General features: G+C 38.4%; 1 protein-coding gene across 1 annotated transcript; it reads left to right on the top strand.

The window, feature by feature from the left end:
- Positions 1-43,721: 43,721 nt before the first annotated feature.
- TDRD15 (tudor domain containing 15) lies at positions 43,722-122,654 on the top strand. Its single transcript, XM_070046842.1, is given in 18 exon segments — positions 43,722-44,390; positions 44,393-44,680; positions 44,682-44,835; positions 44,838-45,629; positions 45,632-46,083; positions 46,086-46,221; positions 46,453-48,039; positions 48,042-48,248; positions 48,251-48,319; positions 48,322-48,432; positions 48,435-48,889; positions 48,891-49,086; positions 49,089-49,291; positions 49,293-49,363; positions 49,365-49,744; positions 110,531-110,713; positions 112,178-112,227; positions 122,514-122,654. Coding segments are annotated over 18 exon segments (6,144 nt in total).
- The last annotated feature ends 21,525 nt before the right edge of the window (positions 122,655-144,179 follow it).

Below are 144,179 nucleotides of genomic sequence, written 5' to 3'. Positions count from 1 at the left end.
GAGGTGAGGCTTTTTGAAGGTAATTAGTCTTAGATGAGGTCAGGAGGGTGGGGCCCCCATGATGGGATTAGTGACCTTATAAGAAGAGATACCAAAGAGCACCTCCTTCCCCTGGACACACAAAGAAGAGGTCATGTGAGCACACAGTGAGATGCTGGCTGCCTACAAGCCAGGAGAAGAGGCTTTATAATGAAGCTACCTTGCTGGCACCTTTATCTGGGGCTTTCCAGGCTCCAGAACTGTGAGAAATAAATTTGTTTAAACCACCCAGTCTATGGTATTTTTTTATGCCAGCCCAAGATGATTAAAACAGGAGGTAATATTTATTAAGTACTAACTATATGCTAGGCATTGTGTCACATTTACTCTTTGAAACAAAACTAGGAGGTAGGCAATAGTATCTCCACTTTTCCAGGGAGGAAAAGAAAACTCAGCATCACACAGCTACTAAGTGATGGTAGATATTATGAAATTGCCCCCTACTCCAAGGATGCTGCATCAATTTATTCTCTCATTAACAATCCCCATATACCTACGAACCTTGATAAACAACCACCAAGCCTTTAAAATCCTTGATAGCTCTGTCTTACTAGGTCTTGATCTCATTACTTCCTTTTTTGAGCTAATGGTTGAAAACGGGGATAGCTTCTAAAACTGCTAAAATATTGGCTTTGATGCTTCCTTATCAACATATACACTCTACATGAAGATTCTTGGGGAAACAGAAGGTTGCTGGGTACTGGTACAGACGGGTAACGGTGACTTGGAAAGCAAAGATATGAAAAACAACATTTAGGAGACAGCTGCAGAGAGGAAGACTCTAGTTTTACCCTGTTTTATTGTCTACCTTATTCTAAGGGGGTTCTGAGCTCATAGGTGAGATCAGGGGAGCTGAAAATTGCTTTGGAATTTAGTTATGTGTCCCTAATACACTGTAAATTTTGACTGAAGTCTGCATACTGGGTGAGAAACTTAGCGTACTTAGAGCCCCACAAAATAGGGGCCTCAAAACACACACAAAAACCAAAAATACAGCTGAAGGAAAGCTGAAGCTAGGACCCCCCTGCCGCAAATCATCCTTTCCCTCTTGCTTTCCCAGTAAGGAAAGTAGTAGTATCAGCCTGAGGCAGTGGGTATCATCATAATGCTGAAGGCTGTCTTGGATGGGTAGCTTCCACTAAGATAGATAAAATATCAAGTTTACACAACTGGGAAGTGGCCAAGCCAGTATCTGAACCTGGTCTTCTTTTTTTTCCCCCAATTTTCTTGAGTCATAACTGACAAATAAAATTGTAAGATATTTAAAGTGTACAACATGATGATTTGATACAGGTATACATTGTAAAAGGATTTCACCATAGTTAATTAACACATCCATCACCTCACATATTTTTATATGTTAAAATCTATCTATCTATCTATCTATCTATCTATCTATCTATCTATCTATATCTGGTGAGAACATTTAAATTCTCTCTTAGCAAATTTTAATTATACAGTATAGTGTTGTCAACTACAGTCACCATGTTGTACATTAATTAGATCCTTATTCATTTTATAGCTGAAAGTTTGTACCCTTGTACCAATGTCTGCTTATCCCCCCACCCCAACCCCAGCCCCTGGTAACCCCTTTTCTACTTTCTTTTTCTATGAATTTGAGTTTTTTTTAAGATTCCATTTGTGATGCCATGCAGTATTTGTCTTTCTCTAACTTATTTCACTTAGTATTATGCCCTCAAGTTCCATTCATGTTGCTACAAAAGGCAGGATTTCCCTTTTTCATGGCGGGATAATATTCCAGTTGATATATATATCCCACACCTTCTTTATCCATTCATCTGCTGATGAACACTTAGGCTGTTTCCATATATTTGCTACTGTGAATAATGCTGCAAAGAACATGGGGGTGCAGATATCTCTTTGATATCCTATTTCCATTTTCTTTGGATATATTCCCAGAAGTAGGATTGCTGGATCACATGGTAGTTCTATTTTTAATTTTTGAAGAACCCCCATACTGCCCAAGGCAATCTACAGATTCAGTGCAATCCCTATCAATTTACCAATGACATTTCTCACAGAACTAGAAAAAAAATTCTAAAATTTGTATGGAAACACAAAAGACCTCAAATAACCAAAACAATCTTGAGAAAGAAGAACGGAGCTGGAGGAATCATGCCCTCTGGCTTCAGACTATACTATAAAGCTACTGTAATCAAACCAGTATGGTACCAGCACAAAACCAGTTCACACAGATCCATGATCAAGATAGAAAGCCCATGGGGCTTCCCTGGTGGCACAGTGGTTGAGAGTCCGCCTGCTGATGCAGGGGACACGGGTTCATGCCCCAGTCCAGGAAGATCCCACATACCGCGGAGCGGCTGGGCCCGTGAGCCATGGCCGCTGAGCCTGCGCATCCAGAGCCCGTGCTCCGCCACGGGAGACGCCACAACAGTGAGAGGCCCGCGTACCGCAAAAAAAAAAAAAAAAAAAAAAAAAGATAGAAAGCCCAGAAATAAACCCACACACTTATGGTCAATTAATTTATGACAAAGGAGGCTAGAATATACAATGGAGAAAAGACAGTCTGTCCAATAAGTGATGCTGGGAAAACTGGACAGTTACCTGTAAAAGAAAGAAATTAGAAAAATTTCTAATACCATGTACAAAAATAAACTCAAAATGGATTAAATACCTAAATGTAAGACCGAATACTATAAAACTCCTAGAGGAAAATGTAGGCAGAACACTCTTTGACATAAATCGCAGCAATATTTTCTTGTATCTGCCTCTTAGAGTAATGGAAACAAAAGCAAAAATAAACAAATAGGACCTATTTAAACTTTAAAGCTTTTGCACAGCAAAGGAAATCATTAACAAAATGAAAAAACAACCTATGGAATGGGAGAAAATATTTGCAAATGATGCCACCAACAAGGGCTTAATTTCCAAAATACACAAACAGCTTATACAGCTCAATATCAAAAAAAAGCAAATAACCCAATCAAAAAATGGACAGAAGCCCTAAATAGACATGTCTCCAAAGAGGACATACAGATGGCGAACAGGCACATGAAAAGATGCTCAACACCACTAATTATTAGAGAAATGCAGATCAAAACTACAATGAGGTAGCACCTCACATTGGTCATAATGGCCATCATCATACCAGCACTATGTACAATAGCCAAGACATGGAAACAACCTAAATGTCCGTCAACAGATGAATGGATAAAGATGTGCTACACACACACACACACACACACACACACACACACACACACACACACACAATGGAATATTACTCAACCATAAAAAGAATGAAATAATGCCATCTGCAACAACATGGATGGACCTAGAGATTATCATACCAAGTGAAATAAGACAGACAGACAAAGATAAACATCATATGATATCACTTTTATATGGAATCCAGAAATTATACAAATGAACTTATTTATAAAACAGAAATAGACTCACAGACATAGAAAACAAACTCCTGGTTACCAAAGGGGAAAGGGGGGAGGAGGAATAAATTAGGAGTTTGGGATTAACAGATACACACTACTGTATACAAAATAGATAAACAACAAGGACCTACTGCATAGAACAGGGAACTATATTCAGTATCATGTATCAATAGTAACCTATAATGGAAAATAACTTGAAAAAGAATACACACACACACAACTGAATCACTTTGCTATATACTTGAATCTAACAAAACATTGAAGATTAATTACTTTAATTAAAAAAAGAAATTTGAGGGCTTCCCTGGTGGTGCAGTGGTTAAGAATCCGCCTGCCAATGCAGGGGACACGGGTTTGAGCCCTGGTCCAGGAAGATCCTACATGCCGCGAAGCAACTGAGCCTGTGTACCACAACTACGGAGCCTGCGCTCTAGATTCCATGAGCCACAACTACTGAACCCACATGCCACAACTACTGAAGCCCACACGCCACAACTACTGAAGCCTGTGCGCCTAGAGCCCGTGCTCCGCAACAAGAGAAGCCACTGTAACGAGAAGCCCACGCACCACAATGAAGAGTAGTTCCCGCTCTCCGCAACTAGAGAAAAGCCCATGCACAGCAATAAAGACCCAATGCAGTCAAAAATAAAATAAATAAGAAAAAAAAAAGAAATTGGAGGGATTCTTGGGACCTAATTTCTCTGAAAATAAGATTAACAGGTTAATTAAACACCAGATGATCTCTGAGGTCCCACCCAAGCCAAACTTTTCAATACCCTAAACCATATGGCTTCAAATTACCTTCCAAGCCTCATCTTCTCTAACTCAGTATAAACTAGTCTTTATTCTTTCATATGTTCATATATTTTCACAATTAGAAATACATTTTTATATCACCTCAGAAAAAGTAAAATTCAACACTTAGGAGCTCAAGAGCAATGAAATATTTTTCTTCTCTTCAAATGAATTTACTAATTCAGCTCTTCATGTTCCAGAAATTGTCACTGATGTGGTAATTTGTTGAAAACATTTATATACAAATATTCCACTAAAACATAACATCTACAGACACCAAGAAGTTTATTCAGCCAAATATGTAATCTTAGAATAAAATACTCTTAATACACACAAATGAGTAAGACATAAGAATATAATAAAATAGCATTTATGCTGGAGGGGTTTGATGATATATGCCCCTAGAGATAAAATTTCATTAGAATTACCTTCTCTCCACCTTCTTTTATTTCAAAGACTTTTTGTACAGCACACTGCTTTTATGTTGGGGATTTATCACTAAAATTAACTTTTTTACAATCTTAATTACTTTATTATTTCTTTTTCCAAAACCATTTGAAATACTGGAATAAAATCAGTCATTGCCAAGTTTTATGAAAATACATATCAAATTCTAAACTCTCCTAGACTCTTCTCAATGGTGTTACCCTAGAGAGCTGCTTTCTCTATAGTCATTCTTTTCAACACCAACATTTTTATTCACTTTGTCGTTTTAAAGAAAATCTTTCTAAAATGAGGACATCTTCCTCAGAGAATAATGAACAGAGCTCAGTATTTTCTTTATGATTAAAGGTTATCCTTAACCTTTTCCTTTGATTTCAGAATACTTTATTGAGCATACGTTGAACAAATTGCTGGAGATGCTACTACACTCACTCTGTGTAGGACCTAAGTACAAGAAGACATGCTCAGGGCATATTTAGGATGGCGGGACACAAGTGAGTTGCTGGCCTGGAGATGGAAAAGTGTTGTAAACGCATCACAACTGAAGTGTCTTCATGTTTTTTAATTTTTGTTCCACACATACCCTTCAAAATAATGCTAAATCTCCCACTTACGTCCCTCTTTATTCATTACCAGATGTTCATTCTCTTTTCACCCTCAAAAACAAATCTACAAGATAAACGGGCTAATGGTATCCTCATATGATGGGCAAAAAAAAAAATCTAGGCCATAAGGCTACGTGCTTGCCTGGACCCTGCAATATGTAGCTAGCTGGAGGGAGGATATATTTTCTTCTAACTCGTAGCTTAACTCCTTGGTTTCTTTCATAATTTTGTACAATCTTCCCACAAAGTAGGAGAAGACTCAGTAGTTCTGAGTAGGAATGGAACTATGGTGAAAAGTAATGCATCTACAATGAAATCTATCAGTTTCCTTCAAAAAATTGAGTTTGCACATATGGACACAGATGGGGTTGCTGGAGCACAGAACTCTGACTTTCAGCCCTGAAATCCACTTTCCCCTAAGTGGTTTCTTCCTGCCCTGTTATACAAGCCCAAGCAGGTGTCCAGACTACTTTCTTATTTCTCCACAGCACAGCTGAGAAATGCTTTTTCCAACTTTTTAAAAAATTATTTATTTTTATTTTTGGCTGCATTGGGTCTTCGTTGCTGAGCGTGGGCTTTCTCTAGTTGCGGCAAGCAGGGGCTACTCTTCGCTGCAGTGCGCGGGCTTCTCATTGTGGTGGTTTCTCTAGTTGTGGAGCACAGGTTCTAGGCACGCAGGCTTCAGTAGCTGTGGCACGTGGGCTCAGTAGTTGTGGCTTGCGGGCTCTAGAGTACAGGCTCAGTAGTTGTGGCGCACAGGCTTAGTTGCTCTGCAGCATGTGGGATCTTCCCGGACCAGGGCTCGAATCGGTGTTCCCTGCATTGGCAGGCAGATTCTTAACCACTGCACAACCAGGGAAGCCCCAATTTTCTTTTTAACATTGATTCATTTATTCAGATTTTCTACTCCATCTTAGGTCAACTTTAATCATTTGTATTGTAGGAAATGTATCCATTTCATCTATGTTTTCAGGTGGATTAGTACAAAGTTGTTATAGTATTCTCATAATTTTCTTTTATCTTTCACATATTTGTGTCTATGACCTTTCATTCATTCCTCATGTTGTTTTGTGATCTCTTTTTGTTCCTTGGTCAATCTTGCCAAAGGTTTTATCTTATTCAGTTAACAACAAAAATAAAAAATGGGGAAATTCTGTGGGGCTGATAAACTCCATCCATTCAATATATATGTATCATGCACTCTATGCCAGGCACTGATCTATGGCTAAATGTTGCTGATTGGTGGGGTGACCACATGACCCAATTTATGCCTATTTTCAGCTGTAATAATTAACAACACTCTCTTACTCTCTTTTACTAAGTGTCCAAGACTATAAAATAAGTTACATGATCAATCCACTGATGGTTCAAATAAAATTAAAGTTGAAATATACACATGGTGGTCTTTACAAGATATGTTTTGGTGAAGTGCTGAAGACAGAAGCCTGATTAGGTTTCTTTTTTTTTTTCTTCTTCTTCTTCTTTTTTTTTTTTTTAAATGGAGAACGACTAGAGACAGTGAGAATATGCAAGTATTTTGAAGAATTCTGCTACAGGAGACAGGAGAAATGAGGTAGGAGGAAGAGGAAGTGGACTTAACTATTTGCTATTTCATCCGTTTCTGCTTTAATTATTTTTATTTCTTCTTTCTATGGGCTTGTTTGGGTTGTTTATTTCCTAGCTTCTTAGGTTAGTGTGTAATACTTTTGAAGCCATGAAAAAACATATAAGTTCTGATATGGAGTGCTTTCATTTTCATGAATTTATAAATAATTTTAAATTACAATTTTGACATTCTCTTTAACCAATAAATTATTTAGAAGTGACAAAATATCTAGATGCCTGGATTAACTTTTTAAAAAATTAAAAAAAAATTTTAATATACTGGGGTTGGTTAAGTGGTCTATATATCTTTATATTTCATTTTTTTCCCTAACTGTAATTTCTTTGTGACACTCTATAGGACCAATTTTTGTAAATGTTAACTGAGAAAATGAACAAGTTGCATATTCTCTATTGGATGTGAATTCTATTCATATATATTAGCATGAACTTATTAATTACATTATTTAACTATTCTATATTTTTATTCATAGTCCATCAGAGCGGGATACTTTAACATACCTCTATGATGTGGATTTTCTAATTTCCATCTGTGATTTTATCAATTTTTCTTGTATTTCCAAATGATGTTAGGGGCATTTAAGTTTATGATTATTATTGCTTCTTGGTGAATTATTTAACCATGTGAAATGTCCTTTATGAAACTTTTAATGTTTTTGACTTTCAATTCTATCTTGTCTGGCATTGATGGTGCTTTGCCACCTTTCTGTTAGTACTTGCTAGGGATATGTTTTCAAACTCTGAGTTATCACAGTTTTGGCTTTCTCTAGTAACCTGCACATAGCTGGATTCTTAAAAATCCAAACTATTTTACCTTTTATGAAACAAACATATGCAATTCATATTTACTGTTACATTTGATACACTTAGACCTATTCCTGCTGCCTTATTTTGTGTTTTCAATTTACCATCCTTTTTCTCATGCTTGCGTTTCTTCTTCCCAGCCTTTTCATGGATTAGTGGAATTTTCTTTGTTCCTCTTTTCATTTACTAGTTTGAAAATCATACATATTCTATTTTTATCTTTCTAGTAGTTACACTTAAACTTTTATCATAAGTGGTTAGATTTATATTTTTCTAATAGTGTCTGAAGTCAGTCACTACCCACTGGTTCCTTTTGATGAATCTTAGAATGCTTTTATTTTCCTAAATTCTTCATCAGCACCCTTGCCTCCATATTCCCACATCCCATGTTGACATAATCTGAAATCTTGGCACAGTATTGTTTTTTAAAAATAATTTTATAATCATATCTATAGAATGGCTTTATTTTTTTGCTAACTATTGCAGTTCATTGTTAAGTTCCGGATTGACTCTTTTGGGGGGTATATTCTCTAGTAGTTCTTTCAGCTTTCAGAGAGAATCTGCTGGGTTGTTAAAATTTGAATTTTTGGCTATTTGAAAGAATCTTATTTCATTCTCACATTTCAATGATATCATGGCTGAACACAGAAATTTAGATTTGAACTTCTTTTCCTTTACCAAACTAAAAATATCGTCCAATGTCTTTTTTCATCCAATATTGTTGATGACACATCTAATGCCAAATCTGATTAGAATTACTTTGAACCGTCTTCTTCTCAACCTCTCTGGAGGCTGCAGCAGTTTGTCTTTATCCTTACAGCTTTTAGCATATTGACTATATTGACTAATGAAAGTTCTGAACTTTGATTACTTTTGTACATTGCCTTTTATTTTTGTTGTGTGTTTATCCTACTCTGTAGTTGGTGGACCATTGCAATCTGAGGATTTATACGTTTCTTCAACTATAAGAAATTCCATCCTATTATTTCTTCAGATTTTACCTCTCTTCTGTTCTCATTATTCTCTATTGGGTAGATCCTATGACTTGCAGAACTTTCTTCCATGTCTTAAGTTTTTATCTTTTTCTCGCCTTGTACTTCATCCCTAGGCTGTCTTCCAGATACCTAATTTCTTTTTTAGCTATGCCTATTCTTCTATCTACTGCATTTTTACTTTCAATAATTATATTTTTTACTTCCAAAGTTTGTCTTTGGTTTGTTTTATGACAGTTCCTGATTCATTATTGCGACATCATCCTATATCTGAAGACACTAATCACACTTGTTTTAAAGTCCTTTTCTTATCGCTCTATTAACTTTTGCATAGTTGTAACTCTGTTGGGTTGTTACCTATTTTTCATGGCGGCTGCATGCCAGATGTTGGTGATTTTTGACTGTGGGCTCATCTTTGTAGTTTGGATCCCCTGCTGGATCCTTTATACTTGTAGTCTTTCAGCCAGCCTTGGGGGAGGTGGAGAAATAGCTACTGAGGTTTGTGCTCCCCACTGTTTTCAGTGAGAATGGGGAGAAGCTGGGATGTATTCTGGATGGAATATCTTAGAGGCTGGTATTCTGGGCTCAGTCATTATCTCTGGGCATTGTCAAGCCCTGCCTCTCCTTCAGCATGGCTCCTGCCCAAAGACAGATCCGAATGGATAGAGAGGAGGGTGGGATGCACACGACACACTGTGGGTACCCCAACTCATTTTCCTGTCATTTGCATTGAACCACTCTTTTCTACTCCTGGCTTCTTCCACCTGTAGGCAGGAGGAATTCCTGGTGATTCTCCCATGTTCTGTGGTAGTACTTTCCAAAGAGATCCAGCACAAATTCCAGGCTGCGATTACCCTCTTCAAACTTATCCTTTGTTCTTTTACTCTCAGGAATTTCTCATAATTTTCATTAGCCAAAATTTTCTCTTTGAATTTACAGAACAAGGTATATATTCCCATACTCAAAAAAGAAATCCAAGGCTTAGAGTAGAAGGATAGATGGGATTGGGGAAGGGGAGAACATTGCTGTGTGCAATTAGTTTCCCATATGGAAGGCAAAAGCCTCCATTTTTACTTTGGGTTGTTTGCCTTTTTCTTATTGATTATTAGAGATATTAAGCAACTTTTAGCTATGTTATAAATATTTGTTACATAAGCCTTTTAATTTTGTTTAAGGTACCTTCTGAGATACAGAAATTTTACATTTTTATGAGGTCAAATCAGTCCATTTTTTACTTTAAGATTTCTGGATGTTGTGTTATGCTCAAGAGGTCTTCCTAATCCATAATTAAAACCTATTTTTACTATACAGCACCTTTTAATATTTCATAGTTCAGTCTTTTGTGATTAGATATTTCATGTTTAGATACAGATCCAACATGATTTTAATTTTGTGTTTGGTCTGAGATTTGGTTTGTATCCTATTCTCCCCTTTCCAAGTGGAACTTTTTATTGCTGTTGTCCTTTTCTGCTCCACTAACTTGTGCTGGTGTGTGGGTGTGCAGGAGCAGTTAACATTTTTTAGTTCATAGGTCACCAAACCATAAAGAACTACATAATTGATTTGAAGTATTTGATGGACTGGACTGCGCAGCAGTCAGAGTTCTTAAACTTTGAGATGAATGCAGTAACTGCATAAGATTTGGGGTCATCTCTCTTGGGGAAGAGATGAGTGTGAAGAAGGGTATGTAGATACAGGTAGCCAGAGAAGCTGACTGGGGCAGAGAGCACTAACTATCCACAGAAACCACACTCTAGTTTTCCCTTTGAGCGCACAGCTAGAATCCATTTCTCTGCCTCCCTCACACTTGGGTACAGCCATGGGACTAAGTTCTCCCCAGGGTAATGTGAACAGTACATATGCCAGGCCCATGAGAAACTCACACGTGTACTCCTCCATCCTCCTTTTCAAGGCTGGATATAGAGGATGAGGTTCTAGGAGATGGGGCCACGAGATGCAAGGATTCTGAGTACCTGAAAGACTGTGTGTAGGGCTTGCTAACCAGAAACACTCACCTTGGACTATTACATAAGTGAGAAATAAGCTTCTTTGGTATTTGCCCAAACTAAGGAGATGTAGGTTTCTACTAGATATGCCGTGTCCAGTTAGGGAAGTTTCCTTCCATTCCTATTTTACCAAGAGACTTTCTTGTTTTAATCAGGAATGGGTGTTAAATTTTACTAAAACATTTTTGACATCTATCAAGGGTATCATAGAAATCTTATCCTTAAATCTCAAAATGTAATAAATTACAATTGATACATTAAAACTCTCCAAATTCTTGATTGGCTTATAGTTTTCTTTTTTTCTCCTATCTTTGTCCACTTTTTTTTTTGTGGTATGCGGGCCTCTCACTGTTGTGGCCTCTCCCGTTGCGGAGCACAGGCTCCGGACGTGCAGGCTCAGTGGTCATGGCTCATGGGCCTAGCCGCCCCCCGGACCGGGGTACGAACCCGTGTCCCCTGCATTGGCAGGCGGACTCTCAACCACTGCGCCACCAGGGAAGCCCTATCTTTGTCCACTTTTGGCACTGAGTTTATACCAGATACAAATTGACAAGCTTTTCAGCTTTTTCTTTGGTCTTGAACAACTTATGTATCATGAGTCATTGGGGCCTAGTGTCCTTTTGAGAAATACGTTTTTTACTATAGTTCTAACTTCCTCTACGGTTACTGGTCTACTCAATTACTTAAAAGTGAAACATCTTTCCATTTTTCTGGGAAACATCTTTCCATTTTTCTGGAGTTTTCTGGGCCATAATTTTTCTAACTTATATCAAGTAAGTGAGTAAGCAACCAAGGCAAGCCCACATTCCTCTACAATATGTTTGGTATTCTTGATGTACAATTTTACCCATGTAAATCTTTTAGAATTTTAGTCTTACTGTGAATAAAAAGGAACCTGAATCCTTAGAGATAATCTATTTCTTTTTTTTAATACTAATTGGAAAAATGTACACATTGAACTTATCTATATTAAAACTTTTGAATTCTAAAATTATCACAAATATGAGAACTTAAGCAATAAAAACTGGCACACTTCTGTCTTTAAATGTTTTAGTGTCTATATGTGAGAAAGACATATCTTATTAATATGACATGGTGATTTATGTTTCTTGATGATCTGTATCTTTGGAATTAGCTGCTGAAAAGAAACTTAATATGACCATAAAATAACCATTATATGATTTGCTACAGAGATTTAAAGATGCATGTTATTTTGTTTTTTCCTAATCATCTTATTATTAAAACCAAAGTTACATATTTTTATGCACAGTGAATTCATTCATTAGGAGGCTATCTAATATCACCTCTGGTCTATATCATCACAGTTCAGAACATGGACTTCGGTGCCAACTTTTATTGGCTTTGTGACATTTGGCAAGTATCTTAACCTCTCTGTGCTCCAGCTTCCTCAAATGTAAAGTGAGGATAACTATGCTACCTACCTGATAGGATTTTCCCGAGGGTTAAGAGTTCAAAATGTAAAGTTATTAGAATATTCCTGGGGAAAATATTAGTACCGTGAAAGTTAGTTATTTTTATTATAATCTAGAAGCAATCACAGGTATCTCTACTGAAAACTTTTCTGATTTTCTTCTCATTATTAGAGTGCCCTTTATGTTTAAGGGACATTATAAAAATTGCCATAATCTTATCTTAAACCTAGTGATGTAGGTATTATTATGCTCCATATGAGAAACTAAGAAAAGTGAAATAACTTTTCAAATTCACAAGGTGCTAAGTGGCAGAACTGGGATCTGAATCCAGGTCTGTCTGACACCAAAGTCTTGCTCTTTCCATTACATTACTCAGCCTGATGCCCCCATTCTCTGTAAAATCCACTACAATCACCTCTTTCTGCTATCACCAAACCAGAGCAAAATTTTTTTTTCTGGTAGACTGCAAAGACTGTACTTAGAGCAACAACGTAGTACCTCTGTACTGGCATTAAACTGTAGGTATCTGATGACATTAATGATTAACTCCTGATTCCCTTAGCTTAACCCAGATAATGTATCAATCAATACTCAGCCTTTTGGTTACTCTATGACATGCCTCTCAGTTTCCAGTTTCAAATAGGCATTTAAGACAACACTAAAAGCTATAGTAATCAAAACAGCATGGTACTGGCAACACTAAAAGCTACAGTAATCAAAACACTAAAAGCTATAGTAATCAAAACAGCATGGTACTGGCAACACTAAAAGCTATAGTAATCAAAACAGCATGGTACTGGCACAAAAACAGACATATAGATCAATGCAACAGAACAGAGAGCCCAGAAATAAACCCACACACCTAAGGTCAGTTAATCTTCAACAAAGTCAGCAAGAATATACAATAGAGAAAAGACAGTTTCTTCAACAAGTGGTGCTGAGAAAGCTGGAAAGCTACATGTAAATCAATGAAATTAGAACACTCCCTCACACCATACACAAAAATAAACTCAAAATGGTTTAAAGACCTAAATATAAGACATTACATCATAAAACTCCTAGAAGAAAACATATAGGCAAAACATTCTCGGACATAAATCATACCAATATTTTCTTAGATCAGTCTCTCAAGGCAAAAGAAACAAAAGCAAAAACAAACAAGTGGGACCTAAGCAAACTTACGAGCTTTCTCACAGCAAAGGAAACTACCGACAAAATGAAAATACATTCTATGGAATGGGAGAAAATGCTTGCAAACAATGCAACCAATGAGGGGTTAATATACAAAACATACAAACAGCTCATATAACTCAATATCAAAAAACAAACAACCCAATCAAAAAGTGGGCATATAAGTCCTAAATAGACATTTCTCCAAAGAAGACATACAGATGGCCAACAGCCACATGAAAAGATGCCCAACATCACTAATTATTAGAGAAATGCAAATCAAAACCACAATGAGGTATCACCTTACACTGGTCAGAACGGCCATCATCAAAAAGTCTACAAATAATAAATTCTGGAGAAGGTGTGGAGAAAAGGAAACCCTCCTACACTGTTGGAGGAACTATAAGATGGTGCAGCTACTACGGAGAACAGTATGGAGCTTCCTTAAAAAACTAAAAATAGAGCTACTGCGTGATCCAGCAATCCCACTCCTGGGAATATATCTGGAAAAGATGAAAACTCTACTTCAAAAAGATACATGTACCCCAACGTTCATAGCAGTACTATTTACAATAGCCAAGACATGGAAACAACGTAAGTGCCCATCAACAGATGATTGTTTTAAGAAGATATGATATATACATATACAATGGAATATTACTCAGCCATAAAAGGAATGAAATATTGCCATTTGCAGCAACATGGATGGGCTTAGAGATTATCATAATAAGTAAGTCACAGAAAGACATATACATATATATTGCTTATATGTGGACTCTAAAAATTAATACAAAAGTGAATCTACATAAAAAATAAACAGACTTACAGACATAGAAAACTTATGGTTATCAAAGGGGAAAGGGATGAGTGATGGACAACTTAGGAGTAGGGAATTAACAGATAGAAACTGCTATACATAAAACAGATAAGCAATAAGGATTTGCTATATAGCACAGGGAACTATATTCAATATCTTATAATAACCTATAATGGAAAATAACCTGAAAAAATACATAACTTTGAATCACTTTGCTGTACACCTGAAACTAACACAATATTGTAAATCAACTATCATTCAATTAAAAAAAATAATGGTGAATGCCTGTCTCTAGTTCTCTGGGCAGTCTCTTGGAATGAAGGTGCTACACAATATAAAATGCCAGCGAGGGCTTCCCTGGTGGCGCAGTAGTTGAGAGTCCACCTGCTGATGCGGTGGTTCGTGCCCCGGTCTGGGAAGATCCCACATGATGCGGAGCGGCTGGGCCCGTGAGCCATGGCCGCTGAGCCTGCGCGTCCGGAGCCTGTGCTCTGCAACGGGAGAGGCCACAACAGTGAGAGGCCCGCGTACTGGAAAAAAAAAAAAATGCCAACGAATCAGTTATTGCACCGGATTCCTGGCGTTCAAATTGGAATGGGAGGAAAATGGCTGCTTCCTGAGGTGCAGACAAGAGGGCTAGTTGCTGGGAAGATGCTTCCTAAGCCTGGAAATAAAGTTTTGACTGTACACATTCAAAGGCCTATGTCCAGTCGAGGTCCACATATCCACGGAGCCAGCCTTCTCTAGTCACTCCGATCCAGCGTGCTCACTACTGCCTCCTTGCACCTCTTGAGAAGCTTCGAATCACAGAGTGGTGCCTATTAGTCTGGACTGTTTTATGTATTGTCCAGTTTTTCTAACAAAATGGTAACTTCCATATGTTTTCTTTTGTATTCATATCCCCCATATCCTTTGCCAAGTGGGGACCATGTAGTGACCATTATCTTCTTTTTTACATTGTGATAAAATATACATGACATAAACTTCACCATTTTAACCATTTTTAAGTGTACAGCTCTGTGGCATTAAGCACACTCACACTACTGTGCAACTATCACCACCATCCATCTCCAGAAATTTTTCATCATCCCAAACTGAAACTCTGTACCCATTAAACCATAACTTCCTCTTCTCCCCTCCTCCCTAACCCCTGGCAATAACCATTTGACTTTCTGTTTCTATGAGTCTGACTATCCTTATATAACTGGAATTGATCATACAATCTTTGTTCTTTTGTGTCTGGCTTATTTCACTTAGCATCACGTTGTCAAGGTTCTTCCATGTTGTAGTGTGTGTCAGAACTTCATTTCTTTTTTAGACTGAATGATATTCCATTGTATGTATATACCACATTTTGCCTGTTCATTCATCCATGGATGGACATTTGGGTTGTTTCTTCATTTTGGCTATTGTGAATAGTGCTGCTATGAATGCTTGTATAAAAATACCTGTTTGAATCCTTCTCAAATTTTTGGGGTATATACCCAGTAGTAGTAGTAGTTGGATCATATAGTATTTCTGTGTGTGTGTGTGTGTGTGTGTGTGTTTTGAGGAACCACTCTACCACTTTCCACAGTACTGCACTGTTTTACATTTCAATGAGCAATGAACGAGGGTTCCAATTTCTCTACATCCTCCCAACACTTATTTTACCATTATTCTTCTGACTTAATCCTCATAACAATGAAAAATTTTACTGTATCTGTATTACACTTCACAGTTGACAAATTTTTTTTTGCATATATTACTCCTTTAAACCATTATAATAATCTTCGGTTTAAGTGTTATATTTTTATTACGAAAGAAGAAATTGAAGCTTAAGGGTGTTACATTACTTGTCCAAGACCACAGAGCTAATAAATGGAAAAGTCAAATACATAACTTTACTCCTGACTCTTCTTATTGGGAAAATTAAACAGTCTACGTTCTTTGAGATTCTCCCTTGCATGCTCTGTTCACTCTGAATCACAGCATTGAGAAGTTTCCAGGAAAGGATACTTGCTGTTTTCTCACATCTCCTAAGGTATCCAAAAAAAAAAAAAGGCTTAAATAAGTAGCAGGAGTGATTTAGGTTAGATATTAACTGGGTGGCTGACGCTGGTGAGACATTGGCAAAGATTACCAAAGGATACTTTGAGATAATTCCCGTCTTGAAAAGTGCTATGGGTTGGATTCCATCCCGGTAGATGCCTGAGGGTGCAGGGAGTAATTCGATGAATGCTTGTTAATTATTTGAAAGCAGGGGACAAACTGGATGACTTCACAGAGTTTCTTCCATTCTCTGATTCTACTAACAAAGATTCTACTGAATGGATTTGTACTACTCAAGAAAGTTGTTCTCTGGTTTTTTGGGAATGGGTCTTTTTTTCTTGACCCCCTCATCTCTGATCTCTGGAGAAGGCCTCACTCAGTTCCATTTCATACCCTCAGAGTTAACCAAGGCCTCGGGGGAGAGGGCAGAGATGACCTAACTCACCTGGGGTCCTGAGCTACATCCTGGGCAGTTAGCTTTCTATAACACTGTTGATTTGATTTCACTTTGCTCTCTCCGGGGAGATCTGAAGGAGTTGCAATTTTGGCCTGAGATGCAAGGGGACAGCTTCAATTTTCAACCTTTATGGGTCGTCAGTGCTGAAGCACAAAGAAGGGACAAGGTAGCTGGCTGAAGACAGTTAGCCTAGAAGAAAGATACCTAGTGGGGAAAATAAAATTATCTGGGTGTTTGTCTAGATGCTGCCGCAGTCATCGATCTGCCTTAGAGCAGCAGTCTGCAGGGTCTTTAGACATCCATGTGATTGCACTCATGGTTGAAGCTCCCTTCCCTCTCCGACAGAATTGTAAATTGTACACCTTTTAATGACCCTATAAGCAAGACTAATTCTGCTTCCCTGATGTGCTTAATATCTATGCGTTTTAGTTTCCTCTTTATTCAAAAGAAAGAATCAAAACTTCCCACCTCACAGTTGTTAGAGAGCTAAGTAATGAAGCTTTCTGAAAGGTAGCATGCATTCCAAGTACTTTAAAGACCCTTTCAGGAGAATGTTGAAATTAAGGAAAAACTATTGTAGAAGTCATTTAACAAAATGCTTCCTAAAAAATTAAGGTAATGCACCATATGCAAACAAAAGTGGTAATCAGTTAATAAGTAATGTGCATTTGAAACTCAAAAAGATAAAAATAAGAAATTATTATTTTTTTAAAAAGCAAAAGTACTGCCTCTCACCCACATCCTCTTTCTTTCCTTTCCTATTCTTTGAAGCCCCCTTGCTGGTGGCCCTTACTTCCTACACTTTATTTAATTATTTATTTTTGCTGTGTTGGGTCTTCGTTTCTGTGCGAGGGCTTTCTCTAGTTGCGGCAAGCGGGGGCCACTCTTCATCGCGGTGCACGGGCCTCTCACTATCGCGGCCTCCCTTGTTGTGGAGCACAGGCTCCGGACGTGCAGGCTCAGTAGTTGTGGCTCACGGGCCGAGTTGCTCTGCAGCATGTGGGATCTTCCCAGACCAGGGCTCGAACCCGTGTCCCCTGCATCGGCAGGCAGATTCTCAACCACTGCGCCACCAGGGAAGCCCCACTTCCTACACTTTAATTGACAAGTGAAGAACTGGGTTTAGAGGGGCAGTCACTGAAGCACTGCTTTAGTAAACAGCCCAGCTTTTTCAAAAGGCCAGCACTGTTGACCCGAGTAGAGATCACACTACTCCTGCCTAGGACATTTAGTTTTTAGAACCACAGACCAGAGAATGCAGAACCGGGGAGGGTACTCAGTGATGAGCCCATCCAACCGACCCTGTAATTGTTCAGATAACAAAACTGAAGCCAGGACAGGTGCTGATTTTTTTTTTCTCTGTTACCTTTCAGAGCTGGAAATTGAAGAATGCAATGAAAAGCAAGGTAAAAAAAAGGCAAGGATATATACCCATTTATCTCATACCAGGGGGTGCTTATTTGCAAGTAGACCTCCCTTCAGATGGTCCACTGGGTCTGCAGAGTTTACAGAACAACTAAAGATCCCTCCAAAGCAGGCGTCTCAATAAATACATGGAGTTAAGGCCAAGAGAACTTAGCTTAGCGCTTAGCTGATCCTCATTCTTGGCAGAACTCCCTTCTAAGCCCAGATCACTTCACATAAGATTAGAAACTGCCCTCCAAAGATCTGCCTCTCTACCTCTTCAGGGCAGCTGGAGGCTTCTGTTGGCGGCTCTAATCAGTCCAAGATCAGCACTAATCCACAAACCTCAATCACTCTGTTTTCAACTCCTCGAGATTGCTTTCTCTCAAATTTAATTGTCTGAATTTTAGCGTCTGTGATAAGAACTCAGGGGTAATATCACACACCTCCAGAATCCTTCCACTGATTACGGACTGTGCCCAGCAAGTGACGAAAGTAGGATTTAGGCAATTAGGAGTGCAGGATTTTCTCGGCCTCGCCAGGATCTTCAGAGAATGTCATGCTGTGCACACTCTCATGGAGCTGGCTTGATTTTGCAGTTTTTTACAGCCTATTGTAATATACGGCCTATCCTGAAGAAGGTCCCTGTCCAAGCATGCTTTGATGTTTTATGAAATAAGTGGCAAAATCCAGGATTTAAACATCAAAAGTAGAAATCCACATTTCTCTGTTTTATTCTGTAAGATTTAACGTGTCAATTATATCTTTAATCACAAAAGAGCAGGGTGAACAAAATGTGCTGTTGTGGGATTATGAAAATGTCTCAATACTTTTATATAATTTAAAATCTTTCTACCAAGAAAATTTATTATATTTATAAGTCATGTGTTTTAAAGACGCCCTCCAGGTGTCGTGGGGCTTGTTGGGCCTCCGAGAGGCTTTGTGACACTGGATCTTAGGCACCCCCTCAGCCCCACCGAGGTGGGAAACACTGACTTCCAGGTTTTTGGCTTCCTTGAGGTTTTATGATTCCATGAAAGCGCTAAGCTCGTCATCATTAAAAATGGATCACTAGGGCCTGGGTGATGATTTTGATATTACAATAGTTTTACTGTTTTAAAACCCCAGATTTGGGACTTCCCTGGTGGCGCAGTGGGTAAGAATCCGCCTGCCAATGCAGGGGACACGGGTTCGAGCCCTGGTCCGGGAAGATCCCACATGCCGCGGAGCAACTGAGCCAGTGCACTACAACTTCTGAGCCTGTGCTCTAGAGCCCATGAGCCACAACTACTGAACCCGTGAGCCACAACTACTGAAGCCCGCGTGTCTAGAGCCCGTGCTCCGCAACGAGAGAAGCCAGCGCAATGAGAAGCCTGAGCACTGCAACGAAGAGCAGACCCCCACTCGCTGTAACTAGGGAAAGCCCGGGTGCAGCAACGAAGACCCTACACATCCAAAAATAGATTAAAAGAAAAAAAAAACAGATTTGGAGCTGGAATGCTTCAAGAAATCTCTACTTGAGGAGCTGAAGACACGACAGGTGGTCCTCCAGGAGGGGTGGGGACTGGCAGTACATTATTGTTACTCACACACCTGTGAGTTCTGCTTCTTTGGTGTTTTCGTCAGCATGACTAACTAAAATGCTCTTTGTTCTCTGTTCCAGAGTCAGAGAAATCCCTGCCACGTGGCACACAGATGAACAATTCTGGGCAAAGGTTTCCACAAATACCATTTCTTCACTCCAAAGTCCATCTATGTGTATTTCCTGACATACAGAACGCTGCATGTCTGTCTGCTGGTCTCTTATCCTAGGAGCCTCAGCAGCAGAGGCAGAAGGAGCTCCTATAACTCTGGAGATAAAAGACTGGCTCACACAGGCTGATGCTGCTTAGGGGCACTCACGGACTTTATTTACTGTTCTTTATTCAAACGTACATAGTGTCTGCACTGACAGAGGCAGCCCAGGAAAGAGAAACTGTGTCTATTGTAACTTTTACTTAAGTGGTGTAAATGAAAAGATCATCACCCAAAGATGTGGTGAGATTTCCATTCAGAGAAAGAGAATGAGTTCAAACAAACAAACAAAAGAAGACAAGATCTGGGATTAGGTTTGATGGTCTGAAACATACAAGGAAGAAAATAAAATTTCTGATTCCATATCTGGGAGAAAAATCAGAATTTTCAATGGCTATATTACCCTGCCCCCACCCACCCCTCCCATGAAGAGAGGCAATAGGGAGGTGCTTGAATTCTTTCAGGTCCTATGGTTGTCACTGAGTAATTTGTTTCTTAAGCGTCTCACATAAACATGGCTGAAATAACAGATAAAGCTCATGTGGGTGCCCAACTGGGGGGAGCGCATTTCTAATGTCCAAAGGCCATGTGACAATGCCATCTGAAAAACATGTGACTTGAAGCCAATGCAATGACACTAAACCCACTCTAGTGAGCAATTCTGTGAAAGGCATCCATCTCGGAGCCCAGCCATTAGTGAAACTCAGTATTGTACAACAATCTGACTTACCCCAAGGTCTTACGGCAGAGTCCTGGTATGGTGTTAACCTTTGAATCACCAAATCTGGGAAGGAGCCAGCTGCCTTACAGAACTCCTGAAATTGAAACGCTACCAGAGATGGGAAAGTATGCCTGCCTTAGTAACTCTGATAAGAGGCTCTCGAAAACTGAAAACCACACAATGGCCAACAATGTTTTAGTTTCTGAGAAGTTCCTTGTCTAGTGGAGAAAGCAGATAAAAAAAATAAAAAGCTTAGAAAATAATTCAAGTGTAATAGTAAGGGTAGGTCCAGGGTGCTGTCAGAACACAGAAGGAGGACACCTCATCCAGACAGATGGTAAGGGTCAGGGAAGGCTGTCACTCTGTCTAGTTATAAGAAATTCAGAGTACATTTGATACATCTTGTCTTGAAGATGACACTTGTCCTCCAAGTAAATCAGACTCTCCCCAGAACCGTGCCAGAGGACTTAGCTCTTCTCATAAAAGCTGTATGTATTTATTCATCTGCATCCTTGGTGAACGCAAGAAAGGTCAGAAATGTGTCAATGTTTAGACATAGGCCAGTGCTACTGCTTTTTAACCTATGGTCCACAGCCTTGTCAACCGAGTTACTGAATTAATATTCCTCCCTACGTGCTTTTCTTTAAAAATCCTGTTCTTGGGCTTCCCTGGTGGCGCAGTGGTTGAGAGTCCGCCTGCCAATGCAGGGGTCACAGGTTCGTGCCCCGGTCCAGGAGGATCCCACATGCCGCGGAGCGGCTGGGCCCATGAGCCATGGCCGCTGAGCCTGCACGTCCAGAGCCTGTGCTCCACAACAGGAGAGGCCACAGCAGTGAGAGGCCCGTGTACCCCCCCCAAAAAAAAAAAAATCCTGTTCTTTCATGTCTTCCAATCTGAGTGCCTATTTCTCTTTACATGATTTTTAACAAATCTCTACCTAACCACTTAGACAAACTATTTAACTTCATGTGACCTTATTTATTCTGGAAAATAAAAGCATAATTGCCTTAGATAAAATTTTTTTTAGTTTACATTATGCAAGACTTCATCTCACTTGATATTTGCTATTTTCCCTTCCCCGTCTTCTGCATACTTCCAGGAGGTCTCCTGAATAGTCCGTGCCCAAGCAGCATAAGCCTAGGAGTTATTTTCAGTATCAGGTCTCTCTATATAACTAAATACCTAGAAACGTTTCTATTTCCTGTAAAGTCATCTGAGTCAGGTGAGCTGAAAATTGGAGAATGGGCTCTATCTGGGCTGCCTGGAGAGCTCAAGGCCCAAAAAGTGAATGTTGTCTTCTAGCTGTCTGACAAAGCTGTTTATCATTCCTGGCTTTACATCCAGGACAGGGTCTGACCAGCCTGAATCGTGACAAAATTAGACGCATATTGGAAACTTCGTATCCTTTTCTCTTTTCCCACTGGCAATATTCATGTGTCCATTATTCCTCTGGACTAGAGAGGCCAAACCAGCTCAGGAATGACAAAGCCTGGGTCCTTTCAGTTGCAGGCTGGGGTTACACCACGGGTGTCCTCCGGATGCACTCTCTGTCTTATGGTGGGTCTCTAAGAGTGGAATGATTTGTTGTTCGGTAAGGGCCATACTTAAGGATTTTACCCTGAGTTTGGACACAATGCAGGGTCACGTTAATTACCTTGGAAATGAGAGTGGTGGTAGCCAGTGGAGAGACTATTTTGGAATAAGACGGTAACGTTATCCAAAGCCACTTCCAGTTCTAATATAAATATGCACCAATTGATAGAACATGCAGATTTTTCTCATTAGATCTGCTAATGTAGTTAAATGGACAGAGTTTTTAACAGCTCTGTTGAGACATAACTCGCATACCATACAATTCACCCAATTAAAGCATACAATTCAACAGTTTTTAGAACAGTCACATAATTGTACAGCCATCACCACAATCTAATTTTAGAATATTTTCATCACACCAAAAAGAAATCCTGTTATCCATTAGCCATCACCATCCAATGTCCCCATTTCCCTCCCAGGCCTAAGCAACCACTAATCTACTGTCTGTCTCTATAGATTTGCCTATTATAGACATTTCATATAAATAGAATCATATAATATATGGTATTTCATGACTGGCTTCTTTCATTTATCATAATGTTTTCAAGGTTCCTCCTGTTGTGGCATCTAACAGGGCTTCATTGTTTGTTATTGCCAAAAAATATTCCATCGTATGAATACACCACTCTTTGTTTTATTGATTCATCAGTCGTTGACATTTGGATTATTTCTACTTTTTGGCTATTATGAATAATGAGATTATGCCTCATTATTTACAATAGCTAAGACATGGAAACAATCTAAGTGTCTATCAACAGATGACTAGATGAAGAAGATGTGGCATTTATACATACAGTGGAATATCATTTAGCCATAAAAAAGGAGGAAATCCTACCAATGTGACAACATGGATGGACCTTGAGGGCATCATGCTAAGTGAAATAAGGCAGACAAATACCATACAATCTAACTTATTTGTAGAATCTAAAACAAACAAACAAGCAAACTCATAGAAAAAGAGATCAGATTTGTGGTTACCAGAGGTGGGGGGTGCGTGGATTGGATAAAGGGAGTCAAAAGGTACAAACTTCCAGTTATAAGATAAGTAAGTACTAGGGATGTAATGTACAACATGACTATAGTTAACACTGCTACATGGTATGTATAAAAGTTAAAAGAGTAAATCCTAAGAGTTCTCATCACAAGGAAAACAAATTTTTTTCTCTTTATCTTTTTTTTTTTGGTATCTATATGAGATGATGGATGTTACCTAAATTACTGTGGTAATCATTTCACAATATAAGTCAAACCATTATGCTGTGTACCTTAAACTTATATAATGCAGTATGTTAATTATATCTCAATAAAACTGGAAAAAATGCAGCTATGAACATTCACGTTCAAGTGTTTGCATGGACGTATGTTTTCACCTCTCTTGGGTATATATCTAGGAGTAGAATTGCTGGGTCATATGGTAACTCTATGTTTAACCTGTTAGGAATTGAGAAAACCAGACAAAAATGGGAATTTTTCCTAAGAAAATGTTAAGGACTGGCAATAAAAGGAGATCAAGGTTGGAACTGAAAGGGGCTATCCTCAGCCAGACTGCTCTAAGTCTGATAATCTGGGTATCAAAGGTAGTAACAAAAAATATTTCCTAGGCAACACAGAAAGCAAAACTGCAAGTAAACTTTCCAGTAGTTCTACCATCCCAAGATTTTTTCTGATTCAGACAGGAAGGTAGGTAGATTTTCTATTCTTGTAAATTATTTCTACATGACATGTCTCAGAAGTACTTCAGGAGGAATTGTGTAGATTTCACTGTCTAGAGTCAGATCTGGATCTTATAAAGTTGTGCTGTCAAGTATGATGGCCATTAATTACATGTTATTAGTTAAACTGGATTTTGCAATTAAGTTAATTAAAATAACATAACATTTAAAATTTAGGTCCTCAGTTGTACTAGCCACACTGCAAGGGTTCGAGAGCCGCATGGGACTCATGGCTACTGTATTGGGCATTTCCCTCACTGCATAAAGTTCTATCAACAGGATTGCTGTAAAGCACAGGTTCTCAAATGGTGGTGATTTAATACCACCCTCCACCCTCCCAACCCCCCCGCCCCCGCCGCCTCCCTCCACTCCCCTCAAGAAATCTGGCAATGTCTGGAGACATTTTGTTTTTTTCAACTTGGGGAAGGGAAGGTGCTACTGTATCTAGTGGGTAGAGGCAGGGATGCTGCTGAACATTCTGTGATGTGCAGGGCAGTCTCCACAGTGATTAGCTACCCCAGAACATCAAAAGTTCCAAGGTTGAGAAACCCTGTTCTAAAGCAATGATGTCCAAACCTGGCTAGCTTTTTATCAAAAAATCAAAAGAATCACCTGGTCAGCTTTGTAAAAATTCTACGCCTGAGTCCCATCCCTAAGATTCTGGTTAAGGAAGGCTGAAGAGAATCGAGGAACCTGCGTTGTTCAATAGCTTTCGAAGAGATTCTTATGGTTGGCAAGATTAAGAACTATTGTGTGAAAGCAGACTGACTCTCGGCTTTTAATTCAGAGGAAAATCACCTGGTAAACATTAGCAGTACGTCCAGAATAGAGTAATGGCTCCAAGGCTGTTACCTCTTCTGTTTAATTTCTCCAATTACCTATTTCTCAATTAATGGGGTCATTAAGCACTCAAGACCTGCATTAATGTCCCTCCTCTTTAAAAAAAAATCTTTCATTCTGCATAAATCCAGTTTGCAAATGATTACCTCTTGTTAATTATTGTACACTTTCTATTTACAAACAGAACAAATGACCTAGAAAATATTTGGCAGCTCTCTATGGTCACTGGTGTTTGATGAGAAACAGCTGAGCAAACAAGCATGCCAGCCCTGTAGGTAGTACGGCACAGCATATTATTATCCATTCCTTTGCTACCAACTAAATACATGGAAGTAAAATTCATTTTAAGTGCTTTAAAGTTGCATACTTTAAGGTCAATATAATTCTTCTGAACTTAGAAAAGTGTAAAAATGTATTAATTTTAGCTTTAAGGCATTTTTTTCCTCTCCATTTGTCATCACTCTGTAATAAATTACAAAAAGGGAACAGTCCCTGATCTTAAGAAACGTAAAAGGTAGTAGTGGAAAATGCGACATAAACACAAGTATCTGTAAAAAAAAAAAAAAAGATGTTAAATTATTTTGAGAGGGTACAAATTTGAGAGGAAGAGATCCTGAGAGATCTGGGAAATTTTCATGGAAGTAGCAGCATGTTCACTCATTCAATAAATATTAGCTGGCGCTACCTCATGCTAGGTCCACCATATTAGGAACTGGGGCTAAGTAGGTGCAATCCCTTTATTCACAGAATTTCATTTCCTGGAGACTAATCAGTCAGTCAACAATTTATTGCGTGCCCATGGCCAGCCAAGCATACAGACCAGCAATGATGATTCAAAGTGATCAGTGTTAACATAGGGGAAGGACATGGTGTAATTAATTACTGGCTGGATTCCTATCACATTGAATCCTCCTTTCTAAGCACTGACATTTCTCTGACTTCATTTGCAAGGCCAGTATCATAGGGCATGCACTCACCCTTGGCAATAATTTAACCATGACATTGAATTCAGGAGCAGCTATTTAGTAAAACGTTGCAATCATCTAGTGGATCACTAGTGTTAACTCTGGCATCCTCCAACGAATCAGTTAACAACTGTAACTAAGAAACCACTGACATGATCCTCGGTCTAATACCTTTGAGGAAGTTGTGTGATAGAACTAATAGGTATTGACTGTTGTCTGTAAATCTGGTAGCTACGTCATGTGTGAGATTATTCAGGAATATGATCACAATACAGCACACTTTGTTGGGTGATGTTTAGAGCATGACTGACTTAATCCAACCTCAAAATAATTTTAAATTATAAAACATTTCAAACATATCAAAAGTATAGAAAATAATATAACAGGCACCTACAGGTACTCCCCATAACACCTAAAAGATAATAATATTTTTCTTTTTTTGCCTTCAGTTCCATCTCTGTCATTTTCTCTGGGACACAAATGAAATAAAACACTAAAGATATAGCTAAAATCCCCTTTGCACCCACCCCCCACCCAATTCCTTTAGGCTTCTTTTCTCCCAGGGAAAACTAGTGTCTTAAAGTTGATAAATTAGCATTCTAATTCTTATGAGAATTCTAATTCTAAATAAGGATTAAAAATAAAAATTTTAATTAAAAAATAAAATTTAAATTACAGATTCTTTTCTATGTATGCATGCAAAAAGAATACAGATAGTTTAACATTTACACAAATGTACAATTTTGTACATATCCTTTTGAAACTTATTCTAATTCAAAGTTATGTTTTCAAGATTTTTAGGTATATGTAGATTCAGTTCATTCATTTTCACTACTGGACAGAAGTACATTCATTCAACCTTATTTGTAGTTCAGGTCTCTTTTCCCCATAATATTTTATATTTGCCTTTCCTTTTTTTTTCTTGATCAGTCCTGCAAGAGGTTGCCTCATAATATTCATTTTTTCAAAGACAGGAATTTATCTTTTATTTTATTTGCAGATGACATGATACTATACATAGAAAATCCTAAAGATGCTACCAGAAAACTACTACAGCTATCAATGAATTTGGTAAAGTTGCAGGATATAAAATTAATATACAGAAATCTGTTGCATTTCTATACACTAAAAATGAATGAGAAATTAAGGACATAATCCCATTTACCATCACATCAAAAATAATAAAATACCTAGGACTAAACCTACTTGAGGAGGTAAAAGACCTATACTTGGAAAACTGTAAGACACTGATGAAACTGAAGATGACACAAACAGATGCAAAGATGCACTGTGCTCTTGGACTGGAAGAATTAATATTATTAAAATGATCATACTACCCCAGGTAATCTACAGACTTCAGACAATACTACAAAGCTACAAAACAGTGTGGTACTGGCACAGACACATAGGTCAGTGGAACAGAACAGAAATCCCAGAAATAAACCCACACACTTATGGTCAATTAATCTACAACAAAGGAGGCAAGAATATACAATGGAGAAAAGACGGTCTTTTGAATATGTGGTGCTGCGAAAAATGGACAGCTACTTGTAAAACAGTGAAATTAGAACATTCTCTAACATCATATACAAAAATACACTCAAAATGGATTAAAGACCTAAATGTAAGACTGGATACTATAAAACTCCCAGAGGGAAACATAGAACACTCTGATAAAAATCACAGCAATACTTTTTTGGATCTGTCTCCTAAAGCAAAGGAAATAAAAGCAAAAATAAACAAATGGGACCTAATTAAACTTAAAAGTTTTTGCACAGCTAAGGAAACCATCAACAAAACAAAAAGACAACCTACTGAATGGGAGAAGATATTTGCAAATGATGTGACTAATAAGGGGTTAATATCCAACATATATAAATAGCTCATACAACTCAAAATCAAAAAAAAAAACACCAAAAAACAAACCAAGCCACCCAACCAAAAAATGGGTAGAAGAACTGAACAGACATTTTTCCAAAGAGGAAGTGGAGATGGCCAACAAGCACATGAAAAGATGCTCAGCATCACTAGTTGAGCATCTTTATCTCCTCAGACCTGTCAGAATGGCTATCATCAAAAAGAACACCAATAACAAATGTTGGTGAGACAATGGAGGAAAGGAAACCCTCTTACACTATTGGTAGGGATGTAAATTAGTGCAGCCACTGTAAAAAACAATAGGGAGATTTTTCCAAAAACTAAAATTAGAACTACCATATGACACAGCAATTCCATTCTTAGGTGTATATCTGAAAAAAACAAAAACACTAGTAATTCGAAAAGATACATGCACCCCAATGTTCACAGCAGCACTGTTTACAATTACCAAGGTATGGAAGCAACTGAAGTGTCCATCAACAGAGTAACCGATAAAGAAGATGTAATGTATATAATGGAATACTACTCAGACATAAAAAAGAATGAAATTTTGCTATTTGTAGCCACATGGATGGACTTTGGAGGGCATTATGCTAAGCGAAATAAGTCAGACAGAACGACAAATACTGAATGATACCACATGTGGATTCTAAAAAAATACAACAAACTAGTGAATATTACAGAAGTAGACTCACAGATATAGAGAACAAACTAGTGGTTACCTGTGTGGGGGGTTGGGGGGAGGGATAATATAGGGGTGAGAGTGGGAGGTACTAACTATTGGGTGTAAGACAGGCCCAACCACGTACTGTACAACATGGGGAACTGAGCCAATATTATGTAATAACTGTAAATGGAAAGTAATCTTTAAAAATGTATAAAAAAGTAAAAAAAATTAAAATTAAAAAAGATAATTCTTTTAATAGATTTTAATTTCATTCTTACCTATGCCCCTCTTCTTTTATGTTCACACTCCCAACAGTTCTAATCTACATAATCATTAAATTTGTTTAGTTTCCACTTTTATTTTGAGGAATCTTCAATTACTTCACAGATATAGCATCAGCAATTATTTAAATTTATGCTAATTGCTTAATTAGAAGAGATTCGTTTCCTTCTCATTCTTCTGATCACAAATTCTGTTGGCTAAAGCAAATCAAACCATAAGGCCAGCCCAAATTTAAAGGGAAGGGAAATAAACTCCTCCATTCAGTTGTAAGATCTGAAGAGTCATTTTGCATTTTAACCCTTTTGGTACCTACCCACCCTCAGAAAATCAATGAAATCAATAGTGTGTCTTAAAATTGATGGTGTCTTAGAAGTGAGTTTGCTACATATACAGTAATGTCATCTTAGCTCAAGATGTGGCACATATATACAATGGAATATTACTCAGCCATAAAAAGAAACGAAATTGAGCTATTTGTAATGAGGTGGATAGACCTAGAGTCTGTCCTACAGAGTGAAGTAAGTCAGAAAGAGAAAGACAAATACCGTATGCTAACACATATATATGGAATTTAAGAAAAAAAATGTCATGAAGAACGTAGGGGTAAGACAGGAATAAAGACACAGACCTACTAGAGAACGGACTTGAGGATATGGGGAGGGCGAAGGGTGAGCTGTGACAAAGCGAGAGAGAGGCATGGACATATATACACTACCAAACGTAAGGTAGATAGCTAGTGGGAAGCAGCCGCATAGCACAGGGAGATCAGCTCGGTGCTTTGTGACTGCCTGGAGGGGTGGGATAGGGAGGGTGGGAGGGAGGGAGGGAGACGCAAGAGGGAAGCGATATGGGAACATATGTATATGTATAACTGATTCACTTTGTTATAAAGCAGAAACTAACACACCATTGCAAAGCAATTTTTTACCCCAATAAAGATGTTAAAACAAACAAACAAACAAAACATCATGCTCTGTCCTCTGTAATCAGGTCCCTGCTGCCCTTAGGCTGTGTCTCTGAACACGCTTCTCAATTTACCACCACATATCACTGATTTGAGTTCTCTGTGCATTTCATGTTATTTTTCTCTTCTTTGCCTTGGTCTATATTATCCTGACATGCCACCATGTCCTCTGTCTCCGCCTGGCCAACTCCTCCTCATCCTTAAAGTCTTAATTCAGTGTCACCTCCTGGAGTTTAGGAGGAGAAAAAGAATTGGAGTTTTCAGGAAATATGATGAAAAGGGACTTGAAGGCTATGAGGATGGAGCTGGATGCCAGAATGAAGGAGAGCTGTGCTGGCAAATGGCAAAGGGCCGGGTGGAAAGGAAAGGAAGCTAGGGCTGTGATGGCAGGATGAAGCCTGGGTTTTGGAGAAGGAACAGGACAGGGAGCTCCGAAGGAGGTTGGGGAGAAGAAGAATGTGGGCTTATGTGGGAAGTCTTAGCCTTCTAGTTGCCCAGGAGGATGCCACGCTGAACCAGGATCGTGTTTCTGGGACCTGAGAGCAGATATAAGGAAATGGGAGCAAATGGTGCTCTTCTATTTAGTACTTAAAATTGTCTAGTGTAACGTAGCTTGTGATACATATACCATTTTGGGAAAACATTTCAACAATATCGTGTTTAACAGCCACAAAGTAATCCGCTGTATGATCTGAATTCCTTATTGTTGAACCTTTACGTTGTTTCTAGTTCACATTATTATAAGCAAAGCCGTATGGAATGTCCCTGCAGCTAGATTTTTGCTCATAGCCACAATAATTTTTTTAAGAGACATGACTAGGGGTGGGAGAGTGGTTCTGGGAAAGGGGAATGCCAGGGCAAAGGATATAAACACTTTTAAAGCTTTGGATATGTAGTTTTTGAATTGCTCCAGTTAACACTTCTACCACAAGTATATGACAGTACCTGCTCACTAACACTGTGTATTTGAAAAAAAAAAGAGGTCAGGTTTAATTGCATCTTAAGTAGAAAAGATATCTTACCTTAGGAAGCGACAGAATGACTGCAGCTGTACAGGCACCGAGAGTGAGATCACAAACAAGTTTGTGCTGCCTCCTGGTGGCACCTAACAAACCAGCATGACAGAAAACCCAGTTAACCTGAAAGGAGACTATCTGAACAAGTTGTCAAGAGTTAATTTATTTAACGCTGAAGTTCTAGAAAGTGGGTAGCAGAAACACAGAAAAAATGGACCTGACTTTAGGATACAGGAGGATATGGGAAAAACTAGGGGAAAAATATTCTTACCCACAGTATAGCACATGGCATGACATGCATGATATACTCAGAGATGATTTATTAAACTTAATGATAACAAAAGAAAATTAATGTTCAAATGGCGTGTTCTGAGGAGGGATCACGTGAAGCTTCCATGAAGGGGGTGATGGAAACGACTATATTTTATAGATTTTATATCTGCTTTTCCTACAAGATGGTGAAGGCAATGAGGCACAAAAATTTAAGAGACTTGCCCAGTTCACAGTCTTCTAGAGTAATTGTTTCACTGAAAAGAACACTCTTAATAGTAGCTATGTACTCTGGATCTTAGACTGGTTTAGTGAAGCTGGGTTATTTTTACTTTTGTATGCTTCCTATGTCCAAAACACTGTGCTCCCTATTAAGGACAAAAGAGGAAAGGAAAAGGGAAAGAGGTGCAACAACAAATGACACAGTTGTGGCCCTAATAGGAGCTGTTAATCCACTGCTGTTTTCTAGAGTTCCATTTTCTGCTCTGCTTACGTGTTCCAGGTAATCTCATCTACTCCCAGGACTGCAAATACCACCTGCACAGTAATGTATTTGTTCATTCAACCTTTCACTTAGATTCACTGAGGAAAAACAATACATTCAGTATTATTTCTATGAGACTTGATGTTGTAGGAGAAACAGACATCAGTAGTCATACAAATAAATATGTATTTACAGATTATAGTTAGTAAGGGAAAAAGTCCAGGTTGCTGTGAGAAAATATAATTTAGTAGTTCAGTGGTTCTTCAACTTTTTTGCTGTCATACCATTAATGCGCCCATGTCTCTAATGACTGAATGATTGATTGAGGACTTGACTAGATTCTTCAATCTTCATTTTTTTTTTTTAAGTGCTAAAATTAGAGACTACTTGGCTTGAATCATCTTTCTTAGCCTCTGGGAAGTTTCATTAAAAGGCCTTATCAAAAATGATCAAATTACATGTGTTATTCTTTCACTTAGATGTGACTGACTTAGCAGATATACTCAGAAAAAATAGTTAATTTCCACAATTTTTTTTCAAAGCTTGTTTTTCTCTTTTTACATTGAGGTATAACATAAAGTATACTTGTCTTAAGTGTACAGATCAGTCAACTTTTAACATAAAGACACTGGTAGCAATAAATCCTGGAGTTGAAGATTTGGTGAATTCAATTTCTAAAAAGTTTCTGCATGTAACCTAATTGCCAAAGTGAGTTCTATTTTCAAATCATTTAGCCAAATCTACCTTGTTTTCTCTCAGATCAATTCTGACTTTCATTTCAAATCAACGTTTTAGTTAAGCATCTCTATGATGATCATCTTATTTCTGAATTCTAATTCGAAGATAGATTGGTAAATAAGGAAAGGACCCTTGCTGTGAGTTTGTAGCCTGGATGAAATGAAGTACTTCTGCTTTAAAATGCCTTACCTACATTTTGGGGTTTGATCTAATAGAACTTTCTCTTCGGAACACTGTATTTTTTAAAAACGTCAGAAATGGGGGAAAAAAAAAAGAAATCTGTTCTTAACTTTGCTAGGGTTGCCAGATAAAACACTGAATGCCCAGCTACATTTGAATTTCAGAAACTAATAATTTTTTAGTGTTTTAGTATATCTGAGGCATCCTGTATTCAAACATTTTTTTGTTATCTGAAATTCAAATTTAACTGGGTTTCTGTATTTTTACTTGCTAAATGTGGCAACCCTACTGGTTTGACTCACATTATGTCTATTAACAAACCAACATGCACCAAAATACTCCATTTTTAATGCTTTGCCTGTCAGAGAAATATGAATAATATAGGGAAAGACACACAGGGAAGTTTCACTGATGCTAAACTAATATTTTGAACTGCTGCCTATTTGTTTGGTCTTCGAGAGGAATTTACACTCCAGGGGAAAGCATAATAATAAATACAGGTACTAGAGACATACTTTTATTTTACAAAGTGAGAACAGGGCAATAGTGAAAGGGAAGGAGAAAAGGAGAATCAATCACCTACTTCGGCTTGTGGGTGGCTTGGTTCTCAATATTAGGAAAGGGTGCACATAAAAGGTGAGGCTCTGGAAATTAACTCCTTTATAGCTATTATGCCTGTGCCCCCTTGGGAAATCTTTGGGCATTTCTAAGTATATGGTAATCCAGTTTGATGACTGCTCACCCAGAGTCTAGGAAAGTCTTCTCAGAGGAGGTGTCATTTAAGCTGAGAAATGAAGGGTGAGTAGGAGTAAATTAAGTACAGGGAGCAGATGGTGTATCAGATATTCACAGAAACTCCTCCCAGCAGATCTCCGGAAAAATCATATAAGTTAGAAAGGGTAAGGTGATAATTGAAGTTAAAATGTCCCAAGGTCCTTATATTGTTCATGAGGAGGGTAAAGATATTTATTAACTTCAGAATTTGTTCAATTAAATGTGTTATAAATTGTAGGGTGACCACCAAAAGATAGTACCAGAGTGAGTAACTTCCCACGTAGTAGAGAAGAAAATGGCACGTGGGAGTGGGGGTGAGGCAGGGAAGGACACGTTCAGTAAAAATTCAACTTCAAAGAAAGCATCGATGGAGAAACATAGAAAACGCAACAAAAGCTTAAAGTAGTAGAAATGAAGCACAAAATACCAGAAAGCACAATCAATGTCAATGAACCAAAAAAAATGCTTCTAATGCTGCATAAATAAACATCAAATAAACACACAAAAAGCAAGCAAACCCTGAGCTACATGTTGTTTACAAGAAACACACTTAAAACATAAGGACACAGAGGTTCCTAGGTGAAACATAGAGAAAGATAAGCCAAGGCAACTACCAACTAAATGAAAGTTGGCATGGCTAAATCAATATCAGGAAAAACAGACTTCAAGACAAAAATTTTCTGGACTTGAAAAAGGTGATTACAAATTGTTAAAATGAGAAAATCACCAGGAAGAAATTTTAAACCTTTACATGCTTTATAAACATGGATTCTAAATATAGAAAGGGAAAATTGGCAGCCTTAACAGAAGCTGACAGAAATCACTTTCTTTACCTGATACAGCTGACAAAAACATCAGTAAGGATATAGAACACTTGAACACAATTAACTACTTGATCTAATGTTTACAACATGATCAGATACTAGGGTATGAAGGAAATCTGAAGACATTTTAAGTGACTGATATTATACAGACCAAGTTCTCTGACCATAATGTGGTTAATTAATGCAAGTAAGTTATAGATGAATATCAAAAAGCTTCCACATATCTGGAAATTAAGAAAAACTGTCTTTGACCCATAGACTACAAAAGAACTCTCAATAGGAATTAGAAAAATTTAAAGCTGAATGATAATGAAAGTATGCCACAAAAACCTAAAGGATACATCTAAAGCAGTACAGGAAGATTAATAGCTTGCACTTTTTAGGAAAGGGGAAGTTAAAAATAAAGACAGTCAACACTCAACAGAAGAAGTTGAAAATTAGTAGGATAAATTAAAATATGTTTTTAAAAAGGAAAGAATACAAATAAGGAAAGAAATACAAAAGAGAACAAAAATTAGAACAAGAAAAACCAATCGAAAAAATTAATAAGATTTGTCAAGAAAAAACTGAGAAGACAAATGAACAAAGTACAGAATAAAGGAGGAAATGGTCAGGCACAGACTTTAAAATAATATGCTTGTATTATTAAAACCATACATTAATAAAGTTGAAAACCTAGGGGAAATGGATACACTTATAGAGAAAAAAAGATGACAAAATTCATTCGAGGAATAGAAAACGTCTCTAGACCTGTGGGCATGAAAGAATTTATATGGGAGTCACAGATTTCTGTCTTCCCCAAAACACCCACACCTAGATGACTTCGTGGCTGTTCTTTTTTTCAAGGAACTGTGAATTAATTTGTAATATAAACTTCTACCTAATACAGAAAAACAGTGACTGTGGCACACAGCTCTTTTTAGGTTAGTGTAATTTTTTTAAATTAATTTTTCTTTTTCTTTTGAAATAACTTCAAACATACAGGAAAGATACAAGAGTAGAAAGAACATACCCCTCCCCCACAAACCCCCCAAATTTGAAAGTAAACTGCTGACATCATACCCAATCACTCCCAGTACTTCAGTATCTATTTTCTACAAGCAAGGTCTTTTTCTTACATAATCCCCAAACACCCTTTGAGATCAGGAAGTTAACATCATAAATGACTACTATCTATTTCATAGATCCAATTCCAGTTTCTACAAAATAGAGAAATAGAACTAAACGCAATAACATACATAAATACCTGATTCACAGGTGCTCAATAAATGGCCGTTACTTTCACCAGTCCGTAAATTCACTGGGGGCTCCTGGGCTTCTTTCTTGCGCAGCCACCGCGGAGGTCTGCGTGCTCTGCAGTCTTCGCACAACCAGAGAAGTGGGGTGACCGCCCCGCCCCGTGCCACATCCACGCGACAATCTACACCCTTTACCCCCCCCCCCCCCCCCGCCAGCCCAGAGACCTTCCACAAGGCTCTAACCCAGGACTTAGCCGGGCCCTGAGAGACAAGGCTGTGACGATGCTCACCTGGAGCTAGAAGCTCAGATTGGGAACCGCCCTGCCCGGGACCCGGGCAGCTATTGTCTTCGGGCTGGAGGAACTAGGCGCAGCTGCGAGCCTCCCGCTGTGCCCGCGGCCTTCACGCCCTGCGCATGCGCCCCGCGGCGAACGAGGGCCGAGAACACGCTTTAAATGTGCCGCCATCTTGGGCTGTGGCTGTCTCCCGGGTGCTGCGGACAGAACTGCGTGACCTGCGCACAGAACTGCGTGACCTGCGCTGGCCGCTCTCTGTAAGTCCGTGCTTTACTTTTTAATGGTCAGCCTGCTGTAGGCAGTATTGTTTTCTATGGTGTCCGGTCTGCAGCCCCTCTACCCCTTTGTTCCTTGAGCCGTCGTGGCTTTGGCCTCAGGAGCAGGGCCGGCCCTCAGCCCTCGGTCTGTTGTAGGATCCTGTCAGCTCCGCGACCTCTCTGCCTGATATCGGCGTTTGTTAGTCGGCTCCCTGTGGGTGCCGGGTATCGTTGACATGAAAAATGCCATTTTCAGAGAGGGTGTATCCCCCAGGGTCGGCTCAGTGATGGCTGATAGTGTTCCCCGGGGGCTCTTACTGTGGAGGTCAAAAGGCATCAAGTCAGAGTGTGGAGGTGCTCTTCAGAAGAAACTGAGTTTTGCTGAGTCACTTGATTGATGTAATACTTTAATACAATTCAAGAATAACTTTCTACCTTTTAGAATTTAGGGAAAAACGTGCCAGCCCTTTGCAGTATAGCAGCTAAACAGAAGGTGAAGTTCATCCCCCCCCTCCCGTTTTGCCAATTCCAACTCGTGATTTATCCTTCATCCCTTCATCTGTTTGCAGAGAGACACATATTCCTGTACATATGTAGGATATAATTTTTATTTTCTGAACCTTACTCAGGCCCCACCCCCCGCAACTTAACAGGATTCCTAAGACCTGTTCATCAGAGCCAATAAAAATAGATGTAATTTAGCGCTTTTCAGTAGTAACCCAAAGAATGAGATGCTCCGTAATTTATTTTACTCTTCCACCATTAATAAACTTTAGGTTGTGTGTGTGAGTAAAATTTATTTTACTCTTCCATCATTAATAAACTTTAGGTTGTGTTCAGCTTTATTGAAGTATAAGTGAGGTACAACAAACTGCACGTGAAGTGTACAATTTGACATATGACAAATGTATATGCCCCTGAAACTATTATAATCGAGATAATAAATATATCCATCACCCCCAAGAGTTTCTTCTGCCCCCTCACTATAGATTAGTTTGCATTTTCTAGAAATTTTACGTAAATGGAATACAGTGTATATTCCCTTAGCTTTCTTTCACTCAGAATAATTACTTTTGAGATCCATCTGTGTTGTGGTGTGTATCGATGCTTTGTTCCTTTTTATTGCTGATTAGTTTCCATTGTGTGGCGTACAGTCGTATGGTTCCATTTTTATTTCAGGAACAAACTGGTCATTCAGACTTGGATATTTTGCAGGCATTTTCTTGAAAATGAGTAAAGTGAGCTTGACACTTTAAGGAAACAGCTGATGGTGTTTGTCAATGATAAAATTCAGGCTTTAAAGCCCTAATTGGAAAGGTGGAAAACTTGTGCCTGTCGCGGCAAGCTTTGACGACTTCCCAGTATTTGAGTTTTTTAATGAGGTTGGTGGTGATATTAATTTGATTTAAGATGTTGGGTAATGTGCTATGTCAGTATATGGAAGTTCTGTATAACTGAACCAGTATTTTCAAATGAATCAATGTAATATCTTTTAAAATCATTCATGTTTAAAAATTCCATTCAAAATGCATGATAGACTAAGGGAGTTTAAGGTAACAGTACAAAAAGTTTATTTATATGGTTTAATATTTCATGTTGTAAATAATTTTTAAGAAATGACCACTTATAGAGTTTTTGTGAAAATCAAAAAAAGACTATCCTCAGTTATATAAAAAAGCTGTTAAAGCGTTCCTCCCTTCTTTGAGTTGGCCAAAAAGTTTGTTTGGGTTTTCCTGTAAGATGAAAACCTGAACAAACTTTTTGGCCAACCCAATACATTATCTGTGTGTGGCCAGCTTTTATTCACATACTTTACCCAGAGCAACCTATTGCAACATACTGAATGCAGAAGCAGCTGTGAGAATACAGCTACTTTCTATTAAGCAGACATTGAGATTTTCAAAAATTGTAAAGCCATATTACTCGTTAAATTTTTTTGGTTCTGAAAAAAATATTTCATGAAAATATTAACATTTAATGGGTTTATTGTTATTTGAAAGTGAGTTCCTAAATATTTTATTTATTTATTTTTAAAATGTTGAGCCTTCTTTTAATTTATTTATTTTTATTTTTGGCTGTGTTGGATCTTCGTTTCTGTGCAAGGGCTTTCTCTAGTTGTGGCAAGCGGGGGCCACTCTTCATCGCGGTGCGCGGGCCTCCCACTGCCCTGACCTCTCTTGTTGTGGAGCACAGGCTCCAAACGCGCAGGCTCAGTAGTTGTGGCTCACGGGCCCAGTTGCTCCGCGGCAGGTGGGATCCTCCCAGACCAGGGCTCAAACCCGTGTCCCCTGCACTAGCAGGCAGATGCTCAAACACTGCGCCACCAGGGAAGCCCAAGTTCCTAAATATTTTAAAATTTTCTGTTATTTCTAATGTGGTGAATGTTGACAGAAGCCAGATAAATGCTGTTTGGGTTATGTCCTAGCTGGGGTTGCTGTAACAAAATACCTTAAACTGAATGGCCTATGAACAAGAGAAACCTATTTCTCACAGTTCTGCAGGCTGGGAAGTCCAACATCAAGGAGCTAGCAGATCTGATGTCTGGTGAGAGCCTGCTTCCTAGTTTATAGATGGCTGTGTTTTCATTGTATGCTCACACAGCAGAGAGCAGAGAGAAGCAAGCTCTTGTGATTCTTATCATTAATCACTAATTAGTGAAGAACACTGATTACATTCACGAAGGCTCAATCCTCATAACATCATCTTATCCCCTCACATTGGGAGATAGAGTTTCAACATATGAATTTGGGGAGAGAGGACACACAACCTCAGTCCATAACAGGGTCCTCGTTAACTTTTAGGTGTATAAAAGGGTCCTGAGGCCAAATATTTGAGAACCACTGGTTTAATGGAACTTTTTTTGGTGCTAGAGAAAGAGGAGTTGGGGGGTGGCTAGAGACATCTAAATTAGAGGAAGCTTGCTGTTTTAAGTAGTGGTCAGGGAATGCTTCACCTGGAAGGAAACATTTCTGACCAAAAACTTGAAGGAGGTGAGGGAGCAAGCTGTGCTTTGGGAACAAGAGGCTCAGAACCCAGAGGCAAGAAGTTCAAGGATTGGCAAGATACTGTAGCTGCAGTGTGATGAGTGTAATAGCAATAAGGTAAGAAAAAACGTGGGAGGTCCTGGTGGTGGTGATAGCCGTTAGATCTCATAAGGAGAGGACTTCATAAGCCATTGTGGTTTTAGTTTTTAGGAGCTACCGAATTTCTTGAGCCCAGTAGTGCATGTTGTGGTCTTATATTTTAAAAAAAGATCATTCTGGTTACAATGTTGAGAATAGTCATGAATGGGGGTAGGGTAGAGTTAAGGATAGAAGCAGGAAGACAAGTTAGGAATGCAGTATTACAGATGACAGGAAGGTAGTTTGGGCCAGGGTTGTAGCAGCAGAGATGGAAGAAAGTGTCAGAATTTTTCTGTGCTGTGAAGATGAACCTAATAGGATTTCCTGATGGATTGTGTGTGGGATGCAAAGAAGTGGAGTCAAGGGTGATTGAAGATATTTGGCCTGAGCAAATCTTTTTTATGTGGTAGATTATATTGACTTTTAATTGATGTCAACTTTGTTATACCTTCATTTTTTTGTCTGTGATTTTCTAAAATTTTAATTTTTTTTGTAGCCTCTAGGTTTTATCTCTTGAAGAAAGCTTTAATGTAAGATTAGATTATTTTCTACTAATTCTCTTAGATGGTTTTAAAAAATTAGTTCTTTATCTGTTTGGGATTTGTTTTTGCTTTTGGTTAAACATTTTCTCAACCTCTGCAATATTGTCACTTTGGTGTGGATAATTGTTTTTTTGTGGGAGGTTCTTCTGTGCATTGTAGGATATTTAGCAACATCTCTGGCATATACCTACTATATGCCTGTGGGAACGCCTGCCCTGACCCACGCCCAGTTATGACAAGGGAATATATCTCCAGACATCGTCAATTATTCCCTGTGGGACAATATTGTCCCTGGTTAAGGAACTACTTCAATAAAGAATGTTTTTTTAAAAAAATTGAAGCCCTGATTTTGAAATACATAATTTGAAAAGTTCTCTATGCTGTTTTATTTCTCCTGCATCAATATCCTGAATATTGATATTCAGGATAGAATATCAAAGACCTGAATCTAGAAACCATTTAGAATGTATGGAGGAGATAGGAGGAGGAAAACCACGGCACAGATGCTTAACTTGAGCCACTCTTTTGGAACATGGTAACCTTGCCACAATACTAGTCAGAGTTTGACCAGAATTATCTTAAATTTTGAAAAAGGAAGAATAAGCTCATTCTTTCCCATAAGGGTGCTTTACCTGTTTTTGTTTGTATTTTTGGTTTTGGATTTCAATCTTTCACCTTTTATTTCTTGTCCATGGTTACATGGGTTAGTTGAAAGAGCAGTGTGAAACAGTGGGAGTAATGTACGTGGAGAACTGGACTGAATCAGAAAACATAAGTTCAGACTCCTAAATTTCCTTTATCTTCACTTTTTTGATCTGAAAAATGAAAATCTTATTGAAAAGATCAGTTAAACTAATGTACTGGAAACTTTTTAAAAAATGTAAAGCATTATAAGGAGCTCTTAATATAAGGAAAGATATCCAAATTCCTTTTAGAAAATTTACAAATTTAAAATTTTAAATTATTTATATGGCTCAACTATATTTCTCTTGGACACCCCCCCCCACTGGTCTAGACTTATTAGATGTGAATTCATAGAAAACAAATCCCAAAACAGTAAGAGTGACATCATCTATAATATGTATTCTATAGAATCAGGGAATTTTAGTATAGGAAGGGCTTTCCATATCAATTTTAATAGTGTTTATAGATTGTATTTTTGCAAACCTTAGGGGAACTGTGATGCTGTGGATTTTTGACGTAAATTTAATTCATGAGTTTGTGAATTTTGAATTTAACTTTTAAAAATAGTATGCTTTTTTAAGAAGAAATAAAACATTTAAATATATACTAAACTTAAAAGCAGCGATGAGCACTAGTTAGTGCCATCAGATTAATTTGTTAAGTTGTGGCTCTACTATATTTGAACTTATCTGTATCTGATCATGTATAATTGTAGAACTATTATATATGTCTGAGCCTGATTTTTTCCCCAATACTGTTATCTAACACAATATTAAGGCAGATTATATGATGGAGCTGCTATAGGACTGTGTTCATCAGAATGGTTTCATTATTCTATTTACTGGCTTTGTAATTAAATTGTATAAATTTATGAAATTATTAGAACACCACTTGTGAATCTAATTTATAGATGTTTTATGTTTTCTGTTAACTTTTTGCACCTTAGGTTAGGTTAAGAAGGATTTTTCCTATTGCAAAAAAAAATAAAAAGGTTAGAAAAACCCTAAATTAATTCAACCCTCTCATTTTACAGATTTAGAATCTGATTCTAAGCAAAAACAGTTCCCCACATTTCATACTATTAATTGAGTCTTAAGTAAAACTCAAGTTTTCTGATGTCCTACTCTTGTGTACACAGAGTAAGTACTTTCTGTGAATATGTTAATATTTTAAGGAGTATAATATTGAATAGAGTTTGGCTCTAGAACGTCTTTATTTCAGTTATATCTTTAAATAATTGTCCCTTGTATAAAATAATTGGTTTGGTTTTAAATTTCCTGTTTATTTTTTTCCCCTAATTTTCTCTGAGTTGTTATAGTTTGATCTTCAGATACACAAGGGGAGGAGCTTTATCCATGACCCAGGGAACCTTCTTCATAATTCTATTGAGCAAGCGTTGGAGAGGCAGGTGAAGAAAGCTGACTGACATTCACAGAATAGGTTATTCTGTCTACCTGATTAAGAATCTTTTCCATAGTGAGCCCTTTGGTGTGCATCACATGAGACCTACAGATTTTCTTCATGTGCCAGTTCTGAGAGGCTAATCCACATGCCTCTTCTTTAGACTTGTTTTGTTAACAAATCCTCCAGTCTTGCTCCTTCAGAATTACTAATCATCCTGCAGAAATTATTAATTATTGCCTACTAATATGCATAAGTTCTTAAGCAGTTTCTTTTTCAGGCAAAATAGATGTATTGGTAGTCCTGTCAACTGTGAATATTTCCTGGAATGCAGTGCTTCAGCAGTCTGTTTCTGGAAGTTAATGCCACTAACTTCCAGATTTCCAGAGCATGTGCAAATCAGGCTCAGATTTTTTTACCGCCTTCCTCTGTGAAACTCCCCATGAGGCCATTTATACTGTTTGAGGGAGGGATAGCAGTGTGGAGGAGCAGGCTTCTGGTAGTTTGAGTAACCTGACCACGCGTATTCCTTTGGGCTTTCTTTGGCTTATTTGGTAAATACCCTGTTCATTTAATAAAGGAGTCCTTTTGGCAACATTTGCTTTTTATACCTAAAGAGTGTATTGTTCCTGAAAGACTTATGTATTTTTTTCTTTTTCCTGTTTACTCAGGTGAATAGTCACAAGACCCTTTGGGTAAATGCCAGGAAGAATGTTCTTGGTATATTCAAGTACATTCAAGCACAGGATCCTTTCTTAACAGTACTTGGTCTTCCCTTCATGTAAGGTATTATAGGTCTATAAACTGACTGAAGTCTGGGAATTGAGTAGAGACCTGTGACTTTAAATAATGGCGGCTTATTCTGATCTGAATCTTTAGTGTATATCGCTCATTGATTTTTATTCTTAAGGACTCCAGGGTCAAGTGAGTATTGTCTGGAATCTGTATAGATCAAACCATGCTGATTATCACACCAAATTAATTATCTAGGAGGAAATAAAAACGATACTCAGTACCCAGAAAACCCTAAGTCGTACCTTTTTCTCTAGCTTTCCAGTGGCCTGTTTCACTTTGTGGACTTGGGTCTTAAGTCTTAGAAATGGCTTCTGTTATTTTATCTCTGAGATAACAACATTTATACTTTGATAAGGTTTTATATTCCTGTCCTTCATGCTTCTCTTCCATCTTTTTATCCTTTTCTTCTGAGTTTTTGGGTATTCTCTCAAAATATTCTTGTAGTCTATTTATTTTTATTTTGTGTTGGCTTTCCCCTTTGCAGTTTTGAATCTTACGTGTGTGTAGTTTTTCCTAATTTCGGTTGTTGCATCTTAATGACTACTTAGTCATATAAAAATGCATTATTCTCTTTTGGGCTTTTTAAAAACAGGAATCAGACTTTTGAAAAACAATTTTTTTTTTGCTGTTTCCTTCAATACATTTATTCCTGAGGGGAGCATTTCCTTGGTTTCTTTTAAGTGGTTCCCTCATTTGTTTAGCTCTAGTACTTTCTCTCTCTCATCCTCATAGAAAGAAATTGTCAACTATTAACTCAGAGTCTAGAGGGAGTTGGACTGTGTTGGTTCTTACCTGAATTTGGGGACTATTTTATACTTCTTGAGTATTTGCATTACAGTTTTTAGGATCCCAGCAATCTAGAGAAAATTAGCTGGAGCCATAGTTATAGTAGAGAGCTTTGCCTCTGTGCTGAAGATTTCTTTTCCTCTCCCCCTCCCTCCATACTTTTTGTGGGTACCCATGTCAGTGACAAGGCCTGGATGTACTTAACCTGCCTCAGGGTCTTTCCATGCCTGTCTTTCCTTACTGGTGTCCGGGACTCAGCCAGTTGCCCTCAGAGAAGAATCCTGGAGTTGTATAATGATGCTGATAGGGTCCCAAATATTGCTAATTGACACAGAGTGGGGAGTGTGAACAGTGTGTCCCCTGTTGGTTCACCATCCAACCTTGCTTCTAGCACTCACCCCCTTGAATTAGGGGTTGTTGGAAGAGGTCTGAATGAGGGAAAGTAGTTTTCTTACAGGAGGGGAGGAGTTTTTCCAGTAGTTTTTATTTGGCTTCCTTTTATTATACCATATCAGTCCATTATCTAGTAGAAATTTGTTAGTCTCTGAAAAATATTGCTTTTTTCTGTTTTCCAGTGATTATATATATTCTCCCTATTTTTTATGTTCTTTTGGTTGTTTCAATGGAATTTTTTGAAAGTGTGGAAGGCAGTGAACAGTTAAATGCATTTTGTTTCTCTTCATCTTGTCCAGTGTATATAACTTTTACCAACATGTTCAGTTTGGTAAATGCAGGCAAAGAATTATTTTTAAGATTTGTGTTTATATACATATAAGGCTAATTTCATTTAATTTTGACAGCTGTCTGTCCAGAAGCTAATAGGTACTTATTATTTGCTTTTTAGAAAATGGATTCTACATCTCTGTTACCAACATTTTTAGATGTGGATCTGACAATATCACATATAGAATGTTTTCCCAAGGACGTTCTGGTGAAATTTCAAGGCAGAAATAATAGTGAATGTGAGTTTGACTACCACATATTACAGAGGGAAATACAGGATATTCCAAAAGTAAAAAATAATGTGGACATTGATGCATTTTGTTTGGTAGAAGAAAGAATATCAGGAGAATGGCAGAGAGGAAGAGTTGTGGAAAAGAAAAATGATCTGTATACTGTGCTCCTCATAGATCGCGGAGAAGAACTGAGAGTTGACAGTACGCAGGTTGCTTCAGCCTGTGGCAACTTATTTGATCTACCACCATGGGTAATGTTTGGCATTTTTGCCAACATATTAACAACTGGGGGAAAATGGTCTCCTAAGGCTTTGAATTACTTCAAGTCATTGGTAGGACTACAAGTGAAAGGTTGTGTACGAGCTATTTTGCCTCTTCAGATGATTCTTCTTGAAGTGCCAAAAATTATATCCCAGGTTCTTGAATTACAATTAGGGAGACTTACTGATGGAGATTCATTTTGTCTTATTGTGGAAATGGTAAAAGAATTCCCCAAACAAATGCCAGATTCATTACAACATAAAAGACCTGAATTATCATTAAGTAATAATACTTATACTTACTTGATATTCAACGTGTTCTGGATAATTTGCAACCATGTTTGTCAGTAGGCAGCATTGAAAGTGTAAAAGTATCATCTGCCGTGAGCCCAAGTAAATTTTATTGCCAACTAATTAAATGGATTCCCGAGTTAGAAAACTTGACAGTGTGTTTGACTTTGCATTATGATATTATCAGTCAAGAAGGTAGTCCCACATGTGATAATTTTGGAGTACTTTGTGTTGCCAAAAGGAGAAATGGACAGTGGCATAGAGGAATTCTTTAGCAATTCTTCTTGCCCAATTCTTCAGCAATTCTTCTTGCCCAATAATCAAGTGAAAATTTGGTTTATGGATTATGGCAGTAGTGAGGCTATACCCTCAATTCACGTAAAGAAACTTAAACAGGATTTTATTTTAGTACCATTATTTTCATTTCCGTGTTCTCTGACATATTTACACAGTCCAGAGATGCAAGAAAATTTCAGCTAAGTGTATTTAAACAAGCCTTGTTAGGACAAATAGTATATGCACACCTTGATTGGTTCAGTAAGGATGAGCATTTGTATTATGTAACATTACAAACTCAAGAGTCTACAATTACTTCTAAGTGTCTGCTAAAGACCGTAGGCATCCAAGTACTTTGTCCAGTGTCTGATTCAAAAATCTCAAATATGTTGAGGGAGACTAGTGCCTCAGATGTAAACGGCTTTGCAGTTGAGAGTTTTATTGCAAATACTCAATGATCAATAGATTCTCTAAATAAAAAAGACACTTTGAAAGTAGATTTTCCTATTAAAACTGTAGAAATGGAGATAGAAGCTATCTACATAGCTTTTGTAGCATATGTATTAAACCCATCAAATTTCTGGATATGTACTAATGAACATCAAAATGAATTTCAAGATATAATGAAAAATATAAACAAATTTTATGATTTGTGTGAAAATGATGAACTGATTCTAAGAATTCCAGAACCTGGATTATTTTGTTGTGCTAGATACAGCAAGGACAGACGTTTTTATAGAGCTGTCATTACTGAAATTAATGGTTATAAAATTAATGTTTATTTCTTGGATTACGGAAATACTGATTCCATACCATTTTTTGATGTAAAAATTTTGCTTCCAGAGTTTTGTGAGTTGCCTGCCTTAGCCATGTGTTGTTCACTTGCATATATATTTCCCGTTGAAGATTTATGGATGAAGGTAGCAGTTGATTATTTTTAAAAAATTGTCTTGAACAAAGCAATTTTGCTTCAAAGAAGTATACTGTAAATATTCAGAATATTGAAGCCTCAGAAAATATTGATGTTGTCTCTCTTATGTTACAAGCTGGATATGCAGAATATTGGGAAGTAGAACCAGAATGTTGTACAAAATCTGTAAGTGAATATTCAGTGTTAAATTTAAAATCTAAAAACAAAGTAAATATTAAGAAAGTTATATCTGCCCTTCTTGAAGGACCTAAACCTGAAAAGTACCGTTCAGATAAGCTAAAAGGAAGTAACTTTTCTTTGTTAAAGTCCCCAGCTGTTAACTTCCTAGATTTAAAAAACCCTTTCACCTTGTCTGTGAGACGTGAGTCACCATGGCCTTATAAAGAATATGTATTTAAACCAGGAACAGTCCTTGAAGTTAAGTGTTCTTACTATTATGGCCCAGGTGACTTCTCATGCCAGCTGCAATGTAAGTTAGAAGACTTAAAATTACTGAATTATTGGAACAACTTCAGGATTATTATAGTGTTCATTCTGATCTTTATCAGATTGGGCAGATTGCTTGTGTTGCTAAGTATTCTAAAGATGGGAAGTGGTATAGAGCTGCTATTTTGACTCAAGTATCAAAAAAGGAATTTGATGTTGGGGGCTTCCCGGGTGGCGCAGTGGTTGGGAGTCTGCCTGCCGATGCAGGGGACACGGGTTCGTGCCCCGGTCTGGGAAGATCCCACGTGCCGCGGAGTGGCTGGGCCCGTGAGCCATGGCCGCTGAGCCTGCGCATCCGGAGCCTGTGCTCCGCAACGGGAGAGGCCACAACAGTGAGAGGCCCGCGTACCGCAAAAAAAAAAAAAAAAAAAAAAGAATTTGATGTGGTACTTGTTGATTATGGTTACCAGGAAAGAGTTTTAATTAAAGATTTTTCTGCTTTTAAACCATGTTTCCTTGTTTTAGAAGGTCAGGCCTTCAGATGCAGTCTTAACCATTTAGTTGAACCCATTAGTTGTAAAGTATTCAATTGGACGAGAGAAGCATGCAGAGACCTTGGGAATTTTATTTCTTCATTTAGAGGGTTATTGACTTGTGTCATCTATGCCTTAGTTCTTATATATCCAAACTGTTTATGTAATTTGGTGGATTTACAATCTCCATTTGCTAGTGCAAGAAAATTTCTTAATCATGGCTCTGCACAGTATAGTACAGTATCAAAGCCATTTCCATCTTCAGTTAGTCTTTACAGTTATTCTTCCTTCAATATAAAAATTGGAAGTGAGGAAGAAATATATATATCTCACATATATAGTCCCAAAAAGTTTTATTGCCAACTTAGTAGAAATAATAAAGACCTAGAGATGACAGAAACAAAAATCACAGAGATTAGTAACCTCAGTCAGTGCCACAAATCTGATTTTAGTAAAATGAGATTGTGTATATCTAAGTATGTAGAGGATGGTCTCCCTTATAGAGCTTTAGCGATGCCGACAGGTTCATTATCTGACTTCCTGGTATATTTTGTGGACTTTGGAAATAAGCAATTAGTAGAAGAAAGTATGTTGAGGGATGTTTCAGATGAGTTATCAGAGTTGCTGTTTACACCTATGCAAGCTATTAAATGTTTTTTGTCAGCTCTTAGAGATGTAGATATTCCAGCAGAAATCAATAGCTGGGTTGAAGATAATTTTTTGGGAAAACCATTAAGGGCAATAATATTGTCCAAGGAGCCAGATGGCCAGCTTGGTGTAGACTTATATGATGGATATCAACATATAAATCAGAAAATTAAAATGTTGATTCATGCTTATGGAGAAAAACATTGTGGCCAAGCACAATGTGTGGAAAAGCGTCCTAAAACAAATGAGAAACTTGCTGTTTCCTTGAAAGGCAAAATAGAAAACAATTATCACCATAGTACAATAAGTAAAACTAGTCTAATAACATATTCTGAAAGCAAAATAGATCAGTTAATGAATCCCAAAAGTATATATGGCAGGCGTTTGAAACCATCAGTTTGTTGTAAAGTTGAACTTGTGTCAAAAAACAAGGTGAAGAAGTCTTTGAATGATGGATTTAAAAATAAAGGTGTAAAAATTGCCCCTGGGTCTGCACATATTCTTGATGAAAGTGATGTGGACCAGAAATCAGTAAGGGTTGTATCACAGTCTTTTATCAGAGAATTAAATCAGGCAGCCTCACAAAACACATATAATCATGCTAGACCACAGATTAAAGACCTTCCTCAACCCAAAATTTACTTGAATGCCAAAGTTAAAGAATATGTTTCTAATATAAGTAATCCAGCAAGTTTCCATATTCAGCTTGCCAAGACTGAAAATGTAATCATGAGCCTAGCGGATGCTCTAAATGCAAGAAGAGCCAATACAGTGAAAGAGAGAAAATCAGTCAAACCTGTGGTGGGAGATCTTGTAGTTGCAGAATACTCTGGTGACAATGCCATTTTAAGAAAATTTTACTAGGAAATTCTTTTGAAGTGGAATTTATTGACTATGGTAACATTGGAGTAGTAAACACATCAAAAATTTATGAAATTAAGAAGGAATTCTTAACTATTCCTCAGCTAGGAGTTCATTCTTTCCTTAGTGGAGTAAAGTAGAATGAGCCTGATGAAATATGGTACAGCAAAACTGTGGATTATTTTGATTCAAGAGTAATAAAACAGTTTCTTGTGAGTTTTTGAAAAAGCATGAACAGAAATTGGAAGTAAATATAATTTGTGATGAAAATGTGTCATTAATGAACTCCTGAAATGGACAGCATGTTCAAAACTACAGAAAACAGTATTGCAAATCCCTAAGGTTGTCTCTCAAAAGGTGAGCCCTATTGATAAAGGTATGAAGGTTCTATGATCCTTCAACCATCCTACCAACAACTGGTTAATATTCCTTTTGAAGAGTTAAAACCTGGACAACTTGAAAAGGCTGAAATACTTTATGTTGCAAAATGTGGGATATTTTATGTGAAGTTATCTAAAAATAAAAAGATTTTATCAGATTTAACAGTATTAATTACTAAAGGAGTAAAAAAACCCTCTTTTTTATCAATGGAAAATATTGAAAAAGGCTTAGAATGCTTGGTAAAATCTAAAAAAACTTTGAAGTGATATCAATCAAAAGTAGGAAAAAAGTGTGTTAAGAAAGTGCTTGTTTTTTTAGTAGATCATGGTAGGTATGAAATAGTGCCCTTATGTAATACCAAGGTGTTTATTAATGAAAGCAGAAATATTCCAAGACAAGCTGTGCCTTGTAAATGAATTTGGTTTGAACATTTTAGGAACATTGCCATTTGAGTCCATTGTGTGCTTAGTTGCTCATTTGGAAATAAACATCCTTTTTCTGAAATATTTAGACTCTGCCTGGGAAGTAGAAATTTTGATAGATGGCCTGTTACTTTTGGAATATTTAAATTTAAATACAGTTCATGTTGAAGAAAACAAATTTAGATCTTCAGAAGTTATTTTCAACGTCGAATCTAAGACTCCTGTATCACATGTACAATAAGATCATTTACTTGGTCAGAACTCCAAAATGGTGGGCAATATTCTGGTATTGCCACTGCTGTTTCTGATCCATCAGACTTCTTTGTTCAGTTAGAAGATTTCTTTGACATAATGAAATCTCTCTTTATGTTGCTTTCTGATCTACCAGAAGACTTAAAAACAGTGCCTCAAGAGCACGTAATTCCAGGTTCTAAGTTGTTTGTTCAAATATGAATTGGAAGATCAGTGGAATAGGGTAGAAATTTCTTAAGTCTCTGATCAGTCTTCTTGTATTGATTGACTATGGATTTTCTGTTTACATACTTTATTCAGATATAAAAAATCTTAAAGTTGTTCCTGAGGAACTTCTGAATTTGCTGAGGCTAAGTTATCCTTGCATCTTATATGGTATCTTACCTGCTAAAGGGAAGCATTGGAATGAAGAAGCCAAAAGTTTTTTTCAAGATTTCCTGAGTAAACCAGGCTTAGTTTCTTAGTTTAGGGAATACAGTTTTGAAACAAAACTGAAGGTAGATATCATTCATGAGAAAAATACTTTGGCAGATATGTTAGTTGACTATGGTCTTGCAATTTATTCTAAAGATTCAGATCATCTCAATGCAGTTACTGCTACTGGATCTACTAAAATCCAATATAAATCAAAGAGTAAGCCTGTTTGCCAATTGTTAGATCAAAGTTATTACAAAAGAGAAAGTATGAATTGTATGTGCACTGAGAAGCAAAAGCTGAAAAGGCAGAAAACTATAAAGAGGAAAGATGTCTGTAAGAACCTCTTAAAGAAAAGCCATATTAGTAAAAGATTACATTCTAGAAATTTAACACTGAGGAAGAAGGTTGGTAGTGGAAAACATAATCCCTGAAGTACCACTGCATTTGATACATGTGCAGCAGCTTCATTTTGGGAACTACCTAATGGTTTGAATGATAACACCGATTGCATTGAAAACATTTCTGAAAAACTACCAAGTGGAGTACAGGAAAATAATACAATGGACTTGAGAACACCAGAAAAAGCATTGCACGTTAATAAAAAAAAAATATATCAGAACATTTGAAAGGTAAGTAGCCATTTAAAAAAAAAATTTTCTGTAACATTTGTAGATTTTTGATTCTTTAGAAGTTTGTTATTTACTAAAATTATTCAAGTTGAAAATATCCTGCAAGATTTTACTAAAAAATTTGAATAAATGGATAACTAGAAGTGATCACTTGAATTATAAAATGATGCTTCGCTATTTTTACCTTTTTTGAATGGTGACCCTTGATAATGTAATGAAAGTAGAGGGTTTGAACCACATATGCGTGCACACATGCATGACATTTTACACATTTCAGGGATTTCACAAAACTCCTGAAGGTCCATAGATCTCAGGTTGATCTTGCTACTGTTAGAGAGCTTCCTGGGCTCATTTTGAAGAATCAGTTTTCTATTATGTTTCTTATTAGATTAAATATATCTTCAGGTTTTTTGAGTGTGATTCTCAGCATAATGATAATGCAGTTGAACTTACAGAATAAGCTGACTCCAGCACATTTCATCTGAAAATTTTTAGACATCAAATTGATTCTAAAATACTGTTAAAATTTTAATATTTTTACATGCTAGAGTATTGTCAATTTGGCTTATGCATATTGTATTTCGTTTTCTGTATGGATTAGTGAGGATTTTGTAGGCTATAAAGAATGTTCTCTGCTTAATGAATGTTTGTTCTGCCTGTAAATTGGTATATTATTCCATATTATAACTAGTATCATAGCCGGTTACATTCTGTGAATGAATGGAGGTGTCTTGTTTTTGTTGATGTATTTTAGAAAGAGGATTTCATTTGAATTCATATTAGATGTTTTATAGTGAATTGATCAATGCCTTAAAATTGGCCCTTTTTTCTTATTTTTGAATCACTCTTTTATCACTCTTTTATCATAGTAGAGTGCTTATTTACTGTGTTCCAGGTACTGTGTGGTGATTTATGTGTATTAGCTCATTTAAAGCTTACCACAATTCTATAAAGTAGGTTGATATTAAGGTTTAAAATGGACTCTAATAACTAGTATCCTGCTTCTTTGCCTGAATTCAAAACCACTTTACAGAGAGACAAGGAGAAAGACAATTGATGAGCAACATATCACATTTATTAAAGAAAAAGAATGATGAATGTGGCTTATATCCATGGGCAAATGGGTTTACCAATATTGAATCAGTAAACTAGACTTACCACATAGCCACAGAGGAGTGTTTCTCCATATGGGGGCTTACCCATGTAAACCTTACAGCTTGAGGTAGTTATCTCTATAAAGGGAGAGAGGGAGGAGGAAGAGGCTAATCCAACATAGATCTTTCTCATTGTAAATGGACCAGTCAGATTGCCTCTACTCCTTGTGTATAAGGGAGGAAAGAGACCAGAGAATTGTTATGCTAGGAGTGTGCCTCAATCATGAATACTTTGACATGGAAGGAAGATCGGGAATGGGAAGCAGTACCCCTCTCCCCCAAAGTTATTATCACTATTTTATGGATAAGGCTCAGGGAAATTAAGTAAATTTCCCGTGCATATAAAGCTGGTAAGTAAGGAACTGAAAATTTAAACTCAGATTTCTCCAATTCCAAAGTCTACTTTTATTCATTATTTATACTTAAAAAATAGTTTATTTGAGGAAGAGTTTTTCTATAAAACTCTTGATGATCAGTCCATACATTTTGGCACATATATATCTTTTATTGTTCCTTTACCTGTGTATGTTTCTGCCTTCTTTGTTTTTCCTATCAGATTCTTTAAGATTCCACTTTTGGTCCCCATTTCTATCTCACTTCCTGCATTCCTTAGCACACGGTGAATCAAAAAGTGAATTAAAGTGTGAAAGTAGCAGTTATAAAAGGAGTCAGGGAATCAAACAAATTATACTTCTTAAAAAATTTGAGGTCCCGTTTAAGGAAAAATCATAACTTCAGTGAGACAAATAAAAGAAATATGGTTTTACGGACTAAGAATAGACTGATAAGTTTGCTATAATTATAGTTTTAAAACAAAACAAAAGAAAACAACATACACTGATTTATTTGTCTTGAGTACCATCCGAGCTCCTTCCACCTGTATTACTTGTCCAAGGGCAGTAGTAACTACTGCTGTTTGCTGCTGTTATTGCCTGTGGGCTCTCTGAGTCTAGAGGAAAATGGTTCTAGTAGCTCTTGTTTGAAGATAATCAATAAATATTGTGCTTGAGAAACTCTCTCGCCTATTAAAAATGTTACCAGAGGGGCTCTAACAGCAGTGGTTTTCAACCTAGGCTTTGCATTGGCATTAAGAAAGGACGTTTTTTAAAACTCTGACGCCTGGGTCTCACTTTTAGAGATTGTTTTAATTGGTCAGGCTATGGCCTTGCCATTAGGATTTTAAAGTTCCCCAGGTGATTCTAGTGTAGAGCCAAGGTTGAGAACCACTATTCTAGAAAGTATTATGGATAACTTCCTGAATTATTTCGTGAGTGAAAATAGTAATTCTGGATTTTATGTGTGAAAACTTTTAGAAACTGTCCCTTTCTGTATTTGGAATCCAGACTATACATAATGAGTCACAGTAATCCTCTGCTAAACTTAATTCAGAGTAAAAGACGTTGTGTTAGAAATGGCCTAGCAGCATTATTTTAGTTATAGAAGTTGCTGCCTCTTATATTTAGAAAATTGGCTTAAATTTCTCATACATTCAGCCTACTGTAACATATCAGTATTTAAACATTCAAGGTAATTTTTTTAACATCTTTATTGGAGTATAATTGCTTTTACAGTGGTGTGTTTCTGCTTTATACCAAAGTGAATCAGCTATACATATACATATATCCCCATATCTCCTTCCTCTTGCGTCTCCCTCCCATCCTCCCTATCCCACCCCTCTAGGTGGTCACAAAGCACCGAGCTGATCTCCCTGTGCTATGCGGCTGCTTCCCACTAGCTATCTATTTTACATTTGGTAGTGTATATATGTCCATGCCACTCTCTCACTTCGTCCCAGCTTCCCCTTCCCCGTCCTCAAGTCCATTCTCTACGTCTGCGTCTTTATTCCTGTCCTGCCCCTAGGTTCACCAGAACCTTTTTTTTTTTTTTTAGATTCCGTTTATATGTGTTAGCGTATGGTATTTGTTTTTCTCTTTCTGACTTCACTCTGTACGACAGACTCTAGGTCCATCCACCTCACTACAAATAACTCAATTTCATTTATTTTTATGGCTGAGTAATATTCCATTGTATATATGTGCCACATCTTCTTTATCCATTCATCTGTTGATGGACACTTAGGTTGCTTCCATGTCCTGGCTATTGTAAATAGAGCTGCAGTGAACATTTTGGTACATGATTCTTTTTGAATTATGGTTTTCTCAGGGTATATGCCCAGTAGTGGGATTGCTGGGTCGTATGGTAGTTCTATTTTTAGTTTTTTAAGGAACCTCCATACTGTTCTTCATAGTAGCTGTATCAATTTACATTCCCACCAACAGTGCAAGAGGGTTCCCTTTTCTCCACACCCTCTCCAGCATTTATTGTTTGTAGATTTTTTGATGATGGCCGTTCTGACTGGTGTGAGGTGATACCTCATTGTAGTTTTGATTTGCACTTCTCTAATGATTAATGATGTTGAGCATCCTTTCATGTGTTTGTTGGCAATCTGTATATCTTCTTTGGAGAAATGTCTATTTAGGTCTTCTGCCCATTTTTGGATTGGGTTGTTTGTTTTTTAGATATTGAGCTGCATGAGCTGCTTGTAAATTTTGGAGATTAATCCTTTGTCAGTTACTTCATTTGCAAATATTTTCTCCCATTCTGAGGGTTGTCTTTTCATCTTGTTTATGGTTTCCTTTGCTGTGCAAAAGCTTTTAAGTTTCATTAGGTCCCATTTGTTTATTTTTGTTTTTATTTCCATTTCTCTAGGAGGTGGGTCAAAAAGGATCTTGCTGTGATTTATGTCATAGAGTGTTCTGCCTATGTTTCCTCTAAGAGTTTGATAGTGTCTGGCCTTACATTTAGATCTTTAATCCATTTTGAGTTTATTTTTGTGTATGGTGTTAGGGAGTGTTCTAATTTCATTCTTTTACATGTAGCTGTCCAGTCTGTGTTTGATTTGCTTTTCTAGCTTCATGAGATGGAGACTTAGATTATTTTATTTTATTTTTTAGGTTGTGTTGGATCTTCCTGCTGCTGGTCTTGGGGCCACTATTTGAGAATCATTGTTCTATATTATACAAACAGAATTTTGGACGTCTCATTTTCAATGTAGGACACCATTGAGTCCACATTTTACTCAACCTATTGAGCAAGCTGTTAGAAGCACTCTCAGCTACTTGACCTAATACATTGCAGCAATTACACAGGCTGAGATAATTGAATGTGTTCAAAAGACTCTTGTATACTCATAAAATACTTCAATAAAGGTTAAAAATACAGTATGGTAGGAAAAAGAAAGTAAAGGCACACATATGAAAGGCTTTTTTCTTTTCTCTGTCAACCAGGACGCGCTTCATACTTAGATTGTGTATACATCGGAATACATGATGGTTCACAAGATGCCTTTGACTTAGAGCCACCTACTCATCTGAGAAAGGATCTTTCATCTCCCTGTGGTTATTTTTTATAGATCTATGTTTTGTTTCAGTGATGCAAAAATGTTAAGTTTTATTTTACCCTTTATACTGTTGGTTTTGGTCTGAGATTTTCCTCAAATATCTTTTTTTTTTTTTTTTTTTTGGTCCACTCATGTTGATTAATGAAGGGACTTAAAACAAGAGTGGAACTTCTCCATTCAAGGGCTGAGGGATGATCTGACAGGAGCAAAGCATTCTGTTATGTTGGTTTCTCTTTGGTCTGTTTTCCCTGCTAACAATCCTCATATGCTTGGTGGATATATGCCAGGCTGTCAATCTGGGAGCTAAATTAGGAAACAGGTCGATGGATTCCATGTACAGAATTTCATTTTGTCTCCAAATTTTGAGCACAGTATGTTACCCATGCCTTCTGTTGTGCTTGGCATTACCAAATTAGGAGACTCTCTTTTTTCTGGTATAATTTCTCTAGAGCAGTGGATTGGAAACTTTTGTTCTCAAGTTCCCTTTATAATCTTAAAAACTATTGCAGATCCCAAAGAGCTTTTGTTTATGTGGATTATATCTATCAAAATATACTGTGTCAAAAAAAAAATTGAAGATTTAAAATATTCATTATAAAATAATCTAATTATATTTTAATTTTATATTGTAATTTTAAGACTAACATAATTCTATGAAAATACTTCTGAAACCAAATAGAAGAATTGGCATTGTTTTAAATTTTTGTAAATTTAATGCCTGCCTTTGTGGAGGATAGCTGGGTTTCCCTGTTTGCTTCTGCTTTCGGTCTGTTTCTATATCACACGTTATGTAGTTCTTGGAAAATTCCATTCTGTACTCATGAGAGAATGAGAATGGAAAAGGCAAATCACATCTTAGTATTATTATGAAAATAGTTCTTACCTTAGCGACTGGTAAGGTAAGAAAGGGTTTCAGGGACCCATTAGTAGTACCCAGACCACAGTTTGAGAACTGCTGCTTTAGAGAATAAACGTACCTTCTGTTGAGTAGTGGAGAGGTAATCACCTAGGCATTTGGGGTTGGGCTTGGGGTCATTGGTCTAATTTCTTCTATACAGAATCTCAGTAAATCCTTTTTCTGTTCTTTTTTATGTATGTATGTATGTATTTGTTTAGTTATTACTTATCCACTCACCTCCTTCATAAAAATAAAACCTCACTGTAAGGTATGCACTTGGAGATGCTATTTCAGATATTAAATGATTGGCTCTCATCCTCTACCATGATTCTGTTTTCAGAGCAGTTGGGCTAAAGTTATTATCTTCCTAGAAGAGGAAAGAGAGGAAGGGAGAGTTGGGTGGAGATGGCAGACAAACTGTAACTAGGGATGAGACAGTATGTCTTTATCTCCATAGTCATCTCCTAGCAAAATCTGCCCAGATCAGACCATTGGAATAGGTATCAACTAGTTTTCTTTTTCCATTGCTGATATTTTTCTGCCCTTGGGATTTATCTTTTTATTTTTTCCCTGTTATTTTAATAGGGTTTTGAGAGGCAGCAAAGATATGTGTTGCCGCCATTAGTTCTTCCATCATTATGCATAGTTGACAGTAGTACGTTGGTCTTCTTCACTATTTATTTCTTGATAAATTAGAGGATTTTATTTTCCAAAAATGACCACAGTGCTGTCTCCTGTCCTTATTCTCTTCTTCATAGAGTGTAGAGAAGTGATGCTGTGTAACTTCCGAGGCTTGGTCCTGAAGGCTGTGTGCCTCTAACTTGTGCACTGGAATACTTGTGCTTAATGCTGAGGTGCCACGTAAGAAGGCTAGTTACGCTGACGTTGCCACGCTGTGAGGAAACCCAAGCCACATGGAGAAGAAATGTTTAGGCACTTTTTTGGTAGTTTCAGATTAATGACCATTTTAATATCACCTTTATATAAGGCCCAGACATTGTGAAGCAGTGCTCTATCCTGTCTGAATTTCTGCCTCACAGAATCTGTGAGCATAATAATACCATTATTTTTACCACTAAGCTTTGGAGTAAGTTGAAATAATAACTGGAACAGGTTTTGGTACCAGAAGTGAGAGGCTGCCATAACTTTTGGACTGAGCAGTGAGTAGAAACCAAAGGGCCTTGAAGAGAGGAAACCTGACCAAGCCTCAAGGACGCCATCAAGTGAGGGCTTTGAGGAAGTTGAGGAAAATGTTGGAAGCTGTAGGAAAGGAGACTGGAAATATTTGTCAGTTAAAGAAAATTTAGCAAAATTGTTACTGCCACCATATGGAAAACTGAAAGTGTACCTAACGAGCTTGAGGAATCCAGCTAGGCTAAAGAGATTTCCAAGCAATCACTGAATTCCTGCTGGTCTCCTTCTTTTGAATGAGAGTGCCTACAGAAGTTATTCGTTGCTTGTCCCACAATTGTATGTTAAGTATGTGTGGGGTAACATGCCACTTTGTTTCATAGGTCTTCAGATCAAAAGGAGCTGTACTTGAGGAACTTCCTCTTGGCAGCCTAGTCTACCCTTGGACCTGGAGGTTCAAGACTGTCCTGATGCCATAATAGATTGAGATTTTGGAGGTCTTAGGGAAGGGCATAGTGTATTCTGCATATGGGAATGCTGTGAATTGTTGTGGCCAGAGTGAAGACTGTGTTACATTGTTTTATCCTGAGATTGTCACAGTAATATTTCCCATCTCACATGCTTTTATCCAGTGTGACCTTGCCATTCTTCACCACTTGGATCTGGACAGGCTTGTGAATGCTTTGATCAAAGCATAGGGTAGAAGTGATGCAATGTGACCTTGCAAGGCTGGGTCATAAACAGTGATGCAGATTTCACCTTATTTTCTGAAACAGTTGAATGTGGTTGCCTGGACTATCATGAAAGAAATCCAACTTTCAGCATGCAGGCTGGGGAGGAAACCCAAGCCACATGGAGAAACCGTGTATAAGGATTCCTGTCAACAGTTCTAGAACCCAGCCATTTGAGTTGTCCTTGCCATGGGCATTGTGCAGAGACAACCCAACTCCATCATGTCCAAATTTCTAAGCTGCAGGATGCACGAACTTGGTAAAATAGTTGTTTTATACATTAAGCTCTGAGGTGGTAACTAGAACAACTGGATAACATAAACACATTATAAGAATCATTAGACCTTTTTTTGGTGTGTGTAGATGTGGTAAAGATGCTCAGTAATGTATAAAGTATGAGTTTCAGTGAAAATGTTTATGACACACATTTAGCTGCCTAATGGCTTACTTATTCATTTATTCGGTTTTGGGATGATAAGTCACGTGACTATATCTGAATTCTAGATAGCTCTTGTGCCATTGTACATTAGTCTGTACTGGTTTATTTGTAAGCATTCTATTTAATTTGTAGTTCTGCTTGACTAAAAATTGAATAAATATAATGATTCTTTCAATTTGCCTACATATTTTACACATAATAGATATGAGATAAATGCATATTGATTAAATATTAAATTTTGTCATCTTATCAGAGGGCATAATTCATGAATTTTTAAAACTGAAAATGTTTCAGATGACTTAGGAAATAGGGAATTATATATCAATCAACCTCTTTATTATATGGGTTATAGTCTATTAAGGAACTTCATTCCTTGTAATCTCTACATCTAATTTGAATATTTTTTTTGAGGTAAAGAAAAATGTCTAGCAGTTCAGAAAAATGTTTCTATAATTTTTTGGAGCGTTTTGCTGGCATCTAGTGGCACTCAGTCCTATATGGTTTAAATTCCTTTTAGTTTCCTTTATTTCTATTCATTTTTCCGTGATTGTCTTCTCTTAATTTTTAAGCCTTTTTTTTCTTTTTTAAGGTAAAAGATATTTCAGGTGCCTAAAGTAAGGGTAGGATTTTTTGAGCATGTGTGATGTTATACATGTACCTTATATATAATTTAACATACATGAATAAATATAATCATGTCATTCATTTTTAAGTATAGTTGTTTCCTGCACTTTTTCTTTTCCTTCATTTGCTTGGATTCCCCTCCCTTCCTCTTTTCTCTGTTCTAATAATTCTTATAATTTCTGTTTATATAATTCTTCCATCTCTGCCCTAAGGTAGGTCATAACAGCCAAATTTTCTCCATGTGCGTATAATTCAGTGCATGAGTGAATTTAATGATGTTAGCATATAAATACAATGTACACATTTTTGTTATGTTTTATAAAAAATGATCATACAATTTTCTGCATTTTGCTTTTCTCACTTAGCATTTCTCATAGAAATCTAAGATAAGTAACCGACTACTTTTATTTTTTAAAATGTACTCATAATTTTTAAAAATATGGATATATTTTAATTGTTTTCAGCAACTTTATTTGTTTGTTTGTTTATTTATTTATTTTTTGCGGTACGCGGGCCTCTCACTGTTGTGGCTTCTCCCATTGTGGAGCACAGGCTCTGGATGCGCAGGCTCAGTGGCCATGGCTCATGGGCCCAGCCGCTCCACAGCATGTGGGATCATCCCGAACCGGGGCACGAACCCGTGTACCCTGCTTCGGCAGGCGGACTCTCAACCACTGCGCCACCAGAGAAGCCCCAGTCACTATATCTTTAAATATTTCTTTTACCCATTATATCTCTTCTCTTTAAAACCTGCTTGCTATTTATTATTTTTGATATTCTCGTTTATTCCTTTTGCTCTGTCACACCTGTCTTCATCTTTTACCATTTCTGTTTCTTTACCTGTCTTCATCTCTTTTCCTGTCTCTATTCCTCCATCTCCTTTTCCTCATCTGCCCCTTTTTTTCCCCTCTGTTTTCCACAGTGCTTCAGTGAATGTTCTCTTATATGTTCCAGGGGTTGTCTTTGTGATAATTTTTAATATATGTCAATGAATGAAATTTCTGAAAAAGAGAATACTTGTGTTTAATCTCACCGAGAAGTGTTAGATTGCTTTCCAGAATGGCTACAGCAGTCCACACAGCCACCAGCAGTAAATTATCATTATTGTGCCTTAACATTCCCACCAATACTTGACATTGCCTAACTTTCATTTGGTTAGTATTAATGGTATAATAGTGATGTAATGTTTTCATTTTTATTTCTCTTATTACTACTTTTTGAGCATACATTTTATGCTTGTTATATATATCCTTGTCCTATTTTACTATTGCGCTTCCTGCTGCCCCTTATTGGTTTGCATGAGTTCCTTGTATATTCTGGATCAGAAATATCCAGTAGAACTTTCTATGATGATGGAAATGTTACTTTGTGATGTCCAGTACTACAGGGACCACTAGTCACATGCAGCTATTGACTACTGTGATTGAAGAATTGACTTTTTAATTTTAATTAATTAACTAGTCACATGTGGATAGTGGCTCATGCATTGGGTAGTACAGCTCTAGATATTCTTTGTCATTTTGGGGCACTTGCAAATATCTTCTTTTTGGATGGTGTCCTACATTGTACAAAATTTATTAAATTTTATTTAACAAGTATATTTTGTTTTATGGTTTATGCTGAAGAATTTTATCATATCTGTCTCCTTTAGTTTTTTTACTTAAGATTGTCTAGTGGATACACACATAAATGGAATTGCAGGATCATGAAGTATGGGCATGGTTAATTTCAGAAAGCAGTGCCAGATTGCTCTCCAGATGGCTGCGCCAGTTTATACTGTCAAATTTCCTTTCCTCCATATCCTTGATAGCCCCTGACATTATTTGACTTCCTAATTTTTGCTTTTAAACATAAAAAAAAAAAGCATCACTTTTTTATAGAGAGAGCATAGTGATGGATATTTGCAGGGATACCTCAAAGTCATTTTGTTTGCATTTTATTCCTTATATCCCATTTTAGATTTTTGTTGGGAACTGAGGTAACTTGTACCTTTTGGGAAGGCACAAAACAAATGAAAGTTTTATTTTGGAGACTTTGGATCAGTAAGCCTTCATGCAAGTATTTCTGAACTGTTTGAATCAGGAAGGCAAAGAAAAACAGTATCAGACTGCCTGATTTCTGTATCTTTGTCCTGCAGACAGACTAAACCCATCATGATAAGGTTCCTTAATCCCATGCTGGAAATTATCTGCACACTTATTTAAAAACCTTCCTCCTGTACACTTGTGAATATCACTGTAAACTGAAGGAAGAGGCTTTATTCCTTATTAAGGACTAATAATCTTTTTTTTTTTTTTTGTGGTACGCGGGCCTCTTACTGTTGTGGCCTCTCCCGTTGTGGAGCACAGGCTCTGTACGTGCAGGCTCAGCGGCCATGGCTCACGGGCCCAGCCGCTCCGCGGCATGTGGGATCCTCCCGGACCCGGGGCATGAACCCGCATCCCCTGCATGGGCAGGCGGACTTTCAACCACTGCACCACCAGGGAAGCCCAGGACTAATAATCTTTTAAAAAATTAACTGTTTATTCAAAAAACATTTGTTAATTGAAGTCCTATATCCACCCCACGCCAGATCTCAGACTGCAGTTTATTTGTTGATATATCTGATTATGTGTTTATTTCTTGAGGATAGATACTATCATCTCAACCCTTAATACTTAAAAACTATCATGGCTTCCCTGGTGTCACAGTGGTTAAGAATCCGCCTGCCAATGCAGGGGAAATGCGTTCGATCCCTGGTCTGGGAAGAGCCCACATGCTGTGGAGCAGCTAAGCCCGTGTGCCACAACTACTGAGCCTGCGCTCTATATCCCACGAGTACAACTACTGAAGCCCTCACAAGTAGAGCCTGTACTCCACAACAGGAGGAGCCCATCCACCCCAATGAAGAGTAGCCCCTGCTCAACACAACTAGAGGAAGCCTGCGTGCAGCAACGAAGACACCACGCTGCCAAAAATTAATTAATTAAAAAATTAAAAACTGTCACTTCTTTCTGACTTACTTCACTCTGTATGACAGATTCTAGGTCCATCCACATCTCTACAAATAACCAAATTTCTTTCCTTTTTATGGCCGAGTGATAGTCCATTATATATATGTATCACATCTTCTTTGTCCATTCATCTGTTGACGGACATTTAGGTTGTTTCCAAGTTCTGGCTATTGTAAATAGAGCTGCAATGAACATTGGGGTACATGTGTCTTTTTGAATTATGGTTTTCTCAGGGTATATGCCCAGTAGTGGGATTGCTGGGTCATGCAGTAGTTCTATTTTTAGTTTTTTAAGCAACCTCCATACTGTTCTCCATCGTGATTGTATCTATTTACATTCCCACCAACAGTTCAAGAGGATTCCCTTTTCTCCACAACCTGTCCAGCATTTGTTGTTTGTAGATTTTTTGATGATGGTCATTCTGACGGGTGTGTGGTGATACTTCACTGTAGTTTTGATTAACACATATCTGTGGAATCTAGAAAAATGATACAGATGAACCTATTTGCAAGGCAGGAATAGAGATGCAGATGTAGAGAACGGATGGGTAGACACGGCATGGGGTGGAAGAGGAAGGTGGGATGAACTGGGAGATTAGGATTGACATATATACACTACCATGTGTAAAATAGAGAGCTAGTGGGAACCTGCTGTATAGCACAGGGAGCTCAGCTCGGTGCTCTGTGATGACCTAGATGGGTGGGATGAGGGGTGGTGGGAGGGAGGTCCAAGAGAGGACATGTATACATATAGCTGATACACTTCGTTGTACAGCAGAAACTAACACAACATTGTAAAGCAATTATACTCCAATAAAAAAATAAAGAGCTCTGGCACCCAGAAAAAAAAACTGTCACCTGAATTTTTAATACTTAATACAGCGTTAAGTGTATAGTAAACATTCAACCAGTATGTGTTGACTTAAACATATACTCTGTACCAGGAATTAGCTACAATATCTCTATCTTTCTTTGTTGGCAAACAGACCTACCTTAACTCCAAAGAAGAAATCATCACACATTGTGCTTAAATTTTCAGTATAGAGTATAGCTTTAATCATCCATCCATAAGTTTGTTATGGGTGTGATAGCAGCCAACTAGGACAACAAATGTGACCAAGTTCAGAAATACCAGTCTCAAGTCATTTAAAAATTCACTTACCTGGAAGATGTTTTTCTTGACTACATAATTGAGATATTAACTCATTGACCAGGGGAGTTTTGCAGAAACAAACGCCTGTGGCTAGCGATTTTATTTTGGCTGGCCAAAAATTAATTCTGTTATTTCACTAACATTTTGTGGATTATTACATTTAATAGTTATACATGCCACACCTGTAAAGTCTTCTGATTTTCATGAAATGTTGTCTTCAGTCCACTCTTCTGTAGAAGCGAAGGAGCATTCTCTAGCACCGTGAGTTTCATTTTCACTTTCCATATCAGAATCAATCACAGGTTTTTTTGTCTTTTTGTTGGTCTAGTATTCACATCGTCTGAATCAGAACTATATTATGAAGAAGTATCATCTTCTGAGACACTAGTATATATGTCGCTCGGACAATCAGAGAAAGTATCTGCATAAAATTCACCAAAAAAATTCTTCTTCATTCAACATTTCGCATTGCGTCGTTTTTGAAAATTTTACCTTTATAACATACACAAGATTGGAACAAAAACCTAACGGAGTAAAATGTGAATGATAATAACAATCATAAGTTGTATAATGAACCCTTGATCAATTTTAAGCTCTAACAACTTCTGATGGTGATGTTAATTGTATCACTCTCTAAAAACGTATTGATATGTCTCCAGTCAGTAACGTTCAAGTAACAAAAGACGTATTAATACATCTCCAGTCAGTGATGTGTTAATATGATTTAATATTTGGAATAATTTTCCTACAAATGAAATTATTAAATATAGTTTTGGGGAAAATCGCAAGTTTTGTTTCATACTTTAGCTTTCTGGTCATGTCATCACCATTGTCCTTCTGGCCTTTGTCACTTTACGTACTTTCTGGTTATTTTCACTGATTCTCTTCCCCTCTTCCGGTTTTCCCCTGCTACCCTGTTCATTCTCGCATATTGCTTGTTTCTTGTTAAATTCTTTGTCTTGTCACTCTACCAGAAGTGAAAGCATCTCTGAAGTGACAAATTTTTATTTTCTTTGTACATCATATTGCCTGGGATGTTATGGTCAGCACCTTGGAGCTTTGAAACTAATAGATTGTAAAATTTGCCTTCACGTTCTGAATTATTCTGCCATCAATTTAACATGTGTTTAACTCATTTTGGTAGATTGTATTGAGTGAACCATCCACATTTTCTTGTTGATCAACAGTACAAGGTACAAAACACTTGTTTGGAGTTTATATCTTCATTTCTTACATTTCACTGGAATTGCAGACCTGTATATCCTTGAAGTTTTCAGCTGGATGCCTAATAGTAGCCAGTTCAGATTTAGCTTGTCTAAAATTAAATTCTTATTTTTCCTACCCAAATTTTCTCTTTCCCCAGTATTCTTCATCTTAGGAATTGGTTTCCTCTTCACCTGGTTGTCATGACAAAACCCTCCAGGTTATCCTCGATTGCTCTTTTTCTATCATACCCCACAAACATTCCTATTGGCACCACCTTTAAAACATAATCTCTATGACTTTTTACCCCTTGCATTGCTATCATCAGGGTGTAAGCCACCACCATTTCTTTCCTGCAGCAGACTTCTCAGTGGTCTCCCTGCTGCCCCTCCGAATATATACCCAGTCTGTTCTTCACATAGCTGAGTGAGCCTATTAAAACGCAAATCTGATTCTGTACAAAACCTCCAGTGGTTTTCTTCCACATTTAGATTAAAATTCAAAGTCCTCGAGTGGCTGTAAGGCCCTGCATTATTTGACCCATTGCTACCTCTCTTACCTCATCTTCCACTTTTCCTGTCACTTACTATTCTCCAGCCACATTGTTCCACTTACTGATCTTTAAACATGTTTAAAGGTCCTTTATATGTACTAGCCTAAAATGTTTTTCCTTAGGAATGCATAAATTTCTCACTTTATTCAAGTCTCTTATTTAAATATTGTCTTATTATAGAGGCCAATCCTGACCATTCTTCATAAAGTAAGTATATTTTCACCTCTATAACTCCCTATCCTATTATTCTACTTTATTTTACTTCCTTACATTGGTTACAACTGATACTATGGTTTGTATATATTTTTATTTCTCTTCACTAGAATGTAAGCTCTTTGAAGGGAAGAAATTTGCTTATCTTGTTCACTATAGCCCCTGCACTGAGGGCATTTGTTCACATATAATATGTGCTCAATAAATATTTGCTAAATAATGATTACATAAATTCAATTTCTGACTGTGACAGAATTTACCTTTGTGCTCAATTCAGAACATATTTGCTTTTTTGTTTTTCTTGCATGAGGTTTGGCTCTAAACATTGGAATTTCTGTAAGTATGACTTTATGCATTATCAAACTTAACATTTTCTGAGTTAATTAAATGAGTATGCATTCTTTTTAGGATAATGCATCATGTTTTGTATCTTCTGTGATTCACTCTCAGGGTGATGGACCAAAAAGTAATGAGGTCCTTTAGAATTTACAGGTAGAAATTTTGGCCACCAGATGGAGACCCAGTACTGACTTTTTATGATAGGCTGACTATCCAAGAAGTAATCATAAAAATAAAAGATGCCTTTCTCTCTCCTGTTTTGTATATTTCTAACAAATTTTACTCTTTAGATATAGTCTTACCTATATTCAGGATGGTTTGGTGTGGTTAGCAAGTTGTAGTAAACAGGAAGCATTAGAATATGATTCATTCAAAGATTAAAGATCCGAACAAAGATCAGGGTATTTGGCTAATTCTGTTAAGTAAGGTTGGAGGAGCACCGGCTGTTGAAAAAAGTTAAAATGTGTGAGTTATGCTGAGTTGATTGGATTTTAGGAGTGAAGGGATTTGTATCAGTAGGAAAAAGGGCAGTCAGGGAAGAGTATGAAAGGGAAAATGATACATGGTAAAATAGAAGTAGGTGTAACTGAAGTGTGCTTTCTTGATACAGCAGGGTAGAGCAGCAGTGAAGGTCACAAAGTAGGAGGCTTCCAGAGATTTGTCAGCAGCAGGATGGTCTGAGGAATTTTCTAACTGGCCAGGCAAATTGGATTCTGCTTGTTCTTTCCTAAATGAATGGAGAAGTTAGCTAGTTAGAAGTTCATTAGTTTTATCACTTTATCCCTTTATTTTTGGTATCATCTTTCCATAGTGCCATGCAATTTGGAGACTGCATGTGCCACATACGAGATAACTAAAGCAGTAAATATGTTTTCCATGAACTTCTTAGAGAATATGATTTTCCTCATGACTAAAAGACAAAAGATCCCAGAAGGGAAATGTAAAATAACTTTTCCATATTTGTTCACTAGGTTTCATCTATGAAAGTCTTTTTATGACAATGCTAGGAGAAGAAAAATATTTCATGGCCTGTATGCTATTTGACCTGAACATTAGAGGAAAAGTTTGCTTTTTGTTTCACTGTCACCTCACGGAGAGGTTGGTGAACTTTGTTCTAGTTTCCTTTTACTCCCTGCAAATGGCAGTCACGTTTTAACTGAACTCTCTGCCTCTGCTCTCCCCTCTGTCCCATTGGCCTTCTGTAATCCTGCCAGGCTAATGTACCTAAAACAAAAACAGAGATGACCATGTCTGCCCATATCTATCAAAGACTGCATTCAGTGCAGGGTAAAATCCAAACTGTTTAGCATGATGGGGTCTACTTGCCCCTGCCTGTATTTTAGACTGATGGCTCAGCTCAGGTGTAACTTTTGGAGCCTTTCTTAATTTTTCTGAACAAAAATCAGGTAGCCCACTCCTTTGCGTTCATGCTTTTGTTTTGTACTACTAGTATATACCTTATCACTTATGTTGTATTTAACTTTATTGATTTTTCACCTTGCATAGATTTTTGAATTCCTTGAGTTCTGGAATCCTCTCTTATTTCCTAGGGTTTTCAGTGCCAAAATAAGAGCAATTAGTAAATTTTTTGTTCAGCTCTTCAGTTTTGTTTTTGTAGAAACATGTAGAATCATTTATTTCCTGCCATGCCATACTAAAGATTTTAGTTAACTTTAGTTTGATTTTTAAAATTCATGCTCAAAACCAAAATAGCCTGTTGGGCAAAATGACAAACCAAAGACGGTATTATCATTTTAACCTTTTAAAATGTAGATAGCTTGTCACCTTTATATTACATTATGGATAATATTTAATAGAACTTATTTCTCTTTTGAAAACTATATGCAAATCATACCAATAAAGTCAATTCATAACCTTGTAGGATTTACCAAAATGAAGAATTAGTTCTTCCTTGCACCCTCCTGTCAAAAATACCTATACCAAACACATGCAAAACAATGTATACAATAGTAACAGAAGTATAGTGATACTCTATTAGTAAATCTAATATTGAAGAGTGCTTTAGAGTTCATTTATTCATTGATGAAAAATTTTTTAACACCTACTCTTTGTCAGGTACCATCCTGGGTCCTGGAAAGTATAAGTAAAAAGGTCAACTCTTCACACTCATGGAACTTACTGACTTATGAGGAAGATAAACAGTAAGAAGTAAACAGTGAAAGAGCAAACATGATTCTGGATAATGGTGATTGCTATTAGGAAAATCAGAGCAATAATTTATCAAATAGAAGGTCAAAGAACATTTTTACTTTTTTTCCTCATTTAAAAGATTATGTGAGCAATGATGATAGCTTAGATTACAGGGTAGTGCTGAATACCAGAAAAAAGTATATGTATGTGGGATGTATTTTGGAAGTTGAGCCACCAAGACTTGATGATGGATTGGATGTGAGAGGTAAAGAAGAATCAAGGATGATTTAAAGTTTGTTTTTTCTTCTGCTTGAGTGCCTACAGACTTTAGAAAAGTAATCTGATTTTGAAATTCTTGCATTTTTATGCTCGAAACTATGAGGATGTAGGGGTTGTTAACTGGGAGGACATTCCTAGAGACAGAGTGAATAGGAGTGGAAGATCCAAAGTATTCCTCAGCCCTAAATGCTCTTGTTCACTCTTCAAAACCATTTTGTGGCTCTTACCTAGGCAATGGTATATCTTTGTGGCATTATCAAATAATATTATAAATTTTGACATCTTAACCCTAATAACTATTGCCAGTCAAACCTGGAAATGAACTGAGTGAGTAATAAAAGAGGATATCACTGTTAGAGTGTGGTAGATATTTTCTGTTTTTCCCTCTAAATTTATTCTCCACTATTCTTCAACCTGCTGTGTTTCCCAGAGGATGACCTTTATGGACTGCGTCAGTAGGCTGTCTTACCCTCTGGCTTTTGTTTAGGTTTGGTTAGTGGGCTGCATTGGTAGGAGATTAAAAGGTGAGAAGGGTGAGATTGGCATATTTATTGACCCTCTTCCTTCACTACCATCTTGCCACGAGCTGGCTGGCTGTGTGTCTCTACCAAAGGCCACAGCTCCAACTGAACGGTCTTCTCCTTCAGCTACTCCTAATTATATCATAATCCTTCCAGAGCCTATGCTGCATCCACTCAGACTGCATCACAAGGTATTGCCTTTGGCTGGAATGAAAAGTGGGTCTTTAATAAATGAATTTACTATTTTTATGAGCAGTTGCATTTAAGTGATGAGGTACCTTTTAAGACCAACAAATCCCATGAACAACAGCAACTATTCTTACTTCTTTCACTTTTAAAATGAGTTGTTAGAAACAAGGTGTGTGGGATATTGCGACAGTAAATGGCATATTTGGTAAATTCACAGATGATAGAGTTGATGGCAGAAGAGCGGCAAACAGTGAAAATAAATCCAAATCCAGAGGGCATGTTTTTTTGGTAAGGAAAAATTACTGATCTTCCATAATGGGATATTTCAGTGTAATTGTAATTAGCTTGCCACCATGTGGCGGATTGGTCCCCTGGGATACGGTCCCTTCTTGGAAATTTGGCGTCAGTTTTCTGTTGCTTGCAAATTTCTCAGCAGTGAGATCATCCTAGGTGAGGTGAAATTGAAACATTGCAAATCTGTTTTTGCCATTGTGGCCATTTTGTTCGTAAGTTTATTAAGCAAGCACTGGACTGTCTGAGAAAGGAAATTTACATTCACAGGTTGCCTTATCTTTTCTGTATTATTATGAAGAGGTGCCCCCCCCCCCATCCCTTCCCCGATGATCATCGCTTGGGACACATATTTTCACATTCTTTCCTCATTCTGAGAGGTCTGTGTGCCTTTTTTTCAATACTCTTAATGTCTAATCCTCTAGTCATCTTATTTCAAAGATTCTGATCATCGATGTGGGCATTTTAAATTTCTCAATTGGTGAGATTTTACAACCCTCTTGTACTCTGCAAGGCTTTTTGAATTGCGTAGTAATGCTGCAGCAATCTGAGCTTCCTCAGTCAGCTGGTCACTGGGAACTCTTCATGAAGCCATAGATGCTGGTTGAGAAGGAGGTGGCAATATGGCATACAATGTGCGTTGTCTCCAGAATCCAAGGAAGCCCTCCAAGCAATGTACATTTATTTCTTGGCATGGAGACAAAAGGTATGGAAATTAGCCCTTCGAAGGGAATATCCTAACATGCCTCAGATCACTGGAGTTCAGAATCTTCAGTGAGATTCAGGTCTCTGTATTTTCATGGAATTTATCTCAGGTTTCTTGCCACACAAGTGTCTTATCAAGGTATCTAGTTTACCTGATGCTTTCTACTCTCTATATTCCATCAATGTGATTCTCTTAGTATACTGCACCAGCATCATGCTCTGTGGAATAGGGAAACAATCAAAATCTATATAGATTAATTTGTTTTATAGAGCCTGAGAGTTGGCCTACTTTGAGGCAAAATAGTGAAAGTTACTTCTGTCATTGCTAAGTGAGAGCAAGCTGCTTTGAGTATTCTTTGTGTATTGGATGGTAGAAAAAGAATTCACCAGAGCAGTGGCTGCATGCCAGGTGCTAGGAATTGGATTGATTTACTTTAGTGAAGTGGGCACATCTGGACTAGCAGCTTCAATTGGCATAATTACTTGATTAGGCTGTCCTTCTTTAAGACATACCTTGGAGTTAAACAGGGATGTGTTAGGAAGCCTTACCTCAGCAGCTTAAAAAAATTTGGTGGTAGCACTAATCTCTGTGATTGTCCAGAGATATCAGGTGTTCCTATAAATGTATTATTTAGGTAGAGAGATGGCACTCCAGAGCCTTCCACTTGGTCCTTCGAACCATAAAAGAAGTAAACTTGAGTTAATGTGAGGATTCTTCTATTTTCTAGTGTCTCTGTTTCAACTGTATACTAAGGATCTGGGGAGACGACCATAGGATGAGTCCATTGTCACACTGAGCTGTCTGAAAGACTGATGTAAGGCTGAACTCCATTCGTCTTTGACTAGATGACAACAGTGTCTTTCTAGATTCATAAGGTTTAACATTAACTCAAAGCTAATGTGCAGTAATCCTCCAAAGATCTAGGTATTTCTATACCCACAGTGCCTCACATTCCGTCCCCTTGGGGAAAATTAGGAGGATTTATGGAACGTACTTGAGATAGCTAACCATCCCTTCACTTAAGGGGCTCAGGGTCTCTGAACTAACTCAGAATTAAGTGTTATGTGAAGGGCTATTACTCTGTTTTGGTGACTCATGTCATGTATGTTCACCAGACTCAGAGGTTTTTGAGTTATACAAATCATGTTGAGTCTTAGAAGGTGCCCATTCATCTCAGTCCTCTCATCAGTTTTCTAGTATCAAAGGTCACTACCACTCAGAACATCCTGACTATAACTATGTTCTCTTTTCTTTGGGTGGTTAAGTGCGGCTCCTAGGCTTATACCATCTGGAGAACTGATCATTCCATAGCAGTCATGGTACCTATGTCACTTGTGAGCATCATCACCAGGATCTTTGCCCTACAAAGAACAGACACCATAACACTTTTCAGAGATGCTAGCATTCCCCTCAACATTTATATTTCTAAATTCTTAGATTAAGTGAATATCTTGTAGGTTTTCTGAGGGGCATAGAAGGATGGGGGAGAGTAGATCATTTATCATGAACTACAGTATTCCTGTCTCCCCAAGTTTTTGGATTCCTTGTTATATTATACCAAAAATTTTCTGACATTTCAACTTCATTTAAGATAGTCACATTGTGAACAGTTTTGTTTGCTTGTTTGTTTTGGTTTTGGAGGGTTAGAAGGGGCTCAGCTAGTACAGTTAGATGAAAGTCACATATAAATAGAAGGTACACAGAGTACTGGGAAAATGGGTGGGGAGGGTCTGGAGGATTCCACACTGGACAAGTATTCAACAGCTAAAATTGATAGTCTCAGCCTCTGGCTGTCACTCTTTCTTTAGACTGTGTGAAATTTTAAAGGAATAAATATTTAAGTAAGCCACGTGGAATGATTTTAATGACAGCTATTTCAATGACAGCCATTGGATGAAATCTGAGGTTCATTCTAAGTTATTTTTATTTTTTTGCAGTACGCGGGCCTCTCACTGCGGGCCTCTCACTGCTGTGGCCTCTGCCTCTGCGGAGCACAGGCTCCGGACGTGCAGTCCCAGTGGCCATGGCCCACGGGCCCAGCCGCTCCGCAGCATGTGGGATCTTCCCGGACTGGGGCACGAACCCGTGTCCCCTGCATCGGCAGGCGGACTCTCAACCACTGTGCCACCAGGGAAGCCCTAAGTTATTTTTAATATTAAAAATTATTATAAAAATAAATCAAACTATTCATTTCAGTTGATCTGCAGCTTAATTTTTTTTTTTTTTTTTTTACTTATTGTATCATGGACTTCTTTCCAAGTCATTGGATGAAATGGAAGAGAATAGATAAAGGACCTGGTCTTTGGCAGAAGCATGGCTGACTCCTACATACCTTGAAATCTGATATAATCTTTGGCTCACTTCTGAACTTCGTTTCCTTGACTATATTTCTATCTTGCAACCCATACTATTTTTTATGTTAATTAGTGTAGATTTGTTTATTTTGTTTGTTTTAATGACTGGTAGTATAAATATTATCTTTTATTGGAAGATTTTAATGCTTATTCTTACTATTTATGTTTCCAGATTAAATTTAAAATTTGATTCAACTTCAAAAAATTGGAATTCTTATTGAGATTAAATTAATTTCAGAAATTTCATATGAGGATAATTTTCACTTTTCCTCTCTTTTGTGGCTATCAGGTAGAAAGAATTGAATTTATATTACTTCTCAGTTCATAGTATATTATTATCAATCCATGTCTTACCTTGTTTGATTTTCTGTTTTTTTCTCCTTCTGCTTTCCTTATTGTTACTTTCTCCTGATAGGTATCTATCCTTATATATTTGAAATATGTCCTCAAATACCTGTATTTCCTTGTATATTTCTGGTGGCATCATAGGTGTATGTGTGTTTAATTTACATAAATAATAGTGTACTCTAGACACTTACCTTTTTTTACTCATGACAATGCCTTTGTGATGGATGCATGTTGCTAGATATACATCTAGTTTGGCATAGCTACTTGTAGAACATCTAATTCTAACTACGGGATAGTATTTTATTTTATACATCACCACATTTCACTCCTTCATTTCCCTGCTAGTAGACACTCAGCCTCCATTTTTCTGCTCTCTGAAGTACACTGCAGTGAAGACTCATGGATATATATGTCCCTTCATGGAACTCTGTGAGCAAGAATTCATCTGTGATATGTAGTCAGACATGCAATTGTTAGGTCATAGGGCAAATAGATACTGCCAGACTATTTTTGGGTAACACCTATCAGTGGTGCATGAGGCCTCTATTTCGTCTAATATCTTTGCCAATACTTGGTATTTGCCTTCTTTGAAATTTTTGTAAATCTGATTGTATAAATTGGTATTTTGTTGTTGGAATCTGCACTTCTGTGGTTACTAGTTTAAGTATCTCTTCATTTATTAGCTGTTCTGGCTTTGTTTTCAGGGAATTCTTTAAGTTTTCCTTTTCCTTCCTTCTTGATGTGTATATATTCCTAGATATTAATTCATTATTGGTTTTAGAAGTTACAGTTATTTCCTCCCACTCAGTTAATGTTGTCCATGATGTTCTTTGTTGAGTAGAGTCTAATCCATCATTTTTCTTTTTTGATTTTTTTTTATTGGAGTATAATTGCTTTACAATTTTGTGTTAGTTTCTGCTGTACAATGAAGTGAATCAGCTATATGTATACATATATCCCCTCCCTCTTGGACCTCCCTCCCTATCCCCATCCCCCCCATCTAGGTTGTCACAGAGCCCTGAGCTGAGTTCCCTGTGCTATACAGCACCTTCCCACTAGCTATCTGTTTTACACCTGGTAGCGTATTTATGTCAAACCTAATCTCCCAATTCATCCTGCCCTCCCCTGCCCCACCTGTGTCTGCATGTCCGTTCTCTACGTCTGCGTCTCTATTCCTACCCTGCAAATAGGTTCATCTGTACCATTTTTCTAGGTTCCACATATATGCATTAATATATGATATTTGTTTTTCTCTCTCTGATTTACTCCACTCTGTATGACAGACTCTGGGTCCATCCACATCTCTACAAATGACCAAATTTCTTTCCTTTTTATGGCCGAGTGATATTCCATTATATATATGTATCACATCTTCTTTGTCCATTCATCTGTTGATGGATATTTAGGTTGTTTCCAAGTCCTGGCTATTGTAAATAGTGCTGCAATGAACATTGGGGTACATGTGACTTTTTGAATTATGGTTTTCTCAGGGTATATGCCCAGTAGTGGGATTGGTAGGTCATATGGTAGTTCTATTTTTAGTTTTTTTCCTTAAATGTATGATTTGTGCTTTTTGAATCTTAAGGAATCTTTATCATTAGTTCACATAGATATTAACATTTTCTTCTATTATAGTTTTTATGTTTTACATTTTTATTTTTGCCCTTCATATTTAGATCTTTGATCCGTCTGAAGTTCAGCTTTGATTATGATATAATGCAGGGGGCTTTTTCTCTATATGTTTTCTCCTTTAATTTCTCTACTCTTTTGTGGTTCTACCAATTTATACTCCCATTAAACCTTACCTGCACCACGCCAACATTTGGTGGTATTTTTAACACCTTTTTCTGTCAGTTCATTAGATGACAAATGATGCTTTGTTGCAGTGGAACATTTTTTCTTTGTTTATTGAGCATTTCGAATTCTTTAAAGTATGTGTGATGTACCATTCATTTCTTTTGCCCATTATTGTTCAAATGCCATATACTCAGTGAGGCATACCTTGACTATCCTATTTTAAAACTGCAGACCCCCCCCACCACGTATTTTTGATTCTCCTTAAACTACTCTGTTTTTAGTTTTTTCCATAATGCTCATCACCTTCTGATATAATTTTATTTATCATGTTTACTGTCCACCCCTCATGGACATCTCTATGGAATGTCAAGTCTATAAGGCAAGGATAGTTGTCTGTTTTGTACATTGATGTATCTAGAATAATGCCTGGCAAATAGTAGATGCAGGTATTCCCTGCTCTCCAAGAGTAGAGCATTCCTATGAAATATTTTGTAAGCCAAAATGGCATCAAGTGAAGAAGTTACCTTAGGACATATCTTGCTAATGGAGGCACAAAATGAATTGAGATAAAGCACAGATGCTCACAGACACAGTTCAAAGCTGTGGTGACTTGATGCAGAGATGGTGAGTATACTTCCATGGAAGGAGCTTGGTGGTGCTACTCTTGTTACTCAAGATGTGCACTGCCTCTATAAAAGTTCTTTGCAAAACGGATGCTGAAGGCTATTTTCACTTTTCACCTTTTTTTTATGAAATCGAAAATCCTCTTGGAATTTCTTTTGGTTAGCAAAAACGGGTACTAATGCAGGTCTTTTGTAAAAGCGAAGTGGCATAGAGCAAACTTTCAAAAGGTGGGGGATACCTGTACTTGTTACAAACTTCCCTCCTTTCCCTCCCACTCCCTCTCCCTCCCCCCTGAGTCATATGCTGAAGTCCCCAGTACATTAGAATGTGACTGTGTTTGGAAAGAGGGTCTTTAAGGAGGTAATGAGGTCATTAAGGTGGGTCCTAATCCAAGATGACAAGTGTCCTTATAAGAAGAGGGAATTTGGACATAGACATAAACAGATGGAAGTCTATGTGAAGATGCAGGGAAAAGACAGCCATTTATCTACAAGTCAAGGAGGGAGACCTCAGAAGAAACCAACTCTGCTGAAACCTTGATTTTGGACTTCTAACCTCTAGAATTGTGAGAAAATAAATTTCTGTTCTTAAAGCCACCCACTCTGTGTTACCTTGTTAGCACCCCTAGCAAACTAATACAGTGTTCAATATATGTTTGTTGAGTTATATATTTTTCCTACTGGAATGTTTGCTTTCTGTTTTTTAGGAGCTCTCTATGTTGTAAGGATATTTACTTTCTCATGTAGAAAATTTGTTTTCTTAGTTTCTCTCTTGCTGTTTAGCTTTGTTTACATTTGACTACATTTTAACTTTGTTTACAGTGAAGTTTTAAAGTTGTATAGAAATGCTTAATATCAGTTTAGTGAAATCAATCATTTCTTAATATATTTGGTGTTATTTCTAGGATTTTTTATTATGTTTATTTCCATTTTGGTGCCAGTATCATACTTCTTAACTGTTGCAAATTTATAGTATGTTTTAATATCTATCTCTGTTTTTCTTCATAGATGCAATATCTTCAAATTTGCATGAGAATACTGTTACGATTTAATGTCTTAATTTATGCTGTAAATCTGATAGATAAAATTGTATTTGTTTTAATACCTTTAAATTGGTCATTTTCTTTCAAACTACAAAATTATCTCATATGAGTCCATTTTTTGAAAATTACTATTTCTTCATCCTCTTACTAATTGTGGCACTTGGGGTGGGAGAAGTATATATTTTTCTAATATTGGAAGTCACATAATTCCTTATAAGTGAGAATGAAAAGATTAGATTTATATTATTTTTATTTAGATTAGAGGTCTGTTTTTATTTTATTATTTTATTTAGATTAGAGGCGTGGCCTCTTGGCAATAATCTTACCCATTATGTTGATGGGCATCTTTTCAGAGTGTTTGTTTTTTATTTATTTATGCAACCCAACTAGTTAGACCCTTGCAGATTGGTGTGAGGCAAGTGAGTAGCCTAGCAGGGCTCTAGGACCCTGAGAATGGGTGCCTCTTTAAATTTTGTTCCCTTGGAGCTTCTCTTGTTTCACTCTTGGCTCTTATAAGGGTAGGCTGGGTGTATCAAGGGCCACTTCCAAGTGCATGCAAATACCCTGTAGGTGCCTATCCTTGGAGCCGCTGGCAGAATTTGCTCCCTACATGTTACTTCACATTTCATTCTCACCTACGGTTGCCGAACCCCAGGTTTTGTTAGAGGAGGTTTTGCTTGAGATATTAGTGCCATCCACTTACTTCCAAGTTAGGAATTTTCTTTACTTATAATAATTTAGAATTTGCCTTTTCCTTAGTTTGCTCTCTCTTGTGGTATGTTTTACAGAAATTTCTGACATGTGGATGTATTCCCCTCTGTCATTCAGGACTGAAATGGGGGAATCTCTGTTTACGTTTAGTCATTTCAATTTCAAAGAGAAGTTAAATATATTTGATCATTTTATGATCTTGAAGGCTATGGTTAATACTTTAGTGTATTTCCTTCCAGAATTTGTTTCCAAATATATATTTTATACATAGCTGGAATCAAAATTCTGTACAATTTTCTGCTTTATTTTTTTACCTGACATTATATCAGAATATTTCCCCAACTTTTGGTGAACATGTTTTTTAATGGCTGCATAATACTCCATTAAAAGAATATAATAAGTTTTGCTCAGCCATTTGACTTCTGATTGTTTCTGTATAAGAGATCTTATAGGCTTACTGACAATTTAGTTTGCTATAAATGTGCATGTACTGTACGTAATGCTGTGTTTTTATAACACCGGTGATGGGGAGGTGTGTAAGTGGAGGGTTTGGATGATAAATTATAATGAACTGTATAAAAAGTTCTTTTGGAGTACTAACGAGGGAGTAATTTACTTGGCCTTGGTATTTGTGGGTATAGTTTCACTGATGAGTGGCATTTGAAATGACCTTGAAGGCTTAGGAGAATTTTTGGAGTAAGGAAGAATGAGCATTCATAGTAGAAAGAACAGCATAAATAAAGGCATAAAGGAGAAAAAAAAATGGAGTTCAATGCTGACCTGTTTATCTGTGCTTATAGTAATTCACTGATAAGTCTAGACTATATTCTAGCAAATATTTGAACCATATCCCTTTTTAGACCCCTATAGCTGCTGATAAGAAAATCTAGTTATGTTTATATGTTTATATGTCTATATATTTTCGCTTCTCTCCTTTCTGATGTCAGCTGTGAAAAATAAAACAGGCAGCTGGTTTGATATGTCTTTTGTTTTCTTCTATTGAGTTTAAATTCATTAGTCTTCTAAGGAAGTGTTTTGCGAAAAGACAACAGCCATAGAAAGGTAGGAACCAACTTGGAAGTGTCTGCAAGATCTTGTGTGGAAAGGAACGAATAGTTTTTCAAGAAATAATTATGGTGTTCTTAGCTAGTGTAAAACCCAGAACATAATGAAGGAGAAAATCACTTTTTGACTTTCCACCCTTACTTGTTTGTGTGCACTTCTCTTAACATTGAGTATATTCAAGAACTGCTGAGTATAAAGAATTCTGAGAACAAAGGATTTATATCATACATATTGTAAGCTTTAAGTGGCCATTTTATATGTGTTTTAATGTTGCCAGAATATATATTGGGGGTGGAAATCACCAACTCTGGAAACAAGGAGGCCTTTTATCAAATTAGTAAAAGAGCAGTGAGATTTGTTAAGGCCAGAGATGTAATCGTTAGATAATATGTCAAGTCTGTGGAGAGCACTAATTGCAGCAAGAGATTAAAGTCTTTGTTGAAATCAGTTAAAGCTCTAAAAATTTGCTGAAGTAAATCAGAACAATGCCTCATGTCACAGCGCTACCAGCACCCAATGTTCATTCATCATGTGCTTCTGCTTTTTGCCTTGAGTATTTCCACAGTTGTCCTTAGGACAGTGTGACTGTAGTTATCGTACTGAGGAAGATTAAGAGATTTGCACCTCTAATAGCAAACCTACAATTACCCAATGGGGGAAGATACTGCAGATTAAGTGCAACAAAAGGGAGATCTACATCACTGTAATTTATCCAAGCCACCAACCTAGTGAAGCTCCTTAATAAAATAATTCTGAACTTTGCCCAAGACAAAACTTTATGGCAGTTACCGTTTAATTTGAAAATTAATAAATTACCCTTTCTAGTATAACCGTGGCTGTGACTCAAATCTAAGAGCATTTAGATGTCCTTTCCCCCCTTTTCTTACTCAAAGATGCGTTAGAAGAGAGATGCTCTTTAGTTAAATATACGTGGTTGGCTCTTAGGTGAATTCCATCCACTCTCTGGTAGACAGAGTGACTAAGAATAATTTTCCTGTACTCAAGGACAATACAAGGCTGTTGAAAATCACACTCTGAAGTTAAGGTGCTGGTAGTACAAATGTTAGGTGTTCTTTGATTTTGAACTTTGTGGTTCAAAGACTATTGTGACAGGATTTTTAGGATCAGAGGTGTAGAATGGCAGTCAACTTGAGAAATGGGAGAAATGGATTTTTTAAAGCAAATTTTGGATAAGATATAAATATATGAAGTTTTAACATTAAGAACTAATTTAGGTTTGAAGATTTTTGTGAATTTGTGAACACAAATATATTCTGTGTTAGAACATGGCTTATAAAATTATCATTTTTTCTATGTAAATATGTAAAGTCCTATAAAATACTTCATGTGTTTTTTTTTTTTTTTTTTACAAATTTCTCTTAAAAATATATAAAACACAAATGTTCTTTCATGATTTTTACCTAATAAAGGTTTTTAAAGGTCGAGACACCATTCTTTATAAAACAAGACTCAGAATTAAAAACAAAAAACTTGAAAGATCTTGGGTATGGTGTGGTGGGGATTAGATTTATTGTCCCTAATTTTGTCCCTAAAATATTTTTTTCCCTTGGGATTCTCTCACTTGGACACTTTTACCATGCTGGTTAAAAATGGTCTGTCCCTAGGGCCACATTAAGACTTTAGAGACCATAAATGCAAAAAGGGGTAGTAGTACATAGATGGCTTTATGTCATTTTAAAAAATACTGAAGAGTGAGAATAGTAAAGGTGTCTAATTATTTTTGTTCTAATGATGACTACTCCAGTGTGCTCCATTCACACACAAATACATATGTTTATTCGTTTAAAAACATTTTTGATGCCCTTGCATGCACTTAATCCAATACTGACTGCCTCATTAGAACTCAGGCATAGAATTTTTTTTCATATAACTCCTGCCTAAAAATTTCTCAGACGTTATAGCTGACATCATACTGATACTCTTTAAGCCAAAATCAGTACACACACACACACACACACACACACAAAATGTATATATGTGTATATGTATATGTGTATCTATATGCACACATGGAGTAGTACAGCTTCATTTTATGTGTTTATTTTTTAAGGATTTCCAGTGTTTTAAAACTATATAACTGATATAATAGCAATATAATAGGAATGGGTTGGAGGGAGAGGAAAAGAAAAATCCTCATTCTGTTACCTCTCTGCTTTGGAAACATGAGGATTTTACTTGAAGTGTCTACCTTGTTTCCTTGCATTAAATTACTGCCAGCAAGTGAAATTTGTTACCTGGATAAATAGACTACACTTGTTTCAAATATCATGATGCCAAAAAAGATCTGTTCTCATAGCATTTCCCTCAGGGACTCAGAATTGATTCATTCTACAGATATTTTGGTGTGTCTACTGGATGCAGACCATCCCATACATATTTATGCAAGGTCTGTGTTTGGAACGCAAATGAATAATATCATTGCTGACCGCAAGAAGTTTATTTCTGTTAGGGGAGATGAGAAAATTAGAGTATCTGTAATGAAAGGTGAGCTAGAGTAAGTTCTGCATTAATGTCCATTTAATGTTTAAGGAGTTAGGGCAGAGTAGGATTTAGTGTCATAAATGTATTTTAATTTTAGCTCACACCAACAAAGAAATTTTTTTTTCATTCTGATACTTCATGGGCATGGAGGTGAATTCATTTCCAGAGGGAACACTGTCTCTTTGCCATCAAGAAACAAAGCAATGAGATGAAGAGTTTGAAATATTTCTGTGTGCTTTACCATACAGAAAGTTATCTTGCTCTTCCCACTCAAGTAATGAAAGCAAACAAACAAAGGAAAACACCTGCTTACTTCACCTCTAATTGTGTTTTCTTTTATCCTGCCCCCCAAGGGCCAGATTCAGTCAACAGCTGTGTGCCATGTATGCCGAGAATCTGTAGAAATTTGTGCATGTGTCTGCAGAGCACACTTCCTTTTTTTCATGGCATAGTCATGATTGAGTTTAGTTTATTTTTTCCATTGTGGTGTTTGAGTATGCACAATGAGAAACGATACACATGATCTTTCAAAGCACATTGGAAATAATATCACATCCATTTCTTAATATTTGGCAGTTACAAAGGTATGTGAAGAGTTGTTCTCCCTATGCCTTACTTTTTCATGGGGAAGGGGAGAGGTCTAGCTGCTTTCACAGTGATTAATCTGCAGACTTTAACCAGAGAATCATATTCTGTGGAGTCTTTATGATTGCGGATATGGAAACTTCATTTCTGCAAGCAGGACACTGCTGAGGAAGACAGAGCTATTCAGGGGTCACAATTTGAATAGTCATTTTTCTTGAGTATTTTAGGTTATGTGTGCCAGAGTTGGTATTTAGGTGCTCCTATAATCCTTTAAAATTTCAAAATGCTATCAACATTGCCATTGTGAATCCTTTTGTTTCATATGGGGGCACAGAACTGACTAGTCAACTTAATATGCAGTAAAAGAGAAGCATAACCTTTCTGAAGATTCTGTGGTAACTTCATCTTTATTTGCAGTTCTGCCTTGTTGCTGGGGGCTCCCAGTCATGTTCAGGTGCTGGGCTACAGCACTTTCGCTAGTTTATAAATGAGTTTGTTTATCTTATTTCAAATATGCTTAATTTAAGGCAGCCTACATTCTTTTAAAACAATGACTCTACGCCAAATAAATCAAGGAGTGAATAAATGAGAGCTATAGAAAACATAAGTCTGGTTTGTCAAAGTCCTAATGTCTTGGTGATGAAATAAAGCAGCAGCTGGTTATAAGTGACAAATTAAATGGTTAAATTGACTAACATCCCCTTTTAAAATACCCTTTAAATAAATTCATACATGCGATCATGTCATCCTTTTGGTAGTCCAGCAGACCCACAATGCTGTATGGATTTGTTTTCACCAAGAAAGAAATGATAGTTTTTGAAATTAGTATGAATATGCTTGATTTGTTTTACAGTAGCATCATAAAAGTTTTACCCTTTTTAGTTTCTGTTATACATTCTTGCCTTTGATGTTATGTAGTCTTTGAGTGACTAGTTGTAAAGTAATTTTTGAGATTGTTTCTTATAGACAGTGCTTCATGACTTTATCAATACTGGTGATTTCTGCAGCATGTGCTTCTTTTCCGTCTGGACTTTCAGTCTTTGGTCTGGACTTTCATCCTGACCAATGAGTGAGACATCAGTAGTTACTCTCTGTCCTGCTGATCATCTTCGTGGTCCCTCCAGGCATAGCCTGATAGTGATTTCCTGGATCTCCTGATAAAGGTTGGAGCTTATCTCCATAAATGATCATGATGCTGGTAAAGGGAAACAACAGGACACAAACTCTGTAAATACTTTCCCTGACATAAATTATATATAAATAAAAGTTGTAATAGATGTGAAGGCTACTGGCTTTATTAACCAGACATTTCTTTTTTAAAAAAATAAATTTATTTTTATTTTTGGCTGTGTTGGGTCTTCATTGTTGTGCGTGGGCTTTCTCTAGTTGGAGTGAGCAGGGGCAACTCTTTGTTGTGCTGCGTGGGCTTCTCATTGTCGTGGCTTCTCTTGTTGCAGAGCGCAGGCTCTAGGCACGTGGGCTTCAGTAGCTGTGGCACGTGGGCTCAGTAGTTGTGGCTTGCAGGCTCTAGAGCACAGGCTCAGTAATTGTGGCACATGGGCTTAGTTGCTCTGCGGCATGTGGGATCTTCCAGGGCTCGAACCCGTGTCCCCTGCATTGGCAGGCAGATTCTTAACCACTGCGCCACCAGGCAAACCCTCATAGTCCTCTTTCACACAGTATTTTTATTAGGAAGAACTATTTGGTTTTTATCAGATATCTTTTTGGTATATATTGATATGATTACATTGTGTGCTTCCCTTTTGTTAAGAAAGTAAATTAATTTGATAGATTTTGTAAAGCTGAACTCCGTCACATAGTATGTATCATTTTACAACTTGCTTCTTATGTTCAACATTTTATTTCTGAGATTTAACCAACTTGATACATGAAGATATGATTTATTCATTTCAGTTACTTCATGGTATTCATCATATGAGTAAAAGTGTATATATCTGAATCTGTACTTCTAGACAGCTTTTACTTATTTTTGCTGTAATAATCAGTGCTGTAATATTTTTGTATGTCTCCTTTTACTTATTATTACTCTGTTGACTAGAAGTGTAAATGGTGGGTGGCTTCATTCTATAAATGTCAACTAGATCAAGTTGGTTGGCCCTGTTGTTCAAGTCTTCCAAATGCTACTGATCTTCTCTCTACATCTCTAAATGTTTATGTCCTTAATAAGAGAGCTTCATAATAAATTAAGCAAAAAAAAAAATTCCACAGAACTACAAAAGAAAATAAATCCACAATTATAATACGGTATTTCAGCACCCTAAATATTAGTAAGGTTATAGAAGACTTGAGAATAAAATCAACCAACTTGACCTAGTTAAGATTTACAGAATACTTCATCCAGCAACAGCAGAATATATATTCTTCTTGAGTGCACATGAGATATTCACCAAGACAGACTAGATACTGGGCCATAGAACAAACCTCTTATTTAGAAGAATTAAAATCATACTAAGTTTGTTCTCTGACTACAATGAAATTGAACTAGAAATTAATAATAGAAAGACATCTATAAAAATCCCTCAAATTTACAAAATTAAACAATACAATCCAGAGGTCAAAAAGGAAATTACATGGAATATTTAAAATTATTTTCACTAAAATGAAAACAAAAGTACCACATATTTGTAGGATACAACTAAATCAGTTCTTAGACAAAAATCTATACCATTAAATATTTACATTAGAAAAGAGTAAAGGTCTCAAACTGATGATTTAAGATATATCTTAAGAAAAAAAAAGGAGTAGATACAACCCAAAGCAAGTAGAAGTATGAAAATAATATAAGATAAAAAATAAATGATATTGGAATTAGAAAGACAATGGAGAAAATCAATAAAAATAAACCTTTGTCTTTGGAAAGATCAGTAAAAAAGAGTGATTAAAAAAGAAAATAGAGAAGGTACTTTTACTTCTATCATAATTTTAAAAGAATACCAGTACAGATCTTTCAAATATTGAAAAGAAAATAAGGGAATATTATGAACAACTTTATGCCTATAAATTTAACAATTTAGGAAAAAAAATGACAAATTCCCTGAAAGACACAAACTACAGAAATACCTTCAGGAAGAAATAGATAATCTGAGCAGTTTATCCATCAAAGAAAGTGAATTCATAGTTAAAAACATTTGAATAATGAAAACTACACATACAGACAATTTCACTGGTAAATTCTACTGACGCTTAAGGCGGAAACATACCAATTCTACTAAATTTCTTCACAGAAAATAGAAGAGTTTCTCTACTTAGTTTTTAGAGGCTAACATTACCCTGATGTTAAAACCAGACAAAGACACTACAAGATAATAAAACTATAGACAAGTATTCCTCATGTACATGTTAGAAATTATCATCAAAATGTGTACTGTCATTATAGCAAGTGTCTGCTGTCATTCTCCCAAAATATGTTCTGTCATCCTGGTAAGGATTTGAGGGATGCCAAGTTACACAAGAGATGTTGTAGCATCACACATGTTGAATTTGTTTTGCTCTGTTTAAAGCCTGTATCAGATTTTGACATTTGGACTTTCAGTTAAAGTCAGACCTTTTGTTGAGTTTGAGTTGATTAACCTTTTGCAGTAGATAACTTTCCTTTAAATAGTGCCAAGAGATTCTCTGAGGAAAGAATACAATACATACTTATTTGTAGTCATAATATAACAATTCATCAGTCTTAAGTTTTTATATTTTAAATGGGATTAAAGTATTAAGTATCAAGAAAAATAAAGCTTCAACTTTTTCTTTAAAACAAAAACAGAGTCAGAGTTCCTTGGCATTGCATGTAGAGAATTTGGAATTCTGAGACATTTGTCTGAGACAATGTAGAATGTTAACTCCTTATATTGAGGCTTAGGTATAGTTCAATGTCAGATTCTACACTTAGTTTACACTAATGTGCTATTCCAGGTCATGCAAATATATTCTGACTGTAGACCTGACACTAAAGTCTAAAAGGTAAGTTTTCAGTTTGGCCCATAGTTACAATTATCATTGTCACAACTCCAACCAATAAAGTGCCCCTGTGACTAACCATCCAGTTTTCTCAGGCCTGTGGGGATTTCCAATATGTGAAACTTTCAGTGCTAAAATGGGAAAGACTTGGGTAAACTAAACTGGGAGGAGTTGATCACCTGTATCATTCTAAGTTTTTTTAAAAATTGTCCCCTGCAGTGATTAGCGTATTCTCTTCTATGTAGTAGATGAAAAACAAGTATGTGTTCAAAAAAATCATGGAACACATAGCTTTATCTTCAAGATTTCTCAAATGTAATAGAAAATCACTTACATATTGCTTGTGACATACTTTTCAACTGCTGGGAAAAAAAAAAAAGGTTCTCCAGGAACCACTTGTACATGCTTTGTGGACACCACTGTGATCATGTAGTTGTTCTGATATGCATATACTATATGTCACAGTTTCTGGGAAGGAAAGCATAAAACATTTATTTTTTTAATATCTTTATTGGAGTATAATTGCTTTACAATGTTGTGTCAGTTTTTGCTGTACAACAAAGTGAATCAGCTATATGTATACATATATCCCCATATCCCCTCCCTCTTGAGCCTCCCTCCCACCTTCCCTACCCCACGACCCCTCTAGGTCATCACAAAGCATCGAGCTGATCTACTGTGCTATGTAGCAGCTTCCCAGTAGTCATCCATTTTACATTTGATAGTGTATATAAAAACGTTTATTCTTGAAATACTGGTTTCCCTTATTTTTCTTTTCTGGAAGGAAAATGGCACCAACAGAATTGTTAGCCATCAAAAAATGAATACAAGAGTCAATGTTCATTGAAGATATCAATACTAGCCTTCATTTTACTGTATGCTAGAATGCTGCATGAAATATAGTGACTACCCGTTAAATTACCTATGAAAAACAGCTTTGGCCCAGAATCATTCTAAAGATGTGGAAGATGTTTCTTTCGCTTTTTCCTCTATGAGAATCTGTACTTTTGGTAGATTTTCTAGTGTTTTTGTTTCTTCTAGTACTTTAATCCAGTGATGAGTGGAGCAACAAGACAGGGGCTTAAGAGGAAGGAGCGAGGAAGAAAGAGGCAGAATGAGGAAGCATGAGTAAACAGAGGAGACTTGAGACTAACAGGAAATTAATAAGTGATTCAACCCAAAGAGTGTAGTCAGCCCCCAATCAATTCAGGTGTTGACTTCCTATTCTACTTCCCTCTCTAAGAAGCTGCAAACCTGTTAGGTGTTATTGTATGGGTAAACAATCTTAACAGCTTGAGAGCAGGCCTACTCCTACAGGCATCGCCAGAGTGAGTGTTCTCTTTTCCCTAACTCAGGGTTTATTTCCTGCAGTGATATATACTTGTTTATAGCAAGTGAGACAACAGGGATATAAAATTTCATTGTTTATTTACCTTCATTAACCCGAGGACTTGAGAAGCAAGAGGTCATTAATACTTGAAATCCTCTCAAGTGCTCAAGCCCAAGGCAGTCCTTTTATGTATAACTCAAAACCTTGTACTCTTTGGTCTTATTTTTTTTTCACTTTCAGTCATACCCAAACTTTCCACTAAGGTGGAGTTAACTAAACCAAGTGTAACCCTGCCACTTATCAATGTTTATTTGCATGTAGTTTTTTTCTCATTGTAATGCCATTTTATAAGGCAAGTTATCCTGTTGCTAGAACCTCCTTTGTTAGATTCTTTTTTGACAGGTTTCTACTATGACTTTGGCTTCCTTTCCTTATGTGGTCTGAAGGGGGAAAACGAGATCCTTCTGACTGGTAATGTACACTGCATGTAAGGTACTTCATAGATCATTGTAAAATGATCAAGCATAATCTCTACTCTCAGTGAACTTAAAATCTCGCTTCATGACTTAAAGAATGATACTCACAGAAGAATCAGATCAAAATTGAAAGGTTAACAGTATAATTCTGTATATAAGGGTAATTTAAAATTAATAGATGCTCAGTGAAAAGCTTAGAATGAACATGGGTTTGAGCTGGGTGGATAGATTTAGATGGTGTTGAGGTAAGGGAAGGAAATGCTCAGTATGAAAATAATTGTGGAAGCAAAAATGAGTATGATCTGTATGTTGTTGTGGGTAGCATTTTAATGAATTGTCCCCACCAGTATTATAGAAAGAACTAATCAGAAAACCTTGAAGATCCTTGATGGAAGTGTGTAATTATGACTTGAACTGTTTTATAGTTATTGGGACTGAATTTGTGGCCCAGAATATGGGTAAATATTCTGGGTGCACTTGAAAAGACTATGTGTTCCTGCTGATGTTGGGTGGAATGTTCTATAAAATGTTAATTAGGTTGGTTGTGGTGTTCAAGTTGGTTGTGGTGTTCAAGTCTTTTATATCCTTTATGTTTTTCTATTCTTTCAGCTTTTGAGAGAACATACAAAAATCTCTAGTTATAATTGTAGATTGGTCTTTTTCTCCTTGCAATTCTATCAGTTTTTTCTTCATTCATTTTGAAGCTCTGTATTAGGTACAGAACCGTGTAGTACTGTTATGTCCTTTTGATTAATTGACCCCTTTATAATTATGAAATTGTTTTTTTATCCTTGTTAATATTTTCTCTTGGGATTGACATATACACACCACTATATATAAAATAGATAACTAATAAGAACTTACTATATAGCACAGGGAACTCTACTCAATATTCTGTAATGGCCTATATGGGAAAAGAATCTAAAAAAGACTGGATAATTAAAGTTTGTTTTTCTCTGCAATATACTTTTTCTTTCTTTTGATTAGTGTTATCTTGGTATATGCTTTTCCAGCCTTTTAATGTTAACTTATTTGTGTCTTTATGTTTAAAATGCATTGTTGTAGGCAGCATGTAGTTGTGTTGCTTTGTTACATAATCTGACCATTTCTGTTTTTTAATTGAGATTATCAGACCATTTACATTTTATGTGGTTGTTGATGTGGTTAGGTTTAAGTTAGTTGTCCTCTATTTATCCCATCTATTCTTTGTTCCCTTTTTTCTTTCTCTCTGCCTTCTTTTAGGATTGATGCCATTTTATTTCCTTTGTTGACTTATTAGGTATAACTCTTAGTTTTATTAATTTAGTGATTTAAGGTCTATAATTATATATTTAAACTTACCAGGTTACTTTCAAGTGAGATGTGGTAACTTCACATAAGATATAAGAATCTTGCAATTGTATACTTCCACTTCTTTAACATTGTTTTCAACATTTTACTTACATATATGTTATAAACACCACATTTGCATTATTATTTTTGTTTAAATAATTATATTTTAAGAAGATGCAAATCACAAGAGAAATCTTATATATTTATTCATGTAGTTACCATTTCCAGGGTAAATCCATATTTTTGTCTATTATCATTTTTCTCCTGCTTGAGAAAAATGCCTTCTTCTTCTGCCTTCTTCCTTTAACATTTCTTGTTGTGTGAATATGCTGGTGATGAATTCTTTCAGCTTTTGTATTATTGAAAAATTATTCATTTCACCTTTGTATTTGAAAGATACTTTTGCTGGATATTGAATTCTAGGTTGACAGTTGTTCTTTCTTTTAGTACTTAAACATGTTGCTCCACTGTTTCACATTTGCAGTGTTTCCAGTGAGAAATCTGCCATCACCATGATAATTGTTTCTATTTAGTGTATCTTCCCCTACATTCCTGGCTATATTTAAGATTTACTCTTTATCACTGATTTAGAGCAATTTGATTATAATGTATTATGGTGTAGTTTTCTTCTTTTTTGTGTGCTTGGAGTTAATTGGAGTACTTAGTTCTGTAATAAATAGTTTTCATTATTTGGGAAGTCTCTGTCTACTATTTCTTCGTATATTTTTTTCTGTCCCTCCCACCTCTGACACTGAGGTTGAGGTAAGCAATGGCTTGGGTGGAAATCTACCACTACTTGGTCTTATCCTTTATTTCTGACCTTCTGGAATTAAAAAATAATTTTTTTACTCAATATTACCAATTTCCAATGCTTTTGAAACTTCCTTTCTCATTCTGATATTTCTTGTGCCTTTTGGTAAGTTGATGAAAAGTAGATGAATTAAGTGCTGCTATCTGACTTATGTTTTAACTTTTTGGTCTTAATCTAGAAGTATATTTTTATACTTTTTCCTGTGATCTGATGTTGTTTCTTTTAAACTTAGAACTATTCAGTTGTTACTTTGAATCTTAATAACTCATCTCATGTGGAGCTAAACTTAGGCTAGAGTAGAGAAAGTTGGAGTAGATCTGCTATCCATTGGATTCTGACATATAAAATATGATTTGCTCTTTTCCAATTTAAATACATGATTTAAATCCCTTAAGTATCTATGTCTTCCAAGTTATGTAATAAAATAAAGCTAAGTTCCAGTAAACATTATCCTATGAACTACAAGATGAATGGAGTATCAGTTATTTATAAGTGGGAGTCACTAATATGGATATGACGATTTCTCATTAACACTAACAACTTCAGAGCTGTTTTTACATTAGATTAAAATAGTAATTTAGCTGCTTAGTAAGTGATTACATGCAGAGTGTTATGTAATCTGTCCACTAGGAGTTGGTAAACGTTGCCAGGTACTAATGATTCACTTCCTTCATAACCTGAGGGAGTATGAGGCCAAAAGTTTCAGTTAAGAAGGTTCTTTCAGGACTGGACTCGGCCCTGGTGCAGAGGCAGCACAGTAAGATGGGAAGAACATAGGCATGTCTGCAGGTCTAGATTTGGATCTTAGTAGGAACCATGAGGAACGGTGCCTGTCTGAAAGCTCAGCTTTCCTTGTGTAAAATGTTCCAACTTATACTGTAGGATTATAACAATAATAATTATTATTATAATAAATAGTAACATATATATGTATATAGTGCCTGATTATATTATTGTTAGAGGTTGAAATGGAATGTATCTGGGCTATGCTTTCTCTTGTGTCTAAGATGGTATTTTTACTCAAGAAAACAATACTCTGTAGGTAGGGACTGGAAAAAAAATTAGTATGGTCTTTGTTGCAAGATTTTTGAGGGGAAAACGAGGCAGCCTTATATTATGGTTGATTTTTAAATTGTCTATTAATCGTTTCAGTGATAAAGAAATCCTAAGAAAAATCTAGAAACAAAATTCCTAATATAGCTTTGTAAAAACATAGGATGGAAACTGAGAACAACTTGTTTTAGACTAGGGAACTGGGGTTTTCTCATAGTATCAGAATGAGAAATGGGCTTGATTTTCCTTTTGGGTCCAATGGCTACATTTTTCTTTAACATATGGAAAGTCGGTGGACCCAGATTAGGTAATTTGTGTTCAGGAATTAATAGGGGATGCTGGAGATAATCTGAAATCAAGATATAGGAGAACCAGTTTCAAATATTCTTTTTTTTTTTTTTTTTTTAACGAAATAACAAAACCCAACAACAAAAGCTAGGTGACAGTGGCTGTAGTCTGGAGTAGAGTGTGCAAGTAGAATGAATCAAAAGAATATTGGTTTTAATTCTTGTGAAGGTAATAAATGAGGAATCTCTGTTTTTCAGAGGAGGCCCCTAATCTTATGGTACTTTGTTGCTCCAAGAGACTGTCAATTGTTGCTTTAGTACTAAAATCACATAGTCTATACAGTGGTAACACTACTGTGCACACTAATTTTTTGTGCCTAATAGGCATTTAATTTTCACTTTTAATGAGTATTCATTGATGCATAAGTTAGGGGCTGAAGATGTAATAGTATATAGACAGACAAAAATCCCTGCTCTGATGGAACTTACAGTAATGGAAGACAGACAATAAACAAATTAAGAATAATATATTTGCTGTGTTGGAAGATAATAAATTACATGGGGGAAAATAAAGCAGGAAAGAGGGATAGGGTTTGTGTGTTGGGAGGGACATGCTCATTGAGAAGGTCATGTATTTTTTTTTATAGTGTTTATTTATTTTTTACTTGTTGACAGTTTGCTTTATTTATTTATTTATGGCTGTGTTGGGTCTTCGTTTCCGTGTGAGGGCTTTCTCTAGTTGTGGCAAGCGGGGGCCACTCTTCATCACGGTGCGCGGGCCTCTCACTATCGCGGCCTCTCGTTGCGGGGCACAGGCTGCAGACGCACAGGCTCAGTAATTGTGGCTCACGGGCCCAGTTCTCCACGGCATGTGGGATCTTCCCAGACCAGAGCTCGAACCCGTGTCCCCTGCATTGGCAGGCAGATTCTCAACCACTGTGCCATCAGGGAAGCCCGAGAAGGTCATATTTGAACAAACACCTGAAAGAGGTCTGTGGATTAGTCAAGGTGAGTGTCTAGAGCAGAGGAGTATATATAGAGGGATCAGCAAATATAAACACCTGCATGGGCTTTTTAAATTTTTTTAACAGCTTTATTGGAGTATAATTGCTTTACAATGGTGTGTTAGTTTCTGCTTTATAACAAAGTCAATCAGCTATACATATATCCCCATATCTCCTCCCTCTTGCGTCTCCCTCCCATCCTCCCTATCCCACCCCTCTAGGTGGTCACAAAGCACCAAGCTGATCTCCCTGTGCTATGCGGCTGCTTCCCACTAGCTATCTATTTTACATTTGGTAGTGTATATATGTCCATGCCACTTTCTCACTTTGCCCCAGCTTACCTTTCCCCTTCCCCGTGTCCTCAAGTCCATTCTCTATGTCTGTGTCTTTATTCCTGTCCTGCCCCTAGGTTCTTCATAACCAGTTTTTTTCTTTTAGATTCCATATATATGTGTTAGCTTATGGTATTTGTTTTTCTTTCTGACATACTTCACTCTGTATGACAGACTCTAAGTCCATCCACCTCACTACAAATAGCTCAATTTCGTTTCTTTTTATGGCTGAGTAATATTCCATTGTATATATGTGCCACATCTTCTCTATCCATTCATCTGTCAATGGACACTTAGGTTGCTTCCATGTCCTGGCTATTGTAAATAGAGCTGTAATGAACATTGTGGTACATGACTCTTTTTGAATTATGGTTTTCTCAGGATATATGCCCAGTAGTGGGCTGGGTCGTATGGTAGTTCTATTTTTAGTTTTTTAAGGAACCTCTATACTGTTCTCCATAGTAGCTGTATCAATTTACATTCCCACCAACAATGCAAGAGGGTTCGCTTTTCTCCACATCCTCTCCAGCGTTTATTCTTTGTAGATTTTTTGATGATGGCCATTCTAACTGATGTGAGGTGATACCTCATTGTAGTTTTCATTTGCATTTCTCTAATGATTAGTGATGTTGAGCATCCTTTCATGTGTTTGTGGGCAATCTGTATATCTTCTTAGGAGAAATGTCTATTCAGGTCTCCTGGCCATTTTTGGATTGGGTTGTTTGTTTTTTGGTATTGAGCTGCATGAGCTGCTTGTAAATTTTGGAGATTAATCCTTTGTCAGTTGCTTCATTTATAAATATTTTCTTCCATTCTGAGGGTTGTCTTTTCGTCTTGTTTATGGTTTCCTTTTCTGTGCAAAAGCTTTAAGTTTCATTAAGTCCAATTTGTTTATTTTTGTTTTTATTTCCATTTCTCTAGGAGGTGGGTTAAAAAGGATCTTGCTGTGATTTATGTCACAGAGTGTTCTGCCTGTGTTTTCCTCTAAGAGTTTTATAATGTCTGGCCTTACATTTAGGTCTTTACTCCATTTTGAGTTACCTTTTGTATATGGTGTTAGGGAGTGTTCTAATTTCATTCTTTTACATGTAGCTGTCCAGTTTTCCCAGCACCACTTATTGTAGAGTCTGTCTTTTCTCTATTGTATATTCCTGCCTCCTTTATCAAAAATAAGTTGACCATATGTGCTTGGGTTTATCTCTGGGCTTTCTATCTTGTTGCACTGATCTGTGTTTCTGTTTTTGTGCCAGAACCATACTGTCTTGATTACTTTAGCTTTGTAGTATAGTCTGAAGTCAGAGAGCCTCATTCCTCCAGCTCTGTTTTTCTTTCTCAAGATTACTTTTGCTATTCAGGGTCTTTTGTGTTTCCATACAAATTGTGAAATTTTTTGTTCTACTTCTGTGAAAAATGCCATTGGAAGCTTGATAGGGATTGCATTGAATCCATAGATTGCTTTGGGTAGTAAAGTCATTTTCACAGTGTCGATTCTTCCAATCCAAGAACGTGGTATATCTCTCCATCTGTTTGTATCATCTTTAATTTATTTCATCAGTTTTTTTTATAGTTTTCTGTATACAGGTCTTTTGTCTCCTTAGGTAGGTTTATTGCTAGGTATTTTATTCTTTTCTTTGTGGTGGTAAATGGGAGTGTTTCCTTAATTTCTGTTTCAGATTTTTAATCATTAGTGTGTAGGAATGCAAGAGATATCTGTGCATTAATTTTGCATCCTGATACTTTACCAAATTCATTGATTAGCTCTAGTAGTTTTCTGGTAGCATCTTTAGGATTCTCTATATATGGTATCATGTCATCTGCAAACAGTGACAGCTTTACTTCTTCTTTTCCGATTTGGATTCCTTTTATTTCTTTTTCTTCTCTGATTACTGTGCTAAAACTTCTAAAAGTCTGTTGAATAATAGGGGTGAGAGTGGACAACCTTGACTTGTTCCTGATCTTAGAGGAAATGGTTTCAGTTTTTCACCATTGAGAATGATGTTGGCTGTGGGTTTGTCATATATGGGCTTTATTATGTTGAGGAAAGTTCTCTCTATGCCTACTTTCTGGAGGGTTTTTATCATAAATGGGTGTTGAATTTTGTCTAAAGCTTTTTCTGAATCTGTTGAGGTGATCATATGGTTTTTCTCCTTCAATCTGTTAAAATGGTTTATCACATTGATTGATTTGCATACATTGAAGAATACTTGCATTCCTGGGATAAATCCCACTTGGTCATGGTGTATGATCTTTTTAATGTGCTGTTGGATTCTGTTTGCTAGTATTTTGTTGAGGATTTTTGCACCTGTGTTGATCAGTGATATTGGCCTGTAGTTTTCTTTTTTTGTGATATCTTTGTCTGGTTTTGGTACCAGGGTGATGGTGGCCTTGTAGAATGAGTTTGGGAGTGTTCCTCCCTCTGCTATATTTTGGAATAGTTTCAGAAGGATAGGTGTTAGGCTTCTCTAAATGTTTGATGGAATTCACCTGTGAAGCCATCTGGTCCTGGGCTCTTATTTGTTGGAAGATTTTTAATCACAGTTTCAATTTCAGTGCTTATGATTGGTCTGTTTATATTTTCTGTTTCTTCCTGGTTCAGTCTCGGAAGGTTGTGCTTTTCTAAGAATGTGTCCATTTCTTCCAGGTTGTCCATTTTATTGGCATATAGTTGCTTGCAGTTCTTTGTCATGATCCTTTGTATTTCTGACCTGTCAGTTGTTACCTCTCCTGTTTCATTTCTAATTCTATTGATTTGAGTCTTCTCCCTTTTTTTCCTTGATGAGTCTGCCTAATTGTTTATCAGTTTTGTTTATCTTCTCAAAGAACCAGCTTTTAGTGTTACTGATTTTTGCTATTGTTTCCTTCATTTCATTTTCATTTGTTTCTGATCTGATCTTTATAATTTCTTTCCTTCTGCTAACTTTGGGGTTTTATCATTCTTCTTTCTCTAATTGCTTTAGGTATAAGGGTAGGTTATTTATTTGAGATGTTTCTTGTTGCTTGACATAGTGATGTATTGCTATAAACTTCTCTCATAGAACTGCTTTTGTTGCATCCTGTAGGTTTTGGGTCATTGTGTTTTCATTGTCTTTTGTTTCTACGTATTTTTTGATTTTCTCTTTGATTTCTTTGGTGATCGCTTGGTTATTAAGTAGTGTATTGTTTTGCCTCCATGTGTTTGTATTTTTTACGGATGTTTTTTCGTGTAATTGATATTTAGTCTGACAGAGTTGTGGTCGGAAAAGATACTTGATATGATTTGAAATTTCTTAAATTTACCAAGGCTGCATTTGTGACCTAAGATATGATCTATACTGGAGAATGTTTTATGAGCACTTGAGAAGAAAGTGTATTCTGTTGTTTCTGATTGGAATGTCCTATAAATATTAATTAAGTCCATCTTGGTTAATGTATCATTTAAAGCTTGAGTTTCCTTAGTTTTTTTCATTTTGGATGATCTGTCCAGTGGTCAAAGTGGGCTGTTAAAGTCCCCCACTCTGATTGTGTTACTGTCAATTTCCCCTTTTATAGCTGTTAGCTTTTGCCTTATGTATTGAGGTGCTCCTATGTTGGGTGCATAAATATTTACAATTGATATATCTTCTTCTTGGATTTATCCCTTGATCATTATGTAGTGTTCTTCTTTGTCTCTTGTAATAGTCTTTAAAGTCTATCTTGTCTGATAAGAGAATTGCTACTCCAGTGTTCTTTTGATTTCCATTTTCATGGAATATTTTTTTCCAAGCCCTCACTTCAGTCTGTATGTGTCCCTAGGTCTGAAGTTGGTTTCTTATAGACAGCATATACGGGTCTTGTTTTTGTATCCATTCAGACAGTCTGTGTCTTTTGTTTGGAGCATTCAGTACATTTACATTTAAGGTAATTATCGATATGTCTGTTCCTATTACCATTTTCTTAATGGTTTTGGGTTTGTTATTGTAGGTCTTTTCCTTGTCTTGTGTTTCCTGCCTAGAGAAGTTCCTTTAGCATTTGTTGTAAAGCTGGTTTGGTGGTACTGAATTCTCTTAGCTTTTGCTTGTCTGTAAAGGTTTTAATTTCTCTGTCGAATCTGAATGAGATCCTTACTGGATGGAGTAATCTTGGTTGCAGCTTTTTCCCTTTCATTACTTTAAGTATGTCCTGCCACTGCCTTCTGGCTTGTAGAGTTTCTGCTGAAAGATCAGCTGTTAACCTTATGGGGATTCCCTTATATATTATTTGTTGTTTTTCCTTTGCTGCTTTTAAGATTTTTTCTTTGTATTTAGTGTTTTTTTTTTTTTTTTTTTTTGTGGTACGCACGCCTTTCACTGTTGTGGTGTCTCCCGTTGCGGAGCACAGGGTCTGGACGTGCAGGCCCAACGGCCATGGCTTACGGGCCCAGCCGCTCCACGGCACGTGGATTTTCCTGGACCGGGGCACGAACCCGTGTCACCTGCATCAGCAGGCGGACTCTCAACCACTGCGCCACCAGGGAAGCCCTGTATTTAGTTTTTGATGGTTTGATTAATATGTGTCTTGGAGGGTTTTTCCTTGGATTTGTCCTGTATGGGACTCGCTGCACTTCCTGGAGTTGATTGACTCTTTCCTTTCCTATATTAGGGAAGTTTTCAACTATAATCTGTTCAAATATTTTCTCAGTCCCTTTCCTTTTCTCTTTTTCTTCTGGGACACCTATCATTCAAATGTTGGTGTGATTAATATTATCCCAGGAGTCTCTGAGACTGTCCTCAATTCTTTTCATTCTTTTTTCTTTATTGTGCTCTGGTAGTTATTTCCACTATTTTATCTCCCACATCACTTATCCGTTCTTCTGCCTCAGTTATTCTGCTGTTGATTCCTTCTAGAGAATATTTAATTTCATTTATTGTGTTGTTCATAATTGTTTGTTTGCTCTTTAGTTCTTCTAGGTCCTTGTTTAACGTTTCTTGTATTTTCTCCGTTCTATTTCCAAGGTTTTGGATCATCTTTACTGACATTATTCTGCATTCTTTTTCAGGTAGACTGCCTATTTCCTATTCATTTGTTTGGTCTGATAGGTTTTTACCTTGCTCCTTTATCTGCTCTGTGTTTCTGTGTCTTCTCATTTTGCTTAACTTACTGTGTTTGGGGTCTCCTTTTCGCAGGCTGCAGGTTTGTACTTTCTTTTGTTTTTGGTGTCTGTCCCCAGTGGCTAAGGTGGGTTCAGTGGGTTGTGTAGACTTCCTGGTGGAGGGGACTGGTGCCTGTGTTCTGGTGCATGAGTCTGGATCTTGTCTTTCTTGTGGGCAGGACTGCATCCAGAGGTGTGTTTTGGGGTGTCTGTGAACTTATGATTTTATGCCGCCTCTCTGCTAATGGGTGGGGTGCGTTCCTGTCTTGCTAGTTGTTTGGATTAGGGTGTCCATCACTGGAGCTTGCTGGTTGTTGGGGGGAGCTGTGTCTTAGCATTGAGATGGAGATCTCTGGGAGAGCTTTCGCTGTTTGATATTACGTGGGGCCAGGAGGTCTCTGGTGGACCAATGTCCTGAACTTGGCTCTCCCACCTCAGAGGCACAGGCCTGACACCCAGCCGGAGCACCAAGACCCTGTCAGCCACATGGCTCAGAAGAAAAGGGAGAAAAAAAGAAAGAAAGAAAAAATAAAATAATTAAAATAAAAGAAATTTTTTAAAAAATTAAAAAGTAATAAAAAACAAAAAAAAAACAGACAGAACTCTAGGACAAATGGTAAAAGCAACCTATATAGACAAAACCACACATAGAAACATACACATACACACTCAGAAAAAAAGAAAAAGGGCAAAAACATATATATATAAAAGGAAGAGAGCAACCAAATCAATAAACAAATCTACCAATGATAATAAGCTCTAAGTACTAAACTAAGATAAACATAAAACCAGAAATAAATTAGGTGCAGAAAGCAAGCCCCAAGTCTGCAGTTGCTCCCAAAGTCCACCGCCTCAATTTTGGGATGATTCATTGTCTGTTCAGGTGTTCCACAGATGCAGGTACATCAAGTTGATTGTGGAGATTTAATCCGCTGCTCCTGAGGCTGCTAGGAGAGATTTCCCTTTCTCTTCTTTGTTCGCACAGCTCCTGGGGTTCAGCTTTGGATTTGGACCCGCCTCTGCCTGTAGGTCGCCTGAGGGCATCTTTTCCCCTCCCCAGACTGGATGGGGTTGAACCAGCTGCTGATTAGGGAGCTCTGGCTCACTCAGGCCGGGGGAGGGAGGGGTACTGAATGCAGGGCTAGCCTGAGGCGTGCTGTGTGTTCTCCCTGGGAAGTTGTCCCTGGATCATGGGACCCTGGCAGTGGTGGGCTGCAAAGCCTCCCAGGAGGGGAGGTGTGGATAGTGACCTGTGCTTGCACACAGGCTTCTTGGTGGCGGCAGCAGCAGCCTTAGCATTTCATGCCCGTCTCTGGTGTCCATGCTGATAGCTGTGGCTTGTGCCTGTCTCTGGAGCTCTTTTAGGCCATGCTCTGAATCCCTTCTCCTCTCTACCCCGAAAAAATGGTCTCTGCCTCTTAGGCAGGTCCAGACTTCTTCCCGGACTCCTTCCCGCTAGCTGTGGCACACTGCCCACCTTCAGTCTGTGTTCTCGCAGCCAACCCCAGTCCTCTCCCTGGGATCTGACCTCTGAAGCCTGAGCCTCAGCTCCCAGCCCCAGCCCCTCCCAGCGGGTGAGCAGACAAGCCTCTCAGGCTGGTGAGTGCCGGTCGGCACCGATCCTCTGTGCGGCAATCTCTCCACTTTGCCCTCCGCACCCCTGTTGCTGCGCTCTCCTCCGTGGCTCCAGTCTTCCCCCTCACCCCCGCCACCCCCTGTCTCCGCCAGTGAAGGGGCTTCCTAGTGTGTGGAAACTTTTCCTCTTTCACAGTTCCCTCCCAGAGGTGCAGGTCCCGTCTCTATTCTTTTTTCTGTGTTTTTTCTTTTTTCTTTTGCTCTACCCAGGTACGTGGGGAGTTTCTTGTCTTTTGGGAAGTCTCAGTTCTTCTGCCAGCATTCAGTAGGTGTTCTGTAGGAGCTGTTCCACATGTAGATGTATTTCTGATGTGTTTGTGGGGAGGGAGGTGATCTCTACTTCTTCTTCCTCCACCATCTTGAAGGTCTCCCTGCATGGGCTTTTGAGTGGCCTCTTCTATTTGAAGAAAAGCAAGGAGGCCAGCACTCTTGTAACAGTTAGTGAAGTGAGAGGAGGAGATGTCAGAGATCATGGGGGGCCAGATCACAAAGGCCTTGTAAGCCATTGTTGCTTGCAGTGGAATGGGAAGCCAAGGCAGGGCTTTGAGAGAGGACTGATATGATTTGACATTTTGTGAAGGGTTTACTCTGGCTTCCGTATTGAGAGTAGTGTAAGGAGACTAGAAAGGAAACACAAAGACGAATAATCCATTCAGTAGAACTGAGTGGGTTGCTCACTTGCTTCCTTATATGTGCTGTGCCAGTAGAAGATTAGTAGTGAATACCCATTAAACCTCTGAGATTGGAAGGGTTGGCTTCCTCGAGGGAAATGCAGTTTCCTTTTGGCAGATAGGAGATATTCCTAGGTGATGCAGAAGCATCCTTTCTCCTATTAGTGGTGACTTGGTGACAAGAAAGTGAACTTGCTGGCTCTGCCCCACCAGGATGTTTCAAATCTATTTCTGGAATGCAGGTTGTATGCTGTATGCGTGGAGCTTCTGCCTTTTATCCTGACTTGAAAGTTCCTAATTGGGTTGAGTTCAGATTCTGTGTCATGGTTCTGTTTTGCTGGGAGAGGCTAATAAAGAAGGAAACCATGTATTCTTAGCTGTAGGACAAATGGAGTATAGTAATTAGGCAGGATTGTCCCTTCACTGGACAGAAGCCTTAAGCAGCTCAGGCAAACACCAAACAAAAACTTGGCACATGCATACAGATCTACAGATGTAGATACCTGGTGAAATCCTAGAAAATGTGTTAGCATCTTATTCTCCAGCAGTGATATTCTTTTCACAAAGCATTCCACACTGTAAAGGCTGTATCATTAGGCTGATAATCTCAAGTTAATTTTCTATTGCTTCTTACATGGTTTGCTGTATAGTATTGGTTTAAAGAAGAAGGCTGAACAGCTTAGAGACATTGCTCTAAGAAATTACAGGTTTAGGTGTTCAATAGCTATTTATTTATTTAATAAATGCATTAAAGGTCTAATTCATATACCTGTGAAGTTATTGGGTATGAGCCACCTCCAGTTCATTATTATTTAGGTTTAACCAAAGAATATTTTTGCTATCCTGTGTTCAGGATAATGAATGCCATAATGACAACAAATATATTTATATTGTCATATTTAACTAAAGAAGACTCTATGGTTATTACATTTTATTCTACACAAAACGTGTTAACTACCTTAACAAAACAGATACATGTACTATTAGACTAAATTACTTAGACAATACATGTGATTTGAACAGAAAATTAAAACATGTCTAATAGTCTTCACATTCTTTTTGTTTATTTGTATATAGGAAAAGAAAGATGATTTCAAACTTCTTAATTTAGAATGAATCTGCCCAAAAGCAGGAAATGTTCTTTCTACACACACATTAGAAGTTGCTACTTATAAAAGGTAATCATTTTTGTAACTTTAGATGAAACAAGACATGTTAGTGAAATTGAGCAGGTGTGTGTATGTATATATATATATTTTTCAAGTATCTCCAGCACAGTTGGACTAAGACTGGTGCTGGGTTTATTTTGTCCAAACTTAAAATAATAAAACAAAAAATTTCATTGCTCTATAGTGAAAACTAATAGGTTTACATAAGAAAAAATGGTTTGGAAAAAATTGCTATCATAATAATTTGGCAGGAAACCCCCTAAACATCCCAAATATTTAAATAACTCCTTCCAATTTATAGTAATTTCTCTGCCTCCACCAGCTGTATGATTCAACAACTCCAAGTGGAAAGTACATGGGAAAGTGTTCTCATTTGTTAGTTATGAAATGTTATTGTTGAATTAGCAAAACCTCACAAAGTTGGTAGGACCCAGAGACCCAGAGGCACTCTTGACTTCCTAGGGTTAGTGTAGGGTGGTACTTTCTGAAGATGTTCCCACTACCCGGTCTAGTGCCTGGCTCACAGTGTTCTACCTGTGAACTGTTGGACCTCAGTCCCATGTCCCCATGGTATCGGCAGGGTTCCTGAGGGCTGTCATAAGGCGATCAGTAATCCATTATTGCTGTTTTCTGCATGACTTCACATGGTACATGTTGTAGTTAAGCCCTGCCAAGCTTCTCTCACTTGGCCCAGGCTGCTGCCCATCTGCGGAGATTGCCTGATCTGGGACTACCACTCCACTTAGGTCTCTGTCTTTGGCCTCCTTATACTTACTCATTTTCTTTTTTCCCCTCCAGTAATACTTTTTAAAACTGTACTATTTCTCTTCTTCTTGAATATAGAGTTCTTCTTTTACTTTGCAGTTTCTTTTTGTATACATTATGTGGTTGTATTTTGTTTTGTACACTCATTCTTGATTAAGAAGAAATTATTTTTCTAGGCATAGCATTTGCTAATACCCAGACTGAATGATTTCTCCTTGTTCTTACTACCTACTTGTTTTCTTTGAAACAGTTTTGTTTTATTAGTTTCTTTTTCAAAATTAAAAAATTAATAGATGCATATTGTAAAAAGTTAAAGCAGAACGGGGAGATATACAAATGCAGGTGTCAAAGAAAGAACATGGGATTTGAAGTAAGACATACCTAGTTGATGCCCAAGTCCACCACTTACTAGCTGCATAAGCCTGAGAAAATTACTTAATCTTAGTTTATCAATCTGGAAAATGGGGATGAAGATACCAATTTCATAGCATATTGTGAGGGTTAATGTTAAAGTAACATAAGAAAGTGTTTCATAAATGGTAAATTGCTATATAGATGTTAATTATTATTAATTGTCACTAATGGAAAACATTTTACCACTGTCTGGCTGTATTTTGGGGTGGTGGATGGGGAGATGGTTTCAACTACTTAACTACCATGTATGTATGTATGTGTATATTTATTAAATCTCTCAATGTAAATTTATTAAATCTCAAGTCAGAATTTTTCTGGGAACTATGGAAGTATTGAACACATAGATGGAGAGAAAACCTTTGCACTCAGGTGCAGATTGCCCTCCAAAGAGGTTGTACCAATTTTCTCCCCTACCAGCAGTGTATGAGAGCATGTTTCCCTTAAACCTGCAAAATTCATTTCCCGTAAAGCTTTTTGATCTTTTCGAAAATTATTTATTGAAAAATTCTTATTTTAACTATCACTTATTTAATTATAGTTGAAGTTGAATGTCTTCTTAAGCATCCATTATCCATTTTTTTCTATGAAATCTGTTTATGGACTTGCCTATTTTTTATTGAAGATTTGGTCTTTTTATAAGTAGATTTCGGAGGAAATAGTTATTTTCTATTTTATGGAAATTATGATTTTGCTATATATGTTGCAAATATTTGTTTTCAGTTTGCTATTTTCTTATTTTGTTTATATTTTTCCATGTTGAAAAATTTTTTTACTTTTTATTGGAGTATAGTTGATTTACAATGTTGTGTTAGTTTCAGGTGTACAGCAAAGTGAATCAGTTATACATATACATATATCCACTCTTTTAAAAGACCCCAAATAGCAAAAGCAATCTTGAGAAAGAAAAACGGAGCTGGAGGAATCAGGCTCCCTGATTTCATATTATACTACAAAGCTACAGTAATCAAAACAGTATGATACTGGCACAAAACCAGAAATATAGATCGGTGGAACAAGATAGAAAGTCTAGAGATAAACACATGCACCTATGGTCACCTAATTTATGACAAAGGAGGCAAGAGAATACAATGGGGAAAAGACAGTCTCTTCAGTAAGTAGTGCTGGGAAAACTGGACAGCTACATGTAAAAGAAGGAAATTAGAACACTCCCTAACACCATACACAAAAGTAAACTCAAAATGGATTAAAGACTTAAATGTAAGGTTGGACACTATAAAACTCTTAGAGGAAAACATAGGCAGAACAGTCTATGATGTAAATCACAGCAAGATCCTTTTTGACCCACCTCCTAGAGAAATGGAAATAAAAACAAAAATAAACAAATTGGACCTAATGAAACTTAAAAGGTTTGCACAGCAAAGGAAACCATAAACAAGACAAAAAGACAACCCTCAGAATGGGAGAAAATGTTTGCAAGTGAAGCAACTGATAGAGGATTAACCTCCAAAATTTACAAGCAACTCATGCAGCTCAATATCAAAAAAACAAACAACCCAATCCAAAAATGGGTAGAAGACCTAAATAGACCTTTCTCCAAAGAAGATATACAGATTGCCCACAAACACATGAAAGGATGCTCAACATCACTAATCATTAGAGAAATGCAAATGAAAACTACAATGAGGTATCACCTCACACCAGTCAGAATGGCCATCATCAAAAAATCTACAAACAATAAATGCTGGAGAGGGTGTGGAGAAGAGGGAACCCTCTTGCACTGTTGGTGGGAATGTAATTTGATACAGCCACTATGGAGAACAGTATGGAGGTTCCTTAAAAAAAAATGTTGAATTTTTAAATATTTCTATGTAGTTAAATTTTTTGATCTTTTTCGTTTATGATTGCTAGGATATTGGTTTTATCCACTCCAAGATGTTTTCTTCTTACTGTTTTACAATATCAGCTTTTTTTTTTTTTCTTTTTTTAAAGCTTGAATCTCCATTTTCCTGGTTTTGATAATGCACTATCATTATGTAAGGTGTCACCACTAGGGGGAGAGGGATGGTGGGTAGAGAGACCTCCTCTCTATGAATTTTGCAACTTCTTGTGAGTCTATAATTATTTCAATATAAAAAAATAAAGTAAAGCAAAAGATAAAAAGCACTCTAATCCAGAAGTGTTCCGTATGAACAATCGGTAACCCTTATCCATACTAAGTGCTCAAAGAAGACAACTTTTATGCTTTAAGTGCCAGTGTGATCTGTTGGGTTTTCTAATAGTGTGATCTGAGATAGTGTGATGAAAACAAAAAAGAGCAACCACTCTGTACCTGGATAATACTAATAGTAATTTCCTCATTCATAGAAGGCTTTACAGCTTCCAAAGCACCTTTACATAAATATTGTCATGTAATTCTCTTAACAGTCCTGTGGAGGTAGGTGTATAGTTCCTGCTGTACACATGTGGAAACAAACTCACAGGAGTTAAGTGACTTGTGTGAGGTTACTGAATTCCTAAGTGACAGAATTGGGACTGTCACACAGGCTGGTGCTGCTTCTAATAAGCTGTAGTAGCCTTTGGTCTTTTGTGACTCTCTCTGAGCAGAAAAGGACTCTGCCTGTAGTGCAGGACATAGCCAGTTGGGCTCATAGCAGCCCTGTGAGTTTTCCTGAGAACTATTTGAAGTAGAGCATGTAGGGGAAATGGTTGTTGATGGTGCAGAGGGGAAGATGAATATGGTCAAAGGGGCAAAATTGCTATACTCATATAGCTGCCATAATCAATGTTAATGAACTACTAATAAATAATTTTAGTGCTAAATATGTCCAAGTATTGTGCTTAGTATTTAGTGTATATTATTTTATGTGTGCTATATAATTCATTTTTATCTTCTTTTTATAGTTGAGGAAACCCAGCCTTAGAAATATGAAGTAATATGCTCAAAATCATGGCTGGAGAGTGGCTGAGCTAGATTGGAACTCTAGGCTACCTGATTCTAATAAATCTGGGGAGAAGAGAATGAGTGAAATAGGATTAGATAAATGTACACATCCTTTTATTGCTTCCTTTCCAGGAAACTCAACTGCTCTATTTTTAGTAATTTGTATGTGATACATGATGATGTGAAGGCACTTTTCTTGGTAGTTATCACTTTTTCTTCAACCAGACACAAAGTTACTAGTGCTGTGTCAGTTTTTCTCTTTTCTTCCTTTGCCTTTCTTCCCTATCAGGTCTGGCAGTAGGCTCTGCACACAAGTGAGCATTGCTATGGATTGCCTTTGGGCTTACATACTTAGAACCAGGACAGTAGGTGATCTAATGCTGGAACATATTTTAGAAAGACTTGTTTCCTTACTCTTAGCCTCCTGTTTTTCCTGTTTTTATAGTTGATGACCATTTTTGAATGGAATCAGAGGTTAAATTGGAGAGAAGTCAAGCCTGCCATTAGGTAGTTTAGTGATCTCTCCCTGTGTAAGAATTGTAAGTCCCTGGAGGGTAGGGACTCCTGTAAAATAATTCATTCGGATTCAATAGGCATTTGCTAATAAGCATTACTGTGTACTAAACACAGTGCTAAGCTCTTTATATCTGTAATCCTTGCAACAATCCTGTGAGGTGGAGGGTATTATATTTATTTTGCAGATGAGCAAAGTCTGAGTTCAGTTCAGTGTCCCAAGATTACATCCCTTGTCACTGACAGGCACAGGATTTTAACTCAGATCTCCCTGGTCCCAAGTATATCTCCTTTCACAGAGCTGGTGGGTGGATTGTTAGATGTGAGCAGGAATACTTATTAATTGTAGGTACATTAATTTTGATATTTGGGAATTCTGCTTTTCTGAAACTTGATTACTTGTGATGCACAACCATTGGCAGAGGACACTCTTCTCAGGTTTTTTCCCGGCTACCTAGCTGGCTGTCCATTCATATCTAAACAGTTTTCCTACCTCTGTGAATATGTTTTATATTACCATGGTTAAGGGGTTCTAAGTGGACCCAAGCTCACTATTTTCCTTCTTCCTGTCTAGCCAGTCCCTTTTAGTTTATTTGCAAACATTTTTTCCTCATTGGATGCCTTCAACACAGATGCTTCTCATTGTTTTGTCTGGACCTTATTATCTTCTCACTCTACGTACCCCCCCCAACCATCTACTGGCAATCTCATTCATTTCAGTTACCACCTATAAGTGACAGTGTTCAAAACTATACCTCCAGACCCAGTTTCTCTCCATGGCTTCAGTTATGTATATTTAACAACTTATTGTGGATCTTCATTGGGATGTTCCATAGGCATTTCAAATAAAACATATCCTTCTCTACTTCAGTGCCTGCATCATTTTTAAATCCTTCTTTTCCCTCCCTCCTACATGCAGTAAACTACTACGTCCTGTTGATTCTACTCCCAAATATTTTTCAAATTCAGCCCCCCACCCCGCCCCGCACTCTCTCTCTTACTCCTGTCAGTCCCCAGGTAAGGCTGCTACAACCTCTTGGACTAATTTTTCATGTCTCCAAACTGTTTCTTCTTTCAATCCATCTCCATGCTGCAAAACAGAACATACTTTCAAAAATCTGATTATGCCTACTCCCTGTGTATTAAAAATTCTGTAATAACTTTACACTGCTTTCAAGGTAAAGGCCCAGCTTCTTAATATAACCTATAAGGCCCTCAGTGTCTGGCCTCCTCACTCACCCTGTTACCTTTATCTTTTCCCTCTTTCTGCAGACCAGGTACTAGTATTTTCTGACCTCATGACCAGTATGGGTTATGGTCCCTTCTCTATGTCCTGTTTTCCTTTTTAATAGCATTTACTACACAGAATTATAATTGGTCACATGACTGCATTCCCCCATCAGACTGTAGAATGCTCAAGTCCAGAGACTGTACCTTCTTCCCCACCTTAGTGCCACTGAGCACAGTGACTGGCACACTGTGCGTGGTCAACAGACATTTACTGAAGCTCTTTCAGGTAGCCCTGAGCCCAACACCTTGTAAAATCAGGCATATGGTCATTTGCTTCTATTTGGAAGCTGTAAGGGAAAGACGATTCAGCCTTGTAGAAAATAAGAAAAACTCCCTACTTAACAGTAATTGTCTCCTATTTCTTATATTCCCTTAGTGAAATATAGGTGGTATGATAAAAATAATTATTATATCACATAAAGTGCAACATCTATCTCACTGTTGCTGTACTTCAGTCTTGAGATTTCTTGCAGATAAGTCTGAATTTTGTATTAAAGAGAATTCAAAAGATCAAGAACAAGTGACTTACTTAAACTGAAGACTGATTTCAAAGAAACGATGTTATAAATTTAACAAGTGGTTAAGCATCAGATTACTTGCCAGTTTACCTTAACTGATTAAAATATGCCCAGAGCCTGACTTCCCAATATAATGGTCAAATATCACAGGAAGAGTTTGCAGATTGTTCATGAGAATCTGACCAGAAATTCAGATCACTTAAAAAATTTTTTAAAAAAATTTTTTTAAAATTTTATTAATTTTTTTTTTTTTTTTTTTTTTTGTGGTACGCGGGCCTCTCACTGCTGTGGCCTCTCCCGTTGTGGAGCACAGGCTCTGGACGCACAGGCCCAGCGGCCATGGCTCACGGGCGCAGCTGCTCCGTGGCATGTGGGATCTTCCTGGACCGGGGCACGAACCCGTGTCCCCTGCATCAGCAGGCGGACTCTCAACCACTGCGCCACCAGGGAAGCCCTATTAATTTATTTTTGACTGCATTCGGTCTTTGTTGCTGCACGTGGGCTTTCTCTAGCAGCAGCGAGTGGGGGCTACCCTGTTACGGTGCGTGGGCTTCTCATTGCGGTGGCTTCTCTTGTTGCAGAGCACGGGCTCTAGGTGCATGGGCCTCAGTAGTTGTGGTGCACAGGCTCAGTAGTTGTGGCTCATGGGCTCTAGAGCACAGGCTCAGAAGTTGTGGTGCATGAGCTTAGTTGCTACGCGGCATGTAGGATCTTCCCAGACCAGGGCTGTAACCTGTGTCCCCTGCATTGGCAGGCGGATTCTTAACCATTGGGCCACCAGGGAAGCCCCCAGATCACTTTTTTAAATAGAAAAATGCACACTGTTGTGGGGTAGGAGATGGAAGCTACTGTCCACATATAGGTAAAGTCAGGATCTCTTTCTGGACAGTGGGAGAATGTAGTGCAAAGGTTGATAATGTTCTTTGTCCCCAGGGAAAACCTCATAAGTGAATGGTGCCTCATTTAAAAAAAAGTCTATCTAAGGTTTATTGCAGGCATCAGTGAAACAACAGTTGGGACGAAGGCACAGAATATTAATTAATATGGAATGCAGATTAAGAAAACTCAGGAAAATATAATCCAGTTTTGAACATAGCTGGATTGGGAAGTAGTTGTAAGATATGTTGAAGCATTCTTATAATGCTTTTATAATAAATATAAATGTATCTGAGTTCAGTTTCCACCAAAAAATGAAGAACCTGCCTTTTGGTTACTGTGATGTACATTGAGAATAAAAAGAGGGGGAAAGGTGTTATGTGATGCAACAGTTAAATCCTAGAGCTTTTAGAAGAATGAAGTAGCATGAGAAATAAATAAAGGGGGTGGGGGAATTGGGCCAGTGACAATGGATACCCTTGCTTGTATAGTACCCAGTACCCTCTCTTGATGCAGATATAAAGGATGGGGTAGAGTAAGCTGATGAATGGAGGATAGAGTAGGAAATGAGATGGAGTATGAGGAAGGTACCTTGGTCACTGAGGAAAGATCTGAAGAGCCTCCAAGTTCTGCTTTCTCTCCCTTCCTCCCTTTCCTTCTTGACTGACCCGGTTACATGTGGAGTATACCCACGCTAATGTAGAATCCTTGCTATCTCTCAGGCACTTGCAATCAGAGACAGTTGTATTTCAAAACCCTTTCCCATATGTAAACTTCGAAAGCCTTGTGGAGTATATGTCAGTATTATAATGCCAGTTTGACAAATGAAGAGAAGGGCTCAGGGAGGCTACCCCTACTTATGAAAGGTCACTTAGTGATTTGTGTCAGAGTGGGGATTTCAGCCTACCTTCCCGTTTTGTGAAGCAACATCCTTGTAGAATATGTGGCCGTTATATAATAGATGTTTGTAGGGATGCTACTGTCCTTCAGACACCCAGGATCCAAGCCAGGGTTTTAGACAACTTTGATCAGAAAACTGGGAGATGATCTAAACAATTTGTTTGCCTCTTTCTTCTAATATTATGAGAAAGATTTTGTTGTTTTACCCAAGGAGTCCATTTTTCATTATAAATGCCGTTGCTCACGGTAAGACTAAAAGCTTCATTAAGCTAAAAAAAAATTAGAAGGAAACATTTCGTAGAAGCAGTTGTGGAGAATACGTTAAAGTTAATGAGTATTAGGCTACTTAAATTATTTTACAAGACTTCAAAATTTTAAATATTTTTGAGGAAATATAAGCTAGTTCCTGTCTACTTTCTGATCAAAGTCCTGGACTGTGATGGTTGACCATTTTCTCTAGGTTTAGAGGGAGGTCTCTAGGTAGCTTGAGCTTAGGTAAAAAGAGTTGGCTCTAGCACAATGCCAGATAACTCTATGGAGGTTCCACATCCCGCACACTTTTCCTCTGGAAGTTGCCAATTCTGGACCAATCCAAACTCACTCAGAGGATTGAAGGCCTCATATCTCCTGTAGGTATTTTTCTCTTCTAACAGAGTTCAATGGAGAAGGCAATACTGAAGTTGAAAGAATGATTCTTTAATAGTGGGGTCTTAGGCAGTGTTATACCTGGGTTTATAATCCACCCTCCTGCCTAGGTGTGAAAGCCCATCTAGTTACCCTTTTCTCATCTGTCTGATTTGCCTTGGAAGGAATTGTCACACCTATCACTCCTCTCTGGGTCAGGCAGATGCAGCCAAGAGTACACTTTAAAATCTTCCTGAAGAGTAAGGTGTAGAGGAAAAGGGCTTATCACGAGACTGTCCTTAGTCCATTTATATTAATAACTCACTGTGTGGCTTTAAGGAAGTCTAGTCTTCCTTCTAGACACAAGTTTCTACAACTGCAGAATGAGTTTTGGCTCATGGTAGAAAATGATTTCTGAATTCAATTAGCTATAAGGTTCATTCTGTCTAGCCTTGGTACAGGAACACGGGACTTTATTAAGATATATTTCAAGCATACAAAATTGTATGCTTGAGGACAATAAATACACATTGGCCAGTATTAAAAATTTGCTATCTTTGCCTTTGATTTTAAAGTAACAAAACATTTAGCATAAAGTTGAAGATTACTGCGCACACAACCTAATCCCATTCTACATCCTCTGTAATTCAAATGTTTGTTTGTTTAATGTTGCCCCAGAGGTCTCTGAGACCATCCTCAATTCTTTTCATTCTTTTTTCTTTTTTCTGCTCTGCAGTAGTTATTTACACTATTTTATCTTCCAGGTCACTTATCCGTTCTTCTGCCTCAGTTATTCTGCTGTTGATCCCTTCTAGAGAATTTTTGATTTCATTTATTGTGTTGTTCATAATTGTTTGTTTGCTCTTTAGTTCTTCTAGGTCCTTGTTAAACGTTTCTTGTATTTTCTCCATTCTATTTCCAAGATTTTGGATCATCTTTACTATCATTATTCTGAATTCTTTTTCAGGTAGACTGCCTATTTCCTCTTCATTTTTTAGGTCTGGTGGGTTTTTATCTTGCTCCTTCATCTGCTGTGTGTTTCTCTGTCTTCTCATTTTGCTTAACTTACTGTGTTTGGGGTCTCCTTTCTGCAGGCCGCAGGTTCGTAGTTCCCATTGTTTTTGGTATCTGTCCCCAGTGGCTAAGGTTGGTTCAGTGGGTTGTGTACGCTTCCTGGTGGAGCGGACTGGTGCCTGTGTTCTGGTGGATGAGGCTGGAGCTTGTCTTTCTGGTGGGCAGGTCTACGTCTGGTGGTGTGTTTTGGGGTGTCTGTGGCCTTATGATTTTAGGCAGCCTCTGTGCTAATCGGTGGGGTTGTGTTCCTGTCTTGCTAGTTGTTTGGCATAGGGTTTCCTGCCCTGTAGCTTGCTGGTCGTTGAGCGGAGCTGGGTTTTGGTGTTGAGATGGAGATCTCTGGGAGATTTTCGCCATTTGATATTACGTTGAGCTGGGATGTCTCTTGTGGACCAGTGTCCTGAACTTGGCTCTCCCACCTCAGTGGCACAGCCCTGATGCCTGGCTGGAGCACCAAGAGCCTGTCCTCCACATGGCTCAGAATAAAGGGAGAAGAAAAAGAAAGAAAGAAAGAAAGAAGATACCATAAAATAAAGTAAAATAAAATAAAGTTATTAAAATAAAAAATAATTATTAAGAAAAAAAAATTTTAAGAAAAAAAAAAAAAAGCCGGACAACCTGAACCCTAGGACAAATGGTAAAAGCAAAGCTGTACAGACAAAAGGGGAAAATATATATATATATATATATATATATATATATATATATATATATATATATATCTCGTTGTTCCCAAAGTCCACGTCAATTTGGGATGATTTGTTGTCTCTTCAGGTAGTCCACAGATGCAGGGTACAAGTTGATTGTGGAGATTTAATCCGCTGCTCCTGGGTCTGCTGGGAGAGATTTCCCTTTCTCTTCTTTTTTCACGGAGCTCCCGGGGTTCAGTTTTGGATTTGGACCCGCCTCTGCATGTTGGTCGCTGGAGGGCGTCTGTTCTTCGCTCAGACAGGACAGGGTTAAAGGAGCAGCGGCCTAGGGTCTCTGGCTCACTCAGGCCGGGGAAAGGAGGGGTACGGATGCGGGGAAAGGAGGGGTACGGATGCGGGGCGAGCCTTCGGCGGCAGAGGCCGGCGTGACATTGCACCAGCCTGAGGCGCGCCGTGCGTTCCCCCCGGGGAAGTTGTCCCTGGATCACGGGACCCTGGCAGTGGCGGGCTGCACAGGCTCCCGGGAGGGGAGGCGTGGATAGTGACCTGTGCTCGCACGCAGGCTTCTTGGTGGCGGCAGCAGCAGCCTTAGAGTCCCATAATGCCCATCTCTGGGATCCGTGCTGATTGCTGCGGCGCACGTTTCTGAAGCTCCTTTAAGTGGCGCCCTTAATCCCCTCGCCTCATGCACCAGGAAACAGAGACAAGAAAAAGTCTTTTACCTCTTCTGCAGCTCCAGACTTTTTCCTGGACTCCCTCCCGGCTAGCCGTGGCGCACTAGTCCCTTCAGGCTGTGTTCATGCAGCCAACCCCAGCCCTCTCCTTGCGATCCGACGGAAGCCCGAGCTTCAGCTCCCAGCCCCTGCCCGTCTGGCAGGTGAGCAGACAAGCCTCTCGGGCTGGTGAGTGCCGGTCGGCACCGATCCTGTGTGCGGGAATCTCTCTGCTTTGCCCGCCGCACCCCTGTTGCTGTGCTCTCCTCCGTGGCTCCGAAGCTTCCCCCCTCCGCCACCGGCAGTCTCCACCCGAGAAGGGCCTTCCTAGTGTGTGGAAGCCTTTCCTCCTTCACAGCTCCCTCCAACTGGTGCAGGTCCCGTCCCTATTCTTTTGTCTCTGTTTTTTCTTTTGCCCAACCCAGGTACGTGGGGAGTTTCTTGCCCTTTGGGAGGTCTGAGGTCTTCTGCCAGCGTTCAGTAGGTGTTCTGTAGGAGTTGTTCCCTAGACTTTATTTCTTTAAGAGCAGATATAAGTTCACGATGAAATTGAGAGGAAGGTACAGAGACTTCTCCTATACCCCTTGCCCCGACTCATGCATGAATTCCTCCATTATCAACATCTCCTACCAGAGTGGTACATCTTTTGCAATTGATGGACCTGCTATGACACATCAGAATTACCCAAAGTCCATAGTTTACATTATGGTTCACCCTTGGTATTGTACATTCTGTGGGTTAGGAGAAATGTATAATGACGTGTCCCCATCATTCTACATTGTACGTGTAGATGCTCTGTGTCTACTACTCTTAGATATAGAGTAGTATCGCTGTATCTAAGGAATTGTTTCCTACCCTGGCATTATGAATATTTTATTTTTACTATATTTTCTTCAGTAAGTTTTCCATTTCAAGTTATTTGTTGTGTATGTGGTGAGGGAAGAGTCAAGGCTCCTATTTGTTCCAAATGAATATGCAATTTTTTCAGCACCATTTGAGGAAATGATTGTCCTTTCAGATTGAATTACCTCGGTACCTTTGGCAAAAAGCAATTGAGCATATATGTGTGACTGTATGTCTGGACTCTGTATTCTATTCTAAGATCTGTATGTCCATCCTTATGCCACTATGACAGTATCTCAATTCTTGTAATTTTGTGTTGTCTTTTTTTTTTTTTTTTTTTGCGGTACGCGGGCCTCTCACTGCTGTGGCCTCTCCCGTTGCGGAGCACAGGCTTCGGATGCGCAGGCTCAACAGCCATGGCTCACGGGCTCAGCCGCTCCGTGGCACGTGGGATCCTCCCGGACCAGGGCAGGAACCCGCGTCCCCTGCATCGGCAGGCGGACTCTAAACCACTGCGCCACCAGGGAAGCCGCCTGTGATGTCTTGATACAAGGTTGTGTTGTCTTCCAACTTCGTTCTTTTGAAAAATTGTTCTGGTTATTCTATGTTCTTTGTATTGTGATGTAAATTTAAGAATCAGCTTGTCAATTTCTGTTCCCACCCAAAATCTGAAACCAGGTTTCTCATATAATTTGTTTTCTATTTGATTATGGTGAGAGCAAAAGGTCTGTGCCATTCCCAGAATGAAGGCGTGATGGTTAAATTTTATGTGTCAATTTTGATAGGCTGTGGTGCCCAGTTGTTCAGTTTAATAAGTTTAGATGTTGCTCTGAAGGTATTAGGTAGATGTGGCCAACACCTACAATCAATGGACTTGAAGTAAAGGAGATTGCCCTCAATGATGTGGGTGAGCCTTATTCAATTAATCGAAGTCCTTAAAAGCAAAAACTAAAATTTCTCTAAGAAGAAATTCTGCCTCAAGACTGTAACATGGAAATCCTGTCTGATTTCTACCCTCACAGTCCTACAGATATCAGACTTCAGAACCGTAACTGAAAAAAAGGATAAAAAAATTCTCATTTTCAAGTTATTTACATCTCATAGTAAATTTTTCCATGGACTTACTGTTAAATGTGGCATAAATCTGAGAGAAGGAGAAATATTAAGCTTTTATAAAGAAGAAAAGTAAGAAAACGTTATGGAAACTTCCCAGGAAGGACAGTTTTTCAGTATAGAAAGCTGTGGCTAGAATGACTGAAAATACAGCCTCTTGGCAGTCTGCATTTTACTAAGTATTTCCATATAACTAATCATGCTTTCTTTTCATGCATCCTTGCCACCTCTGTGAGAGGCCCTGGTGCTTGAAATTCATGGTTTGTGAGACAGTCACAAAAACAGGAGCATGAAATTGAGTGCCATGACACGGCTAAGTAAAGGTTACTGTGGGAATACTTAAGAGGCATGGGTTGTCCTTTAATAACCACGTGAAGTGTGCTATTAGTGGTAGGAGATATTCAGGAGAGTAAGGAGCTGAGAAGATGGTGGGAAGCCTCAGCTTTCCCCCTGACTCCTCATAGGGTCAGCCTTGTATATGCCACACAGCTTTCTGAAGGATGAGCCATGTGTCAGGGGAGCCCTCAACTTCCTCACTTCTCAAGTGCAGAATCTTCTTGACTGTGTAGAGTCTAACAGTGAAAGGTCCCAAGGGATTTATTCCCTTTGGAGAAATACCCATTGCTTATGTGTGGACATGCAAAAAAGACATGCCTACATACACACAAATATTTTACATAGCAGGGATGATCTGCCACAATGAGGAAACTCTACTGAGAAAAATCTCATGATTAGGATCTCAACATCTGTATCTTCCCCTGACAGCCATTCCCCACGGGTGAACGCCTAGCCTTTGGAGTCTGCATCCCTGCGTTTTAGGGATGCAGTGTGTGCTCTGCGATCTGTGCTGGTGCATGAAACCTTCACAAGAGAAAGTGAAAACTCAAACCAGATGTTGTGTTCCTAAATTCTTGGATCAGTTTCAATCTTGCCTGTCAATCCTGATGTAAAGATGATACCTAACCTCAACAAGAATTTTACAAGCAAGAAGTGGACTTTTGTTGGTTCTCTAGCGGCACCGTTACTGAATTTCTCATATTTTTAATCAGTGAGAAATAGCAATGAGGAATATGTAGGATACTTATTACTTCCAGGGTCAGAAGTGTGAAAGTTATGAGAAAGTAAATCGTCATGTAAGCAGGCTGCAGGGGAACAATGTTCCCTTCCAGGGTAAGACAGAACAAGGAGGCATAGGGTTAGGGTAAGACAGAACAAGGAGGCATAGGGTTTGGTCATAAATGTACACCCATGAAACCATCAGTACAATCTATGCTGATCTCCAGACTCATCAAGTTGTATACATTAAATATATGCAGCTTTTTGCATGATAATCATACCTCAATAGAGTGGTTTAAAAAGTTAAAAAAGAAGACATAGGGAACGTTCACTGAAAGGGTTGAAGATACCAGAAATTTCATGATAGGCCACGAGTTACAGAGGGCCCGGTGTAAGGGAGTTGAGGAGGAGTAGAAAATGCAGTCAGATTAGAGGATTTGAAGAGCCACAGAGCGGTAAGGAATGACATGGAGATTTTGGCCATTTACTCAGCTGCTCAGGCCAAGCCTTTGAAACATCCTTATCATCAGCAAATACTGTTGGTTGTAACTTTAACATAGATACCAAATCTCACTTCTTCTTACTTCCATGGCTACCATCTTACTCTTAGCTGATTTTTCTCCTTGGCTAGACTTCTAACTGGCCTCCCTTTCTCCACTCTGCTTCCCTCCTTCCACACAGCAGCCAGAGTAGTTTTTTTAAGAAACATAATCAGATCATGTCATTCTGTTGCTCAGAAGCCTCCAGGGTATTCTCATCACTTTCAAATCCTTACCAAGACTTACACAGACTTATGTACTCTGGTCCATAACAGATCTCTAGCCTCATTTCCTGCCATTCTATTCACTTTACACTGCCAGCAACCACACCAGATGCTGTACATGCTCCTCTCTTGGGGCCTTTGTCCTTTCTGTTCACTCTACCTGGAATGTTCTTCCTTCAAATATTCATGTGGCTCACTCTCTCATTTCATTAAATTTGTTCAAATGCCATCTTATCTGAGGGCCCATCCAGGACTACCTTGTCCAAAATAGCACCTTCTTTCCATTTTCTATCTCTTTATCCTGCTTGTTCCTCATAGTACTTAACACAATATAATACTATATTGTGTATTTGCCTGTATAGTACCTATTACCCTGACTCTCCTCCTACCTCATGAAAGTTCTGTGCCAAGTTTGATCATTGCTGAATTCTCTTGCAATAACTATTTCTTGAGTAAATGAATGAATGATTGTATCTATATTTAGTAGTGTTTCTCAACATTTATACTTTAATTCCATTTGACTCTTGTCTCATGTCAGGGAGCTCTTATATGGAGTCCTATTATTTCTTTGCTTGAGAGACTATTTCCTCCCTTATTTTATTGACTGAGATTCAGTTTCATCTATGATCTGACATCATCCTGTATATTAATTTTTACCTTCTATTACTCCCCAACCAGAAGCTACTTCTCACATATTTGCCTTATTTATTTTTGCTGCTAGAACTTTGCATGTCTGTGTCCCTACTTATCCTTTCCTAGAGCTATGCAGAGCTTGAAGACTGTGCCATAAAACTTGTCACTTGGTCATATACTTTTCCCCTGTTTGTTGCAGATAAAAAACTGGCAATGGAGAGATTATTGGATACTTCAGCAGAATCTTAAAGTGAGAAATGTGACAAGTCTCTCAATTCTAGTGCCCAAGACTTGTCTCTCCAGTAGGATTTTTAACTACCATAGGGTATAGATTTTTATGTGGTAGGTTTCAATTTATATTTTAGAGACTTTCATTTTTCTCAATATCTGGATGCTTATTAGACAGGAGAGGAATAAAAGGATTGTAGGGTGGGTCTCACTTTGGACCATATAGAAATGCCAAAAACCCCAACATTGTTCCCCTAGATATTGGCAACATTTCCTATAAGCCTCATTTTTTTCTAGAAAGACTGAGCAAGCTAATCAGATCACACTCTAACTTTTGCCTCCTGTAAATCTGCAAGAACTCTATAATATTAACTATCATCACCATTACTACGATCATCTGTACTTGAAAGTGTAGATCCCATCATGACCTCACTTTGATGGGGAAGAAGTCTATCTACTATGGGGATCACAAATATTTTAATTATTAGAGGATTTGTCTTCAACTAGATGTCATATTTTAGCAAAGCTGTCATCCAATAACTTGAAACAAATGTCAATGCAGAATTAATTTATAATATTCAATCTTTGATATCAGATGAATATAATAATTTAGTGATAATAGTAATTAGACTCTATTGTAATTAGCTTTAAAATGAAGAATACACTCAGAGCTGTATAAAGTAATTTTGGGAGTTGCTTTTTGATTTATGTATGCTCTACAGTAGAAGACTACTGTAAAATGTCAGTTTTGTCCAAAATAGCCCATAAATTTAATGCTGATTCAATCCAAATTACAAATTTAAAAATATTGACCAATTGATTCATGCTTTCATCTGGAAGAAAAAAAGTAAATAATGATGGTCAGGAAATTGGGGGGAAAAGACTGGGGGGATATGCCCTACTATTAATAGATATCAAAGGATGCTATGAGGTAAATGTAATGGGAATAATGTGGTACTGGCAAAGAAATAAGTAGATAAATGGAAGAGAAGAGAAAATTCATAAGCAGAGTCTAGTTTATGTTAGAATTTTACGTATGATGAAGTCAGCACTTCTAATCGGAGAAAATCTTGATTATTCAGTCAAAGATCCTGGAGCAATTGGCCTGTATTAGCAAGAAATTTAAGTTGGATCTCTATCTTACATTTTACACATAAGAAAGCCCATCTGAATTAAAGATTAAATATATATTTTTAATATAATATATTATTAAGAGAAAATTTCCTTCTAGTCAGTGGAAAAGGCACCAGGGCCAGAAACTACAAAGGAAAAGAACACAAATTTGACTTCATGTGGTTTAGACTTTCTGTCTGACACATTGTAACATTCATTCATTCAATCAACCAATATTTGCTACATGCAAGGAACGAGTGGGAACACCATAGAGTTAATATGGCATGCAATGAGTTAGTATTTTAAATGTGTAAAGAATTCTTACAAATCAATAGAAAGAAGATGAACAATTTGAGAAAAAATGGGCAAAGTACATGTAAACATAATTTACTATAGTACAAAAAGCCAATAAACAAATGAAAAAATAAAAAGCTTCATAATCAAAGATGTACTTTAAAACAACGAGATATAGCTTTTTTCTTTCATATTAATAAAGATTTAAAGGCTTGATAATATCCACTATTGGTAAGGTTATAAGCAAGTAGACATCTCAGCTTTTCTTGTGAAAATATAAATTATACAGTTTTTGGAGGGCAATTTGGCACTGTGCAATAATATTTAAAATGTCCATAACTTTTTACCCAGCAATCTATTTCTACAAATGAATCCTAAAGAAATAACTGCACAAGTGTGCAGAGATTTATGCAAAAAATTTCATTTGCAGCAATACTTATACTAACTAAAAGTGAAAATTACCTAAACATCTATCCACAGGGATTGGTTAAATGAATTGTGTTATATCCATACAATGAAATTCTGTGAAACTGTCCCAAAATAAGTTAATTATTTATGTAACTACATGGAAACATGCCTGTAATATATTGTTATATTAAGAAAGTCAGTTTTATAAAATGTAGAGAATAACTCCATTTGTAAAGTATATATGTATAGGTATTAAAACATATATAGGTACATAGTAATGCATAGAAGTAGCATAAAAGTGTTAATGATCATTATATCTGAGGTATGGGATTTCTGGGGATTTGTATTTCCTTCTCTCTATGTATCAGTATCTTTTGGATTTATTAAAATAAAAAATATCCATTGCTTTAGTTAAAAAAAGGGGGGTATATTCTCATTTGAAAAAATTAAATCATAAAACCATAAAAATAATCCATAAAAATTATTTTAAGGTCACATCCCTCTTCTGCATATATTTGCCACGAAGATTTATAGAATCTTAGTGCAGCTTGTTGTTGCATTGAGAAATTTGCTTTGTCGGTTCTCAGCAATCATTTTGGTGAGCGTTTCTTTAAGGCCAGATATGGAGAGTCACAAAGATGACTAGGACATGATGTCTTACCCAACAGTGGCTCGTGAGTTCAGCCTACTGCCTATCTTTGGTCACCCTGGTTGAGACACATGCCGTCCTTTCACAGAGTAGACCAGAGTCAGGTGGCATTTCCCTGAACACACTGATTGCCTAGTGGCCCTTTTGGGTATGTATGTTCAGATGAGCCCTTAAATTCCCACTTCCGGTATCACCTCATATTTTGGCTCCCCTGTCCTTTAAAAAAAAATTAAAATTTGCTTTAAAAACCCTGGAAAGTGACAGACCTATTCTTTTGGCCCATAGGAAAGTGGAAAATTTATCTGAGCAGCAGTTTCTTACAGGGATGGGCTAGCTTTTTGCTCCTGAGTAGATTGACAGAATTCTGGTTCTCGAACCCATGCTACCAACCCCACTTGTGATTCCCTTGGGTTCAGAAACTCTCCTGGCTTCTTCCTTTATTGGATACTGTAAAGTTCATCTGGCTTCCTGTGATAAGTAGAGTCTTTCATGCCAGTTTGCTGTGGTCTAGGATAGAGCCCTGACACCACTTGTTAAAACTCACAAATGTGTCAACTTAGACATGATTACACACGGGCTCTGTTCTTTTGGGTCTCCCTATAAGGAGAGAGTAGGGAGTAAGCCATTCACACAGATAACCAAGTGTGTGGTACAGAATGTGAAGAGCAAGCAGGGGGCTCTGGAAGATTAGAGTAAGGAGAGTTACATTCCCTTAGAGGCATAGGATGCTTAAAGGAAAAGGTATCCTACAGGATATGTAAGATTTCAACAAATTGAAGTGATAGGGAAAATGTGAAGAAATGATGCCCTAGATGTTCCCTTCCTGTAGGGGCTAGATGGCCTCTGCGATGCAAGATCTGCATCCTTGGGGTAATTGAAATCTATGTGTCACTAGAAGGTACCTGAAAACATGATTGTTCTGTTAAGCCTTCTTTGGGCAGACGAACAAGAAACGGGGTATATGGAACCCGAGCAATACACATTACTGGGGTCTGAAAGATAGGTAGGTTTATGATGCCTCTTTGTCAATAATAAGAAAAGAGAAGGCCATAGGACTTTAAGGAACCTTCAACAGGAAGTCAGAAACAACAGAGTCCTTGCTTGAGAAATCTGAGATTCTGATTGAATCTTTCCCACACATGCTTCAAATATTTTTTCTCAAACCATCACCTCTTCCTAGAATGCCCTTCACTGCCTCTATTTGCTTATTATATCTGCTCATTCTTCAATGTCCAGTCAAAGTGTATTTTTTTTTGTGATGTCTTCCTTGATTCCCCACAGAAGTGATGTGCTCATTCCATTAGCTCCTGCAGCTTCTTATACCTCTTTTAAGTATAACATTGATTATGCACTGCCTTGTGGTCTCTTGATGATTGTATATACTACATGTCTCCTAATAGAATGTAAGCTATGTAGTCCTATCACTTAGCAAGCACCATGCTGGAAACACATTAAGTATGTAATTTGTTGAGTAAGTGATAGGTGAATGAATATTCAGACAGATTTTTGTCTAGATCATTGGTTGCATTACTACCTGCTAAGGGGTGTTTCGGAAATTTATGGGGGTCACTTTTGGTTATCGTAATGATTGGCAGAATCACTGACGCTTTCTAGACGTGAACCAGTTATACTAGATGTCCTGCAATATGTAGTACAGTCCTTCACAATGAATAATCCTCTGTCTCATGTGAGTTTTGAGTGATCCACCAGATATTCAGGTAAATGGAAGACATGTTCATAATCATTTGAGCCTAGACTCAAACTCCACTCTTTGTATAAAAACAAAGTTTATTTTTATACCATTTTTCTCTGTACTGAATTCTCCAGGGATGTAACCACTGTGTAAATTGAGAAAAAATTGTATTCTTTTTTGTTTGGAATTTTACCGAGTGTTGGTTCAGCATTTTGGAAAAGCCCATCACTGACAGCTATGCTGCTTATAATGATTGAATTGCCAGTATAGGACTCCTGCACAGATTTGTATTTGTAGAGGTGTCATTCATGGGGCAACCATCTGAATGTTTTATGCATTTTGCGGTAAGCATGCCCAAGCATTCATTTATTAAAATATATGTTATTTTATTATAAATTGCTTTCTTTTTATTTCTCTTTTATATTACCAATAAGACACTTTATTATTTTAAAATTGTGCACAGGAAAGGTATATTGTCTTTGAATTTCATTTCAGGATAGTAAAAGGGGCATTAGGTCTGATAAGATTGAAAACTGCTCATCTGAATTGTCAGGTTTTCTATTAACCACGGAAAACTTGGACGCTTTGCTGCAGTTCTAGAAATGTTGTCTCAGTTCTCAGTGAAAATAACTTACACCAATGGCCTCAGTTAAAAGCTGACATTTCAACAGAACTTGAGGGATATCTGGGGAATGGTTTGCAATATAATCATTGGAAGTCACATGGTAGGGTGAAATTTTCAGAAGTGTTCAGATGACCAAATCTTCTGATCCAAGGTCAACCCACCCTTTAAGCCCTGGGTACTCTCATTTTCAGATCCTCTCTCATGACTCCAGCAGCACTGGTAAGTTGATCATCTTTTAGGACAGTGGCTCTCACATTTAGCCTGCATCAGAATCAATGGAAAGCCTAATTATAATATAAATTATTGAACCCTGTTTTCAAAGTTGCTAATTCAGTATGTCTGAGGTGGAGCTTGAGTTTTTGCAGTTTTAACAAGTCCTCAGGTGATGCCGCTGCTGCTGTTCCCAAGCCCACACACTGAGAACCACTTGGGAGATGCTAGAAATTAATATATATTTATTTGCTCCTGCCTTGTTGCAGTGTGGACTTAAAGTAGGTAAATTTTTTTTTTTTTTTTTTTTTTTTTTTTGCGGTACGCGGGCCTCTCACTGTTGTGGCCTCTCCCGTTGCGGAGCATAGGCTCCAGATGCACAGGCTCAGCGGCCATGGCTCACGGGCCCAGCGTCTCCGTGGCATGTGGGATCCTCCCGGGCCGGGGCACGAACCCGTGTCCCCTGCATCGGCAGGCGGACTCTCAACCACTGCGCCGCCAGGGAAGCCCGGTAATATATTTTTAAAGGAGAAAAAAATAAGAAAGACATGGAACCAGAAATGAGTCTAATGCAAAAATGCAAATTCAAGGATCTCATACAGTTGCTGAGGGGTGGGGGTGGGTACAAATATAGTGCTAAGTTTTTTGAAAGTCTATGCTGCCAGAAATGCTGCATGATTTTAAAACAGAAATCACCTAAAGCACCTGGAAAAGAACCACTACACTACTCAAGAGTTTCTGTTTGGGACAGAGTTTCCATGGCCAGCCTGGGGAGGGGGAGTCTGGTGCTCCATTGTAATGTATTCTAAGAAGATAAAACACATATAGGCTCGTGCACATACACATAGGCACACACACGTGGGATGGATTGAGTACCAGATCCACCACATGCTTCACTTCAGGCAGTTGTGTCATAGCCATTTAATTTTAAGTAAATGAGTAATTAGAAGCTCTTACATAATTTTTGCTTGTCCCATCAATGTGGTTCATTTTTCACTTGCAGATACCTAACTAGAAAAAAAACAAAACAAAAAAACAACTGTGTGGTGAGTGGAGGAAACTGCCAGTTTAAACCTTCTTCCCAGAGGGACAGGGCAGAATTCCATTTATTTATTGTCTATTATAAAAATCAGGTCTAATAGTCACAATGAATCCTTCACACACGACCAAGCTGTTCTTTGTTTCTGATTGTCTCCTACCGCGTTTATCTTAATACTCTTCCATGTGTATAATTTCCTGGAAAATTTAGTACTTAATATTCTGATGGTCTCCAGTACATGTTTTGTCTCCCCACTGAGACAGTAAGTGATTCAAGGGCAAAATCTATGCCTTACACCATTTCTTTATCTTCCAGTGCTGAGCCCACATGAGGTGCTAAATAGCTAGAGCAATAGTTCTTCATGTGGGGTAGAGGTAAGAGGACACATGGGAATCACATAGGGAAGTTTTAAAAAATACACCACAGAAAGTACCTTAATTGTTAAGGTACTAGATTTAAAGATTTTTATTCAGATTATTTATATTTCCAATGATAATTTCAACCTACCTTTTCAAAATCTAGTACCTTAAATATGGGAACTTGGCATATGACAAAGTCAGCAGTACAAAACCAATAGGTAAGTGATGGTTCATTTTGTAGCAAACAATAGGAATACTGGTTCCCTTATTTGGAAGGGAAAAAAGCTGAACCCTTTAATTAAATCATATAAAATGTATCATTTAAGGTATTTAACTGAATATACTACTATATGGCAAGCGCTTTTTTAGATTTGGAGGAAAAAGAGAGCAGAAGAGACAATGAGCTGCTGGTCTCCTGAAGCTTTCATCCTAGTGGGGTTCTGTGGACAATAAAACATACACATATACATATATATTTATATACAAACACGTATTCTATTTCAGTTTTCCCTAGTCAAAGTGCTATAAAGAAAACAAAAGCAGGCTAAGAGAATAGGGGGAGATGTTCTTTTAGATAGGGAAGGCCTATCTGAGAAGGTGACAATTGGGCTGAAGTTTTAGCAAAAGGAAGAAGTGTGGCATGAAACACCCTGAGAAAATCATTCTGGGTGGAGGAAACAAGTGACCACAAAGGTCCTGAGGCAGAAAGCAGCTTTCTTGGCTCTTTGAAGAACACCAGCAAGGCCAGTGGGCTGGAGCGGAATGAGTGAGTGGGAGTGTATTCAGAGAGTGGGGGAGGGGTGTATGTCTTTGTCCTTGATGGCTGAGAGTGGGAATTGGAGAGTGAACTGGAAAAAGGTGAGGGACTAACAAAATCTGGGAGTGGAGACATAAGGTTTTCCCAAATGTGAGTGGCATATTTAACCCCTTATGGGTAGGCCACTGGACTCTACTCAGCAGATGTCAGTTCCCATGCCTCAGCCTCTGAGCTGAATGATGTGGCTAATGGCATTGGGCAGGATGTGGTGATTGCCACCAAGCATAAGGAGATCTTGGTGACTGTCTTTGGGCTGTTATGACAAAATACCACAGACTGGGTGGCTTATAAACAACAGAAATCTCTCACAATTCTGGAAGTAGAAATCCGAGAACAGGGTGCTAGCAGAGTTTTGTGAAAGCCTTTTTTGGGGTCACAGGCTTCTCATTATATCCTCACATGGGGGAAGGGGCTAGGGAGCTCTGTGGGATCTCTAATAAGAGTGCTAATCTCATTCATAAGGGCTCCACTCTTAGGACCTAATCACCTCCCAAAGGTCTCACCTACTATTACCATCACCTTAGGGGGTTAGGGTTTCAACATGAATTTGGGGGGGACACAAACATTCAGGTAGGTCATAGCAGTGTTCAAAATAGAGAAGCAAGTAACACGTCCTCACAGTGGGCACTATGTGAGCTGGATGTGCCTTGAGAAAACCCCTCTGGATGTAACAGAGGTTGCCTCACTTGTGAATCAGAGTGTTGCCCAGGATTCTCTCTGGATGGAAGGAGTATGGATCATCTTCCCCTTAGTGAAAGTTCCACTGGGGAAGGGTATGGAAGGTTGGGCTTCATTTCTCCCTCACCCCTTTTATTCCTGCCTCTATCCTGTCTGGGGAGGGTTTCTTTCAGTACAATCAAATGCGAAAATTGGGCTTGGATTGGCATCCCATAGAAGCAAGATTTTAGTCTTGAAAGACCTAAGCCAATTAGAAGCTGTAGATCTACACCTAGCCTTCTAGGAATTGACTCATTCAATTGTAGAGGCTGGCAAGTCTGAAATTTGTGGGGCAGGTTGGTGGGCTGGAAATTCAGCTAAGAGTTGATGTTGCAAGTCTTGAGTCCTAATTCCTCAGCATAGCAGGCTGGAAACTCAGGCAGGGTTTCTATGCGGCAGTCCTCTTTTTAAAAAAATTTTCTCTCTCTCACACACACACACATACACACACACCTATATTAATTTTTTCCAGCTTTACTGAGGTATAATTGACAAATTGTGACATTTAAAATGTACAGTGTGATGATTTGACATATGTATACATTGTGAAATATCACGATCAACTTAACACATCCATCACCTCAGTGGACACACCTTTTTTTTTTCTTTCTCTGTGGTGAGAATACTTAGGATCTACTTTCTCAGTAAATTTTAAGTATGTGATGCAATCTATGTTGCAGTTTTGGGTAGAATTTCTTCTGTTTCAGGGAACCTCACTTTGTTCTTAAGGCCTTCTGTGCTTAGATGAGGCCCCCATGTTATAAAGGGTAGTTTGGTGCTTCATTTACTCAAAGTCTACTGAGTTATTTATTGATTTTACCAATTTAATTATTTGTTATTTAGTTATTTACTTATTATTTACTCATTCATTGATTTAATGATTTTCTTACAGTGTATATCTAAAAAAATGTCTTTACAGAGACATCTAGACTGCTGTTTACCCAAACAACTGGGCACCATAGCCTAGCTAAGTTGACACATAAGGCTAAGCATCACGGGGTGCTCACTGAACTGCCTTGTATATTCAGATGAACCAGGTCTTCCTTGGGTATAGAGGTTATTCTTTGGATATGCAGTATATGAAAGTTCAGATCATTCTCTCTAGAGTCAGACTTCTGGGTTGGAATTATAACCTCCACCATGTACCAGTTCTCTAGACTTTGGATAATTAATCTGCGTGTGCTTTATCTTCCTTAGCTATAAAATATGTATATAATATAACCCGTCTCATAAGGCTATTAGGAGAATTGAATGAATTAATGCAGATAAAGGGCCTAAAACAGTGTCATATGGAAGTGCTCAGTAAAAATTAGCTATAGTTATGAACATGATTATCATTATTAGATGGTTTGGGGGACAGGCACTGGGGGCCCAGGAAATTGGCACAGACAAGTCAGTGGAAGGAACTGCTATGAGCAAGGGTAGACCGCACTAACAGGGCCAGGGCTAAGGAGGGAAAGAGTCAGTAAAGGTTTGGAATGTGTTATAGCTAGTAGGTTTTAGGAGTACTTAAGTTTTAAGTAAGTTAAGTTTTAAGTTTTCTTTTTCAGTGTTGTAATTTATTGTGACATCTTCAAGCATTCAGGAAAGTTCGTTAAGTACTACAATCTATTGTCAGTCATGGTTTGCAGTTGCCTTGGGGACAAGCAGCAACCATGTGTTTACGTTCCCAGGGAACTGTATGGTAGGGAAACAAAACAGGGACTCTAATGATTTTATTTGAATATTAAAGGAAAGAATGACTCTGGAATTGGAGTGTTGGGGACGCTTCAGTAATATACACACATGCTATTGCTTTTCATCTGGTATCTTGTGCGCCAGCCACGCTCACTGCTCACTGTCTGCCATGCTGGCCTGTCCTTTTCTGTCTCTTGTGTATATGAAAATAATGCCTTTGGATATTTTGGGGGATATTTTTTACTTTGCTTAGAACATAGACAGGGATAATTAAAAAAGCAAATGGGGGAATGGTTAAAATCAGGTGTTTGGCATACTATCTTGCAGCTCTGGTCAGGCTAATGTTGGTAAAGAGAGGTGGTTCGTAAAAGTGGCCAGATGACCTTGGGCACATAGAGATGAGGCTCTGGAGCAAAGTAGGTAAAACTTTGATTGCTTCCCTTAATTGCCCACCTCATCCTGAACGTGTGGATTCCTGGCTCAACCTTAAGACTGGAAAAGGCCAATTTGGATTGGTCAGACTTGAGCACCTTGCAAACAGCTATCACGAACCAAGTCACTGGTGCCCGGCAAGGAAATTAGCATTTATCGCATTTCAGTAAAAATGATGTGGCCCAGTTAAATTAGATTTTCTTTCATTTACAGTAGACTTAAAATCCTATTTAGCTATAATCCAGCCATTGTAAAATTGGTTACAAGGATCCTAATTTTCTGAGATACTGAAGCCTCCCTATTCTATCAGAGCATCTTGATTTTATCCATTTTCATCCATCGTTACATTTCTTATGGCTGAGAATGCCAGAGGCGACCTACCTTTCCAATCCACTGCTGCATTCAGCAGTAACTGGATTGAGATTGGAAACATTTATTTTATTCAATGCCTTATCTGCTCTTTTCCACTATTTTAAACACTACTGAGGGTCAGACCGAAAATCCTTCTCTGATTCTAACTGTAATCAAGCGGGAAATGGTTTTATTTTATTTTAAACTAATATCAAGCCTAAGGAGACAGCATCATTTTATACAATGGGATTGAATGCCCCATTCTGCCATTGCTGAAAATTTACAGTTTGCATATCTTACCATGAAATGCATGCTTATGTGGTGTTTCAACTTAAAATTCTCTGAGCCTTCTCTCTGCTTAAATTGATGTCTCTCTCATTTGGGAGCCAGCTCAGGCTTTGTCACCTTTAGGAACTTATCGTCGCAGGTGAACTCTCTCCTTCATGTGAATTCCTGCTGCTCTGAAGGCCTGTGTTACGTGTACAGTCTATTCGTCCACAGTACGGTCCTCAGCTGCTTCTGAGTCTTGCCTCGCCATCCAAATAGGGCACTTTGTGAAGGCTGGGACTTTGGCTCAGAGGACTTTGGCTCAAAGGGACTTTGGCTCTATTCGTCCACAGTATGGTACTCAGCTGCTTCTGAGTCTTGCCTCCCCATCCAAATAGGGCACTTTGTGAAGGCTGGGACTTTGGCTCAGAGGGCTCCATCTGCTTCATTTAGTTGACAGAGAACGCCTGCTGATGAATTGATTCCATAAAGAGGAAGCCTTGTCTGTGCAAGGGTAGGTACTTTTATGGATTCCTGACATGAGGACCCTTAGAATGTTAGTTAGATAATAGCATGAGGAACTTCTTTTCTCCTCTTTCCCTCCAGTTCCCTCTGGGCCTGAGTGCGTTCCGGGGAGATGTCAGTGAGCCCAGCAGCTCAAGGTACTGCGTGATCTGGCAGGTGGGGGTGAGGTAGAGTGGGGGCAGCTGTGCCTCGTAGTCCAAATGCTGAGCTTCATGGTCCATGCTGAGCTCACTGGTTTCCTAGGCACTGCAGCTTCCTTCCCTGGAGAGCAGGGATTGACTCTACCACGAACACTCACCATTCCTCCTCCCTGCTCTCCCTGCATGAGGGACACTCTGGCCTTCCCCTGGAGTCACCTGCAAAGAAATGGAAAGGATAGGATTAGAGCATTTGTAGGGAACTTGTGTTGCTTTGATTCGGAGCAGGAGACAGTATTTGTGATCCTGACCTTGGTGCTCAGTATTCTCAGGTGAGCTGGAGAACTGGTGTGCATGCAGCCATGATGTCACCACCAGCTGCACATCAGTGAGGCAAGGCTGTCTGACGCTTTGAGTCCTGTTTTGTTGGAGGTGCTGGGGTTTGGGGTACAGAGACTTGTCCAATATGGCCCCTGCCTTTGAGTTGCTGAACCCTTCACCTGGGAGGACTAAATCTGAGCCCAGTGCCAGGCTACATATCTTCTGAGCCCCAAAATGCAAAGAAGAGGAGGAGATCTCTGAGGCATGTAGTAGAGTAGGGAGACATGTAGGAGCATCAGAGAAAGTGGAACTTTATGTATTTATTATTCAGTAAACCTAGTGAACTCTCATCAGCCAGAATATACAAAACTGAAAACATTCTTTCCTTGAGGGGGAAAACAATATGGTGTGACATGAGCTGTGCTGTGGAGAGTGTGGGAGCTGCATGCACCCCAGGCAGGACACTTCACCAGCCGAGGCTTCCTGGAGCTGAAGAAACAGAAGGCATGAAAAAGACCGCCAAAATGCCTTTTTTTTTCAAACTTATTAAGAATATCAGCCAGAGTGCCGACAGAAAGAGCTGTTCACTGTTCCAGAAAGTTTGGGTCAAGTGTTTTCATCTCTTTTATTTTGTTTTCCAAAGTCAAATAACCTATTATGAGGACTTGGTGAAGAAGGAAACTTCTGGGGCTCTCTCTGGCCTAAATCCCATTTTATCACAGAAAATACACTGAAGGAGGAGTTGCACAGGAGCCTAGGCTGCCCCCAATATCTTCTTCAATTACATGGATGCTGGCAGCTGTGGTTGAAGCCCTTTACCAAAGAGAAGGTCTCCTAGCTGCGCCCATAGCTCCCTTCCTTCTTCTTACACGTGTCGGTCCTTCTACATGGTACACAGAATACGGAATGAGCTCAGAGGAGGGAGCCATTCTCTGGATACAGGCCTGACCTGGCCTGGGATCTGGCTCACCTTTTTGTTCTCCTTGTCTACTGAGGACCTTCTGGGTCCTTCTCAGGAAGACTTGTCCTCTCACTTTCATCAACAACCAGCTCCATTCTCCAGCATTGGCTAAAAACATGGTATCAGCAGGATTAACATCGGAGGGCAGAGATAGTGGTTTCATGATAGCTTTATTGCTCCAGGTACCCTTGGAGGTTGTCTACCAAAGGAACACAGGGATTCCGAATGTAATGGATGTGGGGCCTCCCTCTGAGTAATCCAACAGGACTGGAAAGGAGGCCCTTGGAGAGGATCAGGGCTCTATCTGGTCTAGCCATTCAAACCCCTGTCTCTTCTAAGTCCCCTATTCTTGCAGGAGTTGGCTCCCTGAGCTCTGAGGGGCAGGGACAACTTGGCTGGGGAGCTCTGTCTGGTATAACTGAGAAAAGTGGCAGTGTATTTCTCCCTCAGTGGCAGTGTGACTGAGGCAACTCCTGCTGCATTACTCACGTGGGCCAGAGGCACTCTTACAAATCAGTCAGCAGAGGGTGGGCAGTCTTCTTCCTCCTAGAACAGACTGCCATAGAACAGCCTGGTGGGAAGGAGTCTGGGGAAGCCACACTGAGCCACTAAGGATAGGAAACTTAGAGTCAGACCCAAGAGAGCATTTCTCCCCTTCTGCTCTAGACTTCTTGCCACTGAGCTTTGCTGTAGCTCAGAGATGCTGTTCTGAAGATAGACCATCATAGATAAGGTAGGATTTGAAGTCATAGGCGAAAGACTCCTGTGTGTTCTCCTAGGGACACAGAGTTCTGCACAAAGCTCTTACCCAATTCACTGTTAGCCCTCTTTCAGTTTCATGGTGGTAACTTACAGATGGTAGAACTGAGACCCTAGAATTAGAAATAATTCCTTGGATGTTGTTTAACAGAAGAGCTAGGGTCCAGCCACATGGCCTCTGTCTCATTTATCTTTATGCTTCTGCCATGTCAGGCCTTATGTTGTGTAGCCTTGAGAGAATTATCTTACGTTTTTGAACCTCATCTGTAAAGAGGGGTTATTAATACCCATCCCGCAGGGTCTTCAGAAGAGTATATCAAAATAAAAGCTTGAACATAGTGCCTGGCATGTAGTAAGCTCCTCCGAAAATGGCAGTTATTAATATAAGGCTTTGATCGTGAAGACTGGGTGACCACAGCTGCTCCTGAGGGCCAGGACACCACAACCTCTGAGGATAGTGATGGTGGTTGACAAGGAGGTATGGCCCCATGATATTTGACCCTATTACTCTGTTCTCTCTGGTTTCCAGACTTGCTACAGAGATGATTCACCTTTGTCCAGTGCCAAGGCTGCCTGGGATTCTGGTTTGCATTCTACTGGGACCTGGAACAAAGTCAGGGAGACACAATGAAGGATGTTTCCCTTTGTGTCTGCAGCTGCTTCCTGGTTACAATGGGCAATCGTTGTGCTAGGCCACAATGGAAGGGAAGTGTAACTGATTGGCCAGTTGATTCTGTCTCATGTCTTGGACCCTGGAGGCCCTGCTGTGTCAGGGGCGTCTGAGGTTTCGGGAAGTTGTCACAAACAGTAAATTAGTTATTACTGACTTGCAGATGGAGTATTGATCTTAACTCTTTTCTCCTCCCCTATAATGACTTCTGTGTACCTCCCATTAGAGTAGGAATATGTGCCCCATTGACGTTAAGCATGGCTTTAATCAGTGGAACTAGTATATATGATATATATAGCAGAGGCTATGGATGTGCTTGGGTTGTTTGGCTTGGCCTCTTGTATTTCTGGTATCTGCCATGGAATAACATGTTCTGGATAGCTCTGGTTCACAGAGAATGATGAACTACATGGAACATACCTGAACTCTATCCTTAGTCCACATCCAAGCCTAGCAGAGCCCAGGTGAGATCAGTTGAATCCCACCCTACCTGCAAACCAGTGAAGGAGAAAAATTAATGTTTGTTTTTATAGGCCAATGAGATTTGAAGATTGTCATGCAGCATTGTTTTGAAACAATAGCTGATTAATGCACTGACACATGGATTCTTTAGTAAAGAAATGATCAGCAGGAGAATCTGATCGCCACAGAATGGTTGTTTTAAGTCCCTTGGAGAAAGACTCAGACTTTTCTGAACTAGAATGCTCAATTATCTTTTCTCCTGGAAGAGACTGTAGAGAGCACAGGTTGAGCATGGTTTGTCCCCTTTCTGCTCCCAATCCTTCACTTGGTGCCCTCTTCAGAGTAGAGAGTTGATAAATACATGTTAGATCTTATTGGAATTAATTGAAGCATAGCCAGGCTAGGCTAGGAGGGCTTATTTCTGAAAACAAGGCTTTCTAGAGGAGCATCCAAGATGCAAATCAGAGAAAAGGCCATGAGAAGTACAGACCTAGGCCATCCAGGGCAAGGCCAACTCCAACAGAAATTTTAGAAATGCCCTGAGGCTTTGAAAAATGTTGGTAACTTTTGTTCTCTGAAGGTTGCTAGAGAATACACTTAGAAATGCATTGTGTTCTGTCTCAGTCAGTCCCAACTGCTATAGTAGAATATCATAAATAGGGTAGCTTAAACAACAGGAATTATTTTCTCACAGTTCTGGAGCCTGGAAAATCTGAGATCAGGGCGCCAACATGGTCAGATTTTGGTGATAACTCTCTTCCAAATTTGCAGATGAATGTCTTCTTGATGTCCTCACATGGCTAAGAGCAGAGGGAGAGAGAGAGGGAGGGCGGGGGGGGGGAGAGAGAGCTCTTGCCTGTGTCTTCTAATAAGGGCACTAATTCCATCAGGGGTTCCATCCTCATGACCTAATTACATACATACCAAAGACCCCACCTGCAGATACTATAAAATTGGAGATGAGGGTTTTTTCAACATGAATTCTGGGGGGACACAAACATTGAATCTATAATATTTCCCCTTCTAGAAACAACTCTTGACTGTGTAATTAAATTCCCTGCTCCCTCCTTTTTCTGAGCTGTCTCCCTATCTCCCCTCACCATATGAATCAGTCAATCAGGCACTACTATGATGCTTTGTCCCAGCAAAGGCTGGCTGTCAGCTGGTTCCCACTAACCTGATTCCATATAGACATGAGAAATAATCCTTCGCAGAGATATTTGTATTTTTAAAGGGGAATTCTAGAAGTTGCAAACGACTTCTCTAGGCAAAGAAATGAATCACCAGTGATAAAATACCAAAAACTGCATTAAGCTGTCAGTCTTTTTTTTTAAAACATCTTTATTAGAGTATAATTGCTTTACAATGTTGTGTTAGTTTCTGCTTTATAACAAAGTCAATCAGCTATACATATACATATATCCTCATATCCCCTCCCTCTTGCGTTTCCCTCCCACACTCCCTCTTCTACCACTCTAGGTGGAAACAAAGCACGGAGCTGATCTCCCTGTGCTATGTGGCTGCTTCCCACTAGCTATCTATTTTACATTTGTTAGTGTATATATGTCCATGCCACTCTCTCACTTCGCCGCAGCTTACCCTTCCTCCTCCCTGTGTCCTCAAGTCCATTCTCTAAATCTGATTCTTTATTTCTGTCCTGCCCCTAGGTTCTTCAGAACCAGTTTTTTTTTTTTTTTAGATTCCATATATATGTGTCAGCATACAATATTTGTTTTTCTCTTTCTGACTTACTTCACTCTGTATGACAGACTCCAGGTCCATCCACCTCACTACAAATAACTCAATTTTGTTTCTTTTTATGGCTGAGTAATATTCTGTTGTATATATGTGCCACATCTTCTTTATCCATTCATCTGTTGATGGACACTTAGGTTGCTTCCATGTCCTGGCTATTGTAAATAGAGCTGCAATGAACATTGTGGTACATGACTCTTTGAATTATGGTTTTCTCAGGGTATATGCCCAGTAGTGGGATTGCTAGGTCATATGGTAGTTCAATTTTTAGTTTTTTAAGGAATGGAGGTTCCTTACTGTTCTCCATAGTAGCTGTATCAATTTACGTTCCCACCAACAGTGCAAGAGGGTTCCCTTTTCTCCACACCCTCTCCAGCATTTATTGTTTGTAGATTTTTTGATGATGGCCATTCTGACTGGTGTGAGGTGGTACCTCATTGTAGTTTTGATTTGCATTTCTCTAATGATTAGTGATGTTAAGCACCCTTTCATGTGTTTGTTGGCAATCTGTATATCTTCTTTGGAGAAATGTCTGTTTAGGTCTTCTGCCCATTTTTGGATTGGTTTGTTTGTTTTTTGGGTATTGAGCTGCGTGAGCTGCTTGTATATTTTGGAGATTAATCCTTTGTCAGTTGCTTCGTTTGCAAATATTTTCTCCCATTCTGAAAGTTGTCTTTTCATCTTGTTTATGGTTTCCTTTTCTGTGCAAAAGCTTTTAAGTTTCATTAGGTCCCATTTGTTTATTTTTGGTTTTATTTCCATTTCTCTAGGAGGTGGGTCAAAAAGCATCTTGCTGTGATTTATGTCATAGAGTGTTCTGCCTATGTTTTCCTCTAAGAGTTTTATAATGTCTGGGCTTACATTTAGGTCTTCAATCCATTTTGAGTTTATTTTTGTGTATAGTGTTAGGGAGTGTTCTAATTTCCTTCTTTTACATGTAGCTGTCCAGTTTTCCCAGCACCACTTATTGAAGAGGCTGTCTTTTCTCCATTGTATATTCTTGCCTCCTTTATCAAAGATAAGGTGACCATATGTGCGTGGGTTTATTTCTGGGCCTTCTATCCTGCTCCATATTTCTGTTTTTGTGCCAGTACCATATTGTCTTGATTACTGTAGCTTTGTAATATAGTCTGAAGTCAGGGAGCCTGATTCCTCCAGCTCTGCTTTTTTCCTCAAGATTGCTTTGGCTATTCGGGGTCTTTTGTGTTTCCATACAAATTGTGAAATTTTTTTTCTAGTTCTGTGAAAAATGCCATTGGTAGTTTGATAGGGATTGCAGTGAATCTGTAGACTGCTTTGGGTAGTAGAGTCATTTTCACAATGTTGATTCTTCCAATCCAAGAACATGGTATATCTCTCTATCTGTTTGTATCGTCTTTAATTTTTTTCATCAGTGTCATACAGTTTTCTGCATACAGGTCATTTGTCTACTTAGGTAGGTTTATTCCTAGGTATTTTATTATTTTCATTGCAAGGGTAAAATGGGAGTGTTTCCTTAATTTCTCCTTCAGATTTCTCATCATTAGTGTATAGGAATGCAAGAGATTTCTTTTTAAAGATAGTTATTATTTTTCTAAAATTAATTTATTTTTCTCTGCATTGGGTCTTCTTTGCTACGCGTGGGCTTTCTCCAGTTGTGGTGAGTGGGGGCTACTCTTCGTTGTGGTGTGCGGGCTTCTCATTGCAGTGGCTTCTCTTGTTGTGGAGCATGGGTCTAGGGGCTCGGACTTCAGTAGTTGTGGCACATGGGCTCAGTAGTTGTGGCTCGTGGGTTCTAGAGCACAGGCTCTGTAGTTGTGGCAGACGGGCTTAGTTGCTCCACGGCATATGGGATCTTCCCGAACCAGGGCTCGAACCCATGTCCCCTGCATTGGCAGACAGATTCTTAACCACTGTGCCACCAGGGAAGTCCCGTAAGAGATTTCTGTGCATTAATTTTGTATCCTGCTACTTTATCAAATTCATTGATTAGCTCTAGTAGTTTTCTGGTAGCATCTTTAGGATTCTCTATGTATAGTATCATGTTATCTGAAAGCCATAACAGTTTATTTTATTTTACTTTTTTTTTTGTGGTACACGGGCCTCTCACTGTTCTGGCCTCTCCCGTTGTGTAGCACAGGCTCCGGACGCGCAGGCTCAGCGGCCATGGCTCACGGGCCTAGCCGCTCCGCGGCATGTGGGCTCTTCCCGGACTGGGGCACGAACCCGTGTCCCCTGCATCGGCAGGCGGACTCTCAACCATTGCGCCACCAGGGCAGCCCACCATAACAGTTTTACTTCTTTTTGGATTCCTTTTATTTCTTCTTCTTCTCTGATTGCTGTGGCTAAAACTTCCAAAACTATGTTGAATAGTAGTGGTGAGAGTGGGCAACCTTGTCTTGTTCCTGATCTTAGTGGAAATGGTTCCAGTTTTTCAGCATTGAGAACAATGTTGGCTGTGGGTTTGTCATATATGGCCTTTATTATGTTGAGGTAAGTTCCCTCTATGCCTACTTTCTGGAGAGTTTTTATCATAAATGGGTGTTGAATTTTGTCGAATGCTTTTTCTGCACCTATTGAGATGGTCCTATGGTTTTTATCCTTTAATTTATTAATATGGTGTATCACATTGATTTATTTGCATATATTGAAGAACGCTTGCATTCCTGGGATAAACCCTGCTTGATCATGGTGTATGATCCTTTTAATGTGCTGTTGACTTCTGTTTGCTAATATTTTGTTGAGGATTTTTGCGTCTATGTTCATCACTGATATTGGCACGTCGTTTTCTTTTTCTGTGACATCTTTGTCTGGTTTTGGTATCAGGGTGATGGTGGTCTCGTAAAATGTGTTTGGGAGTGTTCCTCCCTCTGCTTTATTTTGGAAGATTTTGAGAAGGATAGGTGTTAACTCTTTTCTAAATGTTTGATAGAATTCTCCTGTGAAGCCATCTCATCCTGGGCTTTTGTTTATTGGACAATTTTTTTTATCACAGTCTCAATTTCAGTGCTTGCAATTGGTCTGTTTATATTTTCTGTTTCCTCCTGGTTCAGTCTCGGAAGTTTGTGCTTTTCTAACAATTTGTCCATTTCTTCCAGGTTGTCCATTTTATTGACATATAGTTGCTTGTAGAAATCTCTTGTGATTCTGTGTATTTCTGCAGTGTCAGTTGTTACTTCTTTTTCATTTCTAATTCTATTAATTTGAGTCTTCTCCCTTTTTTTCTTGGTTAGTCTGGCTAATGGTTTATCAATTTTGTTAATCTTTTCAAGGAACCAGCTTTTAGTTTTATTGATCTTTTTTATTGTTTTCTTCATTTCTTTTTAATTTATTTCTTACCTGATCTTTATGATTTCTTCTGCTAACTTTGGTTTTTTTTTTTTCTCTCTCTTTAATTGCTTTAGGAATAAGGTTAGGTTGTTTATTTGAGATTTTTCTTGTTTCTTGAGGTAGGATTGTATTGTTATAAACTTCCCTCGTAGAACTGCTTTTGCTGCATCCCATAGGTTTGGGTTGTCGTGTTTTCATTCTCATTTGTTTCTAGGTATTTTTTGATTTCCTCTTTGATGTCTTCAGTGATCTCTTGGTTATTTAGCAGCATTTGGTTTCGCCTCCATGTGTTTGTAATTTTTACAGATTTTTTCCTGTAATTGATATCTAGTCTCATAGCATTGTGGTCGGAAGAGATACTTGATGCAATTTCAATCTTCTTAAATTTACCATGCCTTCATTTGTGACGCAAGATATGATCTGTCCTGGAGAATGTTCCATGAGCACTTGAGAATAAAGTGTATTCTGTTGTTTCTGGATGGAATGTCCTATAAATATCAGTTAAGTCCATCTTGTTTAATGGGTCATTTAAAGCTTCTGTTTCCTTATTTATTTTCATTTGGGATTATCTCTCCATTGGTGAATGTGGGGTGTCAAAGTCCCCTACTATTATTGTGTTGCTGTTTATTTCCCCTTTTATGGCTGTTAGCATTTGCCTTATGTATTGAGGTGCTCCTATGTTCGGTACATAAATATTTACAATTGTTATATCTTCTTCTTGGATTGATCCCTTGATCATTATGTAGTGTCCCTCTTTGTCTCTTGTGATAGTCTTTGTTTTAAAGTCTATTTTGTCTGAAATGAGAATTCCTACTCCAGCTTTCTCTTGATTTCCATTTGCATGGAATATCTTTTTCGATTCCCTCACTTTCAGTCTGTATGTGTCCCTAGGTCTAAAGTGGGTCTCTTGCAGGCAGCATATATATGGGTCTTGTTTTTGTATCCATTCTGCCAGTCTGTGTCTTTTGGTTGGAGCATTTAATCCATTTATATTTAAGGTAATTATCGATATGTATGTTTCTATTACTAGTTTCTTAATTGTTTTGGGTTTGTTATTGTAGGTCTTTTCCTTCTCTTGTATTTCCTGCCTAGAGAAGTTCCTTTAGCATTTGTTGTAAAGCTGGTTTTGTGGTGCTGAATTCTCTTAGCCTTTGCTTGTCTGTAAAGGTTTTAATTTCTCCCTCGAACCTGAATGAGATCCTTGCTGGGTAGAGTAATCTTGGTTTTAGGTTTTTCCCTTTCATCACTTTAAATATGTCCTACCACACCCTTATGCTTGCAGAGTTTCTGCTGAAAGATCAGCTGTTAACCTTATGGGGATTCCCTTGTATGTTATTTGTTGCTTTTCCCTTGCTGCTTTTAATATTTTTTCTTTGCATTTAATTTTTTTTTTTTTTTTTTTTTTTTTGCGGTACGCAGGCCTCTCACTGTTGTGGCCTCTCCTGTTGTGGAGCACAGGCTCCGGACGCGCAGGCTCAGAAGCCATGGCTCACAGACCTAGCCGCTCAGCGGCGTGTGGGATCTTCCCAGCCCAGGGCACGAACCCGTGTCCCCTGCATCAGCAGGTGGACTCTCAACCACTGCGCCACCAGGGAAGCCCTGCGTTTAGTTTTGATAGTTTGATTATGTCTTGGCTTGTTTCTCCATGGATTTATCTTGTATGGGACTCTGTGCTTCTTGGACTTGATTGACTCTTTCCTTTCCCATGTTAGGGGAGTTTTCAACTGTAATCTCTTCAAATATTTTCTCAGTCCCTTTCTTTTTCTCTGCTTCTTCTGGGACCCCTGTAATTTGAATGTTGGTGCATTTAATATTGTCCCAGAGGTCTCTGAGATGGTCCTCAGTTCTTTTCATTTTTTCTTTTTTCTGCTCTGTGATAGTTATTGCCACTATTTTATCTTCCAGGTCACTTATCCATTCTTCTGCCTTAGTTATTCTGCTATTGATTTCTTCTAGAGAATTTTTGATTTCATTTATTGTGTTGTTCATCGTTGTTTGTTTGCTCTGTATTTCTTCTAGGTCCTTGTTAAACATTTCTTGTATTTTCTCCATTCTATTTCCAAGATTTTGGATCATCTTTACTATCATTACTCTGAGTTCTTTTTCAGGTAGACTGCCTATTTCCTCTTCCTTTGTTTGGTCTGGTGGGTTTTTATCTTGCTTCTTCATCTGCTGCATATTTCTCTGTCTTCTCATTTTGTTTAACTTACTGTGTTTGGTGTCTCCTTTTTGCAGGCTTCAGGTTCGTAGTTCCCATTGTTTTTGGTGTCTGCTCCCAGTGGGTAAGGTGGGTTCAGTGGGATGTGCAGGCTTCCTGTTAGAGGGAACTGGTGCCTGTGTTCTGGTGGCTGAGACAGGATCTTGTCTTTCAGGTGGGCAGCACTGTGGTGGGGTTCTTGGAGGTGCCTGTGAACTTACTGTGATTTTATGCAGCTTCTCTGCTAACGGGTGGGGTTGTGTTCATCTCTTGCTAGTAGTTTGGTTTGGGGTGTCCAGCACTGGAGCCTGCTGGTCGTTGGGTGGTGCTGGGTCTTAACATTGGGATGAAGATCTCTGGGAGCACTCTTGCTGACTGATATTACGTGGGGCCATGAGGGTTCAGGTAGACCGGTGTCCTGAAGTTGGCTCTCCCACCTCAGAGGCTAAGGCCTGACCCCCGGCCAGAGCACCAAGACCTTGTCAGCCACAAGGCTCAGAAGAAAAGGGAGAAAAAAAATTTAAAAATAAAAATAAAAAATAAAGTTATTAAAATAAAAAATAAAGAAATACATTATTAAAATAAAAAGTATTAAAAAGTAATAAAGAGGAGAGCAACCAAACCAATAACAAATCCACCAATGATAAGAAGGTCTAAAAGCTATACTTAAAAAAAACAAAAATGGACAGACAGAACCCTAGGACAAATGGTAAAAGCCAACCCATACAGACAGAATCACACAAAGAAGCCTACACATACCACTCACAGAACGAGAAAAAGGAAAAAAATATCTATGTTTAAAAAAGAGGAAGAGAGCCACCAAATCAATAAACAAATCTACCAATCGTAATAAACTCTAAATACTAAACTAAGATAAACATAAAACCAGAAACAAATTAGATGCAGAAAGCAAACCCCAAGTCTACAGTTGCTCCCAAAGTCCACCTCCTCAATTTGGGATGATTCGTTATCTATTCAGGTATTCCACAGATGCAGGTACATCATGTTGATTGTGGAGATTTAATCCGCTGCTCCTGAGGCTGCTGGGAGAGATTTCCCTTTTCTCTTCTTTGTTCGCACAGCTCCTGGGGTTCAGCTTTGGATTCGGACCCACCTCTGCGTGTAGGTCTCCTGAGGGTGTCTGTTCTTCACTCAGACAGGAAGGGGTTAAAGGAGCAGCGGATTTGGGGGCTCTGGCTCACTCGGGCCTGGGGGAGGGAGGGGTATGGATGCGGGGCGAGCCTGCAGCAGCAGAGGCTGACATGACGTTGCACCAGCCTGAGGCGCGCCGTGTGTTTTCTTGGGGAAGTTGTCCCTGGATCGTGGGTCCCTGGCAGTGGCGGGCTGCACAGGCTCCCGGGAGGGGAGGTGTGGAGAGTGACCTGTGCTTGCACACAGGATTCTTGGTGGCTGCAGCAGCCTTAGCGTTTCATGCCTGTCTCTGGTTATCAGTGCACCTCGTGCCCATCTCTGGAGCTCATTTAGGCAGTGCTCTGAACCCCTACTCCTCACGCACTCCGAAACAATGATCTGTTGCCTCTTAGGTAGTTCCAGACATTTTCCCAGACTCCCTCCCGGCTGGCTGTGGTGCAGTAGCCCCCTTCAGGCTGTGTTCACGCAGCCAACCGCAGTCCTCTCCCTGGGGTCTGACCTCCTAAGCCCGAGCCTCAGCTCCCAGCCTCCGCCCGCCCCGGCGGGTGAGCAGACAAGCCTCTTGGGCTGGTGAGTGCTGGTCAGCACGGATCCTCTGTGCGGGGATCTCTCCACTTTGCCCTCTGCGCCCCTCTTGCTGCGCTCTCCTCTGTGACTCCGTAGCTTCCCCCCGCCCATACCCCATCTCTGACAGTGAAGGGGCTTCTTAGTGTGTGGAAACCTTTCTTCCTTCACAGCTCCCTCCCACTGGTGCAGGTCCCTTCCCTATCCTTTTGTCTCTGTTTTTCCTTTTTTCTTTTGCCCTACCTAGGTATGTGGGGAGTTTCTTGCCTTTTGGGAAGTCTGAGTTCTTCTGCCAGCGTTCAGTAGGTGTTCTGTAGGAGTTGTTCCACATGTAGATGTATTTCTGATGTATTTGTGAGGAGGAAGATGATCTCCATGTCTTACAACTCTGCCATCTTGAAGGTCCCCCTGTCAGTCTTTCTGGATGGAAAGTTCTATGTGCTCCCCCTACCCCTCCACCCTAGCCCCTCTATATAGATTCTCTAAATCCTCCTGTATTAGTATGAGACTTGTTCCTCTGCTTCTATGACTTCAGTTTTTTTTCTTCTGTGTTTGGAATGAGACAGGCAGACAGTGGCTTGCACAGGCTGGTTCTATTTAAAATTACTAGGGGGATCTCAGGGTTTACAGGTTTTTAAGAGTGTCTGGTTGTGCTGACACTGCTATTGGAAGGTAAGAGGATGCCCTGGGTCTTCTCCGGGAGGGGAGACCTGGAGACTGCATCCTTCTACTTTGTTAAGCAACCAGTCCTGATGCCTAGATGCTATCACCCTATCCTGTTCCTCTGGCCAGCCCCTCGGAGGAATTGGATATTATGGTCATTGTTTCCAGGTAAAGGCTGACTAGAATTAATGAAGGGTTAGCATTTCAAGGCAACTGTGTTACCTTCTGATAGTTCAGGAGAACAGCAGAAGAGTGGGAACATAAGGGGGTAGGAGCCTAAGATTCAGGATCTGAAGGCTGGAAGCTCAGTGTTCTCATCTGGGAATTTTAGGAAAGAATAGCTTGTCTCACAGGGTTTCTGGGAAGATCAAATGAGATATATAGCATGTGAAAGCCCTCTGAGGGACAAAATTCTGTATGAATGTTAGCTGTTAATAGAGCGACTATAGAGATTAATATAGTGTATTAAGGCCGATGCAGTTTACTTCACCTTGCCACATGAAGCATCATGAGGCAAAGTAGTGATCAAGCAGGAATGCTCTGGTACCTGACCGCCTGGGTTCTAATCCCACTGTCACCACCTACCTTTCCTCCATGGCAGTTGTCAGATTTAAGTGAGTTGATACCTAAAACAAATACCTGAGTGTTAATACAAAAAAGTATTTAAGCAGTGCCTGGCAGAGAGTAATATTTCAAGAAGTTTTTAAAAACTTCTTATTTTGAAATAACCATAGATTTGCCGGAAGTTGGAAAGAAATATGTAGGGAGGTCTTGTGTGTGCTCTTCACCCAGCCTCCCCAAGAGTTGGCTTCCTGCATAACTGTGGTTCAGTAGCAGGAAATTGACACTGGTACAATCTAAAGAGCTGGTTCAGATTTCACCAGTTTTACATGCACCTGTTTGTGTGTGTGTGTGTGTGTGTGTGTGTAGCTCCATGCATAGCTTCATGTAACCATCGCCACAGTCAAGATACAGAACTGTATAGTCATCATAAGTCCCCTCTTGCTACCTCCTTTTAGCCAGACAAGACAAGTATTTCTAATTCATTGAAGTGGTCAGGAAACAGAATTCTTCCCAGTGGAAGTATGTTTTTTATAGCAAGAAATGCCTGACACTGAACTTGTGGAATAGTAAACTTGTCTTTGGAAGCATTCAGATAGAAGCTGGCTCCTCCTTATCAGGGATTCTTTAATGTGGTTATACAGGAAAGGGATTGGGGTAAATTGAACTCTGAGGTCCCAACTCTAAGCTTCTAGGATTATACAGCAAGGGACTCTTGAGGAGGTGAGGTTTCAGATGGGCCTTGAGGAACAGGAAGGCAAAGGGGAGAGGGGAGAACACACGAGGCGAGCCAAAGTAGACCCAGCTTTTCTCTGTTCCCTCACCCTGGGTGACAGAGAACTCCCTGGGCCACATGGAGACCAAGCATTCAGCTTCTTTATCTTTGTTTTGGGTCAAGGAGTTAACAGCTCTGTTGTCCAGTAGTCAAGGTATGTGTCAAGTAGCCGACACTTAAAGAGGCGTCCCAGGTGAAGACAGGCTTCTTGCTCTTCTGGCTGCCATGCCCTAGTCCATGTTCCCCATCAGTCTGAATGAAGTGGTCCTGTTCTTTATAACCCAGACTAGTTTTTGAAAAGGAAATTTGAACAAGCCCAATGAATCTGCTTCTTCTAGCACCCCCTGTGATGTTGTTTTTTCCCCAGAATGCATTCATTCTTCTTTTTTTTTTTATCAAGGGACTTCATCAGGTAATTTAAAAGACTAACAAACTTTGGCATAGATCACTTTAAGAGCCAGAGAACTGGCTGGAATATTAATGAAGCTGTTTAGTGATAGAGTTGCTTCCTGATGCAAGAATGCATCACAGAGGTTAGGTCCAGGAGTGTTGCTCTGCAGAGCCCCATCTCTATTATCTAGCTCTTAATTACTTCATTAAAATTCAGCAGAGAAGCTTCCCAAATCCGGTAGCGTGCCCAAGGCTTGCTGGGTGATTTCCCTGCCTCTGGCCATATGCGACTTTTAGTTCTTTAGGTCTGCAGAGAAGGAGTCCAGATCTTAGGCAGACAGATCTGCTGCTTCTGGCTGAGCTGACTCGCAGTGCTGGGGGGGGGGGGGGCTACCTGCCTTTCGCACAGCTGGAGTTCTGCCCCCTCTCCTACAGGCACCAGCACCCCTGCTTGTCTTGTGTCCTTGGGGAAGGAGCTGCCCTACAAAAGTGTTTTCCAGACCTCAGAAATCTCCTTGGTTAGATGTACATGCTTTCTGAAACTCTTTGGAAGAGATAGATTGCTCCCTGCCCTTCCTCCTTAAGGCAGCAGTCACCATTTCAGCTTGGGTGACTTATCTTGGGGAAGAAGTGGGCATGGTGGGCTTTGAATGAGAATACTTTGTCTCTATCCCTAGTTTTCCAGCCTCCCTGAGCCTCAGTTTTCCTCTCTGTAAAATGAAGTAGTTAAGTGCTTGGTCCCTCCATCTCTCTCAATTATCAGCTAGGGGTGTAATATTGTGACACATTCTGGTACGAAGCTGTACCAGTCAGTTTCTATCCTAAACTGTCCCTGTTGCCCCTAATTTCTAAATGCTGTTCCTTTTAGTGATACCCCTTGTCGCTGCCCTCTTTAACCCTGGGATCAGGAAAACTGACTGAGGCGTCTTTATTTTAAAACCTACTTTTTAGTCCACAGGGAATTATGTGAAGGTGGTACTACCTCTTCTTTAGTCAGGCTTTTTGATGGCTGTTTTTAGATCCAGAGGCCTTTTTAATGTCTCTGGGTTTACATCTGTGCTCCAAGTGGAGTGGATTTTTTAGAATGTTACTGAGTCAGGAAAAGACTGTAGAGCATGGGAGGATTCATTCTCCTTCCTCTCTGACTGCATGAACCGGGACATCGGTCTTCTCCTACCCTCAGACTGGGATTTATGCCATCAGCTCCCCTGGTTCTCAGACATGCAGACTCAGACTGAATTACACTACTGGTTTTCCTGGGTCTCCAGCTAGCAGACAGCAGACTGCAGGACTTCTCAGCCTCCATAATCATGAGACACAGTTCCTCAGAGTAAATCAATCTCTCTTGCTCTCTCTCTCTCTCTTGCTCTCTCTCTCTTTCTCTCTCTCTCTCTCTCTCTCTCTCCCCCCCCCTCTCTTTTCTCTCTCCTCTCTCTCTCTTGCTCTGAGTTCGTCTTGGTTCTGTTTCTCTTGAAAACCCTGACTAATCCAGGTGAGTATATGATGCTTGACCCTTTCCAGGGGTTCTTAGAAGTGTAGTTACCCTAACAGCCAGTGCTGGCAGAAGCTTAGAATCTCATAACTCATTCCTCTAAGTAGAAAACATTTTTTGGGGGGGAGGGGGTTCAGGTTTATTTCTGGTTCTAATATACTTAATTCAGTGCAATATATTTCAGCTCCTTGTGGAATACCTGCCATGTGCCAAATCCTGTGCTAAGCAAAGGCAGTGTAATGTGGTACAGAGATAGGTCATATAGAAGTTCTGTCCCCCACGGTTACATTCTGGCTCTGATGGGGCCTATCACAACTTACTTGACCTTCACATTTGGCAAGGCCACATGTACTTCAGCCCAGCTCCTTGTGGAAGAATTAAAGTACTAACACTTTGTGAGAGACTGGCATGGACTTATATATACTACCAAATGGAAAATAGATAGCTAGTGGGAAGCAGCTGCATAGCACAGGGAGATCAGCTCGGTGCTTTGTGACCACCTAGAGGGGTGGGATAGGGAGGGTGGGAGGGAGACGCAAGAGGGAGGAGATATGGGGATATATGTATACATATAGCTGATTCACTTTGTTATAAAGCAGAAACTAACACACCATTGTAAAGCAGTTATACTCCAATAAAGATGTTAAAAAAACCCACCAAACAAAAATAAATAAATAAAAATAAAGTACTAACACTTTGTTTGGGAGGTGCAAGCCGAAGGTGATGAGAGTGCAGGCAGAAAGGGGGAAGTGAGGCAAGGAGAGATGCAAATCAGTGCCATGTCATGTGTTATACTGTGCTGGCGGGAAGCTTATGATAAGCGTGTTAGAGCTGCTTTGGGTCCTCACAGGCATGTTTCCTTGGCACCCTGGACTTCTTGAGAAGGTTTGCAAGGGAAAAATACACACTTTGAAGCAATTAACATTGAGGAGAAATGAGGGCATTTATGTGCCCAGTTTCCTTCCATTTTTATTTCTCTTTGGTCAAGGTTACATCCAGAGGGAGTTGACCAAATTGCACTTTTAGGTTGTGTCATCTAGCCCCTAGAAGATGCTCAGAAAGCCAGATCCCATGCCCCATGACACAGTACTTCATACAGATGTGAAAGTGAGGGGACAACTTGGCCCAGGTGGGGTTCAACCAAGAGAAATAAAGAGACAGTTGAGGGTATCTGAGAAGATGTAGGGGCTTTGAGGCCTGTATACGACCTCTCCTCCTTAAGCTTAGGAGAACGTGGAATCCAGTGGAGTGAGGGGGTGGATATGACTCAACTTCCCAATTCTTTCCTTCATCTCCATCTACTGGAAATAGCTGTATCCTGCTGACAGGCTCTTAAGCTCAGAATCCTCATCCAGGGGCTTAACAGTAACAGAGTAGCTTCTGTTGCTCCACCTTGGCCTCCCCTGGGGACCCATTCCAGCCTTATCCTCTCCACAACCCTTTATGAGAGAACCAGATCCTGATTAAGAAACATTATGGATTTTTAGAGTAAAAAATCTATAGAGGGACTTCAGAAACAGTCTGGGGAGATTATAAAGAAATGTGGGCCAGTTTTCCAAGGAGATTTTATAGAATATTCAATAGCACTCTGGTCATAAAAGGCCTATGGATGTTTCCAAAGCCGAGGCTGGCCCTGAATTATGATTCCCT

This window comes from Globicephala melas, chromosome 12 (assembly GCF_963455315.2).
Source record: "Globicephala melas chromosome 12, mGloMel1.2, whole genome shotgun sequence".
In the NCBI taxonomy this organism is placed as follows: Eukaryota; Metazoa; Chordata; class Mammalia; order Artiodactyla; family Delphinidae; genus Globicephala; species Globicephala melas.
This window is presented reverse-complemented; position numbering and strand designations above follow the sequence as displayed.